At 45.3% G+C, this 142557-nt stretch overlaps 12 protein-coding genes and 1 pseudogene across 12 annotated transcripts; 8 read left to right on the top strand and 5 right to left on the bottom strand.

Moving 5' to 3' along the window:
• The first annotated feature begins 15021 nt into the window (after positions 1 to 15021).
• Positions 15022 to 15993, top strand: LOC128329686 (olfactory receptor 6J1-like). Its single transcript, XM_053261256.1, has one exon. The coding sequence runs from the start codon at positions 15022 to 15024 to the stop codon at positions 15991 to 15993; it is 972 nt and encodes a 323-aa protein (XP_053117231.1).
• Positions 15994 to 23483: 7490 nt separating this feature from the next.
• Positions 23484 to 24473, top strand: LOC128329685 (olfactory receptor 6J1-like). Its single transcript, XM_053261255.1, has one exon. It carries the CDS (start codon positions 23484 to 23486, stop codon positions 24471 to 24473), a length of 990 nt encoding a protein of 329 aa, XP_053117230.1.
• Positions 24474 to 29082: 4609 nt separating this feature from the next.
• LOC128329684 (olfactory receptor 6J1-like) lies at positions 29083 to 32015 on the top strand. The gene is made up of 2 exons (XM_053261254.1): positions 29083 to 29187; positions 31045 to 32015. The coding sequence occupies exon 2, from the start codon at positions 31047 to 31049 to the stop codon at positions 32013 to 32015; it is 969 nt and encodes a 322-aa protein (XP_053117229.1). The 5' UTR covers positions 29083 to 29187; positions 31045 to 31046.
• Positions 32016 to 42637: 10622 nt separating this feature from the next.
• On the bottom strand, positions 42638 to 46117 carry LOC128331463 (olfactory receptor 49-like). Its single transcript, XM_053264920.1, has 2 exons — positions 45199 to 46117; positions 42638 to 42657 (listed from the first exon to the last, which is right to left on the bottom strand). The coding sequence occupies exons 1-2, from the start codon at positions 46115 to 46117 to the stop codon at positions 42638 to 42640; spliced, it is 939 nt and encodes a 312-aa protein (XP_053120895.1).
• A 16665-nt stretch (positions 46118 to 62782) lies between these two features.
• On the top strand, positions 62783 to 63727 carry LOC128329683 (olfactory receptor 49-like). The gene has a single exon (XM_053261253.1). It carries the CDS (start codon positions 62783 to 62785, stop codon positions 63725 to 63727), a length of 945 nt encoding a protein of 314 aa, XP_053117228.1.
• Positions 63728 to 69362: 5635 nt separating this feature from the next.
• LOC128329682 (olfactory receptor 49-like) lies at positions 69363 to 70304 on the bottom strand. The gene has a single exon (XM_053261250.1). The coding sequence runs from the start codon at positions 70302 to 70304 to the stop codon at positions 69363 to 69365; it is 942 nt and encodes a 313-aa protein (XP_053117225.1).
• Positions 70305 to 83241: 12937 nt separating this feature from the next.
• Positions 83242 to 88325, bottom strand: LOC128329681 (olfactory receptor 49-like). Its single transcript, XM_053261249.1, has 2 exons — positions 88297 to 88325; positions 83242 to 84249 (listed from the first exon to the last, which is right to left on the bottom strand). Exon 2 carries the CDS (start codon positions 84223 to 84225, stop codon positions 83242 to 83244), a length of 984 nt encoding a protein of 327 aa, XP_053117224.1. The 5' UTR covers positions 84226 to 84249; positions 88297 to 88325.
• An 8024-nt stretch (positions 88326 to 96349) lies between these two features.
• LOC128329680 (olfactory receptor 49-like) lies at positions 96350 to 97363 on the bottom strand. Its single transcript, XM_053261248.1, has one exon. It carries the CDS (start codon positions 97331 to 97333, stop codon positions 96350 to 96352), a length of 984 nt encoding a protein of 327 aa, XP_053117223.1. The 5' UTR covers positions 97334 to 97363.
• Positions 97364 to 100548: 3185 nt separating this feature from the next.
• On the bottom strand, positions 100549 to 101454 carry LOC128329679 (olfactory receptor 6M1-like; annotated as a pseudogene).
• A 9717-nt stretch (positions 101455 to 111171) lies between these two features.
• LOC128329678 (olfactory receptor 6M1-like) lies at positions 111172 to 112116 on the top strand. The gene has a single exon (XM_053261247.1). It carries the CDS (start codon positions 111172 to 111174, stop codon positions 112114 to 112116), a length of 945 nt encoding a protein of 314 aa, XP_053117222.1.
• An 8346-nt stretch (positions 112117 to 120462) lies between these two features.
• LOC128330480 (olfactory receptor 49-like) lies at positions 120463 to 121526 on the top strand. Its single transcript, XM_053263457.1, has 2 exons — positions 120463 to 121355; positions 121490 to 121526. The coding sequence occupies exons 1-2, from the start codon at positions 120463 to 120465 to the stop codon at positions 121524 to 121526; spliced, it is 930 nt and encodes a 309-aa protein (XP_053119432.1).
• Positions 121527 to 127057: 5531 nt separating this feature from the next.
• On the top strand, positions 127058 to 131478 carry LOC128329677 (olfactory receptor 49-like). Its single transcript, XM_053261246.1, has 2 exons — positions 127058 to 127961; positions 131435 to 131478. The coding sequence occupies exons 1-2, from the start codon at positions 127058 to 127060 to the stop codon at positions 131476 to 131478; spliced, it is 948 nt and encodes a 315-aa protein (XP_053117221.1).
• An 8078-nt stretch (positions 131479 to 139556) lies between these two features.
• On the top strand, positions 139557 to 140561 carry LOC128329676 (olfactory receptor 49-like). The gene has a single exon (XM_053261245.1). It carries the CDS (start codon positions 139557 to 139559, stop codon positions 140559 to 140561), a length of 1005 nt encoding a protein of 334 aa, XP_053117220.1.
• Positions 140562 to 142557: the final 1996 nt, after the last annotated feature.

The raw sequence follows: 142557 nt of genomic DNA, 5'->3' as shown, positions 1-142557 counted from the left end.
AGCTCAGAATTGTCTTCACAAACTGGCAACGGCTTCTCCAAGATTGAAGGCAGGAATCTCTCTCAGCCTTATCTTGGAGATACCAGGGAAGGAACTTGGAACCTAGATGCTCTTCCCGGAGCATCTCCATCCCCTGAGAGGAATATCTTATAGTGCTCACACTTCTAGTCTCCCATTCAGATGCAACCAGGGTGGACCCTGCTTAGCTAAGGGGACAAGTCATGCTTGCCACCATAAGACCAGCTCTCCTCTCCTGGTCCAGCTCTTCTCTCCTAGATGGTTGAATGGGGATTTGAACCTGGGTCTTCCTGGACCTAGTCCAACACTCTAACCACTACTTTTCATGTTAAAGGGTTCACACCATCACATATTGAACACAACACACTATACTATCAGGCAGAACACATGATAGGCATCGACTTCTAGTTCTGCTGTGCAGAGCAAAGGTGTCCTAGAATGAGAGGCAATCTACCATTATCTGAAGCCCTATTCACAGATTATGTTCAACGCATGTACAAACTTTGTACAGTGTACACATGTACAGATCTGTGCACACATATCGTTATCCACACACTAGTAGACATGATGAGGAGAATTACTCAAAGTAGTCCCACTGAAATTAAAAGAACAGGTTAGGCAATGCCTCATTTGTCCTTTTAATTTCAATGGGACTTCTTTGAGTAATTTTCCTCCTCATGCCAGGTATAACCTTTGTTTAACCTGCTTTTAAGGGTGATGTCTTAAATTCAGAATCATCTTCTATTTGGGTAAATATGGGTGCAGTCATTTTTAAAAGAAATATATATGTACAGACATCTGTGTACACATATTGAGACTGTTCACACAACCGAAAAGTGGTTTGGGAGCTGTGCACGCTCTCCATTTTGGGTTGTGTGGGCACAAACAACTAGGGAGGAGGGAGGAAGAAGTGGTTGCATGGGAGACAGGAGTTGGGTAGGATAGGATCATCCTACCCCCAGCTTCCATACCCAGCATTTGACCAAGGCTGGAGGAAAAGCTGACCTACCCAGCTCCTGTCTCTTACACAATCACTTCTCTCTGCTCCTACCTCGTCGTTTGCTCCCACACAACAAAAATTGGGAGCACGCACAGCAACCAAACTTGGGTAGGACACTTGACCTACCCAGTTTTTGGATGTGTGAACACCCTCAGTGTTTCAATAGGGCTTATGTTCAACACACACACAAATCTGTAAATACTCATGAGTGGACTCATGTGTAGATAATTCACAGGATATGTACAGTAGAAGGCTTCTTATCTATAGCTTGCATTTGGTGGGGCGAGGTCCAGGGTCAGAGGGAGACCAGCAGCAGCCCGGGTTCAGCCCACCACCATGGCCCTACCCCGCCCCCTGCATCAGACACATATGACATCATTAAGCCACGCCCCCTGCATCTGATGTCAGGCTCAGTTAAGTGAACCTGGGACCTGCCCAGGGGCGGAGCCACCATTCCATGAATGGGTTCAAAGAACCCGGGCCACCGCCCATCAGGGGCCGCACACCATGCCTGAGCCATGACCCTGCATCTGACATCAGATGCAGGGGTGTTTTTTCACTGGCAAAGGGGGCTGCACTGCCCCATTTGTGAGCAAACTCTGGCCAGCGCCGCATTAGGCACAGGGAGTTGCTCCCGCCTACGCTGCGAATGCGGCACTGGTTTCGCTCGCAAAATCCGGCCAGCGCCACGTTGGCAGCGTGGCCAGGAGCGACTCTCCCTGCCTTTAAAAGGGCAGGGAGAACTACTCCGGCTGCGCTGCTAATGCATCAGATGCAGGGGCGTGGCTGAGGCACAGCGCGTGGCCCCTGAGGGGTGGCAGCCATTCGCGCAATTGTGGCTCCGCCCCCTGGCCAGGTCCCAAGTTCTTTTAAAACTTCAATTAGAGACCCCAAGAAATCCCTGGATAGCTGAATCCTCATCCCATGCCCTATGTTGCCTCTTATCCATTGTGTTCATTCAGAGTCTATGAAGATTTGTTCCCTAAGGGGTACTATTTTTTAAAAAAAAACCCAGATTGTTTCCCTGATTTCAGTCTCAGCCTGGGTGCTTTGGAACAAATGCTGTGCTGCTTGTTTCTTCTGGATTCACACACAGAGACAGACATATTGTTCTCTCTTCCCCATTTATCAGCTGCAGCTACTTTGTACTTTAGTTTGTCATTTGAAATGGAGACTATGACCACTGAGAGGCATCCACCTTGCAATTAGAGATAAGACTGGTAAGGTCTGGAGATGTTTTGGATAGACTGGCCCACACAGTGAGATAATCAGTCCTAGAATTTGTGGACAATCTCAGAACAACATCCAAATTTCTTTGGCAAGAAGATAGAAGAACTCCTTCATGAATGACCGATGCTGCAATATTCTGATGTTTGTAGGGTGAGACGGACTTCACAACTGCAGGTGTGTAATGCACAGAAACATACCAACAGGATGCCCATATACAAATGCATTCACTCTTGCAAAAAGCTGCCATCTAGAAACACCCTCAAGTGCCCACTACAGAACATACATACACACTCCTTTAACAATATAGTGCAAATACGAACATGCCAATATTTCTCTCACACACATTTACGCATACGTACTTCTCTAAAGTATACAAATTACAATCTGCTTGCCTTGAAATGCAAGCCTAGAAATAGCTGTTCTTCACTGTCTCCGCACAACATACTCTGATCCACGCAGGGAGAACACACCCGAACAAGTAACAGAAAACCCAAATATACATACACTAATAATAAGGTATTGTTTACTAATACTCACTAATCCACTTATTCTCACCCAGATGCAAAAGTCAAAAACACAAAAACTAATATAGAACCCCCCCTCTCTCTCTCACACACACACACACCACCACCACACACAACACACACAACACACAGAGTTTCTATCTGTCAGAGGTGAGTGACATTTTGGTTCCTGACCATGCAGGGAAAGATGAACAGGGTTGCATTTTAGTGTTGCAATGGTGCCCTCTAGTGCATATTTGCCACTTCACCTTTAAATTCATCAGTTGGAATTTGGAAGTTAGTTCTGAAGATTTCAGTGAAATTATACATCTGCAGAGGCATGCTTAGGATCAGGATGTCAGTGTGTTGTTTAGAAAAAGCGTGTGTGTGAGAAAGAGAGAGAGAGAATTAAGAGATTGTCTCTGTGTGTGATCTCGTCGATGTCTTCTTCTTTTATTAAATCAGATCCTTCTTGTGTAGGACTGCTTTACAATGTCTTCTTGAAAACAGAGTGAATCCACAAAAAATGCTACCCCAATAAGACATTGTTTCACATATTTAATTTTGATTGCAAGCTGCTTTGTGATTTTCTTCCATGGAGAAGCAGGGGAAGATAAATAACCAGGGGCAGATTAAGCTTTTTGCCACTCATAGGCAAAAAGGCTTTTGCCGCCTTTTTACCTAAAACAAAAAAGGTTTGCCTTTTTTATATAAGGTAAAAGAAACTCTGATTTTAACAAGGAGTGCATTCCAGAGCCCCGGGGCAGCCACAGAGAAGGCCCAGTCCTGAGTAGCCTCTAAAAGAGCTGGTGGTTGCCATAACCAGACCTCCCAAGATGATCTTAATAGGCAGGAGGGTTCATGACAAAGGAGGCCCTCTCTTAAATACCCCAGACCCAAGCCATTAAGAGTTTTATAGATAATGACCAACACTTTGTATTTTGCTTGGTATATTGAGAACAATAAGCAAAAAGTAAGGAAATATATCAGACAATCCATGCAAATTAATTTGATCTCGTTGGTGATATATGCTTTGCTTTCTTGATGCAGAAAAGATAGGACCCTGCCACCTATGTCTAACACCAGTTTATCGGTTCAGGAGTTCTTCCTGGTGGGCTTCTCCACTGAACCCTCCACCCAGCGGCTTCTCTTCTCCTGGTGCTGGCCAACTACCTCATCACTCTCTCTGGGAATGGAGTGATCATCTGCATCACCCTCCTGCAGAGCCCCATGTACTTCTTCCTCTGCAAATTCTCCTTTGTCGAAATTTGGTTCACCACCATGACAGTGCCCAAGCTTCTGGCTGGGTTCCTCATGGGCAGCCACACCATCAGCTTTGGAGGTTGCATGACTCAGTGTTATTTTTACTTTCTTCTTGGGGCCACCGAGTTCTTACTTTCGGGCATCAGGTCCTTCGACTGCTACCAAGCTGTGTGCAACCCACTGCTCTATCCGGCCCTGATGACTCGCTGTTCTGCCTTAAGCTGGTGTGTGGGACATGGGCGGCGGCCTTTTTCACCATCCTTGGACCACTCATCATGGTCACTGGGCTGCCTTACTATGGCTCCAGTGTCATCAACCATTTCTTCTGCGACTGCACGCCATTGGTCAACTTTGCTTGCACGAATACCGAATGGGTGGAGAACAGCACCTTGGTGCTGGCTGGGGGGCTCATCCTGGGATCCTTGGTGCTGACCGTCATCTCCTACTGCTTGATCACCATTGCTGTGCTGCGGATCCCCTCCAGGCAAAGTCGGCGCAAGGCCTTCTCCACCTGTGCCTCCCACATCATGGTGGTGACCATTGTCTATGGCAGTCACATCTTCATGCACGTTCGCACCACCCATACCTACACTGAGAGGGTGGACAAAGTGGTGGCTCTCATGACCTGTGTGGTGGCCCCATCACTCAACCCCTTCATCTACACCCTGCGCAATGAGAAGCTCAAGGAAGCCCTCCGAGATGCCGCACGGAGGAAAGGACTATTCTGCACTAAAGGAGAGAAGGCGAGCAGCAGGGAATTTCACAATATTATGGTGGGTGAGAAAAGGGGGCAGTGATGGACAAGGAGGATTTACAGATCGGGACATCTCTTTTGTCTCATGCTTGATCAGAGCCCATATCCAGCTGCTGCTGCAGTCCATCGTAACGATCAACCAACAAAAATTGCCCTCAGAATCTTTTCTTTATCTTCTTTTTAAAATTTGATGTTAACCATCCTGTGGGCCTTTGAGGTTGGCTGCAATGTAAAAATAAAAATAAATAAATAAACAAACAAACAAATAAATAATCAAACAATATGTTTGACGAGGGGCCGGGAGCACCTTCCTTATGAGGCACGGCTATAGCATCCTGGGGTGGGTTTTGTGGGGAGACATGGTAGAGGTTTCTAAAATCATGCATGGAGCAGAGAGTAGACAGAGAATTGTTTTTCTCCCTCTCTCTCACAACACTAGAACCAGGAGTCAGTCACCCTATGAAACTGATTGCCAGGAAATTTAGGACCAACAAAAGGAAGTACTTTTTCAAACTGGGCATAATTAATCTATGGCATTCTCTGCTGTGGAGTGTGGTGATGGCCACTAGCTTGGATGGCTTTAAAAAGCAGCTTAGACAAATTCATGATGGACAGGTCTACCACTGGCTACTAGCTGGTTGGCTAGAGGCCACTTCCAGGCTTAGAGGCAAGATACCAGGGGCAGGGGAGCAACAGCAGAAGCAACAACACACCTTCCCCTTTAGCCTGTTGGCATCTCAGAGGCATCTGGTGGGCCACTGTGGGAGAGAGGCACTCTTAACCCTGGACTTTGGGGCCAACGCCCAGGGCCTCCACATACCCTGGGGCCTCCCAAATCCTCTTTAGACTGTCCCAGGTGGTGTATTCACCTGTTAGAGCATGATGATGCTTAATTTGCAGGGGAGGGGGGCCTCCAGAGGCCTTTAGGTCCAGGCTCCAAAATTACCTAGGTGCACCTCTGCTGTGGGAAAAACGTTGCTGGACTAGATAGGCATTGAGCCTGAACCAGCAGGGCTGGCCTTATGTTTCTTATGAGAAACGTTGTTTATTCCTCAGCTTTTCAAAACCATTTTGCTATTTTTGTCCAAAATATATTATTAGGTGGTGGCTAACGCCCAGACTAAAGAAAGACTTGTGCAACAAAGTTGTGCATTTGCGAGAAAATCACATTGTTATGCAAAACTCCAAGACTGCGCTCTTGCATGAATTTTCTCTGCAGTCTAGAGAAGAGGTTTGTCAGCAGGAGTTATGCTCCATATTTTGTGCTCCCTAGGAATAAGCTACCTTCTGAGGAGTCAAACCTTTGGTCCATCTGGCTCAGCAATATTGTCTACTGTCTACTGCAGCGGAGTTCACAACCTCTTTAACCATGTGTAGCCCTTCTGTGGCAAACCTTCAGCTCAGGTACCCCATCAAGATTTTGAGTGTGTGCACACATGTACACACAGGCGCATGCACACACACACACTGCAATTATGAAGCAGGCTACTTCAGGCACTAGCTTACATCCAGAGGAAGTCACTCATGAATTCTCCCATTGAAATTACTGGGACAAGTTTAGTTGTCCTATTAATGTCAATGGGAGTGCTCACTCAGTGCTAATGTGCTGAAGCTTGTCAGGCAGGCTGAGGGGAGGGCTCTCATTTTTACCAGAGAATCTACTCTCAGAACACCTTAGACATTGAAAACAACAAAACTCAGTGCCCCATGGGCTTGTGGTTTTGGGGGTGTTTGGTACACTATGTGCACGACACCACAACCTGCTCTGGGACACTCTGGTGCCCCCCAAGTGGAGTTATGGGGCTGCTGAAATTCCCCATTATTCCCTATAGAGGAAAAGCTTAAAGATGCACAAACTTCAGGGGGGGGATATTAAAAATCACCCCTTTCACCAATTTATTTGAAATCTGGGTGGTAGCAGGCACCCATTAGGGCACTACCACCTGACCCACTCTTCTGCCCCCCAAACCCCTTTTCTGCCCTGAACCTGCCACAAAGAAATGCCAGCTTCAATTTTTTAAAAAACAAACACGACCCCTTTGCCCAATTTCTTTGAAATCTGGGTGGTAGCTTCCTTGCACCCATTGGGCACTGCCACCCACCACAACCCACTCTGGGCCACCCCCCAGGCCCCTACGTGGAGCTATAAGGCTGCTGAAATCCCTATTATTCCCTATGGGGGAAAGCTTAAAGACACACCAACTTCATTTAAAAAATAAATAAACATAAAAATCACCCCTTTGCCCAATTGCTTTGAAATTTGGGTGGTAGCTTCCACCCATTGGACATTATCACTCAGCCCAATTGGCTGTGGACTTCTCAGAGGCATCTGGTGGGCCACTGTGTGAAACAGGATGCTGGACTAGATGGTCCTTGGGCCTGATCCAGCAGGGCTGTTCTTATGTAATTATATAAGTACTGCCTGAGATCTAAAGTGATATGTTAGACATGCCCAGTGGATATTTTGAGATTTTTTTGGGGGGGGGGGTAATGCAAGATACGCATTGGAAGAGTTCTGCTGGGTGGTGGTGGGGTTGTGGTGGTGGTGTGGGTGGCAGCGGCTGAATCCTGCAGTTCGAAAGCCCAATTCTTCCTTGAATATGCCAAACTGTTTGCGTGGTTCTTTGGAGGGAGACCAGTGGCTGACATCCAGACCAATGCTGTGCTTGTGCAACCGTGTTGCGCTAGTGCAAGGATGTTGTGCTAGTCTGGTGTGCAAAGTTAGGAGCCTGCATTCCTGACTGCTATTGCCCTCCCAGGGCTGGCCACCTGTAAAGTGAACTAAGCACCCTCTTGAAGTGCAAATCTGGAATGGGCAGTGACAGCCTGGGTCATGTGGGCCCCAAGCTTAGTAACCTCTGACCCCTCTCTGTGCCAACCCTGCTGAAACTTTCGGAACACTGGCAGCGAGGAGGAGGGAGAGGAAGGGGATGAGAAGCAGGCAGGTGGGCAGGCAGGCAGGCAAGAGGGTGGTAGGGTGGACAGCAAGGTGGTGGATGCTGGGGAATACCAACCCGCTTGCACACTCTTATTCACTTCCTCCCTCCTCACTGCTGTCACCACTTTGGCAGCGAGTGGAGGCAATGGTGGCAAGGGGGGTAGGCATGTGGGCAAGCGAACAGGCAGGTGTTCCTCATCACCTGCCCACCACCTGCCCATCCTCACCGCTGCCTCTTGTGGCACGTAGAGGCTGCGGCAGGAGCGAGAAGGGGAGCTGCTCGCTCCCTGTCATCCACCCACCTTCCTGCCCATGGCCTCTGAGATGTTAATCATGGTGGAAGCTGTGGCCAGGAGGGCACCCAGGCAGGCACTGGGGGGCGGCACCTGGGCAACAATGGTGCCTCAGCAGGCTTTGTCTGGGGCGCTCTGAGCCTCGGGCCAACCCTGGGTCCTCCAGAGCTTGCTGAACTACAGCTTCCATCATCCCGATACATTTTGAGGTAGTGGTTCAGCAACATGTGGAGGACCAGAGGTTGGGACCCGCTGCCCCAAACAAGTTCTGTAGAAATGTCTTGCACTAGTGCAACCTTTTTTCATTGTAGAAGTGCAGCCTTGAATGTTGGATGGTGTGTTTAGGACAATTGATCAAAACAATCGGCGCAACCTCTGGCATTTGTTCCAAGAAAGGAGTTGTGGTGGTGCGGGTGCATAGATCACTGTTCTGCAAGATCACCAAACAATTGTTAAAAAAACTTTCTTTTTTAGAAAAGCGAATGAACCAAATGAAGCGAATGAACTAGGAGAGGAGAGCTGGTCTTGTGGCAGCAAGCATGACTTGTCCCCTCAGCTAAGCAGGGTCTGCCCTGGTTGCATCTGAAAGAGAGACTAGAAGTGTGAGCACTGTAAGGTATTCCCCTCAGGGGATAGAACTGCTCTGGGAAGAGCAGAAGGTTTCAGGTTCCCTCCCTGGCAGCATCTCCAAGATAGGGCTGAGAGAGATTCCTGCCTGCAACCTTGGAGAAGCCGCTGCCAGTCTGTGAAGACAATACTGAGCTAGATAGACCAATGGTCTGACTCAGTATATGGCAGCTTCCTATGTTCCTATGTAACCCTGCACGTACTTACTAGAAACATTTATTTATTTATTTATTTATTTATTTACTTACTTACTTACTTACTTACTAGAAACATTTAATATACTGCCCACTCCGCAGACTCTGGGCAGTGTACAAAAACATACAAAGCAAGACAGCATTAAAATTACATTCTAAATTAAAAACTAAAGTTTCTAACAAAAAGAAAAAACCAAATAGGTAAACTACAGGGTAAAAGCCTGGAGAAAAAGAAAAGTCTTCAACAGAGATTTAAAAATCAATATGGAAGGAGCTAAACGAATCTGAAGGAGAAGAGAATTCCAGAGAAGTGGGGCAGCAACCGAAAAGGCCCTTTCACGGGTCCTAGCGCCCCGTACTTGGCCAGTAAAAAAGCTGCTGATAGAGTGCCAGAGGCCATGCTGAAAGAGCACCTTTTCTTAAAGCTTCGCCTTTTCTAACCTACCTTACCCTGTGAGGTAGGTTAGGCTGGGACAGGAGTTCCCCCCTGTGTGGTACTCTTGATGTTGCTGAACTACACCTCCAATCATCCCCAGTGGGAGTACCACGGATTGGGAACCCCTGGGCTAGGAGATAGTCCATTCACACAACCATTGGGGGGTAGGTAGGGGCCCTGAGGAGATGTTACCCCGTATGCACCACACAGGGTCTGCAAACCCAGCAATCACACAAGCAGAGCTGTAGGTCTTCCCAGCATGCTTTGCACTGCCAGCAGACAGGACGAGCTTCAAGATATCAGCAGCTGCCCTCCTGTTGGCTATGAAGGAGCAGGAGGCCGCTGGAGCCTGCCAAAGCTCTTCCAGCCCTAGGATCACAAAGTGTGCTGTTCAGGATAGTGTGTCCACTGAGGGCAACCACTGCAGCCACAGTTTTCTATAGTTTCTGTGCAGGGGAGGGCATGCTGGTTGCTGGTGCTGGGTAGAAGGAACGTGAGGGTTAACACAACTGGAGAATCAAGGTAGGAGGACTTTCCTTGGTAAAAAGCTGGACACAAAAGCTGGGTTGCCTTGCCATGAGCAATCAGGGCTGGATGGAGTGTAAGTTCTGATGATCATGGAAATCTGGGTAGCCAGCCTCAGGCTGAGAACCAGCCTAGTGACTGAAGGCCGCTGAATGAGCTTCACAGGGGAATGTGAACTAGAGATGTGCACAGAACCAGTTTGGCTGGTTCGGTTCGAATTCTAACCAAATCCTAGCTGATGCTGCCCAGTCCAGTTCGACTGCTGAACCAGGCTGGACCAGTTCTCAGACCAGTTCAGATAAATGCCGGTAAAGGGGAATCTTTGAGGATTCCCTTTTAAACGCAAAGGGGGATTCCTTAAAGGTGGAGGAGAGATGACCATACTTAATCAGTGGTGGCGATTCAGCAGTGGCAGCAGGAATGGTGGCGGAGACAGTGGCAGTGGATCTTCTAGACCCCTGCCGGCTTCTCCCATAGCAGCATGGGCCGGTTGCTGCTGGGTCCCATAGCAGCACAGCCCATGCTGCAATGGGGGAAGTTGGCAGGGAGGGGGTCTAGAAGAGCTGCTGCCACCATCCCTGCCACCATCCCTGCTGCCACTGCTGTATTGCCACTGCTGCTTAGGTAAGGTCCCTTCTCCCCTCCTGCCCATTGGGAATCCCACTTTGCTTGTAAAGCATTTACTTGAACCAGTCTGTGAACTAGTTCTACTCAAACTAGGGCCAGTCTGGTTTGAACTCGGACCAGCACCCCCCTTTTGGGAGCCAGGCCGGTTCAAACCTGGGCCAGCTGAACTGGTTTGGACACCCCAATGTGAATTTGAACCCAGATCGCCACAGCTAAAGCTGAAAACTATGTCAATTTTTACTCTTTTATTTCTGCTTCTGGAAAAGTACTGAAAAGTGCCACAATCTCCTGCTTCTTCAAATATCTCACCGAAGTTTGCACTGGCTGGACTCATTATTCTTAACAACATCCCTGTTTATCTCTCTGGAGCCCAACTAGTGTTCTTAGACTAGCGATGCATTGCTAAATTGAATTCCTCAGGAGTGTCCTCACTCTATAAGAATAATTCAATTTAGATTACAAAGGGATGGGGAAAAAATATTGCTCATATTTGTCACAGAAGATGAGGAGAGGAGAATTTCCCCCAGAACTCCATTTTCATAAGTACCATCAAGATCAGGGTACAGATGGAGACACTAGACGTTATATAACGAAAATGAAGAATTACTTTAAAACAAGGTAGGTACATAAGGAGGCTATGGCTAGTCAAGGAGGCTATCATTAGATCATACTTGAAAAAACTTACATCGGACCCCTCAGAGTTGGCAAGTAGAGGCTCATCTCTATTCTCCCATGGCTGGGCAAGGTGACAAAGGATGGTGGCCTCCCATACTGTCATGGAGGAAACAAATTATCTAGACCCATTTCAAAATGGCTTTGAGCAGGCTATAGGGATGATACTGCCTTGATCAGCCTGATGGATGATAACAAATTAGATGTTGACAGAGGAAGTGTGACTCTGCTGATCCTTTTGGATCTCTTGGAGGCTTTCGAAACCATCGTCCATGGTATCCTTCTGGATCGCTTCAGGGAGGTGGGATTGGGTGGCACTGTTTTACAGTGATTCCATTTCTATGTCTCTGGTAGATTCCAGATGGTGTCACTTTGAGACTGTTGCTCTGCAAAGCACAAATTAATGTATGGAGTTCCACAAGGCTCCATACTACAACTACAACTACTATCCAATGCTCTTTAATATCTACATGAAGCTGCTGGGAGAGATCATCATGAGATTTGGTGAAGGGTGTTATCGATATGCTGATGACACCCAAATCTATTTCTCCCTATCAGCTTAATCAGGAAATGGCATAACTTCCCCAAATGCCTGCTTGGAGGCAGTAATGGACTGGATAAGAGATAACAAACTGAAGTTGAATCCAAATAAGATGAAGGTACTGATTGTATTGATCTGCCTGTTCTGGATGGGGTTTCATTCCCCCTGAAAGATCAGGTACGTAGCTTGGGAGTGCTCCTGGACGCAAAGCTCTCCATGATTTTTCACCTTGAAGCAGTGGCCAGGAGTGCTTTTTATCAGCTTCAGCTGATACTTCAGCTATGTCCATTTCTGGAGGTAAATGACCTTAAATCAGTAGTACATATGCTGGTAACCTCTAAGCTTGATTACTGCAATGCCCTCCATGTGCCTTTGTAAGTAGCCTGGAAACTACAGCTGGTACATAGTGAGGCAGCCAATTTGGTCTCTGGGACAACCCAAAGGGACCATATAACACCGATTTTTAAAGAATTGTACTTGGCTGCTGATACGTTTTTGAGAGAAAAACAAAGTTCTGGTCATTATCTATAAAGCCTCGAATCACTTAGGTCCAGGACCGGGCTCCCAAATGACCTGGGTGCACCACTGTCAAATATGCTTACGAGACACTAGTTTTCTCAGGCTTTTAATTAAAACTAATTTTAAGTTGTTCAATTGTTTTATTCTGTGAATTGTTTTAAATTGTTTTTATTCTGTGAAAGTATTTTAATTTTCTCTCTCCATATTTTAATTTGGATTATGTATGCCACTGTTCACCCATGAAACTTCAGCCATGAAACTCACTGGGAGACTCTGAGCCAGTCATGTATCTATCAGCCTAACCTATCTCACAGAGTTGTTCTGAGGGTAACTATAACCATGTACTGGGCTCTGGGCTCCCTAGAGGAAGAGCAGGATATAAATGTAATAAATAAATAATAAATAAATAAATATACTATATGTAACTGCAGCCTGCCGATAGTTATTTTAGGTCATTTTTAAATTGAATTAAGACATATTTTTATTTTTTCTGTTATGTTATCCTTATGCTATATTTTAGCATTTTTTAAATGTTGTGCTATGTTTTATATTATGTTATGTTATGACCAACAACAATAAATTTACTTGGTTGGTAGGTAGGTAGGTAGGTAGGTAGGTAGGTAGGTAGATAGCACAGATTCATGGAAGACCTAGTGACCATCTTTAGAAATGAAATGCTGAAAGATGTGTTCATTTAATGTAGTAAATCCGTGTGTTTGTGTGTGAGAGAGAGAGTGAGAGAGAGCAAGAGCGAGTGAGTGAGTGTTTTAGAACTTTTTTGAGCATGAAAAGAAGGGAAAAGAAGATCAGATAGGCAATGTAGGCATTTTCAGAAGAAAAATCGGAAATCTTGTGCGGATTATGTCAGTGTAGTCTGTTTTTGAAACTCTTGAAGGATAGGGTTGTTTTTAAAGAACACAGAAAAGAAAGAAAGAAAGAAAGAATGAAAGTATGTGATAGTTTTAAAATGAAGAGAGGCCACATATGCATGTAATGGAGAAATGGAGATGCAGGGGCCAGAGGTTTCACTACCATTACGTCCGAATGCATGCAACTCCGGTCCGACCCTTCTGCAACCTGAGGTTTTGCTCCAGAGATTCCAATTTTAACCCTTGGTTTGTAGTGAGTTTTGCTGCTCAAAACTGTTCCATAGAGCCGCTGGTACATCCGAATGCAGCATTGGAGGCTGCTTTTGGCTGGACTAGAGTTCGGCCGAACTCCTTCCCTCCATGATTGGCTGTGCTGGCTGCAAGAAGGAAGCCCACACAGCCAGTTCCCTCTCCTCTCTGCAGTCTCACTGACTGCAGAGAGGACACTCTCCATTTCGTCCAAATGAGGATAGGAGAGAGGGGAGCAGAGGCAGAACCACGGATCCATTGGACCCACAGTTCTGCATTATATACTAATGCAGCCAGGGTATTGCCTTCTTTGGAATTTGTTTGCAAAACCCTTTTAAAGTGCTAAAAAGAAACAGTGTGTGGTTGGGGGTGAGGGGGAGTGGTTCTGCATTACATATGAATGTGGACAGATATTTCACCATGCATTTTGACAAGTCTCAAGAAATGTTCCTTTTTCTTGAACTACTTGGAAAAGATCGGGCGAAAAGAAGAATGTATGCTTTGCAGTTGTGGGGGGCGGGAAATAACAAGAAATGTTGGTCATGCTCTTTAAAGAGCCCAGACAGTGATGGGTTGACTATTTATATTAGGGAGGAGTAGATAGGAGTATGGTGTGAAAATTTTAGACCACAGAATTAGGAATGAGAAATTGCATTGCTAAGGAATGGAAAAGGAAGAACCCTCCAAAAATTAAATGCTGGCTCAATAAAATTTGGGAATTACTAGTACAGGACAAGCTCTCTTCCCTGCTGAAAACCTCTGTTCAACCAAATTACAAGTGTCTATTTTTAGAATGTTGGATACCCTTAAAAAATTTAAAATCTTATTGATGCCAAAAGAACCCTGCATATATAAGACCTGAAAGGTTAAAAATGGCATTTTAAAAAATAATTTTAATATTAATATTAAGTTAATATTAAGTTTTAATAATTTTATTAAAAAATATTCTAAATGAATTGTGAACTAATGATCCTGAGGTATTATATTTATTTGTTCCTGAGCAAAGTTTTATCTTTTTTTTTGGTAATTTGTTTTCTTTTGTATATTTTTGCAAAAATAAAAAAAAAATTAAGAGTATATATTATTAAAAAGAAATTGAAATAGGATTTAAGTTGCACAACATAAACCTAGATGGTGATTCTGAACCAGTTATGGCAGTCTTTTGCTTCCTGTTTTGAACAGGGCCCTGGGAATGTCAAGATCCATAACAATCCTTTGTATAAAATTGAATATTCTTTCTTCCTGCTAACTTCTGTCCCAGAAAAGCTAGTGGCTCACATCCTGCACAAGGGTGCATATGCCCAGTAATGTTTCATTGGTGCAAAAACTGCACAAATTGCACAAATGCATGAATTGTTCAAATGATATTACACAAGAGTAAGGCCATTGGAAGTAATGGGCTTACATAAGATTAAGCCATTTATGTGTTTGCACAATTTGTGTTACTTGCAGCTTCCAGTCTAGGGCAAGCACAGGTGAAATAAATGAGACAAATTAGTCAGGACTAGTCTAATTTAAATGGAACTTAGTGATGGCTAACTACAGGATACTGTCCTATGTTTCCAATGGCCTCGGTTCTCTGTCAGTAAAACGGGAATAATAATTCAGTACAGGAAAGAAGACATTGCAAAGATAAATAGAATTAAGTGACAATTGTTGAACTAATTAAATTTAAATTCTTTATGTTCTCCATGCAAGGTGTCTTCATGTTATTGTTTTCATTGTTCCTTCAGGTGAAATTAAGATTAACAGGGGAAAGTGTGATGGAGAATCGGAGTGTGTCTGAATTCATCTTGGTGGGCTTTTCCATTAGTCGTCAAACCGAGATTGTTCTTGCTGTTGTCTTTCTGGCTATGTACATGACATCAGTTCTGGGTAACGTGGTCATTCTCTTTCTTGTGGTGGGCGACAGCCGGCTCCACACACCCATGTACTTCTTTCTCGGAAACTTCTCTGTGCTAGACATCCTCTTCACCTCAGCCATCAGCCCGCAGCTGCTATGGAACCTCTTTTCTAATGACAAGTCCATCTCTTTTGCTGGATGCATGACCCAGTCCTATTTTTACTTTTTCCTGGGCACGGTGGAATTACTTTTAATGACGTCTATGTCCTACGACCGCTATGCTGCCATATGCAAACCTCTGCAGTATCATGCCATTATGAATGGACAGGTGTGTGCCCAGATGGTGTTGGGGAGCTGGCTGGCTGGGTTCCTCTCAGTCCTCTTTCCCACCATCATGATTACCAAGTTGTCCTTCTGCAAGTCCAATGTCATCGACCACTTCTTTTGTGACAGTGGTCCCCTGTTGAGTCTGTCCTGCACTGATATCCGATTCATAGAGCTGATGGACTTTCTGTTGTCATCTCTCATCATTGTCTTCTCATTGATCTTGACGCTGGTTTCCTATATTTACATCATCTCAGCAATCACGCGCATCGCCACCACCACAGGTCGGGCAAAGGCCTTCAATATGTGTGCCACACATTTGACCATCGTCACTATTTCCTGCAGCATCAGCATCTTCCTCTATGTCACACCCTCCCAAAAAGAGACCTTAGAAGTCCACAAAGTGCCTGCTGTTCTCACCACAATAGTCTGTCCACTTCTGAACCCTTTCATCTTCACACTGAAAAATGACACCGTGAAGCAAGCCATGAAGGATGCAGTGAGACACAGCAGGGAGTTGATTGTCCACAAAGCTTTCAGTTTCTGGAGAAAGAAGAGCTCTTTTTAGTGAAATCGGCATTGTGGAGATGTAAGCATATAACTAAAAAAAAGGTTATATCCCATTGTTATACATGGACACAGGTCTGTGTGCCATTGCTAAGGATTCTGTAGCTCCTGTGATGATGGGAAGGCAAGGCACTGGGTTCTTAGCTGAGATCACAACATTGAAGATCATTTCATAGCATCAGTTCCCAACCTGTAGTACTGCAGATGTTGCTAAACTACAACTTCCATCACCCCCTGCTAGAATTTATTGTGACTGGGGATGATGGTAGATCTGCTCATGAAAATGACCTCCTGGAGTAGCACAGTGTTAAAGCCTTCTCTAAACTTAATGATGATATAATCAGTGGCTGAGCTAAGGTACAACAGTACATCTTTCTGTTAACACAGCATGCACACCAGTTATGTTGAGTAATATGCAAAATGTGTGCAAATGATGACACTGTACAAGAGTAAGCCTGCTGGAAGGAAGGGGCTTTTTGTGTAATGTCATTTTTCACAAATTTTGTATTTGTGCAACTTGCATAACTTGCATGCATGCAAGTTAGTAGGCTGATGCACCATGGCCTGATGTACAGTATAAACAGGGAGCTGTACAAAAACAGCAGAAATCTGTTACGGCGTTAGAAATTTTACACCCAAAGCCTGTCAAAAGACAAAGGTTTTCAAAGTGTTGAAAAGCTGAAGGATAGAAGGGACCTGGAGAATCTCTTGAGTGAGAGAAATCCATATCTGTATAAGAACTGTGGGGCCACCACTGAGAAGGCTTTCTTTCTTTCTTTCTCTATTCCTTCCAATAGAATGTCTGCTAAAGATGGAAAAGAAATCAGGTCCTGTGAAGCTGATTTGTGACCCAGGCAGGTTTGTATGTGGAAAAGCAGTCCTTGAAATAATCTGATCCCAAAGTGTTCTGAAGTTGTTCATGCATGTACATGTACTCACAGTCCCACCACATCATGGGTTTTATATTTTTAAGGCTGAGTAACAGTTATGTGTTTTTGCATGTGCATATTTTGTTGTAGCTTCCATCTGAAAATGTGGGATTTATTCAGCTCTTTAGGAAGGGTGCTGAGTTAGAACACAATAATATGCAGATATGAAAACATATAATATCCTTTTATATAAATGTGACAAAGGCATGAAGGAGGTTACTTCATAATGTTATGCTAGATATAATATGCCATGATATGTTTTCTGCCTTTTTATATGTGAATTTCCCAATAAATGCTTTAAAAAATGATCTTTAAAGAATTATGAAAGCTTCTTTGTCCCATAGGGCAGATTCATTGAAGTTTCAGCATAATTTTCAAAAGAGATTTCAAGGGCACCAACATTGTGGTATTGAATTTTGTTATCAAGCTAATTCTCCTCTCTCCTGGTGAATGCCAATTGGTCCTATTTCTAGCCTGCCTTTCACCAAAAGTCCTCAAGACAAGCCACAATTGCCTTGTACAGATGCACCTGGCAGAAATTCATCATAGGCACCTCTAGGAAGCTGAATTTTTGCCTAGGCACATATCTCACTGGAATGAAAAGACCAATCAAATATGGGGGCACTGAGCCTAATTTGTAAAGACAGCCTAATATATGAGACTGTATGAAGTGATAGAGTTGATGTCATAGTTTGCCTTCCTAGAGAGGTCACTGTGAAGTCTTGGTGCCACATCTGAAAAGGCCATGCTCCTTATGCCTCCCTGCTCAAATTCACTTGGTGGCCAGACTCAAGGGCAGAAAGAGACCTCTGAAGCTGAATAGGAGGGCACATATGGGAGAAAGTAGGGTTTAAAAAAAAAAACTTTTCCAGGTATTAGCATATTGCAACACATATGGTGTCTTCATCTTGCATATCCACATTTGATCCACCATATAACAGCTTAAAAAACAGTTCTCAAACATTATTTTTTTGATTGTACTCATCGTATAACAGTTTAAAATCAGTTCTCAAAATTATTTTTGGGTTTTAGGGGGAATTTGTTCTTTATTATATTTGTATCCTGCTCTTACTCCAAGCAGTTCAGTGCAACATAGGCACATAGGCACATAGGAAGCTGCCATATACTGAGTCAGACCATTGGTCCATCTAGCTCAGTATTGTCTTCACAGACTGGCAGCAGCTTCTCCAAGGTTGTGGGCAGGAGTCTCTCTCAGCCCTATCTTGGAGAAGCCAGGGAGGGAACTTGAAATTTTCTTTTCTTCCCAGAGTGGCTCCATCCCCTGAGGGGAACATCTTACAGAGCTCACACTTCTAGTCTCCCTTTCATATGCAACCAGGGCAGACCCTGCTTAGCTCAAGGGGACAAGTCATGCTTGCTACCACAAGACCAGCTCTCCTCTCCCTCAACAGCTCTCCTCCCCTCAGCAACAGAAGCTATTTCATTTTCCCAACAACCCTGTGAGGTTGGCTAGGCTAAGAGTCTCAAGGCCGCTGAATGAGCTTCACAGAAGAGTGTGGATTTGAATTCAGATCTTCTGAGCCAAAGATGAACACTGTAAGGCTATACTCACACTCATTCCCAGGTTGGGAAGGGTGGGCAGAGGGCAAGGCAGGTATGGACCTACCTTTTCCCCAGACGATTGTTGCTGTACCCTTTGGCACGCCACCGCGTGTCCACACAAACCATGCTGCACAGAGCAGCGCCGATCTCTGGGGACTAGGACTCATTTTCCTGGCCTCCAGGAATCCCACAATGCACCACGCTCTAGGCACCTGACTCTATGTATGTTCGAGCTAAGTGCAGCCCAAGCACACACACGACCTCATACCTGAGGTAAAGAGTGCACTACCATCCTTTAACTCATGTAAAAGTCCCGTTACAAAACCCGGGTTTGCAGGGCAGGCCATGCCAGGATTGGCCTCTATCCTGGCACTGTACATGAGCAGCCCTACCCAGCTTCCCTAACCCATAAGGTAGGGCTCCTCTGTGCCAGTTATATCAGAAATAAATACTTACTCTATTTCTGCCCCCCACACACACACTTCTGGAAAACACTGGATGAAAAGTGCCATAATTATTGGTTTCATCCAACATCTCACCAATGTGTGCATTAGCTAGAATCATTACTCTTACAATATCCCTGTTGTCTGTCTCTCTGGAGCCCAACTAGTAATCTCAGGCTAGCAATGCATTACGAAATTTGAATTCCTCAGGTGTGTCCTCACTCTTTGAGAACAATTTTCAAAGGAATTGAAGTAGGCATTGCTTTTATTTGCCACGGAGCATAAGGAGATGAGAGTTGGCCCTGGAATTAAATTTTCACATGATCAAGATGTAGATGGACACCTTAGGAATTGGTAAGATTTACATAAAAACAAGGTAAGCAGGTAAGCAGATAGATGGATAGATTGTAGATGGAAGAACTGGAAGCCATGTTTACAAGGAGATTACTAGAATAGATGGTAATCTGATGTAGGAAGTCCATTGTTGTGTGTGTGTGTGTGTGTGTGTGTGTGTGTGTGTGTGTGTGAGAGAGAGAGAGAGAGAGAGAGAGAGAGAGAGAGAGAGAGTGGGGGGGAGGAGGCAGTTGTAGAACTTTTTGAATGGACACTGACCAAAATATGTGATTAGGACAGGCTTGCACTGAGATCATGCCCTCCCTGATGTTACTGGAGGACATCCTCATGCACTGTTGGAAAGTCTCTTAACTGCATGAAAGAATTGTTCATCTGAATTGCCACTGCATGATCAAAGGTTTCCCTGACAGTGACCACATCCGCACATAACACAGAACAGGAGTTCAAGGGGCCAGAGGTAGCCTGCTCGTTACAGGTGAATGCATGCAACTCCTGTTCTATGCAGTGACCGATCCGAGGTTCTGTTTTTTAAACTCAAATCTGAACCCTCGGGTTGTACTGAGTTTCATCGCCGCAACCTGAGGCTGGATGCAGCCTGCGTTACGTCCAAATCCAGAACTGCAGGCTGTGTCCCCTTCAACCAGAGGGGGATTGCAGGCAGCTGGGATTATGCCCATGGTGGGGGAGGGGCAAAGTGGGGTGCCCACCCTTGCCACCCGAGGCCATTGCCTCCGTTTGCTTCATGATAGAAGCCTCCTTCACGCATTATTGAGCACAGCAGTAGGAACCATGAGGAACTCCCACCCTGAAGCTGACCCTCACCCCCTTCATGCTGCTGCTCATGGCTACAGCTCCGTTTATATGAAGTGGAGAGTGCCATTATCATGATGGCCAACCCTTCCGTGGGTGGCAACCTCAGGTGATCCAGGTTGCTGCTCATGGAACTGCCAGTCATCATGGCTATGGTGCTTCCTCCGAAGGACAAACAGAGCTGTAACTGTGAGCATTAGGCCGGATCCAGGGCGTAGCAGAAGCAGGGCAGGACTCCTCTCCTGCTTTTGGAGCTGTAAGCATGAGTGACACTTGCATCCATCATGTCTAAATAGGGCTAGAGAGACAGCTCTGTCACTGAGTGGTTGTTGCTACATCCTGTGCCAATCCCATCCATTAATTGTACTGTACAAAGAAGTCCTTCTTTTGATCTGCCCTGAATCTAAAGGTAAAGTGTGCTGTCAAGTCAATTTTGACTCTTGGCGCCCACAGAGCCCTGTGCTTTTCTTTCGGTAGAATACAGGAGAAGTTTTCCATTGCCTCCTCCCATGTAGTACACGATGATGCCTTTCAGCATCTTCCTGTGTCACTGCTGCTCGATATAGTGCCAGTGGGGATTCGAACTAGCAACCTTCTGCTTGATAGTCAAGTATTTCCCTGCTGCGCCATTATGTGGTGGGCCCTGAATCTACGAACCATCAAGTTCACAGGATGATCCAGTATTATGAGACAGAGAGGAAAAAAACCTCTCTCTCCCCACTTTCTCTGCACCGGGCATCATTCCCATACCTCTGTTCTTCTGCCTGTTGAACCTTGATTACTGCATTCAGGCTAGACACATGTGAGTGCTATTTCTTTGGTTGCATTAACAGGGTGCTTTGATGGAGCTCTTTCCTAGAACTCTTCATCTGAACACACAGATGCAACACTTCTCTTAGGCCAGGGGAAGTAGGCAGGGGGAGTCTGAAAGATGGGGTGTGCTTAGAAGGATAGTGAAAGTTAATTCACTGTTCCTGAGTACTGAACTAGGTGATGTGGAATAGCAACTCCATGAAGCTCCCTCCCATGAAAATTCTGAGTGCCATCAAACCAGATGTGCCTAGAAAGATCTGTGTGGTGGGAGCAGCTCCATCAAACTCCCTTCTGTAAACTATCCAGGTAGTCCTTATAGCAGGGCTTCACAACTTTGGTCCTTCTGCAGAGGTTGGCCCCCAACACCGTTGTCTCCAACTCCCACTCTCCCTGAATATTGGTTACTGTGGCTGGGGATGATGGGAGCTGTAGTCCAAAAACAGCTGGAGGGCCACAGTTGTGCTGCATCCTGTCGCTAACCTCAAGTGTGTGGACAGGGAATAGCTGCATATTCTTTCCCAGTTGACCCTTGCATCCATTTGTTTCCCTTTCCACTGGTGTTTATCTCTTGTGTTGACTTTAGATTGTGAGCTCACTGGGACAGAACCAACCTTCACATTACACGAACTGTGCTATTTTAACAACCACCACTACCACCATCACCACAACAATGCAGTGACTAAAACACTCTATTTTTCATGCCCAGGTCCAGCAAAGCTCAGTTAAGAAATTACTGCGACAGCAAAGAAAAGCTCCAAACGAAGGGGATACTGTGTTATAATGGCCAGGAAACAACACCTTCTTAGATTGCAGGCCAGCCTGATCCAAAGCTGGGGCCTGAGCTGGCCTCCCCCTCCTCCTGAGTAGACCTAAAGTCTACTCATTCTTAGTAGTACCTCGGCTAACTAAGCAAAGAGACCCCTTTTTGAGTGGCGATTATCTTATCTTGAGCAGGGGGAGAGCAACTGGCCCTCTCTAACCCCAGCACAGCATCCCTCCAGTGGCTGTTGCTGGTATTTGCCTCATTTTTCTTTTTAGATTGAGAGCCCTTTGAGGACAGGGGACCATCTTATTTATGTATTGTTTATTTCTCTATGTAAACCGCTGTGTGAACTTTAGTTGACGAGCAGTATATAAATATCCGCAGTAGTAGTAGTAGTAGGAGGAGGAGGAGGAGGAGAGAAGCCCTGAGCAACCAAGTGAGCACTATGCCTCCACAGGTGGGACTTGCTCCCAGCATGGCATCGTCTCTGCTTCTGAGGTCTGGGGTGAAGGAGGAAGTTCTGTGGTTAGGACAGGTGCCCCAATTGGAGGAGGAGTGTGGCACACACCCTGGGCTCCAGGACTCTTCCAAGAGGCTGACTGGAGGAGAGGCAATTGGCTTTGGTTGCTTAGATTCCGATGGATCTAGGGGGCTTTCATTGGGGATCAGTTGATTTATAATTCTCCTCTTTTGAGATGTATCCTCTGAGTGGGTTCTGATATCTCTCCAAAGAGCTGGAGCAGTGAAGAGTTGACAGATGGATATGGATTAAGAACATAAGAACAGCCCTGTTGGATAAGTTCCAAGGCCTATCTGGTCCAGCATCCTGTTTTCCACAGCGGCCCACCAGATGCCTCTGGGATGTGCCCAGGCAAAAGCTGAGTGGATGTCGTCTCCTGCTGTTGCTCGCCTGTAACTAGTAATTAGAGGCATCTTGCCTCTTAGACTGGAGGTGGCCTATAGCCCTCAGACTAGTAGCCACTGATGGACTTCTCCTCCATGAATTTATCTAAGTTCCTTTTAAAGCTATCCAAGCTGGTGGCTGTTACTACATCATGTGGTTCATTGTAATGTGATATTCTTGGTTCACTGAAATATGACTGATTAATTGGAATAAGAAAGAAGTTGGACAACATCAGGGTAGAAGGTGCTTATCAACCTGATACAGAAATCTTTTGGTTTCTCTGATGTTCACACAAGGATGAACTAACATTTGAGCATTAATCATCAGGGGAGGTCCTGTTATGATTGCCACCAGCTAGGCTGGTGGTGACTCAAAACTGGGCCTTTTCTAGGGTTGCCCTGGAACTTTGGAACATGCTCCCAAACAAAACAAGAGACTCCCCTTCTCTGTTTTAAATAAAAATCTGAAAACATACCTGTTTAATTGGGCTTTAATTTATAGTTTTCAAGTTTAAAGTTTTTCTCCATATTTTAAATTGTTTTAATTGTGCTAATGTTTTAATTATTATTGTATTTTAAATTGTAAACCATCCAGAGATTTGTATATAAAGTGGTAGAGAAATGTGCCCTCCCCAATAACTATTTATATATTTTATTTGTATGCAACAATTATTCCTTTCATACTGTTAGTTAATGCCCCATAACTGAGAATGTTTCCAAGAGCTTCAGTTCTCTATTAGTGAAATGGGAATAAAAATATTTCACTAACAGAAAGAGGAGGTTACAAAGATTAACATGTTGAATGAGAATTGCTAAACATATTGCATTCTTTATGTTCTCCATGCAAGGTGTCATCATGTTAATGTCCTCTTTGTTCCTTCAGGTGAAATTGAGATTAACAGGAAAAGGTGTGATGGAGAATCAGAGTGTGTCTGAATTCATCTTGGTGGGCTTTTCCATTGGTCGTCAAACTGAAATCCTTCTCGCCTTTGTCTTTTTGGCTTTGTACATGACATCACTTCTGGGTAACATGGTCATTCTCTTCCTTGTGGTGGGTGACAGCCGGCTCCACACACCCATGTACTTCTTTCTCGGAAACTACTCTGTGCTTGATATCCTCTTCACCTCAGTTATCAGCCCACAGCTGTTATGGAACCTCTTTTCCAATGACAAGTCCATCTCTTTTGTTGGCTGCATGACCCAGTCCTATTTTTACTTTTTCCTGGGCACGGTGGAGTTCCTTCTAATGACCTCCATGTCCTACGACCGCTATGCTGCCATATGCAAACCTCTGCAGTATCATGCCATTATGAATGGACAGGTGTGTGCCCAGATGGTGCTGGGGAGTTGGCTGGGTGGGTTCCTCTCAGTCCTCTTTCCGACCATCATGATTACTAGGTTGTCCTTCTGCAAGTCCAATGTCATCGACCACTTCTTTTGTGACAGTGGTCCCCTGTTGAGTCTGTCATGCACCGATACCCGATTCATAGAGCTGATGGACTTTCTGCTGTCGTCTTTCATCATCATTTGCTCCTTGATCCTGATATTTGTCTCCTACATGTACATCATCTCAGCAATCATGCGCATTGCCACCACCACCGGTCGGGCAAAAGCCTTCAACACTTGCACCGCGCATTTGACCATCATCTCCATCTCCTGCAGCATCAGCATCTTCATTTATGTCACGCCTTCTCAGAAAGAGACCTTAGAGATTCACAAAGTGCCTGCTATTCTCACCACAATAGTTTGCCCGCTTCTGAACCCTTTCATCTTCACGCTGAAAAATGACACCGTGAAGCAAGCCATGAAGGATGCAACGAGACGGTTCAGGGAATTGACTGCTCACAAAGTTTTGGGTTTTTGGAGAAAGAAGAGCTCTTTTTTTGTGAAACTGGCCTTGTGAAGATGTAAAGAACTTGAAAAACACATACATATCCCATGTTTGCACATGGAGGTAGCTTAGTGTCATTGTTCAGGATTCTGTAGCTCCTCTGATGATAGAAGCAAAGGACAATTACACATACGCTGCTGTGAGAACATCAAGGGTTTGTCTGTATAATAATCTGAATATAGTGGTAAAGCTTTCTCTAAACTTTATACCTGTTATGCAGCTGTTAAATATAGATGGAGATTTTTGTGAGAGATAAAAGTGGGAAGTAACCCACCCTGGGATTGCTTGTCACATCTTCAGTCTGCAGTTAATACTAGTGGCGAGGAGAGCTGGTCTTGTGGTGCAAGCATGACTTGTCCCCTTAGGTAAGCAGGGTCCACCCTGGTTTCATAGGAATGGGAGACTAGAAGTGTGAGCACTGTAAGAGATTCCCCTCAGAGGATGGAGCTGCTCTGGGAAGAGCAGAAGGTTCCACATTCCCTCCCTGGAAGCATCTCCAAAATAGGGCTGAGAGAGACTCCTGCCTGCAACCTTGGAAAAGCTGCTGCCAGTCTGTGAAGACAATACTAAGCTGGATGGACCAATGGTCTGACTAAGTATATGGCAGCTTCCTATGTTCCTAGCATGGGCTACCCACAACACTGAAGGATGAGAAGAAACAAATCTCATTATCTTCTTCCGAAGATGACCTCTCAGCAGGGCGCTTTACAAAGTTCCTTTTTGTTTATTGAAACAGAGAAGGTCCTCTGCATCATCTAATCTCCTTTCCTAACCTGTATAGTTTCCCCGCATCATTGCCAGAGCTGATGGACCCTCTAGGACAGGGAAAAGCAACCTTTGGCACTCCAGATGTTGCTGAATTACAGCTGCCATCATCCCCACCCACAATGATGGGAGTTGCAGTTTGAGAACAGCTGGAATGTCTGACATTGCCCACCTCTGCTCTAGGATATCAGTGCAGGCCATTTAGGGTCACCTTTGATGTGAATCATGGGCAGCAGAAACCCATTTCCAGTCCCATCCTTCGAATCTCAAGCTACACACCTGAATGTGTGACACATGTTGATCAGTTTCATGCCTTCAATATCTATATATATAATTCTCTAAGGCATACCTGTGGCTAATCCCGTGCATGGCAGCTCTCGCAAAAGTTTGCGAGCAGAAACTATGTGGTGATTGGGCAGTGGAGATTCCATATGCAGATAGGGAGGAGGAGCCTGGGAGAGCAGAAGCACCATGGTGATTGGACAGTGGGGATTCCATATGCAGATAGGGAGGAGGCGCCTGCGATGGTTACGGTCAGTTGGAATGCAACTGTTACATGTTGGAAGGTGTTCATTATTGTAGAGGAAAGGAATCTATACATATAAAAGGATAGTGGGCAGGGGTCTGCAAAGAGAGGGGTCTTGATGGAGGAAAGAGCCCCTTTAGGAGAAGGAGGCTGCCATTGTTTGAGTTAGATGAGGAAACAAGTTGAACAAGATCGGTTAACTTAGGAAGAGAGAGAGGGAGGGAGGGGAAGAAAGACAGGGGAAGAGTGAGTGGAGGAAAGAGAAAGAGAGAGGCAAGGGATGGGCCCAGAGCATCGAGGAAGGGCCCGGTCCACTGCTGCTGCTGCTCCTGTGGGGGAGGAGCAGGAGCAGGGCTCCCACGAAGGAGGTCTCTGGGGATAGGAGACTGCAGCTTGTCCAATAGGTGTCTGCAACACTGCAGCCGTGGCCAAGAAGGGTGAGGGGGATGGAGGAGTGACCAAGAGGGGTGAGGGAGATGGAAGCAACTGGATGGAGGAGGAGGAGCAGGAGTGTGGCTCAGGTGAGGGTGGAGAGAGCTTTGAAGTGAGGGGAGCTGTGGCAGGGGGTGAGGGGAGCAATCAAGTACTAGAGCGTAGATGCTCTGCGCGGGTTAAGCTAGTTATTTTTTAAATGTGAAGTTATTTTGCTCCCACTTTCTACATATCCAAAGTGGCATACACATATCTGGTGAGAAAATCAGTTAAGTTCAAACTTGTATTATTAATATGTGAAAAACACACAATAAAAATGATCAGCCACACAAAAACCAGCACAAAATAGTCAAAATACCAGAAATTGTATACACGATTCCTGTCAAAATAAATAGATTGCCACATACAGGTTACCAATAGGTCTGAAAATGAAAGGAGAAGGAAGCTTGTCAGATCTCACTAGGGAGTAAACTGAGTAGCTGTGGAATAACTGTGAGGCCAAAACTTTGGGGCCAAAACTGAGAAGAACATGAGCCCATTCACACATAACATGAAACCAGAGTTGAAGAGGCCTCACGTTGAAAATTTTGTCTGTCCAAATGAGTGCAACTGTGGTTCAGACCCAAAAGTGACCCAAGGTTTCCCTCCTGAGACTCCGATTTGAACCTTCAGTTTGTAGCGGGTTTCGCTGCTCCCACCTGAAGTTTGATGGTGCCAGCGTTACAGCTGAATGCTACATTGCACCCCTGCTGTGCTGCAACTGGAGTTGAGGGAGGAAGCTCCTCCCTTGCTCTGCTGTGATTAGCCGCCGGGGCTGTCCGTCAGTCCAGAAGGAAGCCCACGCAGCCAGTTCCCCCTCCTCTCTGCAGTCTCCCTGAGTGCAGAGAGCCTTCTGTCCGTCACGTCCAAATGCAGACAGGAGAGCGGGGGAGTGGGGGAGGAACTGCAGCTTCATTGAGCCCATGATTCTGCGTTATGTGTGAATGCAGCCCTTGTCTCTGGTACCCAGCAGCAGAACAAGGTTGTTAACATGACCTGTGAGAGGGGTGGGAGTGTCGGGGTGAGGCAGGATCACACCTACCTTCCACTCCGATAATCCACATTGTCTTCTTGGCAGCACCATTTGTGCACCCACATGATCAGCACTGCTGGGATATTATTATTATTATTATTATTATTATTATTATTATTATTATTATTATTATTATTTCGCTTTCTATACCGCCCTTCCAAAAATGGCTCAGGGCGGTTTACACAGAGAGATAATAAATAAATAAGATGGCTCCCTGTCCCTAAAGGGCTCACATTCTAAAAAAAAACAAACCACACAAGATAGACACCAGTTTTATGAGTTCCATCATCAAAGCAAGTTCCCTCTTCCTCTCTTTTGGTGAGTGCTAAGTTGGCATAGTCAAGATGGGATGGGGGGGGGGGCGTAGCTAAGTAGCAGAGCATATTCTTTGGATGCAAAAGTTCTCAGACTGGCGGGGGGCATTTCTGGGGTTTTCTTTAAAAAAAATATTTGTCTTAAATTAACTGCTTTTCTACCCAAAAGGTATACTTTTTCCAAAAATGTATGTCTGCATACCTAGGGAGCCCCAAGGGGGTATAGAAATCATTCCTTTATTTTTGGTTGATCCCATTTGGCTTCCAGTCTGATAGCCACTCAGCCACTTGAGTTTACTGTTAGAAGGAATGACAAATGTGCAAAAAGATCACAGTAAAAAACACACCGTAGAAACCAGCCTTAGCATTAGGCTGGGTCACAAGTACTTTTCCTTGTAAGCATAGGAACATAGGAAGCTGCCATATACTGAGTCAGACCATTGGTCTATCTAACTCAGTATTGTCTTCACAGACTGGCAGCAGCTTCTCCAAGGTTGCAGGCACAAATCTCTCTCAGCCCTATCTTGGATAAGCCAGGGAGGGAACTTGGAACCTTCTGCTCTTCCCAGAGCGGTTCCATCCCCTAAGGGGAATATCTGACAGTGCTCACACTTCTAGTCTCCCATTCCTATGTAACCAGGGTGGACCCTGCTTAGCTAAGGGGTCAAGTCATGCTTGCTACCACAAGATCAGCTCTCCTGAAGACCAGAATGTCCTCAAGGATTCGGTGGGACAAACTTCTAAGTAGCCAAATTTATGATCTGTTTATAAGCACAACAATCACTTTGCAGAATAATGTACAATGTGATTTTCTGGCTTCCAGTCTAATAATTAAGCCTCACCCTGGTGCATGATTCTAAATTGTATCCCTTGAGAAGAAAATGGATTCACTGAGTTACGCTGAGTTATATTCCTTTCATGGGAATAGAAAAATGAGGCATAATATTTATAGAAGAATGATAGAAGCTTGAATTTTGGTATTGGATATACAGTAGGTTGAACTTCAGCCTCTTCTACTATCATTCATTATCCACTCTCCAATTTCACCTTTATTTATTTTTTAAGAGGATACATATATTTTCATTCATCTTTCTTTTTTTCAGTCATGTGTACCCTCTTTTTTCTCTTTCTTTTTCAGCTCCACAGATGCTATCAGTCACTTCCACACAATTACCATTTGTCCAGAAGATGGAAAATGTAATGCACTTCTCTCACCGAAGATTCTTTGGCAATTAACTTTGGCAATCAAGAAGATCAAGAGTGATTCTTGTCACAGTCATTTTGCTAAGACACCTTTTCTCTGCTCAATGGATTCTTCCTTGACTGATAAGACTAGTACTATACTACATTGAAGGGTGGCCATGTTGTTTATCCAACTGTTGGACAATGCCCAGGATGTGTGTAGATACCCCTTGAATATCTTAGTATGAAGTGCGACATTATGACACTGAACACATTTTCTAGTGCTTCTGCCTCTCTGAGCTCTGTGGGGATAACTTCTGAGAAAACAATTTCAGGATAGCGGTATCAGAAAACAGAAAGGATGTGGATGTTCACTAACACCAAAACCCATTTGGAAACTCCACCAAAACAGCACCATATGTGATATCTGCAAAAGTGAGTATGATTTCACATCTGGATTTACTAATCTAGCTAATGGAAGATCCCCATTTTCCTATACAGACAGCTTTCTAGCAAATGGCTAGCCCTCCTTGAAACATTTGGATGGTTTTACTAAACCGCTTCTTGATTCATACAGGAGATCCCTTTCCTGCTTCTAATGAAGCAATATTTCAGAAGTGTTGGGCAATAAATTGGTCAGGTCTTTGTAGCTGACCCCAAGTTCAGAGATATCCTAGTCTAAGTTGATAATCAGCGCTAACTGGTCTGAAATGTGGGGAAATGTGTATCTCTTTGGGGAAATATACAAAACGCATTAAAGAATGTCAGCATTCATAAGCAATTGCCAATGTCTGCCATATTGCAGGCATTCATTGTTGCTCCCCATGTGGAGGAAACAATGTCTGGCATGTGGAGGAAACAATGTCTGACTTACCTTGTCCACAAAATATGGTCATCCTCACACCAACATAAAAGCCAATTATTCAGCTTCCTTATCCACACAAGTCACCCCTGGAGAGGGCACATGGGAATATTTAACATGTGAATATTAAGTGCATACCATATTTAACCAAATAGAAGAGAACCCTGAATTTAAGGTGACCCCTTTTAAAAATACAGGTGAAATACAAGTTATACCTCTGTTGAACCAAAAGGAAGAGCACTCTGAATTGAAGATGACCCTTACATTTTTTACATCGAAGAACTTGCTGGGGGAACTAGTCTTGGATAGGGGTATGCAGAACCGGTTTGAATCGGAATGGATTTGATGGCTTGGAACTCAAACTGAACCAGCCTCAAAACAAACAAAAGGCAGCTGGTCCAAGTTCAGACTGAACCGGGACAGATCCATTATGGACCAGTTTGACAGGCTATGCTGGTAAAGGTGAATCCAGAGAGAATTGCCCTTTATAAGCAAAGGAGAATCCTGCCTTTAAAAGGCTTCTAAGGGCAGTTGCGGGGGGGCTGACAAGAGGGCACCTTGCCAACGCCAATGGCCCCTCTAAACCCCAGCACTTCCCCCAGCAGTGTGGCCTGCATGGAAGTACATTCCAGCCTCCGTGCATACATGCAGGCTATTTGCTTGACCTCTGCACATGTGCAGAGGCTGGAACCATGCCACTGCCATGTGGGACACACTACTTGGGGGAACACCAGGATTTAGAGGAGCTGCTGTCGGTCCCATTGCTAATATAGGTGAAATAACATCTCAATTTTGTTTCAAGTTGCTATCCCTTAGCAGAGGTGTTCGTACCCCTGGACCTCTTGGCCGAAGTCCAGGGCCTCCACAGCCCCTGGGCCCCCCCAAATCCTCTTTAGACTGCCCTAGGTGGTGTGGTCACCTGGTCAAGCATGATTATGTTTAATTTACATGCAAAAGGGGGCCTCTAAAGGCCTTTAGGTCCAGGCTCCAAAATTACCTAGGTGTACTTCTGTCCCTTAGTTTTTCTGGGACACTTAAATTCTAATGCTACATTCTAATGCTACATTCTAGCATTGCAATCTGAAGACCAATTTAGTGTGCTGTATTGTATTATGTTCTGTTGTGTGTGCGTGTGTGTGAGAGCACGAGAGAGCGCGCTTTAGACTGATATTTATTGAAATCTAGACTGGGATGTGTCAATATGAATCTGAAATCCAATTACATTTACCTTAAATTTGGACAGTCCAGTACATTTCAGAACTATAGAATGATTGTTTGAATCTTTGTTTGAAAAGACACTAGTGAAATGGAATTATTAGAACATATAAATCCTACATATCAATGATGGGTTTACAAAACCATGGAAGGAAGGGAGTTTTGGAGCATGACAGTTTCTGGAAACCTCTTTTATTTGTCTTTGATGGTATTAGAGATGGAAAACCACACCAGATATGACGGCTTCATTCTCTTGGGCTTCCTGATTGGGCACGAAGCAAAGATTCTGCTGGCAACAGTCCTAATAGCTGTGTACCTATTGACCATATTTGGCAACACAATAATTCCAATCGTCATCATCACCCATAGTCGCCTCCACACACCCATGTACTTCTTCCTTGGCAACCTTTCTGTGTTGGATGTTGCTTTTTCAACAGTGACTGTTCCCAGTTTGCTAAGGACTCTTCTCTCTGGAGTCAAGACTATCTCCTTTGCTGGCTGCATGACCCAATCCTACTTCTATTTCTTCCTGGGCACATTGGAGTACTTCCTCTTGACTTCCATGTCTTACGACCGATATGTCGCCATATGCATTCCACTGCATTACTCCATCATCATGAACAGCCGTGTTTGTGTCCAAATGGTGTTGGTTTGCTGTTTGGGTGCATTTGTTTCTGTCCTCTACCCAACCATCATGATCACCAGGTTCTCCTTTTGCAAGTCCAATGTTATTGACCACTTTTTCTGTGACAGCGAGCCTCTGTTAAAGCTGTCCTGTACTGACACGCGTCTGCTACAGATAATCACCTTTATGTTATCATCCATCGTCATTCTCTGCTCTTTAGTCCTGACCATTATTTCCTATATTTACATTGTCTCTGCCATATTGCACATACCCAGAGACGCTGGTCGGATGAAGGCCTTCAACACCTGTGCATCACACCTCACCTTGTTCCTAATGGCCACAAGTGTCTCAGTTTTACTGTATGTGATTCCAGCTGAAAAATCTGCATTGGGGGCCCGCAAAATCCCAGCTTTGCTCAGCAGCATAGTCAACCCATTTCTGAGCCCTTTTGTTTATACCCTGAGGAACGACTTGGTCAAGGAAGTCCTTGGAGCAATGTTTGGCAGAGGCAAAACAATAGTGGTGCAAAAGATGGGAAAGTGGATTGTGAATCGTGCTTAACATATTTTGAAAGGGAGATTTGAATGTGTCAGTGCAACTCTCTCACATGTTTATTTTATTTTTTATTTTATTTTATTACATTTTATATCCCACTCTTCCTCTAAGGAGCCCAGAGTGGTGTACTACATACTTAGGTTTCTCCTCACAACAACCCTGTGAAGTAGGTTAGGCTGGGAAAGAAGTGACTGGCCCAGAGTCACCCAGCTAGTATCATGGCTGAATGGGAATTTCAACTCGGGTCTCCCCAGTCCTAGTCCAGCACTCTAACCACTACACCACGCTGGCTCAATGTTCAATTCTCAATGCACCCACCCACCCATCCATTTACTCACCCATCCCTTCCCCGCTCCCTCTCTCCATCTATCCATCCATCCATCATCCATCCATCCATCTGAATGACAATTACTCTCTTCTTTATAAGGACTTGCTTTCATTGCCTGTTTATTGAACTGGGTTCACACGGATTCTCTTTGCCTGTTTTTCATTTTCAAAGCTCGGATATTAGGGGTCAAGCTCAAAGCTACCAGATGTTGGGGCACTGTTGGAAGGTGTAGACCTGCTGCTCCATCTATATATTGGACATATGTATGGAAGAGGCTCTTGGGAATCACTGTATTATTTCGTTGGACATTGGCAGACTTAATTAATTAAAATTAATTCGGCCCATGTTCCTGCTCAATAACATTTCACATCCAATGTGATTTCCCTACATGTTGCATATTCCCTTTGGGTCCCCGGGACAAGGGGGAAGCAGCCATTTAATTAATAAAACCTGGTCATCCAGCAAATGCTGTCCTAGGAAAGTGAATGGAGGTGAAGGATATTCATGGATTCCAACATTCCCGAACAATAATATTAAAATTGAATTGTTTCTGTGTTTCTATGTGTGTGCATGTGTTTCAATTTCAGCATCAAATATAGAATCTGTGTCTGTGCATATTTAAAATGCTACTTTCTAATGGCTAGCATCCAGACTAACACTGCACTTCTGCACACAGTGCTAGTGCAAGGATGCTGCACTAGCCAGACACACTTAGTCACACTAAGACACACTAAGCTTGATTTCAGCCTAATGCTGCACTTGCACAAGATGTTTGCATTTGTGCAACAACCTGATGTGCCTCCTGCCTCTTCCTCATACATTTTGCAGGGAACTTTTCTGCAAGAGTGCAAGAAATATTTAAGCTACGTTTCCAGTCCGAAAAGACCTTGCTTGTTATAGTTAATATTGATTTGCACATTCCCTTATTTAATCAGTGATTGGAAGATAAAAAAAGACTCAGTCTTCTCTTAGTTCTGGCTTGGCTTGTGCCTTCTGGGGGAAGAGAAGATTGGGGGAGGATTGGGGGAGGATTCTGTATCCTCTTGGGGGAGGATACAGAAAACATCCAAGGGGATAGAAAATCTCAGGGGGAATCAAGCTCTACATAATTTTAAAGGTGAGCCTAGTCAGGAACTGTATGCACAACTTTCTCTTAAGCACAAAGCTCAAAGGAAACATGGTATTCCTAGTTGTATCCAATGATGTTATGCACAGTGCTGATTGGTCAGTTTTGGTGGCAATCATAAAACTACCACCTTTCCTCCCAAGTCTAATTTGACAAGGTTTTTTTTTTTAAAGAATAAATAATTGTGTTTTAAAGAATAAGCCACCGAGCAAACAGTTAATTTGAAACAGTTAATTTGAAATTGAAAGTGGTTGGAAACTTAGAACCTCAACCGTTTGATGGAATTCCAGCATTATTGCTGGGGCTGATGAAGATTCGAACTGCTCTTGCATTGGTGGCAGGGTGGGGGATAATGAAAGCTGTAGAAAAATTAAAGTGTGGGGAGAAGGTTACTGAGAGCATCAGCTGTCTTCTTGTTTTTAAAGTCTATAGTTCTTTGGCAGAAGTGGACAAAAATGACAGACAACTCCCTAACCCTAACTTCTTATACACTAACTTCTGGTTGTAGGTGTATCTGCATAGACCCTTCAGTTATATTTCAGAAGCAGAGTTTAATTCCCTTGCATGACATGAAGGTGATGGTCACTGACTTGTCTTGCAGACAAGAAAAAAAAAAAAAGACTTTGCTTCAGGATAGCCGTAAGGCTATCTCTTTATGAGGAACAACCAACACATCACAAAGCAGTGAGCAAGCTTTTGAGTTCTGGAGAACTCAATTTTGAGTTCTGGAGTTCTGAATTTTTCTTCAAATTTGCAATTATGAAAAATTGGTTGTAAAGTAGATGGAGAGAAAATACTCAAAACTGGTGGCAAAGTGGATGGGGGGTGGGGGAGGAAATGCTCAGCATGATGTTGAAATCCAATGTCTACAATATGCTAATTAAGGTGGGGGAACCAATGGTGTTAAGCAGATTTAATAAGATTAGTCTCTGCTAGGTGTGAAATAAAGTTTAGGTTGCAGCAAGGGCTCTCTGCTATAAGATATTCCTCTTAGGAGATGGGGCTGTAGCTCAGTGACAAAGTATCTGCTGTACATATAGAAGATCCCAGTTTCAGTCCCTGGCAGCATTTCCAGTACAGCTGGGAGAGACTCCTGTCTGCAATCACTGCCAGTCAATGTAGAAAATACTGATCTAGAAGGACCTTTGAGAAGTCCTGTGTGGGACAGTCTCCAGAAGCCCACACATTCTCTCATCAGCATGTGGGCTTCCCAGAGAGCAGTTCCATACATTTCCACACTCCCTGCCCACCCTGAACTCCTGATTATCTCTGCACTGCCCAGCCACCCCCATGCCCAATTTAAAGCCCTCCCCACAAGGACACTACTTGGGGTACTTACCCTGTGGTCTAATGCCTCCTGATGGCGGGGGTGGGGAATTCTGACATCAGAATTCCTGTTATTTTATTTATTTATTTATTTATTTTATTGTTGCATTTATATACCGCCTTTTGTTAAAAGACAACCCCAAGGTGGTTTACAAAAGTTAAAACATACAATAAAAAGACAATAAAAGTATTAAGGTAAAAATATAAAAACAAACCAAATTTAAAATCTATAAAATACAAGCATAAAAACGGTACAACAAGTAAATCATTCCAACGTGCACAGTCTACCTACTGATTGACTGATTGATCAAGTGCTGTCAAGTCGATGTCAACTCTTAGCAAACACATAGATAGATTCTCTCCAGGATGATCTGTCTTCAACTTGGCCTTTAAGGTCTCTCAGTGGTGCATTCATTGCTGTTGTGATCGAGTCCATCCACCTTGCTGCTGGTCGTCCTCTTCTTCTCTTTCCTTCAACTTCCCCCAGCATTATCGACTTCTCAAGGGAGCTGGGTCTTTGCATAATGTGTCCAAAGTATAATAGTTTGAGCCTAGTCATTTGTGCCTTGAGTGAAAATTCTGAATTGATTTGTTCTATGATCCATTTGTTTGTTTCCCTGGCTGTCCACAGAGGCGTAACTAGGGAAAACGGCGCCTGGGGCAAGCACTGAAATTGTGCCCCCCGCCGCCGCGCCTCCCCCACCACCGCCCCCCCGCATACATCTGACTGGAACACATGTGTTTTTTCCTCACAACAACCCTGTGAAGTTGGCTTGAATCTCAAACAACAGAATTATGATGCAATGATGATACACACTACATCAAGGTTGACTCAGCCTTCCATCCTTCCGAGGTCGGTAAAATGAGTACCCAGAATGTTGGGGGGCAATATGCTAATCATTGCAAACCGCTTAGAGAGCTTCGGCTATAGAGCGGTATATAAATGTAAGTGCTATTGCTATTGCTATTATACTTAGGTTTTTCCTCACAAGCAACAACCCTGTGGAGTTGGCTTGTATCTCAAACAACAGAATTATGATGCAATGATTGATGATACACACCACATTATACTTTGATTTTTCCTCACAAGCAAGAGAATATCTCCAAAGGTCCTGGCATATAACCCCCCTCCCCCATTTTTCTTGCCAAACTTTGTGTCTTTAGCAGGATACCGCAGGCACTTGTTAAAGCTAACACTGCAGGTTTTTCTGAGATGGAGCTGTTATAGGAGCACTTCAGCGTAAACTGAGATCACAAGGCAAGCTTTCACAGTGCAAAAACGAGCATGCCAGCAAGCAGAACTCATGGTAAAACTCTCTTGAAACACCTTGTAACAATGCACAGGCAGCTATGTTACACTGCTTGAGTCAATTCACACTGCTCTACTACCCAGGCTGTGGGAATTGACTCTCAGTTCCATATACATGCATGCATTTAAGATTGAGTGCCAAAGAATCTTTATGATTGTTTTTCTTTCTTTTGGGGAGGAGAGAGGAGCGTATAATGCAAACATTAATACCTGTTAGGCACCTGAGAACCATAGTTGGGCAGCTAAATAAAAGCCTGATTCTTTAATATGCCCCCCCCCCACATGTGGCTTCTGTAGTTTTTGCAACTCATTCAATTTCTCACCCTGACACTTGGTCTGCTGCTTCCACCCGCCCGCCACTGAATCCTTTCTTCTGTGCGGGTGTCCGTGTGTGTCCTTGTCGTCCTGCCTGCACCTGCTGCAGTGTAGCCCCAGCCCCAGCAACCAGCCCCAGCCCCAGCCCCAGCAACCTCAGCGACGGCGACCGCGCCACCACGTGCAGGCAAACAGAGGAGGATGGACGCACCGCACGCATGCGCAGCACGACTCGGCACGCCGGCCGAGTCGCGCATGCGTGCATCACTGACTAGAGACCCTCTGGCTGGCAAGCCACTAGAGGGCCTCTTTCTGGCTGTTCCAGACTAAGCGAGCGACACAGCAAGCGAGCCTCAACCAAGGGCAGGCGCAGTGAGCAGCATGAGTGGCGCCCGCCGCCAAGCTAGGCCACTGACTGGCCGCCAGCAAAGCAATGGGGGGGTGCGGGCGGCGTGGAAGGGACCGCTTGTGGGGGAGTGGGCACCAACGCGCTCCCTTGACTGCTGCAGCGCTGCCGCACTGAGCAGGAGAAATTTGTATTAAAAATTTTTAATAAAAAAATTTGGTCATGGCGGCGTCCCACATGTGACCTGAAAAGATGGCGCCCGGGGCACGTGCCCCCCCTGCCCCCCCATAGTTACGCCTCTGCTCTGAGGCCAGGTCTACAAGTGCTCCATCAGACTGAAAAAGAGGCTCACAGCCGGACACCCGCTTTATCCTCAATGCAAGTGGGTCTCTGTGTATAGATGGATAGTGTGAGCCTAGCAGCCACTGGGTTACCTTGCGCCATTGTGGAAATTCAAATGAATGGCACTGAGTAAAGGCACAAGAGATAACTTTTTATAAAAGTGGGGTGGTCACTCTTGGATTCCACATTTATGACAGCTATTATGACGAGTGGATGGCCTATTGTACCACTCTGGATCTGCTTTTCAAATCACATGAATTCATCCTCAACTATGAATGCAGCACCAAGAAAAACCTCATAGCCATTATTGGGGGACTTGGCTCTGATATCTCCTTCCACATAGCAGACATCCTAAATCTCTACAAGATACCCCAGGTAAGATTTGTCCATGGGGAGAGAGATATGATTCATTGAGCAACCGCCTTGTATGTGGCATCCTGAGATAATGGCTCTTGAGAGCCTAGGGGAAGAAGAACCAAAGAGTTAAGTCAGGGAAGTCTTGTGAATTCTTGTTGATATCTGTTTTGCCTAGAAATTGTAGCACCTTTCCATGTCTACCAGAAGAGTCCTTGACTAAAAGTCTACTAACATTAAGAAAATATTAACTCATATTTTCTTAATGTTATTTTCTTAATGTAACAATGACCTGATTGGCTAACTCCAGTTAAGAGTTTGCCTTGTCATTGTCATCCACTAGCGGTGTGTACAGCCCGAACGGTTCATCCCAAATTGATTTGCCTTGACCTGGGGCCAGTTTGGGAAAATTGGTTCTCTACACGGTAAGGGGTAGCCGTGCATGGGTGGAAAGATTCTGTCCCATAAGGGTTCACAAAATTTTTCCTTGTCATTCTCCACCTACCCTCAAGTGCCCCTTTTAACTTTACGCATCACAAATATATCTGTACATTTCTTTTTAGCTGACATATGGCTCATTCCCCTCCAAAGAAACAGATATAGTGAAGGTTCCTTCTTTTTTCCGCATGACTCCAAATGAAGCCCATCAGTATACAGGAATTGCCCAGTTACTTGATCATTTCAAGTGGACATGGATTGGTATCTTTGCTGTGGATGATGAGAGTGGAGACTATTTCTTGAGGGCCCTGGAGCCCTTGCTTTCACAGAGTGGAATCTGTGTTGCCTATACAGAACGAATTCCCAACCAATTCAATCACTATGAAAGGCCTATATGGATGGATGGGAATATTGTTCCACCTTTAATGGATAAGCGAGCCAGAACATTTGTCGTTTATGGTGATACACTGACCCTCATATGGTTGGTCACATTAATTGTATCAGCAGAGCAAGAATATAAAGAATTCGAACCAGTTGGGAAGGTTTGGATTACCACAGCTCAGATTGAATTTGCAGACACTGCTTTTTCACGGAGGCATCATTTTAAGGTACTTGATGGTGCAGTTTCCTTTGCGATTCACTCAAATGAACCTCAAGGATTCCAGTCATATCTTCAGAACATAAAGCTTTCCTGGAGCAAGAAAAATAGCTTCCTCCAAGAGTTCTGTGAGGAAGCTTTCGGCTGTTCATTTCCAAGTCATGGGGTGCCAGGATCTTATCCTGCCTGCACTGGGGAGGAGAGGCTGGAGAGCCTTCCTTGGGCTGTTTTTGAAATGGACATGACTGGACATAGCTACAGCCTCTATAATGCTGTCTATGCTGTAGCATATGCTCTGGAGGCTTTCTACTCATCAAGAACCAACCTCAGAGCAATGATGGAGAGGGACCAAGTTGAACGTCAAGATCTTCAAACTTGGCAGGTAATGTCTCCAGAGAAATAGTTTTCTTGCCATAAAATAAATTTCTATCACGTTAATAAGCATGCAGCTTTCCACTCCGGAAATAAATGGCCAAAAGGTGTTGTGTACAATATACATTCACAATGTTTGTGAGTTCTCATTTCACGTGTTTTTTATATTGAAAAAAGTTTCAGCTGTAGAACTGCAACAGTGCTGTATGTTCAGGCTGAGGATTTGTGAGCTTCAATGGTAACAGTAAAGAATCTTGTTTATAACTTAGCTTGGGAACATATGAACTGCTATTTGTTGGGCCAGTGCAAATGCAGCCAGGATAAACAATGGCTTCACACAACGTCCCTGAACCTCAAGAGTTGGGAGGATAGCGTTGGTGCTCTGAAGAAGGAAAAGTATCAGCAGAGGAAAAGTTTCCCAGAGCCTGTCCGGCAGCCAGGAGCGTAGCAAGGCTGGTTGCAGCCCATGTGAGGCCGCAACCCCCTGGCCCCACCCCTGCATCTGACGTCAGACATGGGGGGCGTGATCTCCATCCCAAATGGGGCCGCATGGCCCTGTTTGGAAGGGAGATGGGCCCTCGTTGAATTGGGCAGTGTGGACCGGAGCAACTCTCCCTGCCTTAAAGGCAGGGACAGCCGTTCTGGCTGTGCTGCCAATGCAGCACGAGCCAATCTCACTCCTAAGCAGGGCCACGGGGCCCCGTTTGGGAGGGAGATCGATTGGCCTTGCTGTATTGGCAGTGAGACCAGAAGCGGCTCTCTCTGCCTTTAAGGCAGGGAGAGTCACTCCTGCTGCGCTGCCAATGCAGTTCAGGCCGATTTCAGCTCCAAACGGGGCCTCGGCCCCCGTTTGGGACCAAAATAAGGCTCCCGCGTCTGATGTCAGACGCTAACGCGTCTGACGCTTGCAGCCCCTGATTGGTGGTGGCCCAGGTTCTTTGAACCCATTCGCCCAGTGGTGACTCTGCCCTTACCAGCAGCCCTTCCCTCTCTGCTTGAAAAAGTTGGGAGGATAGTGTTGGTGCTCTGAAAAATGGGGCACCACCATTCCTGAGCAATCTGGCCCCCTTACATCACTGGACTGCAGCTGGGGTGGAAAGAGAAACATTGGGGGGGGGCGGTTTAATGTCCCACCTTGGCCATCCCGTGGCTATGAGTGTGCTCTCAGGGGGAGCACTCCCACCAGAACGCCCTTTAGAACGCCCTTTAGTCATGGAGGAAGCAGGTTTGCAATGGTTGTATTTGCTCCTCTCGAAGGGGTTATCTGAAATGTTTTCCTATGTTCAGGTGAAACTTGGAAAATTAGAATATCGTGCAAAAGTCCATTAATTTCAGTAATGCAAATTAAAAGGTGAAACTGATATATGAGACAGACGCATTACATGCAAAGCGAGATAAGTCAAGCCTTAATTTGTTATAATTGTGATGATCATGGCGTACAGCTCATGAAAACCCCAAATCCACAATCCCAGAAAATTAGAATATTACATGGAACCAAGAAGACAAGGATTCAAGAATAGAACAATATCAGACCTCTGAAAAGTATAAGTATGCATATGTATTCAGTACTTGGTTTGGGCCCCTTTTGCAGCAATTACTGCCTCAATGCGGCGTGGCATGGATGCTATCAGCCTGTGGCACTGATGAGGTATTATGGAAGACCAGGATGCTTCATTAGCAGCCTTCAGCTCTTCTGCATTGTTTGGTCTCATGTCTCTCATCCTTCTCTTGGCAATGCCCCATAGATTCTCTATGGGGTCAGGTCAGGCGAGTTTGCTGGCCAGTCAAGCACAGTACACTGTATACTTTTCGGAGGTCCAATATTGTTCTTTTCTACAATCCTTGTCTTCTTGGTTCCATGTAATATTCTAATTTTCTGGGATTGTGGATTTGGGGTTTTCATGAGCTGTACGCCATGATCATCACAATTATAACCAATTAAGGCTTGACTTATCTCGCTTTACATGTAATGCGTCTGTCTCATATATCAGTTTCACCTTTTAATTTGCATTACTGAAATTAATGGACTTTTGCACGATATTCTAATTTTCCGAGTTTCACCTGTACATAGGAAAACATTTCAGTAGCTAATTTACTCCCTTTACAGCAGAAGCTAACAGGGTCTCACGAATCCCTGCTAACTGGGCAAAGAGGCACCTTTTAATGTGGTGATTCTCTTTATTGAGCAGGGGGAGAGTAACTGGCCCTCTCCACCCCCAGCACAGAACATCCAGTGACTGTTGCTGGTGTCTATCTTGTGTTTCTTTCTAGATTGTGAGCCCTTTGGGGACAGGGAGCCATCTTATTTGTTTGTTATTTCTTTGTGTAAATGGCTCTGAGCCATTTTTGGAAGGGCGGTATAGAAATCGAATGAATGAATGAATGAATGAACAGCTAGTACATGATAAGCATGGAGATTCATGTATGGTTAAACTAATCTACTTTATTCAGAAGTATATGATAATATGAAAGACCTATAACCTAGCAACTGGATACATGGTTGTCAGAGAGAGCTATAGAAGTATTCTGGGAAGGAGGAGGAGGAGGACATCACTCCCAGGCATTTCCTAAGTACACTCTATCAATTGAGGGGTCATAGATGCAGAGATGAACAGGAAAGAGTAGTAGACCCTAACTCTCTGTCTCTACTCAGAATGCCCCTAGTGGCCATTAGTGTCATTGGTGTAATAGGTCGATGCCATTTGGACCTGGATCTCCAACAAAAATTACTTCTGCAATGTGCCAAAATCTATTGGCAGATTGTATATGCCCTCCTATTGGTTTTATGGGAAGGGAGGGTTTGTCTGATGTCTGGCCGTACTTACATAGTTCATAGTTCCAAATGAAGATTGAAACTTTAATTGAAGTGAGGCATGAGGCTCAGCATCAATTGACACATGGACCAACACTGTGACAACACCTCTTTCTTTTTTCAGATATGGTTGATTGTAGCAAATGCTCAGAAGAGCAGTATCCAAGCAAGAACCGAGACAGATGTATTCCCAAACATATAACCTTTCTCTCTTATGAAGAACCTTTAGGGATCAGTTTAGCTTCAGTTGCAATTTCTTTTTCCCTCATCACTGCTTTTGTGCTAGGAATCTTTATTAAGCACAAAGATTCTCCCATTGTCAAAGCCAACATCCTGGAAATCACCTACGCTCTCCTCATCTCCCTCCTGCTCTGCTTCCTCTGCTCTTTGCTATTTCTTGGACGACCTGGAAAAGTGATCTGTTTCCTCCAGCAGCCGGCTTTTGGTGTCATCTTTTCAGTGGCCGTTTCTTGTGTGTTGGCCAAAACCATCACTGTGGTTGTCGCTTTCATGGCTACCAAACCAGGGTCCAGCATGAGACAGTGGGTGGGGAAAAGACTGGCCAACTCCATTGTCCTTTCCTGCTCCCTTATTCAATTTGGTATTTGTGGGCTGTGGCTGGGAACCTGTCCCCCATTCCCAGATTTGAACATGCACTCACTTGCAGGAGAGATTGTAGCAGAATGCAATGAAGGGAATGTCGTCATGTTTTATCTTGTCATTGCCTACATGGGACTTTTGTCCATCATGAGTTTCATAGTGGCTTTCTTAGCTAGGAAGTTGCCAGACACCTTTAATGACGCCAAATTCATCACCTTCAGTATGCTGGTGTTTTGCAGTGTTTGGTTGTCTTTTGTTCCCACCTACCTTAGCACCAAGGGGAAATCCATGGTAGCTGTGGAGATCTTCTCCATCTTAGCCTCCAGTGCTGGCTTACTGGGCTGCATCTTTTCCCCTAAATGCTACATCATTTTACTGAGGTCTGAGCTGAATAACAAGGAGCAGCTAATAAGGAGAAAAAATTAAAGAATATAAGAGTCCTGCTTGTAATTTTTATCCCTGTAGTGTCTTTGGCATGGTGACAGTGGGCTTGCCTCCATATTCCTATTTAGATATTAAGTTGTAGGGGTATACAGACATTCTGGCAAGGCATTTACCCAAGAACTGTTTCCAGGTTTGTTTGTGAAGAACTGCAGTAAGCCAGAGGAAATGCCCCTCTCTGAATGCATTAGAGCACAGGCAGGGAGAGATGCAGAACAGAGGGTATTAAAAGTGAAAAGAAACCTTTTCCCCCTCCCTCCATTTCTCAAAGTTAGGCAAGTATATGCAAGAATGCTTGATGGACCATTCTCAAAATTCCCATTCCCAATCAGCCAAGACACTTGCTGGGTGACTATGGGCCAGTCACTTCTCTCTCAACTTAAATTACTTCACAGGGTTGTTGTGAGGAGAAACCTAACTATGTACTCTGGACTCCTTGGAGGAAGAGCAGAATATAAATGTTAAAAAAAAAAAAATCTATTCCAGTGAATTGCAAGGACAATTACTCTTTTCAGGAAACTTCCTTTGTCTATAGAAGTATACAGGGAGCCACCTGACATAACCCACCAATAACCAATATTCACACCTAATCAGCAATGGGATCTCCTGAAGTCAGGAAAATTCCTGAAGGAGACCATCTACCAGTCTCCTCTAACCACTAGGCAATGGCTCCGGTTATTATTATTTTTTTCATTTAAAAAAATCCTCCTCAAACATAGATTCACGCTTTTGCCACCTAGCCATTTTGCCCAAGATCCCCCCGCCCCTGGCAACTGCCATCACATTTCTTGCCATCTAGCCCTCTTGCAAGCTTCCACTCTGCCCAGGATGCCCTTGCATTTGAAACAAGGTGTTTGCCTTCTTACTTTTGCTCTTTGCACCTGCCACCTGCAAATGCTTTTACCTTATTGGTTTTTGCCAGCCTGGCTTCTTACCCCGGCATCTACCACACCTGCCCTCAGATGCTGCCCTTCATCTGGTAGGGATGTGCAAACAGGTTCAACGTCAAACATGTGTGTGTCTGCGGAGGTTCCCCCTCCCCCTGCCAGCCTCTCTTATTTCAGAAATTTGATGTTCGGCTGCACTTCAGCCGGTTTTCGGCCTTTCCTCCTTGGCACGGTGGCCATTTTTGAGGCCGCCATGCCTGCACAATAGGCCTCTGTGAACCCTCCCCAGACCAATCCAAACTGGGGGGGGGAGGTTTCAAGGGGGTGCCGGAACGAACTGGCCCAGTCCAGTTCAATTCCTGTTTGGATTCGAACCGAAGCAGACCAGCTGGTTCCGTGCACACCCCACCACCTGGTTTGGCTGCACCCCAATTTCATTGATTTATTCTTGAGCTCCCCAGAAAGAAGGATTTCCCCCAACTAGCTCCAGCTAGCTATGAGAATAAGTCTGGAGCTTTCATCTTGGACGAGTGCTGTGGTAGTGCTATCGGAGTGCAACCTGTGGCAAGCCTCACATACTTTAAATGGAACCTTTTTTCCATAGAGCAGTTGTAACTTTCTGAAAATCCCAATAATTGTTTGCTGTTTTCATCCTGAAATATTTCTGCCTTTTTGGCCAAATATGTTTCTAAGAACATTTTCAGATCAGCTCAAAACCTCACAGCTACCGAAAAACAAGGGATGTCACACTTTGGCTGCATTCACACGTAATGTGGAACCAAGGGCCCAATGGACCCGTGGCTCTGCCCTCCCCCTCCCCCAAATGCTAACCTGTCCACATTTGGACATAACTGCCAGGACCCAAACTGCAGAGACTCCAGAGAGGAGGGGGAACTGGCTGTGCATGCTTCCTCCTTTGCATGAAGGACCACCACAACAGCCAATCAGAATGGAGAGAGGGAGGAGCTTCCTTCCCTCAACTTTGAAATCCAACCTCCGCCCCATTTAACTCTGGTTTACTATTATGTGTGAATGTGGCATCCCTTTGAATGAATATCTCATACGAACCGATGTTTTTTACCTTTGAAATTTTGCTTCATTTTTGGAGGATCAGCAACAATAAATATTTTTGATTCTGTTTTGATAAAAGTCAATCTTCCTCTCTTGCTCCATGTTTTATTATTTGTCAGCATTTCATATTAACTGTTTGGCACGAAAACGGATTTGAAACCCACATGGCTTTATGGTAGGCCTTTTCAACAAGCAATAAAATAATCGGTGTACAGTCTTTGGAGAAATTATTCGAAAGAAGACAGTTACTTGGTAAGGAGTCATAGGAATGGCTCTAAAGTTAATAAGCTGGTTCTCATGATAGAAAAAGCATCTGAGCCAGCTTTGGGAGCTGCGGGTGCTCTTGATGGTTGGTTTTTTGCCAGCAAAAGCCTAATTAGGAAGAGTGGGAAGTGATAATGTGGTTCCAGTGGTGCCATCCTGCCCAGGGTCCCTCCCCAGCATATTACTGAGAGTGAGAGAAACGCTGCTGGAGCCTGTGACCACCTGAGTTCTTAAACTGAGTTCTTAAAGAAAAAAAATACATTTTTTGAATAAAGCTTTCAAGGCATCCTGAACCTGCTTGTTCCTCAGGCAGAATATGAATGGGATCAGGAGAGGGGACACAATGGTGTTAAGAACAGCCACCATTTTGGAGAAGTCGAACTCCCTGGAGCCTTTTGGTTTCACGTACATGAAAATGCAACTACCATAAGTGATGGAGACTACAGTGAAGTGAGAAGCACAAGTGGAGAAGGCCTTCTGCCTCCCTGTGGCTGTTGGGATATGCATGATGGTAGAAATAATATTGGCATAGGACACAACATTTATGGCCAAGGTGCCAAAGAGAGAGAGAATAGCAATGAAGAAACTGATGAGTTTCAGAAGACTCGTGTCAACACACACAAGTTTGAACAATGGTCCACTGTCACAGAAAAAATGGTTGATGACATTTTTGCCACAGAAGGGCATCTGAAATAATGCAACCGCTGGACCCATAATCAGGAACAACCCTCCAACCCAAGAACAAAGCACCAACAAGGTGCACATTTGACTGTTCATGATGGTTGAGTACCGAAGTGGGTGGCAGATGGCTACATATCGGTCAATAGCCATCACTGCCAGCAGAAGGAACTCTGTGGTCCCCAAGAAAAAATATAGAAAGGTTTGGATGAAGCAACTAGGTAAAGATATAGTCTTATGGCCTGTGGCCATGTTGGCCAATGTTTTGGGAATTACGGCACTGGTATACCCAATCTCCACAACTGCAATGTGTTGTAGGAAGAAGTACATAGGGGTGCAGAATAGTTCATGAGTCACCAGTGTGACTGCAATAATCACAATATTACCTATCATGGTCAAAAAGTATGCAGTGAATAGCAGGAGGAAAAGAAAGATCTCAAGTTGATGGCTGGCAGTAAAGCCCAACAAGATGAATTCCTTCACCATGGTGTCATTCCACATATTTGACACAATCCTAAAAGTAAGCAAAGAGAAAGCAATTGTATGTTTGTTTGTTTAAAATATGTATACCCCACCCCTCCAGAACACTATTGCTCAGGGTGGCTAACATTAATAGTATAGATCCTATGTAAAATAAATGATTAATAAAGTTAAACAACTTAAAACCACATTTAAAATTACATTTTTAAAAAAGAGTTTCAAATTAAAAGTTTTTAATGAAAAGCTAAAAACTGAGAACTATAAAAACAAAAGAACCTACCAGATATAAGCAGCAGATAAAAGCCTCTTTAAAAATATGTATTTCTAATTGTTTTTTTAAAAAACACTGAGGGAGGGAGCATGGTCAAGCTTTACAGGGAGAGTGTTCCAAAGCCAATGGGCTACAACGTCCGACAAGGACTCTGGCCCCAAGCCATGTAGAGCACTAAAGTTCTAGCCCAGTGCCTTCAACCTAGCCCAGAAGAAGACTGGTAACCAATGAAGCTGCCGCAGGATGGGTGTGACACTCATGAAATGATTAGTGCCCATAAGCATCCTTGTAGAAGCATTCTGGACCAGCTGAAGCTTCTAAACCCCTGCTAACTTGGCAAAGAGGCACCTTTTTAATGCAGTGATTCTCTTTATTTAGCAGGGTGCTGTCTATCTCATGTTTGTTTTAGATTGTGAACCCTTTGGGGACAGGGATCTATTATTAATTTCTTATTTCTCTGTGTCAACCGCCCTGAGCCATTTATGGAAGGGCGGTACAGAAATCTAATAAATAAGTAATAATAAATAAATCTTCAAGAGCTGCCCCATGTGCAGTGCATTGCAGTACGCCAATCTAATATATTTTTATTATATAGTTGTCATGTTATTCCATTTTGGTTCTCTGTTGTTGAGTCCACATGATCATTGCTAACATTTTAAAGAAGTAATTAGTGAGTCAGACCACAGTTCATCTAATTCTGCTCTCTTTCTCCAACAACGGCCAGGTAGGTGCCAGCTGATAGCCGCCCTCAGTTGCTTATTTCCAGAACCTGGTAATACGATGTGCTGCCCCTAAACATGGAAATTCACCCATAGGGATTGGTGAAAGCACCTTCTTTCACTGAAGAGATTTAACTAGTCATATCCAGATCATGTTGGCTTCCCTTAGCACTCTTTAGATCTTCCACCAGAGGTGGAACCTCAACAGACAGTACTCTAGATTACAATACTCCATTTGCTAACAAGCAGAAGTGAGGAATCTTCCTGAGAAATGTCACTAGGCTGATCAAAATTCTTTTGACACCTCCCCAAATCCCTCAGATGTCTTGTTTGCCAAAGAGACTCCAAAGAGCTCTTCTCACAATCAGTGAGAAGAGTTCACGGCCCTGCGTGGAAGGAGGGTTCAACTTACCTTCTCCACAGACGATTGGTTGTCAGTTCCTGGGCGGGCGGATCACCCAGCCAGACGAACAGTGGCTCACTTGTGACTCAGCCAGCAGCTACCGGGATCAGGGTGCTGGGATGCGCTTCTGGAGTACCAATAATGCATTGCATGAGTGCATGATGCATTACTGGGTAGTGATGTGCGGTTCGGTCCAGATCCGGACCGGTTCGTCCCGAACCGGTCCGGATCCGGCGGTTCGATCCCGGACCGAATCGGGCCCTTCTGGGACCGATCCGGACCGAATCCGAGTCGGTTCGGCTCCGAACCGGCTCGGGTTTCCCGAACCGGTTCGGGAGTTCAATTGAGTCTCTGGAGTCAGTGGAGTGTCCCTTTAAAGTTTGAAGTGTGTCCTCCATTTTGTGGCTCATTCCTGAAACTTTTGCTCCTAGCATCCATTTTGTGATGCTATTTTCAGGCATTGTATTGGCTGCACTATTGATCCTTTGATTGGCCAGAATGAGTCCTTTGGTCTGGTAGGCTGCTTGGCTGTTGCACTGTTGAGAGCTGGCACCCTGTTGGCCGTGGGGGGAGTGCAAAGGTGGGGGCTCCCAAAGGAGGGAATTTCAAACCTATATAAACCCAAGCCTCTTCTCTGGAAACTTCTCTTGGCTGCAGTTGTGGGATCATCTCTGAGACCTTGCTTGCTCTTTTGCTGCTGGTGTCTGCTGTGAGTCCCTGCTGACTGTGTGTCACATTAGTGTGTGTCTGTCTCTCTGCTCTCTCTGTGTGTTGTTGTGTGCCACCTTGTCCATCTGCCCTCTGTCTGTCTCTGTCCAAACCTCTTTAATACTTTCCCCTCAACTTTTTCCAACTTTTCCTGTTGTGTTTTCTGTTCTCTTCACCCTTTCTCTCTCAACCCTTCTCCCAAAGTTTTGGCTTTCCCTCCTCCCCCCCCACCCCCATCTTCTGCATTGCTTTCCTGTTTTTGTGCCTTGCCTGACTTTTGTTCCACTTTTTGAGTTTCATTCAATTATTGCTTCTGTGTAAATTTATATATTTGCTGATTTTGGTTTTTAATTAATAACTTCTGCTATTGTTATTGCTGGCTGCCTGTCTGAGTTGTGTTTCTGAGGATTTAGTTTATATTATTGCTGCAATTTGATTCCTTGTGTTCTGATTTTGATTGTTAATTTGTTCCCCTCTGGCCCTGCTCCTAGCTTCCCCCCCTTCCTCCCTCCCACCCAGATAAGATTGTTTCCCTCCTGTGCTGCTGCCTGTTGAGCCTTGCATTCTTTGGATTTCTTTGTGGAATTAGGTTCTGGTTTTGGTTTTGCTCCCTGTGTGTGTCCCACCCACTCCCCCAGTCCCTCCCCCTGGTAGTTGTTACCCCCCCCCCCCGCCCTGAGACTTTCTGGCTGCCCTTTGGTTTCCTTTTTTTTACTTTGTGTATAGATTGTTTTGATTCAAATTTGATTGTTCCCCTGTGTGGTCCTGCTCCTAGCTTCCCCCCTCCCTCGCCTCCAGAAACCCACTCCCCCCACTGCCACCTCCTCCTCCTCCACTCCTGCCCTGCCTGCCCCCTCCCACCCAGACTGAGTGTTGTTCCCCATCCTCCCTGGTGCTGCTGCTGCTGCCTGTTGAGTCCTGTCTTAGTTACTTTGGTTTTTTGTGTGAAATCAATTAGCTTCTTTTGGTTCTGGTTTTGCTGTGTGTGTGTCCCATTCCTCCCTGCTGGTTGTTGTTGGTTCCTCTCCCCCCCCCCCCAGACTTTCTGCCCATTGTTCCCAGGTGTTTTTTGTGGTTTTTTTTGGACTTTTTTTCATATTGTTTGGTTTGCTTTGATTGATTCATTGATTGTTCCCCTCTCTGTGTGGCCCTCTGCTCCCAGCTTCCCCCCTCCCTCCCCTCCAGAAACCCACTCCCCCCACTGCCACCTCCTCCTCCTCCACTCCTGCCCTGCCTGCCCCCTCCCACCCAGATTCATCCCCCTTGACGCATACTAATCCCCCAAAAACACACCCTGCCCTCTGGTCTCTCCCCCTCTTGCCCCCCGACTCCCTGCTACATACCCCAGACCCCCTGAAACACACTCCACCCCCCAAACACCCTCTGTTGGTCTCTCCCCCTCTTGCCCCCCTGACTCCCCGCTACATACCCCAGACCCCCTGAAACACACTCCACCTCCCAAACACCCTCTGGTCTCTCCCCCTCTTGCCCCCTGACTCCCCGCTACATACCCCAGACCCCCTGAAACACACTCCACCCCCCAAACACCCTCTGTTGGTCTCTCCCCCTCTTGCCCCCCGACTCCCCGCTACATACCCCAGACCCCCTGAAACACACTCCACCTCCCAAACACCTTCTGTTGGTCTCTCCCCCTCTTGCCCCCCGACTCCCCGCTACATACCCCAGACCCCCTGAAACACACTCCACCCCCCAAACACCCTCTGTTGGTCTCTCCCCCTCTTGGGACCGTCACCGCTGCTGCTGCTGTCCTCCTCCCACACCCGAATCCCCCTCCCTGCTGCTACATTACAGCTCCTCCTCTCTTCTTCCTCTCTCTCTCTCTTTCTCTCTCCTCATCCCTTCACTTCTTCTTCCTCCCACAGCTGCAGCCACACAGTATCCTACCTCCGACCTCACCTGGAGGTCCCCGCCATCGGTTATTTTTCTTTTGAAAGTTGTTTTATTTCATTTGTCTCTGCTTGGGGGTGAGTTGAGCAACAACACATAAATAGTGTGGTCTCCTCACTTCTGCCCCTCCATCGTTGAACTACCCCGGTTGCCTGTGCCTCGTGCGGCCGCCCTGTTGTGTCCCAGCCCAGGGGGTTGGCTGTTGGCGGCGCATCCGTGACCAGCAGTGAGCGGCAGGAGAAGGACCGGAAGAAGAGGGGTTAGTGCGTGTGCAATTGTGCACCTTTTGTTGCCCCCTTTCTCTCCCTAGCTGGCGGTTTTAAATAGGGACACCCCTATCTTGAAATGCATTTGGGTGTGGGGAGGAGGGAGAGGAGATGTACCGTTGTAACTTGTGTCTTCATGCCCAATAAAGAAATTGCTGCTGCTGTGTGTTGCGTTGCATTGCATGCGTCTTGCAGGTGGTTTTTGAACAGGTGCCTTCTTCCAGAGTGTTTCCTTGCCTCTGGGGCAGTCTGAGTGGGGTCAGGGGATCGGATGCTGCCACTACATGCTGGGCCAATGCCATGCCAGAGTGCTTCCTTGCCTCTGGGGCAGTCTGAGTGGGGTCCTGGGTTCTGATGCTGCCACTACATGCTGGGCCAATACACACATATGATGATGATGTTCAATCCATGATGCTGCCATCAAGTGTTTGCTGCTGCTTGCTTGCCATGGCATTGGGCGGGCAGAGTCACAGAGTGGGTGGGTTCAACCTCTGTTTAGGTGTGACTGGGTTCTGGTTTTGGTTGTGTGCAATTTAGAGTCACTAAATAGGCTGCATTGAGTTTGATGCTCCCCCCACAGGAGCATTACTTGAGAACCACCCCCCAGAACCCACACTTTGTGTTCCAGTTCACTAAATAAGGGTTTCCTCCTTTGATCTGCAGGTTCCCAAGTGTTGACTGCGTCCCTCCCCCACCCCCGGTAGGTGCTGTGCCCTCCCCCCATCCACTCTCCCCCCCAAAAAAGTTAAAAACTTGCCACCCACACCACAACTACTCCACCCAACTGCCCGTGCCACCCACACCAGGGGTCCACCCTTTAACCCCCTATTTTTTAAAAAAACCCTCCCAGACCCATCTCCCCAATTGGCTTGGTTGACTCCCGAGTCCCAAATTCTAAAAGGACACCCTCCCCCTCACTTCAATTGGCTTCCCCCCCATATAAAAAAGTCTTCCTTTCCCCCCAATTGGCTTCCTTTTTTAAAAACAAACTCCCCCCCCCCGCCGTCTCCAAATCAGCTGCCTTTTTTTTGGCCCCTAAGCCCCTCCAAATTATTTTTTTGACCCTGTCTCTGGCCTTCCTCCTAAAGTCTCCCTCCTTCTGACCTAGCAGCATGTCTGAGCGCCGTGTGGCGGGCAGGGCTCGCTCAAGGCTGGCAGGCAGAGGTGGGAGAGGCCAGGTGCGGGGTGCGCCTGCGGCACGGGGAGGGAGAGGACGCGGGGAGCCTGAGGACACCCCAGTTCTCCCCATTGGAGAATTCTTTGCTCCGGCCCCATCTTTGGTGCGCAGGATTCAGTTCCCCACGCCTGCTGCCGCCAATCGCGGCAGAGGCAGAGGCACCGTTAGGGCTGTGGCGGGTCCCTCCTCGCCGGCGGCACCAGGTGCTGCTGAGCTACCGCCAGTTGTTGAGGTGGAGGAGACTGTGGAGTTGGAAGAGCAGGTAGAGGGCGGTGAGGACCGTGCGGCTGGCAGCGATGCAGCCAGGTTCTCCCTCCCTCTGGGGCCCCTTCCCCCTATCCTTTCGCCGCTCAGTGGGGCCCCCCCTCGTGAAGCCCGACACTCTGGTGGGGAGCGGTCTGGCGAGGTGGTGGAGGAGAGGCCTGCCTCTCCGATGCCAGTTGAGCCGGGCCCTTCCTCCGCTGTGGAGGGCGGAAGGGGCGGGTTGGGTGGCAGCAGTGGGCAGGCAGCGGCGGCCGCCCCCCCCTAGGACTGCAGCCACCCTGCGAGAAACGGCCTAGGACGGCGCCCAGGGCGCAGGAGGCCAAGAGCAGTGGTGCATGGGTGCATTTTGAGGTCCCTCAAGATGACCCATTCCACGCCCGCTGTGTCCACTGCAGGATGCTTGTCAGCCGTGGAAGGGACCCTGCGCACCTGGGTACGACGCCTATGTGGAGACACATAGAGCGTCACCACCCAGGTCTCAGGGGACAGGCTGGCAGCGCTAGTGCGCCTTGTGCATCTGCCACTAGGGCAGGCAGCGGCAGTGTGCCAGCCAGCAGGCAGGCTACACTGCCCGTCCAGCGGTGGACACAGTCCTCGGGCAGCCAGCGTATTGTTCGCGTGGACCATCATCACCTCACCCGCCTCATAGGGGAGATGATTTCCACCGATGACCAGCCGTTTCAGGTGGTCGAGAACAACGGCTTCCGCCGTATTCTCCAATACCTGGCTCCCGAATATGTCATCCCCTCAAGGACCACGTTCAGCCGGAACGTGGTCCCCTCCCTGTACCGCCGGTGCAGGGAACTCGTGTCGGCCGAGCTGCGTGCAGCTCCGGCCGGGACAAGCGTGCATTTCACGACTGACCTTTGGACCAGTGTCAGTGGGATGCACGCTTCTTTCCTGGCCCTCACTGCCCACTGGTGGGGCCCGGAGAGTGAGGGGACCTCCGCGGGCGATGCTTCCGGGTCCGGCGCGGCTCCCGCTGCACTACGGCACAGGTGGGCCGTCCTGCACGTGGAGACGATGGACACGAGGCACACCGCGGAGGAGGTGGCGGCCGTACTCGACCGCCAGATAGAGGAGTGGATTGGCGGGTGTCCACACCTCTCCCACGGCTTCATTGTCACCGACAATGGAGCCAACGTTACCGCCGCTGTCGAGACAGTCATGGACTGTGTGAACATACGGTGTATGGCACACACGCTCCATCTGACCGTCAGGGACGCCCTTGGCCTTAAGGAGCTGAAGGCGTCCCAGGAGAAGGGGGCCCGCCCCATCCCAGTTGCTGTTGCTGCCACGGCCACGCTTGTGGATAAGTCTCGCAAGCTGGCCGCCCACTTCCACCGCAGCGAGAAGTCCAGGAGACTGCTTCGCCAGAAGCAGGATGACCTTGGCCTTCCTCGCCATCTCATCCCTACGGATGTGGAGACGCGGTGGAACTCCACCTTCCTCCTGTTCCAGCGCCTGTTGGAGCAGGAGAGAGCCCTTGTCGCCCTGGCGAGGGACGAGTCCTTGGATGTCTGCGACTTCTCGAACGCAGAGTGGAAGCAGATGTCCGAGGCGGTGTCGGCACTCGAGCCCTTCCAGCTTGCCACGAAGGGCTTGTGTGGCGACACCACTCCCTTGAGCCAGGCGCTGCCCACAGCTGTTGGTCTCGAGAAGCTGATGGGTGGACTCCATATCTCTCTGACCACGCCAGAGGGTCGTGCTCTGGCTGGGAGGCTGAGGTCTGGGGTTGACAAGCGGCTCGTTGATGTGCTGGGAGACAGGGAGGAGTATGTCCTCGCTTGTCTCTGTCACCCAGCCCTCAAGGGCAATGCCGTGAGTGCCGACGACTTGCCCAGGTGGAAGGGCATCCTGGTCGAGAAGGTTAGGGAGGAGGAGGCCGCTAGGGCCCACAGAGACCAGGGTGTTGGTAGTGGTGCGGGGGCAGCCCTCGCGGCCCAACCCGCACCCAGCAGCAGCATGGGCGGCCAGCCGGCGTCAGCTTCCCCTTCCCCTCCCTCTTCCCAGTCCAGCAGCGCGGCATCCCAGGCGGCGCCATCGCAGCAGCCATTTGCTACCGACTCGAGATCCGCCCAGTGGTTTCAGCGGTTCTGCTATGGCGCCATGCCTGGTATGCGGGAGGCTCGACCTGCCAGGCCCCCCTCCAGTGCTGAGCAATGCGTTGCGCAGTACTTGGAGGAGCCTGTGGAGGGAGACGGCGTGGACTGCGCACAGTTCTGGGCGAGCCGCCGCCAAGTCTGGCCGGACCTGGCGGTGGTGGCTGTGCGCCTCCTCTCCTGCCCCCCAACCAGTGTCCAGAGCGAGCGGGTGTTTTCACGTGCCGGGGACGTGGTGACACCCTCTCGCTCCCGCTTGGACCCTGGTCTGGTGGAGCAGCTGGTCTTCCTTAAGGTGAACCTCCCCCTGTTGGGCTACCCCAAGCTGGAGTTTGAGCCGGGCGAGTGATTACCGTGGGTTGCCCCATGGTTGGTCACCTGCCTGGCTCGACCTCTGTGCTTATCCCTCCCCTCCCCCCTTCCACCTCTAGCTGAGCTGACGTGACAGATGCTGAGCCGTGCCAGCCAGTCGCAGCGTGTAGTGTGCCCACACAGAGATGCAGTTGTAGTAGTAGTTGTAGTGCTGCGACTGGCCAGATGTTTACAATGCCCACGCCCACCTAAAAAGAAACCCAATGCTGACCAGCACAGGCCCTTTATCTATCCACCTGTCAGCATTTGGGGACCTGGCGTGGGCACGGCACACCCCCCCCCCAAAGTAGCACAGCCCACAGAGTACTAGACTTAGCGGCAGCGGCGGGTATACGTTCTAAAATGCAGTGTAGATATGTAAATACTGTATGTAAATAAACATGTAAATAAATTTTTCTTTTAAAACCCCATGTTAAAATCAAGCCTCAAAATTATGCAAAAGAAAGAAAAAAAGGTGACAAAGGGAGAACAAAATGATGAATGCCAAATGAATTGATTTTATTGAAAATGTTACCAGAAATCATGTGTGGGGTTTACATGGAGAAAATGATTGGGTGATTTTTTCAAATGAAACGAATGAATTATTATCATCTTATGTTCATCTTGATTGTGGTCACTCTTGATGTTGGCTGATGGCAAAAAACCCCAAACCATCAGAATAGCAATGAACTGGCTGCCAACACAACATATTGATTGATAACTGTGCAGAGGGGGAATTGGGTCTGTGTGTGTGTGTGTGGTGCAGGCTCAGTCTGTCTCTTCCTGTTGTGTGTCCGTCTGTCTGTCTGTCTGTGTGTGTGAATGGATGCCTAGCACTGTCTCTGTGTGTGGATGCTTTCTGTGTGTAGTGTGGTGTGTGTCTGTCTACATGTTTTTTTTCCTCCCCCCAACTCCCTCCCCCCCATGCCTCCTTCCATCCTTCCCCTCTCATCCTCTCCCCTTCCTCTTCACCACCTTCCATCCTCCCTCCCTTCCAGCCCACCACCACCTCACCTGCCCCTAACCCCGGTCTGGCAGATGATGAGAGTCTGGTCTCTCCCACCGAAGCACACACGTGAGCATGTGTGTGCACAAATATGTGGCTGACCAACTCTGAGCTGGACCCTCCCCCCTTCAATCCCCTCTACATCCCTCTCCCCCTCCCCTTTCCTCCCCCCTGCCTCCCTGCCTCCCTCCCTCCCCCCTCCTAGCTAGCAGCGCACACATACACACACAAAACACCTGTGGTGGCAAACACCACCAGCACACATGCACTCACACTGGTGCCACCACCTCTGCCTTGGGCCTCTGTGTCCTTGAGCAGATATGTGGTGGTGGACCAGAGAAGCATTTCTTTCCAGCAAGGCAAAAGGCATGCACTCACTGCACGCACACACATACACACACACACACACACACACACACACACACACACACACACACACGAAGAGGTGAAAAGACGAGAAGAGGCAACTTCTAGAACCAGCAGCAGCAGCAGGTGAGTGTCGTGTAATTGTGTTGCTTCCCAAGGCCACTGCCCATGCTCAATGCTCAGTCTGCTGAAACTAAAGAACTAGCTACAATCATCCTTCCTCACACGCAGCTCAGCTGCACAGCACACTGACTAACTAGACACTACAGCTGGTGGTAGAAAAAACAGAAGTCTAGATTCTAGAAGATGTCCTGGTGGATTTTAAACTTTCAAATCTGTGCTAGGATTGCCTTGCCTCCTCCTCCTCCTGCTGCCTGTAATTGTGCCCTCTCCCCTTGCAGTTGCGCCGTCGTGATGGGTTGGTGATGTGCGTGCGCCGTCTACTTAGCTCTCTCCTCCTCATGTTGGCTGGGCTTGCCAGGCACTGGCTGGCAGCAGCTGTTGGCTGTGTGCTAGGCTCAGGCTGTGGCGCGCGTGACTGGACTGGGAATGTTATTGTAGCGGCAACACTGGTTGTGGTGGTAGCAGTAGTAGCTGTTGTTGTTGCTGGGCTGGTGGCTGCTGGCCTGTGCTGACTCTGCGCACTTGGTCTGGTCTGGTCTGGTCATTTGGATGCAGATGTAGGGTGTGTGTGCATCATCCATGCGGGACATCAGAGCAGAGCAGAGCAGGTTGGCTGGCTTCTGTCTGTCGGGTCTAGTCAGTGGCAGGCACTGAGTGAGGCGGTGGTTTCTTTGGGCATCACGTCACCCATCATGCAGAGCGGCAGGTCTGCTGCTCTGCTGCTCCGCCTCCTGCTTCTTCTCTGTGTGTGCTGCTCTTGTGCTTAGTGTGCTGCTCCGCTGCTGCTGCTGTGCTGGCAGGCAGCACAGCAGTGGCCTTTTTGTTAGATCAGAGAGTGGGTGTTGTCTCTCTGAGTGTCCTCCTCTTACTTGCTTGGATAGGAGTGGTGGTAGTAGGTAGGCATTAAGATGGACTGACTAGGTGTTACGTGTTAGGGCGCCCAGAGAGAGGGGCCAAAAAGATGGGGTGGCAATTGTTGGGTTGCTCCTAGTATTATTGGTGAATTTCTGAAGAAAAAATTTTTTTCCATTGGCTAGAATGGGGGTTCGGGGCTGCCCCAGACCCACCTCTGTGGGGTGGCAGCACCGCCAAAGTGGGTCCGGGGCCATGGCAAAAATGCCCTCAGTCCCTCCCAGCAATCCCCGTAGAGATAGGAGTTATGGTTCTGTTGTTTTTCTGAGGTGTTCTGAGTGAGTGTGGATTCTGTGATAGCAAATGAGAGTGGATTCATGGTGTCTCATTGGAAATCTCATAAGCTATCATAGAATCTACACTCAGAATACCTCAGAAAAACAACAGAACCATCACTCCTATCTCTACGGGGATTGCTGGGAGGGACTGAGGGCATTTTTGCCATGGCCCCGGACCCACTTTGGGGGTGCTGCCACCCCACAGAGGTGGGTCTGGGGCAGCCCCAAACCCCCATTCTAGCCAATGGAAAAAAAATTTTCTTCAGAAATTCACCAATAATACTAGGAGCCACCAATTGCCTTGGGATTTTTGGGGTGGAGGACACCCATGGGTGGCTACCACCCACCCCAGCTTTTTTGCCCCTAAGGGCTCCACATTGTGAGTTATGGGCAAAAATTTATTTTTTGAAAAAAAATTGTAAAAAATCAGAGGAAGGTCCAATCGACTTGAAATTTGGGTGGCAGGTAGAACACAATGTCCCCTTCAAAACCAGCCACTTTTTGTGATCCAAACCGGTTCGGTTCGGATCCGAACCGGTTCGAAACCGAACCGGATCGGGGGGTGGTCTGGCAAAACCAAAACCGAACCACCCCGGTCCGGTCCCGACCCAGTTCGGACCCGAACCGAACTGGGAGAACCGGTTTTATGCACATCCCTATTACTGGGATCCAGCACCACCCTCACGTGTGCCAGCCACATTAGTCAGGATGCTGCCACCTCATTTTCCATGCAATTGCGAGTGGTTTGGGAAATACTCTTATCACATGTTCCGGTCTTCTTGTTTCTTATTCCTGATGAAAAGCAAATTCCTGGAGCCTCTGTGCCAGAGACAAAAATAATCTTCAAACTAAAGGATTAGCCATGATGAAGCTGATCCTCTTCAGTGGCCCAGTGGAAGGAAAGACTAAAATTTTCTATTTCAGATTCTCCATCCTTAATGCATCCTCAAAGGTTATTTACTGTCTTGTTTGCCTCCCAGACCAGCAGTCTTCATTGCATAAAGTTCTCCATCCCTTTGCATGTGAGTGAACATAGAAGCAACCTTTGATGGTGTTTTTCATGTTCCTGAGCATATACCGTAGCACAAGGGATATTAGCTCTTTGCTGATTAGAGTACACAAGGGACATTCCATCTGATTCCCTAAGGACTTTTTGTGCATCTAATGACATATTCTCCCATTAAAAGAAATTAGCCAGGTAAATTTTGTAGCTCTCTTTATGGCTACTGTGCTGCAATCCCAAGAGTCAACACCATTCTGATCCCCACAATTCTACTCTGATTTTGTGCTGCATCTCAGCTGGGATAGTCTCCAAATATTTGAAAATATTCTGGGTATTCACTGACTTGGACTGAATATTTCCTATCTCTCAGTCACTGACCTTGAAGATTTTTTTAAAAAGCCTTCTTGCAGGAATGCAATTCTGAACCAGCAGAAAAAACCAAACCAAACCAGCCAACAGGACTCTCTGGAAAAGGTGACTGATTGAACCATGCCATTCTTCAGAGATCCTTTCATGCTCCTCCTCCTTTTAAAAAATATTCACTTCCAGACATTCACATCCAGCCCCTTACACTAGACATACCCCCAATGCAGATGGCAGGATCAAGGGGCTGGACCAGTCAAGCCAGATCCACCCCGCTGCTTCCTCCTCCGAGCATGCAGGGATGGCGTTTTAAATTCCATGGGTTCCTCACCATGAGGGTGGGGAAAGGGAAATATTATCCCCACGTGGATTGAGAATACGGGTGTCCAACCCATCTTTGGAGGCTCCACCCCACTGGAGTTGTGGCATGGAGGGGGCCCCAGGGGGGAGGCAGTGAAAGGGGTGCCTCCATGCAGCAAGTGCTCCAGCCAGTCAGGAAGCCAAGCAGGAGAGCTGGCCTGGCTTGACCCATGAGGAAAGCTGGTCTTGTGGTAGCAAGCATGACTTGTCCCCTTGGCTGAGCAGGGTCTGCCCTGGTTGCATACAAGAGGGAGACTAGAATTGTGAGCACTGTAAGATATTCCCCTCAGGGGATGGAGCCGCTCTGGGAAGAGCAGAAGGTTTCAAGTTCCCTCCCTGGCTTCTCCAAGATAGGGCTAAGGGAGATTCCTGCCTGCAACGTTGGAGAAGCTGCTGTCAGTCTGCGAAGACAATACCGAGCTAGATGGACCAATGGTCTGACTCAGTATATGGCAGCTTCCTATGTTCCTATGTCCCTATGTTCCAGGCAGGCAGGAAGTGGGGCTCACTCTGCCTGCAGGAGTCTGGCCTTGCATGCCTACCTGATTTCCTGCATGAAGACTGAAAGGGAAGAGTGAAGGTTGGTGGATGCTGTGCTCACCTTATCTCAGAAGCTCCAGAGCAGTTAGTGAGTTTATGATGAACATTTGTATATCGCTTTCCAACAAAAGTTCCCAAAGCGTTTTACATAGATATGAATGAATGAATGAATGAATGAATGAATGAATGAATGAATAAATAAATAAATAAATAAATGGCTCCATGTCCCCATAGGGCTCACAGTCTAAAAAAGGAAGACAAGATAGACACCAGCAACAGTCACCGGAGGTATCCTGTGCTGGGGTTGGATAGGGCCAGTTGCTCTCCCCCGCTCAATGAAGAGAATCACCACCCTATGGAGTGCTATGTACCTGTAGAACAGTTGATTTTAATAAAACCCATTCCTAGATTCATTCCTGGGAGGTTGACACTTCCAAGTCTGTGAGCACAGAGGGAGAAACCAGTTGTCAGCAAGTGGGAGGAATACTGCCCTGGTGGTGGGGGTGTCAGGGTTAGAAATGGGTGGTGGTAGCAGCAATGAGGGAGAGAAACAGGGAGGGTGGGGCAGTGGGACCTGTCTTTGGGCCACCTGTCCCTGGGCCACTGCCCAGTTTGCTATTCCCCTGCAGTTGATTGATGATGAAATGGGGCAGGAGGCCACAGAGGGCTAATAAGCTGAAGGAAAGACTGGACAAAGTCCAGAGAGAGAGAGAGACAGTAACATTGGGGACTGTAAACTCCCCACGCCCGATACCTCCTTGCCCCCAACTGAGGCTGTGTGTAGAGAAGATAAAAGACCCTTCTTAGCCCTGAAACTCACAATGGCCGCCTTTAGATGTAACGCGGAACCATGGGTCCAATCCGTGGTTCTGCACCCCTCTCCCCACTCTCCCATCCAAATTCAGATGTTCAGGGGAGCTCCCTTTCTGCAGTCGCAGTGACTGCAGATAGGAGGGGGAACTGGCTGCCTGGGCTTCCTTCTTTACTGAAGGACAGCCCCAGCAGCCAATAGTAGTTGGGGCAAAGGAGGAGCTTCCTCCCTCAACTCCGGTTGCAAAGCAACAATACTGCAGTGCCAGTGTTCAGACATAATGGTAGCACCATGGAACCGGAGGTCCAGGCACAGCACACCAACTTAAGGTACAAATCTCTGCCAGGGAGGGAAAATGCAGATCCATTTTCCCGTGAAATTGTGGTTGCCAGCATTCGGACATATTTAAAATGAAACCGGAGGTCCCTTCAATTCTGGTTTCATGTTGTGTGTGAATGCTGCCCATGTCGTTGGGTTTTTTTTAAAAAATAAATCTGCAGTTGTCCTACTGTTACACGTGTCATGCTGGAAAAAGCATTTCCTACATATTGTGGAGGACAAGTATCACTGCAGCACAACAGTGCCCCACCAGTAGCGCCACCCAAACCATCACATCATATACACATTGCAGTATATGCCTAACCACAGCTAACGTCCAGATGATGGAAGCCTTTGCAGTGGGGAAAACATCTGAACGCATGACTAACTGGTATATCACAGAGAATATGATAAATACTGGCAAACCTCAACTGGTATATATCAGTAATTGAGACTGCATACTTGCATATCAAGTACAGATGTTACTGTACAGACATAAGCCAGGCTGATGTAGTTATTAGAGTGTGGCACTAGAGCTGGGGAGACCCGAGTTCAAATCCCCATTCACCCATGAAACCACTGGGTGACTCTGGGCAGTCAAATCTCTCTCTCTCTGCCTAACCTACCTCACAGGGTTGTTGTGATGATAACTGTATGTAAATAAATCCATGCTGGGCTCCTTGGAAGAAGTGCAGGATATACATGCATAAATAAATAGCCAGAGCTTCAAATATTTTGTATTCGGAACAGTAGACATGTAAAAAAATAAACTCTGGCACTTAAAGAGTAATTGGTTCTAGCAGGAATCTGCTTCATCAGATGTACAGTTAGTTTTCTGCTCCTTGGGGAGGCAAAGATAGTCCCTGGTGTACTCTAATGAGCAAAGATCAAATGTAGTCTGTGTTACATATCTGCCATGACTATCATCAAAGGCCATAAAATGTTATCGTTGTATGGGACCTTGGAGGTCTTCAAGTCCAACCTTCTGCTTAGTGGAGGACATTTCCATTTTGCCTCCTGGTGCAAAGCGGTGGAGTTTGATGCAGGTTTTGTTAGCTGGTGAGGTAAGAAAGTGAAGAATCTGTTGGAAGGCACTAAGGGTGGAGAATGTTACAGGCTCTGAACATCAAGAATCTAGCTCCATATTTCAGGTTGTTTGGACAAATGAGGGGCACCTTAATTATTTAGTCTTATGGATTATTGGTTCTTTGGCTCTGGCCTGAAGGTAGACCGGTTTTTCCCCATCCACAGATATAAGAGCACAGAAACAATACTTCCAGGAACCACAAATACATTGGGAAAATCCTTCTCTTATTGTGAAGTATAGAAGGTGAGTATTTTGCTAATAGTTCTTTTTGGGATAGGCTTGGAACAGAAATTTCTCTCAAGTGCAAGTCAAAAAAGCATTTTCTGGCTATTCCAAGGAGAAAGTGAAATACAGACAGATATAAGAACATGGGAACATAAGAAACTGCCTTATACTGAGTCAGACTATTCATCCATCTAGCTCAATATTGTCTGCACAGACTGACAGCGGCATCTCCAAGGTTGCAGGCAGGAGTCTTTCTCAGCCCTACCTGGAAATGTCAAGGATTGAACCCAGGACCTTCTGCATGAAAAGCAGGTGCTCTGTCACTTAACTATGGCCCCCATAAGAGTTCTACCCAATGAGAAAATGAAATCTGAAGAGGAATTTCAAGGTTCCTCCGACAAAAAAAAACCATAAAATATTCTCAGAAGGTTTATCCTTAACCCAGCTCTGGGGGAGTGGAGAAAGGTGACATAGGGACAACTTTAAACATAGTGAGGTCATTCACACAGTCAAAAACGGTGTTCTACCTGGGTTTGGGAACTATGTGTGTGCCCAATTTTGGTTGTGTGGAAGCAAGGTAAGAGTTAAACCTGGGTATTTTTTCCTCTTACCCTGCTTCCGCACAATCACCTGTACCCAGGTTTTCCTCTTAGCTTGCTTACACACAGTCAAAAATTGGGAGCACACACAGCTCCCAAACCTGGGTAGAACACAGTTTCTGACTGTGTGAATGACCTCAGTGTTTAGTCCTGTGTGTTTTCAACAATAACAGAAACAGTAAATAGTCACTGCAGGGTCTCTGATCCAAACTGGGACCATAGTGTGGGAAGAAGTAGTTATGCCCCCAACATGGTCATGATGATCAAGATCACGTCCATGGCTATTTGCCCAGGAAGGAATTTGCTTTTGGTACCAATGGGAGTTCAGGAGGGATTTTTGGCAAGACTGTGTCACAGGAAGTATCCGTATCTGTATCTGTATCTGTATCCGTATCCATATCATTTTAGATAATTACCATCTTCAAATTCATACACTTTACCATGTAGATTTAACTGCAGATAATCAATGCTGGAAAACTGCTCAGTAATTGATTTTTCTCCACTTATTTTTAGGAATGTGCCAAACATGAGGAACAGTACTATGGTGTGGGAATTCATACTACTGGGCTTTACCAATCACCGGGGGCCTGAAATCATGCTATGTCTGCTACTCTTTTGCACATATCTTTTGACTATAATGGGAAACCTGTTAATTATTGTGATCACACTTCTGAATCACCATCTTCATACTCCTATGTATTTCTTCCTACGCCATTTTGCAATCCTCGAGATTGGGTTCACCACTGCTGTTATTCCCAAAGCTTTGGTCAACATGGCTATGGGTCGTAAGACAATTTCTTTACCTGGTTGCTTTACCCAGTCTTTTCTATATTTTGTCCTGGGAACCACTGAATTCCTTCTGCTGGCAGTAATGTCCATCGACCGATACGTGGCCGTCTGTAACCCCCTTCGGTACTCAACCATCATGAGCAGCCAAATCTGTGCCTTGCTGGTGCTTTGTTGTTGGGTTGGAGGGTTGTTGCTGATTATGGGTCCAGCAGTTGCATTATTTCAGATGCCCTTTTGTGGCACAAACATCATCAATCATTTTTTCTGTGACAATGGACCACTGAACAAACTCGTGTGTGTTGACACAAGTCTTCTGGAACTTGTCAATTTCCTCATTGCTACTCTCTCTCTGCTTGGCACCTTGGCCGTAAATATTGTGTCCTATGTCAATATTATTTCTACCATCATGCACATCCCATCAGCCACAGGGAGGCAGAAGGCCTTCTCCACTTGTGCTTCTCACATCACCGTGGTCTCGATCACTTATGGTAGTTGCATTTTCATGTACATAAAACCAAAAGGCACCAGTGAGATAGACTTCAGTAAGGTGGTGGCTGTTCTTAACACCATTGTGTCCCCTCTTCTCAATCCATCCATATACTGCCTGAGGAACAAACAGGTTCAGGATGCCCTGAAAACTGTATTTGGACAATGTATTGGGTTTCATAAGAACTCAAGATGATTGCGGATCGCACTGATGATTTAGCACCAAAATGAAAATCAAACACTAATGTGGAATCATTTGTATGACCAACTGTAGTGGTACTTTTTGAAAGGTTAAGGTCTGTTGCTTGCCATTAATACTCTGTTTCCCCCTGCAGATGAATTGTCATCTAAAAAATGATACTGCAACCTGATTCAGATATCATGTAGTATGTGTACAGATGTCTATACAGATGTGTTTGTGTGAATGACTGTACCTGGGTTCATTTTCAAAGTGACTCTGGATACAGGCCATTCAAATGCATACTACAGATAGGAAGTGTACTGCTGTACCTGCATTCAGCATAATTTGTCAATGATTATACCTGTGCACAGATCTCTATCTGTGTACACTCTACACTCATTGCATGAATATTGAACATAATGTATGAATGGGCCTTGTGTGTTTGAAAATTTAATGTAAAATAAAATCTAAGTCAGTTTGGATGACACTCTATGAGGCGAGTCTCAAGATCAGTGAGACTCAACTCTAGGGGGTTTGCGGGGAGAGCGGGCTTAGCCCGCTTTTCCCGCAGGTGAGCTGGAAAGCACCAAAAGATGGGGTTAGCGGAGCACTCTCTCAGCTAACCTCGGCTAAGGGGAGGGGGAATTTGGAGGGTTTGCTGCTGGGAGCTGCGTGGCTCCAGTGACAGCACACGATCCACCAAAAGTGGGCTAGGCTCCCTTAGCTCGCTTTCGGTGGATCGTGAAAACCTCCTCTGTGACTTGTATATATTATATACTTCTCTCTTAGAGGGAACTCAGAGGGTTGAGTTCCAATCAGTCTGAAAGCAAATTAGGGCCTCCCCAAAATAAGTTAGTGGTTTCTTCATACTTGGGAACTGTGGAGAAACAAATATTTTTTACATTGGTTGAGGGTTGTATTAGTTGTATTTATGCCAAGTTCTGGTTTGTTTATATAGTGTGTTAAGTATAGTATAGTGTGGTCACTAAAGAGGCACCCAGGCCAGGGGAGAGCATAACGTCAGCTCCCACAGAGACCAGCCCTGGTCTGTGAGGGGTGTTGGGTGTTCTTGCAGTTGCTCCCTACAACTGGGATTTAGAGGCATCTTGCCTCTGGGGCTGGACGTGACCTGTAGTCACCAGACTAGTAGTTATTGATAGACGTGTCCATGAATTTGTCTACACACTTTTAAAGCCATCCAAACTGGTGGCCATCACCACATCGCATGGCAGAAAATTCCATAGATTGATTGTGCACTGTGTGAAAAACTACTTCCCAGGAGTAATGAAAGACCTGTGTGGCTTGAGAGGAAGAGAAGAAAGGAGGTGTCCAGGCCAGGAAGCGTTTGTCCTCAGCTCTTAAAAAGACAATCAATGGCCTGAGATAACACTACTTTTTAAATCTTATGCAAATTGTTGGCTCGTTTTTTAGTATTGATAAGTGCTCCGGGTGCCTTTGTCAAGGCAGAAAAGCAGTATTACGATGCAATAAATAGACAAACAAACAATATAAAGAGTTAACAGAATATAAGGTGTGCAGCCAGGACTTCTTAGGAGAGCAACCCCTGCTTTGTCCAGGAAACCTTTGCCACATTCACACATAATTTGAAACCAGAGGTTGCCGGACCCACGGTTAATTTTTCGAACCATTGCAGATGTTTGTCCAACTGCAGCCCAGCCCCCTCCATATTTATTTATTTATTTGATTTGATTTGATTTGATTCATATACCGCCTAGTAAAAAAATCTCTAGGCAGTGTACAGAATTAAAACATAAAATATAACACAATTAAAATTCATAAAAAGATAAAAATCAGAAAAAAACACATTAAAATTTAGAAAGGGCAGGGAATCCCTTTCATCTTCCTGATCCACCAAGGCCGCATCCCAACAAGCTCCGTAGCGCTTGCATTGCCAGACTGCGGGCAAAGCGTGAGGACTTATCCAGGATGGCAGCCATTGGCCATGATCTTCAAACGGGCATGCTGAGCGCGATGGTGCCTTTTTGGAATGGTCTGCCCACCCTCAGCAAGGAAAGGGCATTTTGGTCCTTTTAAATGACATGCCATGAAAGCCCTTCTTCTGACAACAGTTGTGCTGCCACCCTTGTAAGAATGCCGCAACAAAAGAGGCTTGCACAAGTTACTCAGGAAAGGGAAGGGAACATGATGACTTCCTAGGAGGGGATATGGATACATGAGAATAGGAAAAGAGCATGCAAGAGGGCAAGAGTGATATTCCCATTTGACAAGCTTTGAAGTTTGGGATAGGACATGGCAGTGTCCCTGTTGCCAGGTAACTGCTTTATTGGATCAGAGAAAGGGGGCGTGGCCAAGTCCTCGGAGAGGTGGCCAGTGAGAATCACCTCAGACATGGAATGGGACTCCAGTGCATGCTCTGATATGCGGCCACTCCATTGTTTTCTTGGCCTACAAAGGAGCCAACACCTCCCAGATTGGTGCCCAGCTTGGTTTGGGGAAGAAAGCATGTGTTTGGCATGTAGGGTATTGTTGTGAATCTGTCAGCATGGCTGCCCCGACAGGATTTACGATCCCTTCAGCTCTATTTGTGTGAGTCAAATAAAGTTCTGTAGATACGCGAAGCAGCTTAGCTGCATGAACAAAATGAAGAATGACTCTCAAAATAAAGTATTATAAACAAAATAAAGTCCCTTGAAACTAAGCTAATTACGCCCCCCCTTACAATAACTGAGAATTAACTGAAATAACGGAGCAAGGAAGAAAAGAACAAGGACAGGCTGGAACAGGGAAGATTGAGAAAATACAAGGACACTGTCTGCGAGAAAAAAGGCAAAGTTGCTGACAGTAATTGGTGCCAAGAACAGTCTGCTTAATATCGGGCTCAAGATAACCAGCTGCCAATCAGGCTTTCCTTACTCAGCACTTCTGTTTCCTCTCCTGTGAGATCTTGCACCTGCGTGTCTCCCACTGAGCCTTTCTCTTGAGACACCTTCTTAACACAGGTGAAATCCCAGCTTCCTCCTGATCAGCCTCCTCAGCCCTCATCTCTGCCACCTGTTCCAATTCCTCAGCTCCAGAGTCTGTTCTCCTAGCCAAATTCTGCTGCTGTGCCTCTGATCCTTCACTCCCAACCGAGTCCTCCCGTTCCTCCTCTGATGCTTCTGAGTCAGAGGTCTGAGCCATGACAGGTTGATATGCTGTGTAGCAAACTGTTTGAAGCACTGTGGGAATTTTGTCAGTTAGTGTCCCACCCAGGGTTTTGGTTATTCATTTTGGGGGGAATGACCTAGCTAAGCAAACTGGCCTTTCACGTATTCAGCAAACCGGGGTGGATTTTGCCACCATCTGTGCTTGGCTCCCAAGGATTGTGATATTGTGGGCCTATCTGCTTCCGCACAGGGTATGGCTGGGAGCACAGAGTCTGAAAGGGGTGGAAAGGGCTAGGAGAAAGATTAACGTTGACTTTGGTAAACACATGGCTGTGACCAGGAACAGCTGCATTTTGCAGCCGGATATAGTGCACTCTTCACCTTTTCCGGCTGGCCGGGGTGCATTTGTCCATGTAGGGTGGTGACCTGTATTTGGCAGACCTGCAACAGGCGCTTGATGACTTTTTGGAGAGGTGGGGTGGGGGTGATGCCAAGCTGGACTGACCTCCCACTGTGGCAGGTGCAGTGTGGGTTGGGTGGATGATTAGATTAGGGTGGGTGATAAGATGGGTTGGTACTGTTGAACACCCTTGGGTTTTTGAAAGGGTGAATAGCCCCAAAGCCTTAAAGGCTTTGCAGCTCACGGGCTACAATTGACCATCACAGAACAACAACAACAAATATTTTATATACCGCCTTTTAACAAAACTTTCCAAAGCAAATTACATAGAGAAATCAATCAATCAATACATGAATAAATAAATAAGAAATGGATCACATCATACCTACTTCAGGGCTTCACAAACTCAAAGGCAGTGCGGTTTGGTATGTGTGTGTGTGGGGGGGTGAAGCCCTAGATGCTGACCTGACCTTCTGGGTTAGAAAGGATGATGAGAAAGCAGACTTGAATTGCTTCCACCTTTGAGCCAAGGTGTGTCGCCCATAGGAGGCTGCTGGAAGGACAAAAAGTCTGACCTCCAGCTTTGGTTAGGCCCACACTTTAAGGGGTGGAGTTCAATATCTAGTTTGCTAAATTTATATTTAATAAAGTTATGGCCCTTTTCATCCAATAATTGATGTATTTATCTTCCTTGTGGCTTGGGGTGTAGGGACAAGAGTCGAAGTGACATATACAAGCCACAGCTCACTTGAAGATTAATCTAGGAGAAGAGAGAGAACACAGAACAAACTTTGGCTTTGAACAACCTTTATAGAAACAAACAAACAAATAAACAAAGGAATAACCATTAACATAAACAAACATCTAAAATTCCCCTATACAATAGTTTTCTCCCTTCTTTCCAGTACTCCACAAAAGGAGTCTCTGTAGTTGCTGCAGTGTTGCCTGGGTGGCTAAAAAACTTGACGATTACACAATGTACATTAGGTCCACATTACAGGGTGCCGGTTTCCCTGCTCATTCTGTCCTGAAAAGTCAAAGTCGTCTCATCTTTTGTCTCCAGCCTTCCTGGTCCTTTCCTCTACTGTCAATACACAGCTGCCTCCACTTGCCAAAGTCTCAACCCCACTATTTATTTTTCTTCACTCTTTTTTTCACCCCCTTTCTCCCTCTCCCTCTTACATTTTCCTCCCCTCCTTAACTGTGCAACTGTCCCCGGTCCCCTACTTTCTCCTACCCTATTGAGAATTGTGAGAATGATCCTAAAGGCTGATATGCAGACTAACACTGTGCTAGTGCAACAAACCACAATGCTCAATCATGATGCACCTAGAGAAGAAGGCCACACAGTTGGGGGGGATGCTCAGAGTTGCTCATTCTCCAGCACGCTTGGTCCATTTGCACAAGCACTGGACTTGCACAAGGATAGTGGATAGCTTTACATCATCCCATGTAACATATATGGGCTGAGAAAGAGGATTCACAGCAGAAAGGGGACATGTTTGTGCAAGCACACCATGAGCAGGGTCTCACGATCAGTGAGACCCGGTTCGTAAGAGTGAGCGGGGGAGAGTGATCTAAGCCCGCTCTCTCCGCTCATGATCAGAGCTGGAGCCCTGTGTAGCCGGATTGGCCGCCCACATGATTACCAGTGGGGGCTGGGGAGCTTGGGGGCCGCACGCCCCCCAGAAGCTCCAGTATGCCCTGTGTGAGCACGCAGGGCATACTGGGGAGATCCCTGGAGCTGGGAGGCGGGTTTTTGCTTCCCCTCCGGGGCTCTACTCATGAGTAACCATGGTGCAGAGCCATGCCATCGCTACTCATGATCTTTAAAACCAGATTTGCAGAGCGTTCGCTTCGCAAACCTGGTTTTAGGGCAGGGTAGTTCGGCGGGTTACCCGCCTAGGAACCACCGGGCCTCCACTAGCCCGATTTCACTCCATTGTGTGAATAGCCTTCATGTTTCACTTGTGCAACACAGGTCTGGAATGCATGCTTCCAGTTTTGTGGAACTAGCTAGCACAGCATCTTTGCACTAGTGGAACATGTTTTCACTAGTGCAGAGTTAGTCTGTATGTCAACCACTGTGTCTGTCTCCCCCCCCCCACTTTTCTTTCCTAGATCAGATTCTCAGTTTCTTAGAAAATACCTTCTTCCTAGCATCACATAGCACTTCCTGCACTTGCTTGTTTCTGAGGCTGTATATGAAGGGGTTCAACAATGGGGTGACCACAGTGTTGAGAACAGCTACCCCTTTGTTGAGGTTAATCCCTTTGCTTTGCGAAGGCCTCACGTACATGAAGATGCAGCTGCCATAGAACATAGTGACAACGATAATATGGGAGGAACAGGTGGAGAAGGCTCTCTGCCGCTCCTTAGCAGATGGGAGGTGAAGCACAGTGAAGATAATCTTGATGTATGAGGTGGTGGTAATGGCCAAAGTACCTAGTAAGATGATGACTGCAAGAATGAAATAGATCAATTCGATGACCAGGGTATCAGCACAGGCCAGCTTGAGAAGTGGTGAGTTGTCACAGAAGAAATGGTCAATGACATTGGGACCACAGAATGGCAGGCGTGTGATGAAGACAGTGGTTAGGAAGACAAAGACAAAGCTGCCCAGCCAACAGCTCACCACTAGCTGAATGCAAAGTTTGTTATTCATAATGATAGTGTAGCGGAGTGGGTTACAGATGGCCACATACCGATCGAAAGACATGGTGGCCAGGAGAAAGAATTCTGCAATGCCCAGGAAGAAATAAAAGAATAACTGGATGAAACAAGCATTCATTGTAATGGTCTTCTTTGTGGTAAGGAGATCGTTGAGCATCTTGGGAATAATGACGGTGGTAAAACTGATTTCCAAGAGGGAAAAATTCCGGAGGAAGAAATACATGGGGCTGTGGAGACGGTGATCCAGCAAAGTGATGGAGATGATGAGAAGGTTCCCTGCTAGGGTCAAGAGGTAGGTGACAAGGAGAACAGCAAAGAGGGTGATCTGGAGCTCCAAAATGTCAGTGAAGCCCAGAAGGATGAATTCAGTCACCCTACTTTGGTTCTGCATGGCAGCTGCTGAGGAAGACCATAGCTGTGCAAGAGATATAGGGACAGAGCACATTAAAAGTGATACAAAATAGTCCACATTTGGAAAGGATCTGGTTATTCATATTATTAGTTTTCTTATATGCATCCTACTGATCTTTGCAAACCACACATCCCCCCCACTTTCCAATCATGCATGAGCAAAGAACTAGGTTGGAGACAGGGGAGTGATTGTGTTTGAGAGGGGAGCTGGTTAGGATGGCTTCTGCTCCTACATTGTAATAATCCCATCCTACCAGTGTAAGGGGCACAGCAGGAACATGCTTGACTAACAAGCATAAGGTTGCCAGTTCAAATCCCCGCTGGTACTATATTGGGCAGCAGTGATACAGGAAGATGCTGAAAGGCATCACCTCATACTGTGCGGGAGGAGGCAATGGTAAACCGCTCCTGTATTCTACCAAAGACAACCACAGGACTCTGTGGGCGCCAGGAGTTGACATCAACTTGATGGCACACTTTACCTTTACTAGTGTTCCCTATAACATTGGTTCCCAGAAGTTGTTGGCTAGAATTCCCATTATTCCCAGACAATGGCCATTGAAGCTGGGGATGCTGGGAGTTGTAGCCCACTACATCTGGGAATCCCTTTTACAGGTAACACTGTGTGCTACCACGCTCCTCTCTCACTCAAATCACCCCCCTTCTTCCTGCCTAGTTGTTAGTTAACTCACAACTGAAAATCAGGAACGCACACAGCTCTTCAAGCTGGGCATGACACTTGTCCTTCCAAGTTTTCAGTAACTTGTCTACAGTCACACAGGGGCTTTGGAGCTTCCCCAATCTTGGATCAGGCATAGAACAAATCTACAAATGTTCCTCACATTCCCATAAATTCATGCAAACTATTTATGGGTAGATAGCTTAACATCGAATCATAATAAGACAGGAAAATCATAATTAATGACAGAAGGTGGCCTGAACCCAAAGAGGTAGACCTATCTCCAATGTGCTGGGTCTCCATAGTCAAAATGGGTTGAAGATTAATATTGGGGTTGAATGAGCATAGCATTCTCCCTAGCAGTAGAAAAAAATCACAAGTACTTGGACATCTGTGTTAATCCAACTTTCCTCACTCTTCTATTCTCAAGGAGATATAGGAAAATCTTAGCAGTGTTGTTTATGGAGTATAAAATGGAGAAATTATTTCAGGTGGTTCTCTCTACTCCTGAATAGAGAATTTCTTAGAAAATCCCAGGATCTTGGATTCAGGCTAGACATTTGTTGGGGAACACCCTTCTTTGCTTGGATCCAGTGGCTGTCACCTAGACTAAGTTATTAGTACTATTCTGGAATTATGACTTTATTTCCATAGGGTGTCCCTTAAGTAATTTAGTCAGGATGCCAACCAATATAGAAACAATATAGTCAAGATGCCAACCAATATAGTCCAGAGAACCTGTGTTTTGGGCGATATAATAATGTGGTCAATCAATCAATCAATCAGAAATTGCATACCTGGGGGAAATGGCTTTTCCTTCCTAGCCCCTGAAAGATAGTGCATCTTTGGAATCATGCTTACTGGATCTGCTGGACATTTTATTTTACATGAAAAACTGGAAACTCAACCACTTTATTCAAGATGTGGAGAAAGAAACTGCCCTGCCCTGCATCCTGTCACTCAAGGATGTTGTTCCTGTTTTTAGCTGCCCCTAACTTGGGCTTTTAGATGAATGATGGTGAGAGACAGCATAGCATAGTGGTTAGAATGTTGGACTAGGACCGGGAAGACCGGAGTTCAAATCCCCATTCAACCATGAAACTCACTTAGTGACTCTTGGCCAGTCATGCATCTCTCAGCCTAACCTACCTCACAGGGTTGTTGTGAGGATAAAAATAACCATGTACACTGCTCTGAGCTCCTCAGAGGAAGAGCGGTATATATATGTAAATAAGTAAGTAAGTAAATAAATAAATAAATAATAAAATAGGTTGGAGCATCCTTAATGCTATTGTTCCATTCAGATATTATGGTATATGGGTGTATTTATACATGTAAAAGTGAACCTGAGAACAGACAACTTCTTTCACATGGAGCATACAGGTAGGAAGTGTACTAATGTTCATGTGTTGAACATAATTTGTAAATCACTGCATGTATATATAGATAGATAGGTTCATATGCAGACTATACAACCACCCTGAGCCATATTTTGAAGGGCAGTATATAAATCAAATATAAATAAATAAATAAATACATGTACGTTGTGGGTGAACTGATTAATACTAATAGTAACAAACTTTATTTGTTATCTGCCCCATATCAAACTATTCTCAGGGCAGCTCACAACAAAGCAGTAAAACATGAAATAAAAGCACATACATTACACATACAGCGTGGGCCCTGGGTATTTAAGAGAATGTCATCTTTGCTATGTATGGACCACACCGCCCATTGAGATCATCTGGAGAGGTTCGTCTGCAGTTGCCACCGGCTCGTCTGGTGGCTACTCGGGGATGGGCCTTCTCCATTGCTGCCCCGAGGCTTTGGAACACACTTGCTGCTGAAATAAGAGCCTCCCCATCTCTTACAACTTTCAAAAGGGCAGTCAAGACGCGTTTGTTCATCCAGGCTTTTAATTAGATACTGTTTTAATTGTGCTTTAATCATTTTAACTTTTTAATTTTAATTGTTGAAATGTTTTAATCTTTTATTGTTCTGTAAACCGCCCAGAGAACTTACATTTTGGACGGTATATAAAGGTATTAAATAAATAGATAGATAGATAGATAAATTAAATCATAACAGACCAAAAGGGGAAGGAAAACAAAAACAAAATACAATATGAACCAATTTGAAAACTCTTTTAAAATCAGTTAATGAACATCATGTATAAATAAAGATTATTCTTCCTTATTATCTGAACAGTATGTAGCCCAAGACAGCAGCAGCTGAGAACATAAGAAGAGCCTTGCTGGATCAGGCCCAAGGCATATCTAGTCCAGCATTCTGTTTCCCATAGTGGCCCACTAGAAGCCTACAGGAAGCACACAAGTAGGAGATGAAGGAATGCCCCCCTGTACTTCTCATGCTCCCTGGCATGAAGTGGGATTCAGAGGCATCAAGCCTTTGAACCTGGAGGTAGCCTTAGTCATCAAGAATAGACACTGCTGATACACCTGTTCTCCATGAATTTTTATGGCCCCTCATCAAATGTTCACCACTTTAGAAGGTGCTTTAGAAAGTGCTTGTTTTGTGACTCATTACAATCTGGATTCTGTGAGTTCTGCTGATATCTGAACAACAGAGAATCCCAGAGATAAATAATGTGCTGAGTGAAGAAGTACTATTTCTGTTCTGAATTTTCTGGCAATTAGCTTCATGGCATTTATTTATTTAATCAAATCTTTACACCACCCCAAACTTTCATCTCTAGGTGGTTAACAATAGCATAAAAACAGTTAGAACATATAAAAAAAACTTAAAAACAATTTAAAAATTTAAAAATAAACCAGAGATTAAAACCCAATTTTTTTTAGGGAGCTGAGAAAGCTTGGGCGAAAAGATGGGTTTTCTGGTCTTTTAAAAAAATTGCCAGAGATGGGGAGGATCGTATCTCAGCAGGGAGCACATTCCACAATCTTGGGGCAGCGACCGAGAAGGCCCGTCTCTGTGTAGCCACCAAACGAGTCGGCAGTAACTGGAGACGGACCTCCTCAGATGACCTCAGTGGGCGGTGGGGCTCGTAGTAGGGATGGCCCCTGGGTTTATGATTATGACATTTATTTATATACCACTTTTCAGCAAACGTTCTTAAAGTAGTTTACCTAAAAAAAAATAAAGAAATATGAAGAAGATTGCCTGTCTCCAAAGGGTTCACCATCCAAAAAGAAAGATTACCACAGCAACAACCATTTAAGGGATAGGGACACTTACTCTCCCCTTGCTAAATAAAAGAGAATAATCTACTCTTGCCACTCCATGCATGTTATAAAACACTTCAATGTCTCCCCTTAGTTGCCTTTTTTCTGAATTAAAAAGCCCCAACATCTATAGCCTTACCTTGAAAGGAAGGTGCTTTAGAAGGTACTCATGATGGTCTGGATTCTGAGAGAGCTGCTAATGTGTGAACAGCCCTACCATCTGGTAGGCTGTTACATTTGATTTCATTTAGTTTCCTGATTCAATTGCCTATCCAGCTGTTGGAATTTATTTGCAACTTGCTCTCAAGCAGCCAGAAAGCAGGGCTGGTTTTGACAGCACAGGCTATACTTGCCTTATCAACAGTGCTTGCGGTGGCTGATAAAATCCCCCGCCACACACACTTTGAGAATATCTCACACTGTTTGAAAGAATGTTCCTGTGAGGAGGGAGAGCCAGGTCCAGGGCACAGGCCAAATCTCATGGGATGCTGCAGTGAGAAATATCACACATGGGTGCAAGATCAGAACCTTTAGAGTTGAAAAGGAATGCTTTGGCTTGTATGCAATGTGGAGGTGTGGAATGTATTTGTGATTCTGTAATAAGACAATGAATAGACGTATGAGGGGGAGGCCAAACAAAGAAGAAGAAACTGTTTGCTAGCCAGAGGTGTATCTATAGTGGGGCAGCCAGGGCACATGCCCTGGGTGCCACTTGAAGGGGGGCGACAGTGCCATGCTGCCTCCCACCCCTTCCCCAGTTCACAATTTTTTTTTTTAAAAAAAATAAATTGATTTTTTTAACGTGTAGCCCCTTCAGGGGGCTTTCTAAAGTCCAGGGTGGGGGGGGTATCTGCAAAGTTCCCCCTCCCCTGCTGGACACTTAATTTAACACTGCATCCCATCCCAGTCCGATTTTCAGGCCGCTTTGGGCCTGCAAACATCGGCACGGTGGCCATTTTGGAGGCTGCCGTGCATGCTCAAATGGCTTCTGTGAGGCCTGGCAAGTCCTAGGGCCTCACAGGGGCCATTTGAGCATGTGCGGTGGCCACTTTGTTTACGGCAGCCATTGATCAGCAATAACAACATACCTGACATGTAGTCCTGTAATACATCACCATATTAGTCTTTAAAGATTAAAAACCTGCCTTTGTTAGTACCATAAATTCTTTGGACTGGGTCTCATGATCCGTGAGACCCAGTTTGGGGCGCTGAGCAGGAAGAGCTCATGAGTGGGGAGGGAGCCCTGGGCAGCCGGATTGGCCGCCCACACGATTGCCGGCTCCGAGATGGAGCTGGTGGGGGCTGGGGAGCTCAGGGGCCGTGCAGACCCGGGAAGCCCCAGTATGCCCTGTGTGAGGGGGTCTACTCGTGAGTAGCCACAGCGCAGAGCCACGCCGCAGCTATTCACAATCAGGGAGCTTGGTTTTGCGGAGCACTCACTCCACAACCCTGGGCTAAGGGCAGGGGCACTTAGGCGGGTTACCCGCCTAGGATCCACTGGGCTCGCAGCCGAGCCTGGTGGTTCCCACAATTGGGAAAAATCGGGCTAGGCTCGGGCCATTTTCCAGATCCAAAAGTTTTTTTATACAAAACAAAACGTCCCTGTTTTGGCTACAAAACGTTCTGTTGTTTTGGACCTCCATTTTGTGGCTATCTCTGAGTCAGTCTCCATTTTGTGTTTGACATCTCTTTGAATTTCCCACCCTTCCAGCCTTCCGATCAGTGAGCTAAAGCATGGGTTGACCTACTGATGATTCCTTCCTTGTTCCCCATTGGCTCTTTTCTCTCTTTCCACTCTATACTGACCCCACATTGACCAGGGGAAGGGTCAAAGAATGGGCATGGGGGGGGGTTCAAGGAGGGGTTTTCAATTCATTCAGCAAGTTAGTAGTCACCATTCTGCCTTTCTGCCTCATTGAAGAGAGAGAGAAAGAAAGAGAACTAGTTTGCAGCATCGCTTGCCTCAAGTTGCCATGATGCCATGTCATTGCCTATGCCTGCCTTTTTGCCAGCCTGAGCCCAGCTTGCCAGCCTGCTATGGCTACTGCATGCCAGACTGGGAATGGATTCAGGGGCAGAAGAGTGGGTTTGGTGGTAGTACCCCAATGGGTGCCTGCAAGGCTGCCACAACCCAGATTCAAAAGGAATTGGGTAAAGGGCTGATTATTTGTGATTTGTTGAAGTTTATGCATCTTTAAGATTTTTTCCCATAGGGAATAATGGAGGTTTCAGCAGCCCCATAACTCCACTGGGGGGGACACCAGAGTGGCCCATGGTGAGTGGTGGTGTAGTGCACATAGGATACCAACCACCCCATGGGTTGCTAACCCATGAGGTGCTGGGTTCTGTTGTTTCTGAGGTGTTCTGAGTGTAGATTCTTTGGTAGCAGATGAGATTTTCAACAAGTCATTAATCCACTCTCATGCTACCAGGGAATCTACACTCAAAAAATCTCAGAAACAACAGAACCCAGTACCCCATGGCTTAGCAACCCATGGGGGTGGTTGGCACCCTATGTGCTCTAGACCACCACTCACTTTGGGCCACCCCAGTGCCCCCAAAGTACAGTTATGGGGCTGCTGAAACCTCCATCATTCCCTATGGGGAAGAACCTTAAAGACACGTAAACTCCATTAAATCTTTAAAAATCAGCCCTCTGCCCAATTCCTTTGAACTAATTCTGGCAGCTTTGTGCTGAAACCTCTACTACTTTTGCTGAAACCTCTATTATTCCCTATGGGAAAAATCTTAGACTTCAAAAAGTTTCCAAAAATCAGTCCTATGCCCAATTCCTCTGAAATTTGGGTGGTTGCTTCCACCGATTTGGCACTACCACCTCCACCCACTAGTTTTGCCCTGGGGCTGTTTTTTGAAATCCCAAACATTTTGGATTCAGATTTTGCAATTTTCAACAAAGAACAAAATTGGGGTGTTTTGAATTGGCTGGTTTTGAACAAAAAGCAAAATGGGGGTGTTTCAGATTCAGGCCGAAAACAAAACAGAAAAAACACAAAACACACAATGCTAATATTTGGTTCCAAAGTGTGAGGAAAGGGGAAGCTTCTTGAATTTAAAGTCACCAAATATAAACCCAACTTCTTGTTCCATCCAAGCATTTGTCTGGTCTCTCCAAGCCCATCCCAGATTCCCTTAAAAGAACCCATTGGCTTCCAACTGCCACACATCATACATCATATTTTTCTAATCTTCTTTGGTGGGTCTCTTTTTTTATTCCCTAATGTTTGGTATATGTGATCCTAATTACTGTAAGCATTTGTGAGAACTGCTTTGTGATGTCACTAAATCTTCAGATGTCTCCAGGAGGGAGAGGTTGCAAAGGAAGAAGTACATGGGGGTTTGGAGGCGCTGGTCAAGGCAAACCAGTGCAATGATGGTGACATTCCCAGCTAGTGTTAATAGCAAAACAAGAAGAAGCACTGAGAAGATGAAGACTTCTATGGGCCTAGGAAGTTGGAAGCCAGTTAAGATGAACTCTGTCACCTGCTCTGTGCTGTTCTGACTCCTTGGGCCCATGTCTGAGGAACGATCAAGCTGACACTAAATGAGTCTTCAGAGTTCATTCAAATTAGTGCAAGCCATCTTCACCTCCTCCAAGGTTTCAAACAGAAAGATGAACCCTTTCTTACACAAGAAAGCACAAGCAGTCACCTCTTGAAATCCAAACAGTTCTTATTTCTTTATTATGCCCTCTCTTAGAAAATCTTAATCACAGTTTGGTCCACTTCTCTGATCCAGTGGAAAGTTCACAATAAATGATTCAAAATCATAGTATGATTGTTATTTTTAAGGCATGTATTGGGGTGCTATACCACAGGATGATGAAGAGTGTCCAACATTCAACAGAACATTTTTAAAAAGAAAAGGGGTGTTTCTATTTCTCATTTCAAGCTTTTGTTTTTAACCATTTGACTAAAATAAAAGGAATATTCAGCATATTTATATATAACATTAAATCCAATTATAGAGAAGTTCACCCAGCCCCAATTCGGACACCGGGTCAAGATGTTATTATTTTCTTTTTAATTTCAAATGTTTTCCCAACAAGTCAGCAGGTTTTGGGTTGTTGGATTTTCTCTTGTACTGTACTGCTTGTTACTGTGAATATTTTTCAGAATGATCCTATATACAAATCGATATAAAATGCTTAGCCCACCTGTAGTTGACTTCCATCCTAAGAGGCAAATAATTTAGTCCAAGAAATAATGGGTGAACCAAGAAAACGGCTTAGTGCTGTTCCTTCAAATCCTGGGCAGTCGTAAGTGGAGGATGTCCACATCCCGTGTTGTTTTGCTTCCTGTGAATTGGGAGGTTGCATTCCAATAAAAGAAACATTGCCAGCAAGGAAGATGCACGCTGCCACAAAGAAACTCCAGTAGGCTTCCAAAAGGATGTGAAAGGAGCTTGGGACAACAAAGGAACTACTCTAGATTTGGAGCTCACTTTCTCAAGCAATGTTCTTCTGCAAAGTCAGAAGTAGGAATTCCACAGTGAAATGTAACAGTTCCATGAGCCAAAGAGGTCTTCCACTAGTGCAACAGCATCCAGGCCACTATCAAGATACTGGCCAAAAAAGAAGCTGGTTTACTGAGTCCTTTGGTCTTACCACCTATTAGTATCCTGTTTTTGTTATCTGTATGAAGCACAATTTTTATAAAAGCAGCTGATGAACGTTATCTTTATGTGAGACAGACTTTAATTGGTGTAGATAGTGATCTGAGATATCAGCCGTGGCATGGCTACACGAGATTTTTAAAACTGGGTTTGGGGAGTACTTGCTCCACAAACCCGGTTTAAGGGGCGGGCTAACTAAGCGGGCTAGCCGCTTGTAAGCCACTGGGTTCACCTGTGAGCCCGGTGATTTACATGAGCAGCAAAAATCAGGCTAGGTTCTCCTAGCCCGATTTTGGCTACTTGTAGGAATAGCCCCAATGTCAAGGAGGAAAGAGGCCACCTCTCAGTGGCAGTCTACATGCTTTGATAGGCTGGTTCAAGATTTCAGGGGGTCCTTAGGAGCATAGGAACATACAAAGCTGCCTTATACTGAGTCAGATCATTTGTCCATCTAGCTCAGTATTGTCTACACAATAGAGGGGTTTGGATAACTTCATGGAGGTCTAGCACTGGTTACGAGTCGGAGGGAAATAGGCCACCTCCATCCTCAAAGGCAGGATGCCTCTGAGTACCAGTTGCAGGGGAGTAAAAGCAAGAGAGAGGGCAAGCTCTCAACTCCTGCCTCTGGCTTCCAGTGACATTTGGTGGGCCACTGTGCAAAATAGGATGCTGGACTAGATGGGCCTTCTTGGGCCTGATCCAGCAGGGCTGTTCTTATGTTCTTACAGGTGAAACTCGGAAAATTAGAATATCGTGCAAAAGTCCATTAATTCCAGTAATGCAAATTAAAAGGTGAAACTGATATATGAGACAGACGCATTACATGCAAAGCGAGATAAGTCAAGCCTTAATTTGTTATAATTGTGATGATCATGGCGTACAGCTCATGAAAACTCCAAATCCACCATCCCAGAAAATTAGAATATTACACGGAACCAAGAAGACAAGGATTGTAGAAAAGAACAATATCGGACCTCTGAAAAGTATACAGTGTACTGTGCTTGATTGGCCAGCAAACTCGCCTGGCCTGACCCCATAGAGAATCTATGGGGCACTGCCAAGAGAAGGATGAGAGACATGAGACCAAACAATGCAGAAGAGCTGAAGGCCGCTAATGAAGCATCCTGGTCTTCCATAACACCTCATCAGTGCCAGAGGCTGATAGCATCCATGCCATGCCGCATTGAGGCAGTAATTGCTGCAAAAGGGGCCCAAACCAAGTACTGAATACATATGCATGCTTATACTTTTCAGAGGTCCGATATTGTTCTATTCTTAAATCCTTGTCTTCTTGGTTCCATGTAATATTCTAATTTTCTGGGATTGTGGAAGCAAGGATGATCTACCCAGGTTTGGGAGCTATGTACGCCATGATCTACCCAGGTTTGGGAGCTATGTGTTAGGGGTGTGCATGTTCCGGAGCCCCCCCGGACCGGCACGGGGGGGGCTGTAACTTTAAGCGGGGGGGGGTTGTACTTACCCCCCCGCGCCGCTCTTCCCCCTCCTGCGCTGGTCCGTTCAAATGTCTTCTGGGGGCGGCAGGGTTCCTCCCTGCCGTCCCTGCCCCCGTCGTTGTTAGTTTAGGAGCCAGAGTCTTGGACTGAGCAGAAAACTGGAAGAGAGACGAGCGCTGCAAAGCCTTTTAAAAAGAGACTTGAGGAGGTTAAACGTTTGTAAAAGAGACGAGCGGCTTGCCGAGCGCTAGCGGCGCGCATGCGCCCTGCACGGCGTGCGCGCTCGTCTCTGACGCTGACGCGCGCGCTACACATACATATGCGGTGCGGCAGCGTCAGAGACGAGCGCGCGCGCCGCGCAGGGCACATGCGCGCCGCTAGCGCTCGGCAAGCCGCTCGTCTCTTTTACAAACATTTAACCTCCTCAAGTCTCTTTTTAAAAGGCTTTGCAGCGCTCGTCTCTCTTCCAGTTTTCTGCTCAGTCCAAGACTCTGGCTCCTAAACTAACAACGACGGGGGCAGGGACGGCAGGGAGGAACCCTGCCGCCCCCAGAAGACATTTGAACGGACCAGCGCCGGAGGGGGAAGAGCGGCGCGGGGGTGTAAGTACAACCCCCCCCGCTTAAAGTTACAGCCCCCCGAACCTCCGGACTTCTGAACCGGTCCGGCGGTCATACCAATGGCCCCGAACCAAAACCATGCACACTACTACTATGTGTGAACCCAATTTTCAGTCATGTGGAAGCAAGGTATGAAGAAAACCTGGACAGAAGGAGGCAAACCTCAGTAGCCTTTCCTCCTACCTTGCTTCCACACAATCACTTCTTCCCAGGTTTTCCTCTTACCTTGTTTCCAGACAACTGAGATTTGGGAGCACACACAGTTCCCAAACCTGGGTAGAACACAGTTTTTGAGGTGATTCTCATGATCATCAAAAAGCAGGCTAAGGGCTAAGCCTGCTCTCCCCACAAACCCCTTCCCAACTAGTCTCACTGATTGTGAGACTCGCCTTTTTGATTGTGTAAATGACCTCTACATGTGGGACTGCATCAAACTTATGGGGTATGCTCTCAACTCAATTTAATGGAATTGTACTAAATATGATCAAAATTGGTCCTGACATGGTAAAGTTGTTAGGGGGGAACACACACACCGTTACCATCTTGGAATGGGCTCTGGAATGCATGTATGCAATATCAAGGTTTAATGTATAGAGGACATTAAACCTTGATATTACATAAATGCATGTATCTTATATCTTAGCACGTATATCAAGATTGGTGCACATCAGTTGGGTGGTCCCCAAGTCCGGTCATTTCCACTTCAAGAATTAATGTGTCCACGATCTTGAATTGGGGTTGGATGATGCCATCACAAAATATACAATTGACGTGTGCATATGTGGCACTAGAAGTGTAACACATAGGGGCGATTCACACGATCGCCCTGGGCAAGTGGGGAGGGTGCAGGGGGGAGCCTGTTTTTCACTTTCCTTCCTCCCAGCAGACCAAGCAGGTCAGCTTCAGCACCTCCCACATGCCCACACAGACAGCCCTGCTCCGTACAGCTCTGTGAAGCACGGAAGTGGGTGGAGGGATCTGGGGCTGAACCTTGTTCACCCCTCCAACAGGCGCTCTATGCACCTGTTTCTGTGATTCCCAGTAGCCAGGTTAAGTTTGCAATTACTTCCTGTTTGTTGGCCCCTAGGTCAGCATCTGTTGCCATTGGTTCCCACATTCTCTCAGTTGGAATTGTGGGGGGTCTCTCTAGCCAAGGGGAAGACTGAAGGTTTCTCCACTCACCCTACATCTTTGGGCATCAAGCTAGACACAATTGCAGTGTTTAGTCACCTCCCGGGGAGAAGTTGTGATCCTACAGGACATGATTGGTATTCTGGTGTTGGCTAGAAAGACCACCCTTAGGGAGCTGCTGGTAGTCTTTGGCACCTTAATATCACCTGCCATGTGGTAACTCCCGGATGTGTCTTCTTGAGGCCACTCGAGGCCTCCGTGAGCTGTATCATCGGCTGTGGGTCACTGAGGGTATGTGGGCCGACCTATCTGTTTTGGCAGTCAAATCTACTTCTGGAAGCCAATCTCCAGGTACATTCCTAACCAGATGGGGGTGGGTGGGTTTTGGAGTGTATTCCAGGGGTCACTATTGCTCCCCATCCTGCTCCCCCCCCAGTGGGCCACCATGGGGGTTATGAGGGATCTTATATCCCTGGAGCTGTTTCTGATAGTGGTGGCCACACACTTTTGGACAGAGGAGTTTTGCAACTCCACCGCTTTTGGTGTGACAACAATTTGCTTTGTGTGTGACAGGGAGTGTGTTCAGATAGTGTTCAGATTGTGTGTTTGTGTGTTCAGATAGTGAATTTTAAGACATCCCATTCTGCTTGGGTATCTATCTATCTATCTATCTATCTATCTATCGATCTATCTATCTATCTATCTATCTATCTATCTATCTATCTATTCAATCTGTTGAAAAGCTTTATATAAATATTCCTCGTATTCGTAAAACTTGCCATTTACCTTCTGGGTTGGCAAGGATGATGAGGAATCAGACTTGAACTGCTTCCACCTTTGAGCCAGGGCGCGACTCCGATTGGAGGCTCAGGAAAGGACAGAAAGTCTGACTTCTAGCCTTGGTTAGGCCCACACTGCAGGGGGTGGACCTTCAATATCCAGTTTGCTAATTTTATATTTAATACATTTGTGGTCCTTTTCATCCAATAATTTATGTGTTTGGCTTCCTTGTGGTTTTGGGTATGGGGGCAGGAGGACATGTAACAAATACAAGCTACAGCTCACTTGAAGATTAATCTAGGAGAAGAGAGAGAACACAGAACAAACGTTGCCTCAAAACAACTTTTATAAAAATAAACAAAGGAATAACCAGGCTAGTTCCCAATTTGGTGGAACTAGCTAGTGCAACATCTGGGTGTCAGCCACTGTGTTGGTCTACACCTCCCCTTTCTTTCCTCCACCAGATTCCCAGTTTCTTAGGAAAGACCTTCTTCCTAGCATCACTTACCACTTGCTGTACTTGCTTGTTCCTGAGGCTGTATATGAAGGGGTTCAACAATGGGGTGACCACAGTGTTGAGAATGGATACCCCCTTGTTGAGGTTAATCCCTTTGCTTTGCGAAGGCCTCACATACATGAAGATGCAGCTGCCATAGAACATAGTGACAACAATAATATGGGAGGAACAGGTGGAGAAGGCTCTCTGCCGCTCCTTAGCAGATGGGAGGCGAAGCACAGTGAAGATAATCTTGATGTATGAGGTGGTGGTAATGGCCAAAGTACCTAGTAAGATAATGACTGCCAAAATGAAGTCGATTAGCTCAATGAGCAGGGTGTCAGCACAGGCCAACTTGAGAAGTGGTGAGTTGTCACAGAAGAAATGGTCAATGACATTGGGACCACAGAATGGCAGGCGTGTGATGAAGACAGTGGTTAGGAAGACAAAGACAAAGCTGCCCAGCCAACAGCTCACCACTAGCTGAATGCAAAGTCTGTTGTTCATAATGATAGTGTAGCGGAGTGGGCTACAGATGGCCACATACCGATCAAACGACATTGCAGCCAGGAGAAAGAATTCTGCAATTCCCAGGAAGAAATAAAAGAATAACTGGATGAAACAAGCATTCATTGTGATGGTCTTCTTTGTAGCAAGGAGATCGTTGAGCATCTTGGGAATAATGACGGTGGTAAAACTGATTTCCAAGAGGGAAAAATTCCGGAGGAAGAAATACATGGGGCTGTGGAGACGGTGATCCAGCAAAGTGATGGAGATGATGAGAAGGTTCCCTGCTAGGGTCAAGAGGTAGGTGACAAGGAGAACAGCAAAGAGGGTGATCTGGAGCTCCAAAATGTCAGTGAAGCCCAGAAGGATGAATTCAGTCACCCTAGTTTGGTTCTGCATGGCAGCTGCTGAGGAAGACCATAGCTGTGCAAGAGATATGGGGACAGAGCACATTAAAAGTGATACAAAATAGTCCACATTTGGAAAGGATCTGGTTATTCATATTATTAGTTTTCTTATATGCATCCTACTGATCTTTGCAAACCACACATCCTCCCCCACTTTCCAATCATGCATGAGCAAAGAACTAGGTTGGAGACAGGGTAGTGATTGTGTTTGAGAGGGGAGCTGGTTAGGATGGCTTCTGCTCCTACATTGTAATAATCCCATCCTACCAGTGTAAGGGGCACAGCAGGAACATGCTTGACTAACAAGCATAAGGTTGCCAGTTCAAATCCCCGCTGGTACTATATTGGGCAGCAGTGATACAGGAAGATGCTTAAAGGCATCACCTCATACTGTGCGGGAGGAGGCAATGGTAAACCGCTCCTGTATTCTACCAAAGACAACCACAGGACTCTGTGGGCGCCAGGAGTTGACATCAACTTGATGGCACACTTTACCTTTACTAGTGTTCCCTATAACATTGGTTCCCAGAAGTTGTTGGCTAGAATTCCCATTATTCCCAGACAATGGCCATTGAAGCTGGGGATGCTGGGAGTTGTAGCCCACTACATCTGGGAATCCCTTTTACAGGTAACACAGTGTGCTACCACGCTCCTCTCTCACTCAAATCACTCCCCTTCTTCCTGCCTAGTTGTTAGTTAACTCACAACTGAAAATCAGGAACGCACACAGCTCTTCAAGCTGGGCATGACACTTGTCCTTCCAAGTTTTCAGTAACTTGTCTACAGTCACACAGGGGCTTTGGAGCTTCCCCAATCTTGGATCAGGCATAGAACAAATCTACAAATGTTCCTCACATTCCCATAAATTCATGCAAACTATTTATGGGTAGATAGCTTAACATCGAATCATAATAAGACAGGAAAATCATAATTAATGACAGAAGGTGGCCTGAACCCAAAGAGGTAGACCTATCTCCAATGTGCTGGGTCTCCATAGTCAAAATGGGTTGAAGATTAATATTGGGGTTGAATGAGCATAGCATTCTCCCTAGCAGTAGAAAAAAATCACAAGTACTTGGACATCTGTGTTAATCCAACTTTCCTCACTCTTCTATTCTCAAGGAGATATAGGAAAATCTTAGCAGTGTTGTTTATGGAGTATAAAATGGAGAAATTATTTCAGGTGGCTCTCTCTACTCCTGAATAGAGAATTTCTTAGAAAATCCCAGGATCTTGGATTCAGGCTAGACATTTGTTGGGGAACACCCTTCTTTGCTTGGATCCAGTGGCTGTCACCTAGACTAAGTTATTAGTACTATTCTGGAATTATGACTTTATTTCCATAGGGTGTCCCTTAAGTAATTTAGTCAGGATGCCAACCAATATAGAAACAATATAGTCAAGATGCCAACCAATATAGTCCAGAGAACCTGTGTTTTGGGCGATATAATAATGTGATCAATTAATCAATCAATCAATCAGAAATTGCATACCTGGGGGAAATGGCTTTTCCTTCCTAGCCCCTGAAAGATAGTGCATCTTTGGAATCATGCTTACTGGATCTGCTGGACATTTTATTTTACATGAAAAACTGGAAACTCAACCACTTTATTCAAGATGTGGAGAAAGAAACTGCCCTGACCTGCATCCTGTCACTCAAGGATGTTGTTCCTGTTTTTAGCTGCCCCTAACTTGGGCTTTTAGATGAATGATGGTGAGAGACAGCATAGCATAGTGGTTAGAATGTTGGACTAGGACCGGGAAGACCGGAGTTCAAATCCCCATTCAACCATGAAACTCACTTAGTGACTCTTGGCCAGTCATGCATCTCTCAGCCTAACCTACCTCACAGGGTTGTTGTGAGGATAAAAATAACCATGTACACTGCTCTGAGCTCCTCAGAGGAAGAGCGGTATATATATGTAAATAAGTAAGTAAGTAAGTAAATAAATAAATAATAAAATAGGTTGGAGCATCCTTAATGCCATTGTTCCATTCAGATTATGGTATATGGGTGTATTTATACATGTAAAAGTGAACCTGAGAACAGACAACTTCTTTCACATGGAGCATACAGGTAGGAAGTGTACTAATGTTCATGTGTTGAACATAATTTGTAAATCACTGTATGTATATATAGATAGATAGGTTCATATGCAGACTATACAACCACCCTGAGCCATATTTTGAAGGGCAGTATATAAATCAAATATAAATAAATAAATAAATACATGTACGTTGTGGGTGAACTGATTAATACTAATAGTAACAAACTTTATTTGTTATCTGCCCCATATCAAACTATTCTCAGGGCAGCTCACAACAAAGCAGTAAAACATGAAATAAAAGCACATACATTACACATACAGCGTGGGCCCTGGGTATTTAAGAGAATGTCATCTTTGCTATGTATGGACCACACCGCCCATTGAGATCATCTGGAGAGGTTCGTCTGCAGTTGCCACCGGCTCGTCTGGTGGCTACTCGGGGATGGGCCTTCTCCATTGCTGCCCCGAGGCTTTGGAACACACTTCCTGCTGAAATAAGAGCCTCCCCATCTCTTACAACTTTCAAAAGGGCAGTCAAGACGCGTTTGTTCATCCAGGCTTTTAATTAGATACTGTTTTAATTGTGCTTTAATCATTTTAACTTTTTAATTTTAATTGTTGAAATGTTTTAATCTTTTATTGTTCTGTAAACCGCCCAGAGAACTTACATTTTGGATGGTATATAAAGGTATTAAATAAATAGATAGATAGATAGATAGATAGATAGATAAATTAAATCATAACAGACCAAAAGGGGAAGGAAAACAAAAACAAAATACAATATGAACCAATTTGAAAACTCTTTTAAAATCAGTTAATGAACATCATGTATAAATAAAGATTATTCTTCCTTATTATCTGAACAGTATGTAGCCCAAGACAGCCGCACCTTGTTACATGAGAACATAAGAAGAGCCTTGCTGGATCAGGCCCAAGGCATATCTAGTCCAGCATTCTGTTTCCCATAGTGGCCCACTAGAAGCCTACAGGAAGCACACAAGTAGGAGATGAAGGAATGCCCCCCTGTACTTCTCATGCTCCCTGGCATGAAGTGGGATTCAGAGGCATCAAGCCTTTGAACCTGGAGGTAGCCTTAGTCATCAAGAATAGACACGGCTGATACACCTGTTCTCCATGAATTTTTATGGCCCCTCATCAAATGTTCACCACTTTAGAAGGTGCTTTAGAAAGTGCTTGTTTTGTGACTCATTACAATCTGGATTCTGTGAGTGCTGCTGATATCTGAACAACAGAGAATCCCAGAGATAAATAATGTGCTGAGTGAAGAAGTACTATTTCTGTTCTGAATTTTCTGGCAATTAGCTTCATGGCATTTATTTATTTATTTAATCAAATCTTTACACCACCCCAAACTTTCATCTCTGGGTGGTTAACAATAGCATAAAAACATTTAGAACATATAAAAAAAACTTAAAAACAATTTAAAAATTTAAAAATAAACCAGAGATTAAAACCCAATTTTTTTTAGGGAGCTGAGAAAGCTTGGGCGAAAAGATGGGTTTTCTGGTCTTTTTTTAAAATTGCCAGAGATGGGGAGGATCGTATCTCAGTGGGGAGCACATTCCACAATCTCGGGGCAGCGACCGAGAAGGCCCGTCTCTGTGTAGCCACCAAACGAGTCGGCAGTAACTGGAGACGGACCTCCTCAGATGACCTCAATGGGTGGTGGGGCTCGTAGTAGGGATGGCCCCTGGGTTTATGATTATGACATTTATTTATATACCACTTTTCAGCAAACGTTCTTAAAGTAGTTTACCTAAAAAAAATTAAAGAAATATGAAGAAGATTGCCTGTCTCCAAAGGGTTCACCATCCAAAAAGAAAGATTACCACAGCAACAACCATTGAAGGGATAGGGACAGTTACTCTCCCCTTGCTAAATAAAAGAGAATAATCTACTCTTACCACTCCATGCATAACGTTATAAAACACTTCAATGTCTCCCCTTAGTTGCCTTTTTTCTGAATTAAAAAGCCCCAACATCTATAGCCTTACCTTGAAAGGAAGGTGCTTTAGAAGGTGCTCATGATGGTCTGGATTCTGAGAGAGCTGCTAATGTGTGAACAGCCCTACCATCTGGTAGGCTGTTACATTTGATTTCATTTAGTTTCCTGATTCAATTGCCTATCCAGCTGTTGGAATTTATTTGCAACTTGCTCTCAAGCAGCCAGAAAGCAGGGCTGGTTTTGACAGCACAGGCTATACTTGCCTTATCAACAGTGCTTGCGGTGGCTGGTAAAATCCCCCGCCACACACACTTTGAGAATATCTCACACTGTTTGAAAGAATGTTCCTGTGAGGAGGGAGAGCCAGGTCCAGGGCACAGGCCAAATCTCATGGGATGCTGCAGTGAGAAATATCACACATGGGTGCAAGATCAGAACCTTTAGAGTCGAAAAGGAATGCTTTGGCTTGTATGCAATGTGGAGGTGTGGAATGTATTTGTGATTCTGTAATAAGACAATGAATAGACGTATGAGGGGAGGCCAAACAAAGAAGAAGAAACTGTTTGCTAGCCAGAGGTGTATCTATAGTGGGGCAGCCAGGGCACATGCCCTGGGTGCCACTTGAAGGGGGGTGACAGTGCCATGCTGCCTCCCACCCCTTCCCCAGTTCACAATTTTAAAAATAAATAAATAAATTGATTTTTTTAACGTGTAGCCCCTTCAGGGGGCTTTCTAAAGTCCGGGGGGGTATCTGCAAAGTTCCCCCTCCCCTGCTGGACACTTAATTTAACACTGCATCCCATCCCAGTCTGATTTTCAGGCCGCTTTGCGCCTGCAAACATCGGCACGGTGGCCATTTTGGAGGCTGCCGCGCATGCTCAAATGGCTTCTGTGAGGCCTGGCAAGTCCTAGGGCCTCACAGGGGCCATTTGAGCATGTGCAGTGGCCACTTTGTTTACGGCAGCCATTGATCAGCAATAACAACATGCCTGACATGTAGTCCTGTAATACATCACCATATTAGTCTTTAAAGATTAAAAACCTGCCTTTGTTAGTACCATAAATTCTTTGGACTGGGTCTCATGATCCGTGAGACCCAGTTTGGGGCGCTGAGCAGGAAGAGCTCATGAGTGGGGAGGGAGCCCTGGGCAGCCGGATTGGCCGCCCACACGATTGCCGGCTCCGAGATGGAGCTGGTGGGGGCTGGGGAGCTCGGGGGCCGTGCAGACCCGGGAAGCCCCAGTATGCCCTGTGTGAGGGGGTCTACTCGTGAGTAGCCACAGCGCAGAGCCACGCCGCAGCTATTCACAATCAGGGAGCTTGGTTTTGCGGAGCACTCGCTCCACAACCCCGGGCTAAGGGCAGGGGCACTTAGGCGGGTTACCCGCCTAGGATCCACTGGGCTCACAGCCGATCCTGGTGGTTCCCACAATTGGGAAAAATCGGGCTAGGCTCGGGCCATTTTCCAGATCCAAAAGTTTTTTTATACAAAACAAAACGTCCCTGTTTTGGCTACAAAACGTTCTGTTGTTTTGGACCTCCATTTTGTGGCTATCTCTGAGTCAGTCTCCATTTTGTGTTTGACATCTCTTTGAATTTCCCGCCCTTCCAGCCTTCCGATCAGTGAGCTAAAGCATGGGTTGACCTACTGATGATTCCCTCCTTGTTTCCCATTGGCTCTTTTCTCTCTTTCCACTCTATACTGACCCCACATTGACCAGGGGAAGGGTCAAAGAATGGGCATGGGGGGGAGTTCAAGGAGGGGTTTTCAATTCATTCAGCAAGTTAGTAGTCACCATTCTGCCTTTCTGCCTCATTGAAGAGAGAGAGAAAGAAAGAGAACTAGTTTGCAGCATCGCTTGCCTCAAGTTGCCATGATGCCATGTCATTGCCTATGCCTGCCTTTTTGCCAGCCTGCTATGGCTACTGCATGCCAGACTGGGAATGGATTCAGGGGCAGAAGAGTGGGTTTGGTGGTAGTGCCCCAATGGGTGCCTGCCAGGCTGCCACAACCCAGATTCAAAAGGAATTGGGTAAAGGGCTGATTATTTGTGATTTGTTGAAGTTTATGCATCTTTAAGATTTTTTCCCATAGGGAATAATGGAGGTTTCAGCAGCCCCATAACTCCACTGGGGGGGACACCAGAGTGGCCCATGGTGAGTGGTGGTGTAGTGCACATAGGATACCAACCACCCCATGGGTTGCTAACCCATGAGGTGCTGGGTTCTGTTGTTTCTGATGTGTTCTGAGTGTAGATTCTCTGGTAGCAGATGAGATTTTCAACAAGTCATTAATCCACTCTCATGCTACCAGAGAATCTACACTCAAAAAATCTCAGAAACAACAGAACCCAGTACCCCATGGGTTAGCAACCCATGGGGGTGTTTGGCACCCTATGTGCTCTAGACCACCACTCACTTTGGGCCACCCCAGTGCCCCCCAAGTACAGTTATGGGGCTGCTGAAACCTCCATCATTCCCTATGGGGAAGAACCTTAAAGACACGTAAACTCCATTAAATCTTTAAAAATCAGCCCTCTGCCCAATTCCTTTGAACTAATTCTGGCAGCTTTGTGCTGAAACCTCTACTACTTTTGCTGAAACCTCTATTATTCCCTATGGGAAAAATCTTAAACTTCAAAAAGTTTCCAAAAATCAGCCCTATGCCCAATTCCTCTGAAATTTGGGTGGTTGCTTCCACCGATTTGGCACTACCACCTCCACCCACTAGTTTTGCCCTGGGGCTGTTTTTTGAAATCCAGAACATTTTGGATTCAGATTTTGCAATTTTCAACAAAGAACAAAATTGGGGTGTTTTGAATTGGCTGGTTTTGAACAAAAAGCAAAATGGGGGTGTTTCAGATTCAGGCCGAAAACAAAACAGAAAAAACACAAAACACACAATGCTAATATTTGGTTCCAAAGTGTGAGGAAAGGGGAAGCTTCTTGAATTTAAAGTCACCAAATATAAACCCAACTTCTTGTTCCATCCAAGCATTTGTCTGGTCTCTCCAAGCCCATCCCAGATTCCCTTAAAAGAACCCGTTGGCTTCCAACTGCCACACATCATACATCATATTTTTCTAATCTTCTTTGGTGGGTCTCTTTTTTTATTCCCTAATGTTTGGTATATGTGATCCTAATTACTGTAAGCATTTGTGAGAACTGCTTTGTGATGTCACTAAATCTTCAGATGTCTCCAGGAGGGAGAGGTTGCAAAGGAAGAAGTACATGGGGGTTTGGAGGCGCTGGTCAAGGCAAACCAATGCAATGATGGTGACATTCCCAGCTAGTGTTAATAGCAAAACAAGAAGAAGCACTGAGAAGATGAAGACTTCTATGGGCCTAGGAAGTTGGAAGCCAGTTAAGATGAACTCTGTCACCTGCTCTGTGCTGTTCTGACTCCTTGGGCCCATGTCTGAGGAATGATCAAGCTGACACTAAATGAGTCTTCAGAGTTCATTCAAATTAGTGCAAGCCATCTTCACCTCCTCCAAGGTTTCAAACAGAAAGATGAACCCTTTCTTACACAAGAAAGCACAAGCAGTCACCTCTTGAAATCCAAACAGTTCTTATTTCTTTATTATGCCCTCTCTTAGAAAATCTTAATCACAGTTTGGTCCACTTCTCTGATCCAGTGGAAAGTTCACAATAAATGATTCAAAATCATAGTATGATTGTTATTTTTAAGGCATGTATTGGGGTGCTATACCACAGGATGATGAAGAGTGTCCAACATTCAACAGAACATTTTTAAAAAGAAAAGGGGTGTTTCTATTTCTCATTTCAAGCTTTTGTTTTTAACCATTTGACTAAAATAAAAGGAATATTCAGCATATTTTTATATAACATTAAATCCAATTATAGAGAAGTTCACCCAGCCCCAATTCGGACACCGGGTCAAGATGTTATTATTTTCTTTTTAATTTCAAATGTTTTCCCAACAAGTCAGCAGGTTTTGGGTTGTTGGATTTTCTCTTGTACTGTACTGCTTGTTACTGTGAATATTTTTCAGAATGATCCTATATACAAATCGATATAAAATGCTTAGCCCACCTGTAGTTGACTTCCATCCTAAGAGGCAAATAATTTAGTCCAAGAAATAATGGGTGAACCAAGAAAACGGCTTAGTGCTGTTCCTTCAAATCCTGGGCAGGCATAAGTGGAGGATGTCCACATCCCGTGTTGTTTTGCTTCCTGTGAATTGGGAGGTTGCATTCCAATAAAAGAAACATTGCCAGCAAGGAAGATGCACGCTGCCACAAAGAAACTCCAGTAGGCTTCCAAAAGGATGTGAAAGGAGCTTGGGACAACAAAGGAACTACTCTAGATTTGGAGCTCACTTTCTCAAGCAATGTTCTTCTGCAAAGTCAGAAGTAGGAATTCCACAGTGAAATGTAACAGTTCCATGAGCCAAAGAGGTCTTCCACTAGTGCAACAGCATCCAGGCCACTATCAAGATACTGGCCAAAAAAGAAGCTGGTTTACTGAGTCCTTTGGTCTTACCACCTATTAGTATCCTGTTTTTGTTATCTGTATGAAGCACAATTTTTATAAAAGCAGCTGATGAACGTTATCCTTATGTGAGACAGACTTTAATTGGTGTAGATAGTGATCTGAGATATCAGCCGTGGCATGGCTACACGAGATTTTTAAAACTGGGTTTGCGGAGTACTTGCTCCACAAACCCGGTTTAAGGGGCAGGCTAACTAAGCGGGCTAGCCGCTTGTAAGCCACTGGGTTCACCTGTGAGCCCGGTGATTTACATGAGCAGCAAAAATCAGGCTAGGTTCTCCTAGCCTGATTTTGGCTACTTGTAGGAATAGCCCCAATGTCAAGGAGGAAAGAGGCCACCTCTCAGTGGCAGTCTACATGCTTTGATAGGCTGGTTCAAGATTTCAGGGGGTCCTTAGGAGCATAGGAACATACAAAGCTGCCTTATACTGAGTCAGATCATTTGTCCATCTAGCTCAGTATTGTCTACACAATAGAGGGGTTTGGATAACTTCATGGAGGTCTATCACTGGTTACGAGTCGGAGGGCTATAGGCCACCTCCATCCTCAAAGGCAGGATGCCTCTGAGTACCAGTTGCAGGGGAGTAAAAGCAAGAGAGAGGGCAAGCTCTCAACTCCTGCCTCTGGCTTCCAGTGACATTTGGTGGGCCACTGTGCAAAATAGGATGCTGGACTAGATGGGCCTTCTTGGGCCTGATCCAGCAGGGCTGTTCTTATGTTCTTACAGGTGAAACTCGGAAAATTAGAATATCGTGCAAAAGTCCATTAATTTCAGTAATGCAAATTAAAAGGTGAAACTGATATATGAGACACATTACATGCAAAGCGAGAGAAGTCAAGCCTTAATTTGTTATAATTGTGATGATCATGGCGTACAGCTCATGAAAACCCCAAATCCACAATCCCAGAAAATTAGAATATTACATGGAACCAAGAAGACAAGGATTGTAGAATAGAACAATATCGGACCTCCGAAAAGTATACAGTGTACTGTGCTTGATTGGCCAGCAAACTCGCCTGACCTGACCCCATAGAGAATCTATGGGGCATTGCCAAGAGAAGGATGAGAGACATGAGACCAAACAATGCAGAAGAGCTGAAGGCCGCTAATGAAGCATCCTGGTCTTCCATAACACCTCATCAGTGCCAGAGGCTGATAGCATCCATGCCATGCCGCATTGAGGCAGTAATTGCTGCAAAAGGTGCCCAAACCAAGTACTGAATACATATGCATGCTTATACTTTTCAGAGGTCCGATATTGTTCTATTCTTAAATCCTTGTCTTCTTGGTTCCATGTAATATTCTAATTTTCTGGGATTGTGGAAGCAAGGATGATCTACCCAGGTTTGGGAGCTATGTACGCCATGATCTACCCAGGTTTGGGAGCTATGTGTGAACCCAATTTTCAGTCATGTGGAAGCAAGGTATGAAGAAAACCTGGACAGAAGGAGGCAAACCTCAGTAGCCTTTCCTCCTACCTTGCTTCCACACAATCACTTCTTCCCAGGTTTTCCTCTTACCTTGTTTCCAGACAACTGAGATTTGGGAGCACACACAGTTCCCAAACCTGGGTAGAACACAGTTTTTGAGGTGATTCTCATGATCATCAAAAAGCAGGCGAAGGGCTAAGCCTGCTGCCCCCACAAACCCCTTCCCAACTAGTCTCACTGATTGTGAGACTCGCCTTTTTGATTGTGTAAATGACCTCTACATGTGGGACTGCATCAAACTTATGGGGTATGCTCTCAACTCAATTTAATGGAATTGTACTAAATATGATCAAAATTGGTCCTGACATGGTAAAGTTGTTAGGGGGGAACACACACACCGTTACCATCTTGGAATGGACTCTGGAATGCATGTATGCAATATCAAGGTTTAATGTATAGAGGACATTAAACCTTGATATTACATAAATGCATGTATCTTATATCTTAGCACGTATATCAAGATTGGTGCACATCAGTTGGGTGGTCCCCAAGTCCGGTCATTTCCACTTCAAGAATTAATGTGTCCACGATCTTGAATTGGGGTTGGATGATGCCATCACAAAATATACAGTTGACGTGTGCATATGTGGCACTAGAAGTGTAACACATAGGGGCGATTCACACGATCGCCCTGGGCAAGTGGGGAGGGTGCAGGGGGGAGCCTGTTTTTCACTTTCCTTCCTTCCAGCAGACCAAGCAGGTCAGCTTCAGCACCTCCCACATGCCCACACAGACAGCCCTGCTCCGTACAGCTCTGTGAAGCACGGAAGTGGGTGGAGGGATCTGGGGCTGAACCTTGTTCACCCCGCCAACAGGCGCTCTATGCACCTGTTTCTGTGATTCCCAGTAGCCAGGTTAAGTTTGCAATTACTTCCTGTTTGTTGGCCCCTAGGTCAGCATCTGTTGCCATTGGTTCCCACATTCTCTCAGTTGGAATTGTGGGGGGTCTCTCTAGCCAAGGGGAAGACTGAAGGTTTCTCCACTCACCCTACATCTTTGGGCATCAAGCTAGACACAATTGCAGTGTTTAGTCACCTCCCGGGGAGAAGTTGTGATCCTACAGGACATGATTGGTATTCTGGTGTTGGCTAGAAAGACCACCCTTAGGGAGCTGCTGGTAGTCTTTGGCACCTTAATATCACCTGCCATGTGGTAGCTCCCGGATGTGTCTTCTTGAGGCCACTCGAGGCCTCCGTGAGCTGTATCATCGGCTGTGGGTCACTGAGGGTATGTGGGCCGACCTATCTGTTTTGGCAGTCAAATCTACTTCTGGAAGCCAATCTCCAGGTACATTCCTAACCAGATGGGGGTGGGTGGGTTTTGTATTCCAGGGGTCACTATTGCTCCCCATCCTGCTCCCCCCCAGTGGGCCACCATGGGGGTTATTAGGGATCTTATATCCCTGGAGCTGTTTCTGACAGTGGTGGCCACACACTTGTGGACAGAGGAGTTTTGCAACTCCACCGCTTTGGGTGTGACAACAATTTGCTTTGTGTGTGACAGGGAGTGTGTTCAGATAGTGTTCAGATTGTGTGTTTGTGTGTTCAGATAGTGAATTTTAAGACATCCCATTCTGCTTGGGTATCTATCTATCTATCTATCTATCTATCTATCTATCTATCTATTCAATCTGTTGAAAAGCTTTATATAAATATTCCTCGTATTCGTAAAACTTGCCATTTACCTTCTGGGTTGGCAAGGATGATGAGGAATCAGACTTGAACTGCTTCCACCTTTGAGCCAGGGCGCGACTCCGATTGGAGGCTCAGGAAAGGACAGAAAGTCTGACTTCTAGCCTTGGTTAGGCCCACACTGCAGGGGGTGGACCTTCAATATCCAGTTTGCTAATTTTATATTTAATACATTTGTGGTCCTTTTCATCCAATAATTTATGTGTTTGGCTTCCTTGTGGTTTTGGGTATGGGGGCAGGAGGACATGTAACAAATACAAGCTACAGCTCACTTGAAGATAAATCTAGGAGAAGAGAGAGAACACAGAACAAACGTTGCCTCAAAACAACTTTTATAAAAATAAACAAAGGAAAAACCAGGCTAGTTCCCAATTTGGTGGAACTAGCTAGTGCAACATCTGGGTGTCAGCCACTGTGTTGGTCTACACCTCCCCTTTCTTTCCTCCACCAGATTCCCAGTTTCTTAGGAAAGACCTTCTTCCTAGCATCACTTACCACTTGCTGTACTTGCTTGTTCCTGAGGCTGTATATGAAGGGGTTCAACAATGGGGTGACCACAGTGTTGAGAATGGATACCCCCTTGTTGAGGTTAATCCCTTTGCTTTGCGAAGGCCTCACATACATGAAGATGCAGCTGCCATAGAACATAGTGACAACAATAATATGGGAGGAACAGGTGGAGAAGGCTCTCTGCCGCTCCTTAGCAGATGGGAGGCGAAGCACAGTGAAGATAATCTTGATGTATGAGGTGGTGGTAATGGCCAAAGTACCTAGTAAGATAATGACTGCCAAAATGAAGTCGATTAGCTCAATGAGCAGGGTGTCAGCACAGGCCAACTTGAGAAGTGGTGAGTTGTCACAGAAGAAATGGTCAATGACATTGGGACCACAGAATGGCAGGCGTGTGATGAAGACAGTGGTTAGGAAGACAAAGACAAAGCTGCCCAGCCAACAGCTCACCACTAGCTGAATGCAAAGTCTGTTGTTCATAATGATGGTGTAGCGGAGTGGGCTACAGATGGCCACATACCGATCAAACGACATTGCAGCCAGGAGAAAGAATTCTGCAATTCCCAGGAAGAAATAAAAGAAGGACTGGATGAAACAAGCATTCATTGTGATGGTCTTCTTTGTAGCAAGGAGATCGTTGAGCATCTTGGGAATAATGACGGTGGTAAAACTGATTTCCAAGAGGGAAAAATTCCGGAGGAAGAAATACATGGGGCTGTGGAGACGGTGATCCAGCAAAGTGATGGAGATGATGAGAAGGTTCCCTGCTAGGGTCAAGAGGTAGGTGACAAGGAGAACAGCAAAGAGGGTGATCTGGAGCTCCAAAATGTCAGTGAAGCCCAGAAGGATGAATTCAGTCACCCTAGTTTGGTTCTGCATGGCAGCTGCTGAGGAAGACCATAGCTGTGCAAGAAATATGGTGACAGAAAACATAAAAACTGATATGAAATCATCCAAAATAATGAAGTTGGTAAAACCGATTTCCAAAAGTTTATTTGTTTGTTTGTTTATTTAACATATTTTGATACCACCCAAAACATACATCTCAAAAGATGAAAGTTGTGGAGGTAGAAATACATGGGGCTGTGGAGACGGTGATCCAGCAAAGTGATGGAGATGATGAGAAGGTTCCCTGCTAGGGTCAAGAGGTAGATGACAAGGAGAACAGCAAAGAGGGTGATCTGCAGCTCCAAAATGTCAGTGAAGCCCAGAAGGATGAATCCAGTCACCCTAGTTTGGTTCTGCAAGGCAGCTGCTGAGGGAGACCATAGCTGTGCAACAGATATGCGGACAGAGGACATAAACAGTGATACAAAATTGTCTACAAAAAGCCAGAAAAGTTACTGGTTAATCATACAATTAGTTGGCTCATATGTGAACAAGTAGAACAAATCAAACACTAGGCAGGTTCATATGATTGAAAACAGGATAGGACAAGCATCTTACTGAACTTTGGGGAGTGTGCATCCTCCTGATTTCTAGTCGTGCATGAGCAAACAACTAGGTAGGAGGAGGGGGTAGTGATTGTGTGTGAGAGGGGAGCTTGGTAGGGCGGCTTCCTCTCCAACCTTGTTAAAGTGCTGTCCTACTAGTCCTACTGTCCTACTAGTGTTCCCTGTAACAATGATTCCCAGAAGTTGTTGACTAGAATTCCCATAATTCCCAAACGCCATTGAAGCTGGGGATGCTGGGAGTGGTAGTCAGCAACGTCTGGGAATCTCTTTTACAGGAAACACTGTGTGCTACCAAGCTCCTCTTTCACACAAATCACTCCCCTTCCTCCTGCCTTGTTCACCCACAGTTGAAAAATTGGGAATGCACGCAGCTTCCCACTCTGGGCAGGACACTTTTCCTTCTGAGTTTTCAATTGTGTCAACTTGTCTTCAGTCACACACACACACTTTGTGAATTGCAGAATCTAACTGACAGTAAGAAAGAGGCTTTGGAGCTTCCCCAGTCTTAGATTAGGCACAGAATACAAATACAAATATTCTTCCACTTACACACAAATTCATACAAAAGGCTGTGGGGAGATAGCTTAACAGGGAGGAAAATTTAACGACAGAAGGTGTCTTGAACCCAAAGAGGTAGACCTATCTTAAATGTGTTGTGTCTCCATAGTCAAAATGGGTTGAAGATTAATATTGGGGTTGAGTGAGCACAGCATTCTCCCTTGCAGGAGAGAAAATCACAATGATTGGCTGACCACATGATTACGGGCTCAATCATGGAACCAGTTGGGGTGTCAGGGATCAGGGACCTCCTGGGCACCGGAACACCCCATGCGAGTGCGCAGGGCATTCTTGGGAGGCCCCTTATGCCAGGAGGTTTGTTGTAGCCTCCCTGTCAGGGGTGTCCTTGTGAGTCTCCGTGGCATGGAGGCATTCCACAGCATCACACGATCGGAAAAATGGGGTTCACAGAGCGCTCACTCCGCAAACCTCGTTTAAGGGGGGAGGGGGCATTTAGGAGGGCTGGCTGCCAGGAGCCACACGTCTCCCAGTGCAGCACACGAGCAACAGAAAGCAGGCTGGACTCCCTTAGCCTGGTTTCTGCTACTTGTGAGAATTTCCTGAGAGAGAGAGAGAGAGAGAGAGAGAGAGAGAGAGAGAGAGAGAGAGAGAGAGAGAGAGTTAGTTTAATCCACTCTTGCCACATCACACATAATGTTATAAAGCTCTTTCATGACTCCCCTTAGTCACCTCTTTTTCTGAACTCAAATGCCCAACTGCTGTAGCCTTACCTCAAAAGGAAGTTGCTTTAGAAAGTGCTTGTTTTGTGACTCATGATGGTCTGGATTCTGCGATAGCTGCTGATATGTGAACAGTCCTACCTTTAGCAGGCTGTTACACTTGACTGCATTTAGTTTCCTGATTCAATGGCCTATCCAACAACCCCTCCCCCAACATATCAATATAGTAATTCATACACCATCCTCTGACTGCCTGTATCACCAATATTAGAATAGCAATCTTCAAATTTAAGAGATTCACCAAAAGTTCACCATGCAGCAGGACATGCTAGCAGCACTACCAGCAAAGAGCTCTTTTGTTAATTGGGTAGAATATATTACAGAGGAATCTTTTGAAGTGTTGCAAGAGAAGTGTTCACCCTGGGGAGAAAAGTTGCAAACCCCCAGAGCTCGTCAGTAGAACGTACACAGTTATTAAATTATTCAGTGTTCTTTAGCAGTACTTTTCATTTTAGCATTGCCATTTGTCAATTCAGTTATTACAGTGGCTGCATTCGCACATAACATGGAACCGCTGGCCCAATGCACCCACAGTTCTGCTCCCCACCCCACCCCACCCCGCTGTCCTGTCCAGTTCAGAAGTAACAAAGAGAGCTCTCTGTGCTCCCAGAGAGACTGTAGAAAGGTGGGGGAACTGGCTGTGTGGGCTTCCTTCTGGCATGGCTTCCTACCAGCCCACACAGCCTATCACAGCCAGAAAGAGGGAGGAGCTTCCTGTCTCAGCTCTGTGTTTCAGACAGCCCAGCCTGTAGTTCTGCATTCAGACATACTGCAGGCAGCTGTTAACCTCACTACAACCTGAGGGTTCAAACTGGAGTTTACAAAGCAGAATCTTGGGTTGGTCGCCATGTAGAACTATTGTTGCATGTATTCACCTGTAATGGTAAGAAAACCTCTGCCCCACCCCAACAAAACTAAAGTTCTGTGTCACATGTGAATGCAACCAATAAACTCCTCAAATCATGTGAGATATTTTCCTGTTCCATCTGACTGCAGAGGAAAGTGTAAAAACATGTTGCAGACTCAAAAACAAAGGGCAGGTTTGTACAAACATCTAACAGTAAGGAACTTGGGAAAATGTCTGGTGAAAGTAGGGAACTGGCAGCACATGTGCCTGGTAAGCATGACACCTCAAACTGTCCAAGTCTGGTTCCCATGCTGGTTCCCAATAGTCTCTTCAAGTCTGGTTCCCAATAGTCTCTTCAGATTCTACTCCCACTTGTTACCAACATTTGAAATGGAATGGAGAATCTGGGGATAATCTCAGGAATCCAGTACAGGATCAGACTTCTTGTTGTTAATGATTGTCATGGTTATGATTTTCCTTCCATGCCATACTTAATTAACCACCATCTTTTCTCAGGTTCTTCTTGGTGCATGGAAGTCGGGACACAGTACCCTTCAGTACCTCCTTGACCTGCTGATTACTCAGGGTGTAGATGAATGGGTTGAACAAGTGGGTGACAATGCAGGTCTGAAGGGTCACTGCTTTTTTGAGGCCAAATGAAAAGCCCTTGTTGGGCACTATGTACATGAAAATGGCACTTCCATAGAAGACTGAGGCCAGTGTGATGTGGAAGGCACACGTGGAGAAGGTGGCCTGTGATGGATGGGATGCAGAGGATGGTGGTGATGATATATAGATAGGAGATGATTGTCAGCATCAGGGAGCTCAAGAGCACAATGGTAGAAAGAAAGAACTCAGATTATCAGCATCAGGGAGCTCAAGAGCACAATGGTAGAAAGAAAGAACTCGATCATTTCCTGGAGGGCCATGTCAGTACAGGAAAGCCTGATCAGGGGCTCAGTTGTCACAGAAGAAATGGCCAATGATATTAGGACCACAGAAAGGCAGCTTTGAGATTATGATGATGGGAGACAGGACAGAAAAGAAGCCCCCCAGCCAAGACAAAAGCATGAGTTGGATCGTCAAGCGCACATTCATGATGGTGGAGTAGCAAAGTGGGTTGCAGATGGCTACATATCGGTGCAATGACATGACAGCCAAGAGGATGAATTTGGAGGTGCCAAGGAAGAAGTAGAAGTAACACTGAGAGATGCAGCCAGACACTGAGATGGTCTTCTTCTTGGAAAAACAACAACCCTTCATCATTTGGGGGGCAATGGCAGTTGCCACTATGGCATCCAGGAAGGAGAGGTTGCTGAAGAAGAAGTACATGGGGCTGTGGAGTCGATGGTCGACCCATATTGCAGTAAGATTGACCACATTCCTAGTGACAGTCAGCATGTAGACTACAAGCAGCACAGCAAAGAAAAAGATCTCCAGCTGCCAGACCACAAATCCAGCAAGATAAATTCATTGACTTTGCCAGTGGTTTGGTTGTTGTCAGACATTTGCCCAGTTCTGGAAAAAGGGGGAAAATGAAATGTGTATGCATTGAAGCAAAACAAACTAAAATTATTATATTGATTTTAGAGAAAGGTCCAGAACTACAAGATGAGATAGAGTAATGGTGGTTGGTAGGAATGAACATAAAGTGGAAAGACAGTGATCAGTACATAGGTATACTTAACATACAATTTTAACACACTTGACACACAGGGAGGCTATTCACATGATGGGGCGAAATCGGGCTAGCGGAGGCTAGACTGATTTCGCCCCATCGTGTGAACAACCGGGCTAGGCTGCAAACCTGGTGGTTCCTAGGCGGGCAACCCACCTAAGTACCCCTGCCCTAAAACCAGATTTGCAGAGCAAGTGCTCCACAAACCTGGTTTTAATAATTGTGAGTAGCCACGGTGCAGCTCCATGCTGCGGCTACTCATGAGTAGACCCCCAGAGGGGAGGTGAAAAGCTGCCTCCAGTCTCCGGGGGTCTTGCAAGTGCGCAGGGCATGCTGGAGCTCCCAGGGGCCAATTGGCCCCTGTTCCCCCCAGCCCCCTGCCAGCTCCGTCATGGAGCCGGCAATCATGTGGGCGGCCAATCCAGCCACCCAGGGCTCCTGCCCGAATCGTCTGCGGGGAGAGTGGGCTTAGCCCGCTCCTCTGCTCAGCTCACCAAACCAGGTCTCACCGATCGTGAGACCCAGCTCAAGGTATTTAACACACAAGGAACTACTCCCAAAGCTGTGTGTGTTCCTGACTTCATCATGTGAATTGGCTTGATATCTACAGTGTCCTCTCTCAGGCAAGTAGCAACCTTATCTTTCATGTCTAAAATACCATACCAGAAAGGATGCATGGATGGATGGGTAAGTAGTGAGCCTATAGATTAGTTGCATGCACACAGAGAGAGCTTGAGACAGAAAACATTAGGGGTGTGCAATTCGGATTTTTGGGTGATTCGGCTCGGACCCGAGCCGAATCACCCCTGTTCTGTTTTGTGCCCGAATCTGGGTCACCCGAATCACCCTTGATTCGGTTCGGATTTGGATTTAACCTGAATCCGAATCCGAATCGATTAGGGGGGGTAAAAAGGGGCCCAGGGGAAAAATTTTGGGGTGGGGTGGTAGTGCCCAATGGGTAGAGTCTACCACCCCAATTTCAGGGGGATTGGGCAAAGTCCTGATTTTTTGTGAATTTTTAAAGTTTTAGTGACTTTGGGGCAGTTCGGGGGCATAGCATGGGATTTGGGCAAAAGGAGTGGGGTGGGGTGGTAGTGCCTAGTGGGTGCAGGCTACCTCCCCAATTTCAGGGGGATTGGGCAAAGGGCTGATTTTTGGTAAATTTCTGAAAATTTCATGTCTTTGGGGCAGATTGGGGCATATTGGGGCAGAAAGTGGGGGCTGGGGCAGAATAGTGGGGTGTGGTGGTAGTGCCTCATGGGTGCAGGCTACCACCCCAATTTCAGGGGGTTTGGACAAAGGGGTGATTTTTTGAGAATTTTTGAAGTTTTGGTGACTTTGGGGCAGTTTGGGGGCAGAAAGTGGATCTGCCCCAAAAGAGTGGGGTGGGGTGGTAGTGCCTCATGGGTGGAGGCTACCACACCAATTTCAGGGGGATTGGGCAGAGGGCTGATTTTTTGAGAATTTTTGAAGTTTGGGTGTCTTTGGGGCAGATTGGGGGCAGAAAGTGGATCTGCCCCAAAGGAGTGGGGTGGGCTGGTAGATAGTGCCTGATGGCTGGAGGCTACCACCCATCCCCAATTTAAGAGTGATTGGGCAGAGGGGTGAATTATGGTGAATTTATTTTTATGAGGTTTGTCTTCATAAGGTGAAGTGTGCTAAATTGATTACTTCCTCATATTCATAGTAAGTGTGAAAAAGTGAAAGTGGGGTCATGAGAGTTGTTTAATTGAAAAAAATCTCATTTGCTATGATAGAATGAGAATTCACACCTCAGAAGTTTTTTCTGAGGTGTGAATTCTCATTCTATCATAGCAAATGAGATTTTTTTCAATTAAACAACTCTCATGACCCCACGTTCACTTTTTCACACTTTCCTTTACTATGAATAATATGAGGAAGTAATCAATTTAGCACACTTCACCTTATGAAGACAAACCTCATACAAATAAATTCACCATAATTCACCCCTCTGCCCAATCACTCTTAAATTGGGGATGGGTGGTAGCCTCCAGCCATCAGGCACTATCTACCAGCCCACCCCACTCCTTTGGGGCAGATCCACTTTCTGCCTGTCTATTGTAGACATTACAAGCCACTGCCTGTCTATGTAGACATTACTGAGCTAGATGGACCAATGATCTGACTCATTATAAGGGAGCTTCCTATGTTCCTAAACCATATCTGTGGTATTCTCACTCTTATGCCTGTAATGAAATGAAGAAGCCATTTTAAAATACATAATTTTAAGAGTAACATTCCAACACCTGGTTCCAAGTAAAGTACATCAGATGCTCCTTATGACTGTACCGCATATATATTGCATGCCCTTTTAAAACTAAAACCAGAAGTTACGCTGCATCTTATCCAAGAAAGAAGAGAAGTTAGTATAGATTGACAATGCCGTATTCAGAGTTTATTTTGCACAGATAAGTGATGCCTGGGCATAAGTTTACATGGAATAAAAAAAAGGGGGGGGGACTATATCAGAGAGGACAAAGGAAGAGCTGGCGCATCGTCTTACCTTGCGTTCTTACTAGATATTTACTCAATACTAGATATTTACTAGCTCTTCAGAACTTGCTGCTTCCAGTTCCCAGAAGTCCCAATTTTGTGTGTGTTTCAAAGAGACCTTCCTAGGAAAAGCTGGCTTTTCCTGCTGCAAATCAAGGGGTTGGCTTCTCTGACTCCTGAATTGAATCAAGAGGCAGAGGAAACTGTGAATGTTGTGCTCCTTGGCCATAATCTTCGGCCTGTAGTTTTCCTTCTCCTGATTCAGTTCAGGAGGAAGAGAAAACGACAAGCTCCATGATCTCCAGCAGGAAAGACAGGGGCGGCTCCACTATGAGGCAAGGTGAGGTGATGAACTCAGATGGCAAATGTGCTGTGAGATGGCAAGTGCAGGCGCACCACCCCCTGCCCAGGGCATTACCCTATCTTCCTGCTGCCCCCATCCTCCCCGTGTGATTCCCCCTTCACTAGCCCTGGACACCTGTGTGCCAGCTCTGTTCCACACCTCACTGGCCTTGATGCCACCTTTCTTCCCCTGTGCCAGCCTCACCGTCTGGACACATCTGTACTGCTGTTTGGAGATCCAGCTGGCCTTGTCTATTGTCACTCCTGCTCCAGCACCTAAATGCACTCAGCATGGCCAGGATACAGATTGCACCATAAGGACAAGACTGATTCGTCCTAAAGGAATAAATCTCCCATTTCATTCTGGCCTGCTTTCATTGTAAAAACCAATCCAAACAAACAAATAAAAAACCCCACTGAGAAAGCTGATGGCTAAGTGAAGGTGAGAATCATACACCCGATGCTCTAAAAGCCCAGAAAGTCTGTTATGGGCATTAGATTTAGAAACTCAGTGGATATGGACTCCTGTACCAAAATCCTCTTATTTTTTTGGAAAGAGGCGATACATGAGACTCTAGGCCAGTCACTTCTCTCTCAGCCTAACCTACTTCATAGGGTTGTTGTGAGGAGGAACTTTGTAGTATTCTGGGTTCCTTGGAGGAAGAGCGGGATATAAAATGTAAATAAAATAAATAAACAAATAAACAAATAAATAAATTAGCATGTAGAAATGCCCAGATTTATTTCCAAGCACCTCCAATTGTTGAGTTAGTATGTCAGGGAAAGATCTCTTTGCCTCAAGGAGTTGCTGGCAGTCAGAGTAGTCAATACTGGAACAGAAGAGGCTAAAGGTCTGGCAGAAGGGACAGGGTTCCCAATTCTGGATCTCCAGATGTCGTTGGACTACAATTCCTGTCTCTTTTTCTGACCACTAGAGGCATGAGGAGGTATGTTAAGAGGTCTCCCTTGGTCAGTTAAGAGTCAGTTAGAACTGCTCAGTTGTTGAAGACTAGTGCTTGTTTAGGTATGTTGGTCAATGGTTCTCTCTCAGTAAGTGATGTTTAATTTCTTAATAATCTCTTAAAAATAAAACTCTACCTAACGTCTCCAGATAATCTCTTGGGCTAAATTTCTTTACCACCAGAGAACACTCTGCTGTGTGAGGGTTTTAATGTTTCTTCTCATACCCCTCAACTGGTGCAGGAATTAGTGGAGGTTGTCCACTTCCCGTGTTGAGCCGCAATGGATCAGGGGGGCGGTGGGCTTTCCAATACAAGAAACATTACCAGCAAGGAATTCGCATGCTGCCACAAAGGAACTTCAGTGGGCCTCCAAAAGGATTTGAAAGCCATCTGTGAGGCCCTTAGATGGGCAAACATCCTGTATAGGGAAGTTATTTTTGACATTATTAAAAATGTTTAAGAAAACTGTGTGTAGTTTCATCTCAGTCCTCTTTTTTTTTTTTTTTTTTTTTTTAAAAACCAACTAAATGCAAAGTACATCATTAAAAAACCCCCAAAACCTCCTCAATTGACACTTAAGGCAAGGCACGTACCTGCCTTAAAGGAGCATTGCAATTTGGATTCCTGCCAGTTTTTGCAGAAAGAAGATTGCATAGAAGAAACCTTGCCAGATCATTAACTTCAAACTTTTTAGCAAGTGATACATTCCAAAGCTCCCAATCCACTCATTAACTTTTTTTTTTTTTAAATACCCAACTAAAATCAAATGTCTCCAAGGACTAGGCCTTGCCACTGGCTCATTATAAACCTGCCAATTCATTTTCCAGGGAATAAAATTGAGTAACAAACTTATTTCATTTTTCTACTATTTCTCCTCTACAAATAACCTCTAGTAACCTTATTTGGCAGTAGGAGATCAGAAATGCACTGAGATAATTTTAGTTCTAATTGTGAGGGACCAAGGTTCATCCTGGCAAATTCCAATGCCTAGGTTTGTCTTCCTGTGGGATGCTAACATGAAACAGCCCTGCCCCAAATCATTCTTTTAATGCATGCTGGTTGATTAATTAATACATCACATCAAGTACAGTCCAGACACTAACTTTAAATATAGACAGAGGCAGCCTTTCCATGAGTTAGGGCAGAGATTCTCAATGTTGGGTCCCCAGATGTTATTGGACTTCAACTCCCATAATCCCTAGCGCCAGTGACCTTTGGTTGGGGATTATGGGAGTTGAAGTCCAATAACATCTGGGGACCCAACTTTGAGAATCCTTGAGTTAGGGTGAGGTGGTCACCTCAGAGGCAGGTACAAGGAGGGATGCAGTGGCCACTGAACTTCCTCACCCTTCCCATGTGTGTGAAGACAACATCCACCACAAAGCCATGTGATATTGTGTGCCATCATTTAAACATGGTGGGTGATTCCACCCAGGCTCACATTGGATTGGATTGACTGGGAAAATAAGTTGAGGTATTTCCCCCTAATCAGGAAATAGCTCTGCTTATTTCTATACCAATCCAATTTTGATGTAACTCTGTCTCCATCATGTATACCAAAAATCATTTCCTTGTACCAATGAACAAACCCACACTCTGCCCTGCTCCCCTTTCTCTTTGGATCCCACATGTTGGCTGACATGGCTACTGGTGGCAAACAGCTGTAGGGAGAAGGAAATGAAGGAGTTCTCTCCCTCACATCCCACTCTGGTTCCTGGTATGTAGTTGAACTGCCCATCAGAATGCATGTTCTGATAAATGTAGTTTTCCCAATGACTTTTTCAATGTCCTACCCAGTTTTGGGTCCTGTGAATGACCTCTGGGAATCAGCTAATGTCAATTAGTATAGTAGATAAGGCAGAGAAAGATCTGGAGAGAGATGCTACTGAAGAACATAAGAAACACAAAGCATTCTGTTTACATTGTCATTTAATTCAGACTTTTACAACTTAAGAAAAGATCGTTGCAATTTGGTTTCCTGCCAACTTTTGCAGAGAGAAGTCTACATAGAAGAAACGTTACTAGATCATTAATTTCAAGATTGTTTTTTTTAGTAAGAGACACATTTCAAAGGTACCAATCCACTCATTAACTTAAAAAAAAAAATCTAAGATCAAATGTCTCCATTGCCCAGAACTTTCATTATCAATTTAGTAATTCATTTTCCAGGGAACATAACAGAGGAACCCGCTTATTCAAGTTCTCTACTAGTTTTGCTCTGCAATATGACCTCTAGTAATCTTACTTGATAGTAGGGATGCAACTAGGTAATTTCAGACTCTGGACCTAATAGCCTAATGGGGTCCCCTCCCTTGTTATGGGGCCCCTCCCTTGTTACAGGGACCCCCTTATCAATAAAAGCTCTCAAAACAGTTTACATAGTAAATAAATAATAGATAAATAAGAAATTAATAGATACTGTCCACATTCACACCTAACACGAAACCGTAGGTCCCTTCACCTCCAGTTTTGTAAACTGCACATCCAAATGTGAGCAACCACAGTTCTGTCAGAAATGTGGTTTCCTTTCCTGAGCTGTAATGTGTACCTTCAGTTTTGTACTGAGTTTTGCCATGTTTAACTCTGCATGCCAGCACCACAGTTTCCAAATGCTGACACCAAAAGCTGGAACCGCAGCTCCTCACTTGCTCTGGCTGCTATTGGCTGTCTGAATCACCCCTAAAATAATGATACCTGTCAGGATATATCTCTGTTAGGTGTTGTGGTAATATGCCTTCAGGTGAAAACTGCAAGTCACTGTATTTACTGTGATTAGTGACTAGCAACATGTGAGGCCAATTACAAGCTGCTGAGTAATGATCTGCAGTGATTGGCCAAGGCCAGTATAAGAAGGAGGCTCAGAGAAGAGCTAAGTGTCCACAGTGGCAGATGTTGCTACACTGTGGTCCACCTGGCTGAACTATGTGATTGCTGTATCCATGTGCCTGGTGTATATACATATTTACGTGTAATGGACTTACTGAGTTGCAATATCATGTGAGTGCCTTTTCTATAATATATTCTTCAGTTTAAACCCTTGCCTGTGTGTTGGGGTCTTCTTACTTTTCCACTGGGGTACTGGAACGTGACTCTGCGAGTAGGGAGCAACACCAACAATACCACAGTGCAATGGAGCCTCAATAGCCTTCTTCATGAAATAAGGAAACCCATATATCCTGTTCTCCCTCCTCTCTGCAGTCAGTGAGACTGCAGCAAGGGAGCTCTTTGTTTCCTCCAAATGCAGACAGGAGAGCGAAAGGAGGGGGTGTAGAACCGCAGGTCCATTGGACCCGTGGTTCTGTGTTATGTCCAAAGGCAGCCACATAGATAGGATGAGAGTGAAGAGGGGTTTGTCTGGACAGCTAAACTCAAGTTTGTGGCTTATCATGAACCTCATTCATTCATTCATTCATTCATTCATTATATTTGTTCTCCAGCAGCTCTCATGAGATCTCATTCCAGAATGAGATCTTGCCGCAAGATCTCGTAAGACATTGACCCCATTTGGGAAATTGGCTGTTGTTTCTTGTCTGGGCCACCCTTGGCCTGGACCAGCTGTGGCAGCACTGTTGCCATTCTCAGATTGGGATGGCAGACAGGGCATGCGAACAAAGGTGCACCTAGGTAATTTTGGAGCCTGGATCTAAAGACCTTTGGAGCCCCCACCCACCCTCCCTGCAAATTAAGCATCATCACACTCGGCTAGGTGACCAAACCACCCTGGACAGACTAAAGAGGATTTGGGGTCTCCCAGGGGCTGGGGAAGCCCTGTACTTTGGCCTGGAAGTCCAAGGCTAAGAGCGCCTCTGCACGCAACATGATGGTCAGGCTCTCCCCAATATCGGACTAGGCTCCTCTGTTTTCTCCCACCCTGAGCCTGCCCTATTTATCTATCTATCTATACACAGGGGGAGACCAGAAATCCTGGTCTGACACCTGTGCTCCCCTGAGAGTATGTATGAAGATGAAAGTTTGTTCGGCTTCACAATAACTCTCTCCAGATACCATATATAAACCTCCTTTTGACAAGCTCTCCTTCTAAAAATGAATGAAGTCACGCTACCCCACTGAGGTAAGACTGAGGAAGCCCAATAAACCTTTTCCCCATGATCGTGATTTTGTCTTGTATCCTAACATTGCACTGTAGGTGGATTTGGCATATGATAATGTACATGCAAGTTCATGATTACATTAATTTAGATTAATGTAAATTAATGTAATGTAAATTAATTACATTAATTTTAGATGCAAATAGACATTTGGTATTAAGAATGAGGCTGGGTTTTGTTTTTGTTTTTTTTAAAAACATTTTTGATTTAGAGGTAAGTTTGATTTAGAGGTAAGGGATGTGAATTTTAGGACCTTTTGTTCTAAGACCACCCCACAGAGTTGCCTTTTAAATTAATATGTAGTTCTTTCCCAACACCTGAGACTGTGTTATTGAGGTGGCTTAAGATATTGAGGGACCTGAGGTGAGGCACAAAAGACTGCCTTGCCCCACATACCTGGTGGAGGCAGCCCCCTTTCAATACAGACCTTTGCAAGATTTGTGTCAGAGAAGGTGGGGTGGAGGGAAGGTTGCCAGCAGCCTCCTCTTCTTGGCTTCTGCTTCTTACAAGTTTCAAAGGAGTGTGAGAAGAGGCACTGCTGACAAAGCTGGCTATGGTCAAATCAGTGACCATAGGGGTGGAGACTATGGAGTGGAGAAAGTGGATAGAGAGAAATTCTTCTCCCTCTCCCATAACACTAGAACCAGGGGTCATCCCATGAAACTGATTGCCAGGAAATCTAGGACCGACAAACGGAAGTACTTTTTCACACAACGCATAATCAACTTGTGGAATTCTCTGCCACGAGATGTGGTGACAGCCAACAACCTGGATGTCTTTAAGAGGGGGTTGGATAATTTCATTGAGGAGAGGTCTATTGATGGCTACTAGTTGGAGGGCTGTAGGCCACCTCCAGCCTTGGGGGCGGGGTGCCTCTGGGTACCAGTTGCAGGGGAGTAACAGCAGGAGAGAGGGCACACCCTCAACTCCTGCCTGTGCCTTCCAGAGGCATCTGGTGGGCCACTGTGCAAAACGGGATGCTGGACTAGATGGGCTTCCTTGGGCCTGATCCAGCAGGGCTGTGCTTATGTTCAGTCCCAAAGAGCTGCTCCAATGGCAGCTGTGGAGCCCATCTTGCCCTCCTATTGCTGACCCAATGACGCCTGAGACAACTACCACACTTTGACTCCTAAAAGGACGGCCTCTATTAATATATTTACATACAATGCTTTAAAATAAAACTTCCCTGTGATGTACAGTATGGCTAATCAAATTCTCCACATCCACTCTCTTCCAGCCACCCAGTCGTGTCTTGAAGAAACTCATGGATGATTAGCCCAGATTTTCCAGTGCTTGATAGAGGTGGATTGAAATGCTAATCTGCTTTTATGAGAAAGAGGGAGTTTGAAGGTCAGAAGTAGTCACTGGACATAAAAAAGGGCTTATTGTGCATTCTAAAGGTCAAGGGAAGTCTTAATTGTGCTTGTGGATTTGGAAGAGAAGTGATGTCCCCTGCACTGGATTGCATAAATGCTAAAGATGTATTTTGTGTTTGCTTGAACATTCCTCAATCATGGGATCAAGGAATCATAACAGCACGGAGCAAGTGATGGAGTTCATCTTACTTGGCTTCCAGCTCCCTAGGCCCATAGAGATCTTCCTTTTTTCAGTGCTTCTTCTTGTTTTCCTTTTAACACTAGCTGGGAACATCACCATCATTGTATTGGTGTGCCTTAACCAACGCCTCCAAACCCCCATGTACTTCTTCCTTTGCAACCTCTCCCTCCTGGAGATCCTTTTCATCTTAACGATCACCCCTAAAATGCTGGTGAACCTACTTTCTACGGACAAAACCATCTCCTTCTCTGGCTGCATCATCCAGTGTTATTTGTACTTCTTTCTTGGCACCACTGAGTTCATCCTTATTGCTGTGATGTCCTTCGACAGGTATGTTGCCATCTGCCACCCACTTCGCTACACGATCATCATGAATGGTCATGTCTGCATTTCCCTGATCCTGGGCTGCTGGGTGGGTGCCTTCTTCTCTACCATTGGCCCTATCTTTCTGTTCTTCCGTCTCTCTTTCTGTGGCTCTAATATCATTGACCATTTTTTCTGTGACTATGCCCCAATAATAAAGCTTTCCTGCAATGATGTACAGCTGCTTCTTACCCTAGAGTCCATCCTGTCCTCTGTGATGCTCATCATCTCACTGTCAGTCACTGCTGACTCTTACCTCTACATTATTGCCACCATCCTGAGGATGCACTCCACCAGTGGCCAGCAAAAGACCTTCTCCACCTGTGCTTCCCATATCATGGTTGCCTCCATCTTTTATGGTAGTACCATTTTCATGTACTCTTTGCCTAGCCACGGACGCTCCCAGGATGTCCAGAAGGCAGTAGCGGTACTGACAGCAGTGGTCATCCCATTACTGAACCCTTTTATTTATACTCTCAGGAATGAGAAGGTCCAGGAGGCCTTCAGAGACTCTCTGAAGAGGCGGACATTTTCATAGTGAGAGCCATCTGCAGAAGCCAGCTCTCCCCTGCCCCCCATGGTACCTTCATGATCATATTGCACATGTTGATTGGGGAGAGGGAAATGCTAGGGGCTTGTAGTTGCTATGAAAAGGATAATTATTTTGTCTATCAGTAGCAGTGCGTTTATTATTTGTGTGTGTGAGAGAGCATGTGCTTGAGAGAAACAGTATCCATACGAAGTTAGTTTCTCATATTTTTTGTTACCTATGTAGGCCATTGATGTAAGAGCAAATGTAGAAATGGAGCAAAAAATGCACACTCCGTCTATTACTCATCTTTCATTCATGTTGGAAGCTGTTTCCAAACCAAGGTGGCTGAACGTAAGCCTCACTTGTGACAGTGAATACATTGTGACTATGCAAAATTTTGTTGGGTCTCGGAAATAGTATGTTGATTCACAAAGATCCCCCTACACACACACACACACACACACACACACACACACACACACACACACTAGACTGGGTCTCATGATTAGTCAGACCTGGTTTGTGGCGGTGAGCGGGAAGAGCGCGCTAAGCCCGCTCTCCCCACTCACAAGCGGGGAGGGAGCCCTGGGCGGCTGGATTGGCCACCCACACAATTGCTGGCTCCATGATGCAGCCGGCGGGGGCTGGGAGGAGCAGGGGCCAATTGGCGTGGTCCAGCGTGGTCTGAGCGAACACACAGGGCATGCTGGCGAGACCCTCGGAGCCGGGAGGCGGCTTTTCACCTCCCCTCCAGGGGTCCTCATGAGTAGCTGTGGTGCGGAGCCACGCCGCAGCTACTCACGATCCAATAGCCCAGGTTTGCGGAGTGCTCGCTCCGCAAACCTGGGCTAAGGGGTGGGCTATTTGAGCAGGTTAGCCGCTCAAGAACCACTGGGTTCGCAGCTGAGCCCGGTGGTTCTTACAATTAGCAAAAATCGGGCTAGGCTCTCCTAGCCTAAGTTTTGCTAATCGCGAGAATAGCCCCACAGTCTTTAATCTATATTTGTTAATATGTGTGTATTTTGGCTTAAAACTGCCTGGAATCACAAGTCTTTTTTCTTCTTCTTCTTAAAAGGTAAATAACATATGATCTAAAAGTGATCTGAATTAGAGCTGTACAAGTCCAGATAAAATGTATACCAAGACAATAAATATACTTTGCAAGGTGAAAAAAATATATAAAGAAATCTATAAACATATAAGATATATATATAGAAATTCCAAGAAGGATACTCTAATGGGAGTCCAAAATTGCATGGGAGTTAACAAGCATTTGTATCCATTATGTTCTGTATATTGCTTGTCTTCTCGTGACAAGTGACAATGATCCGTGAGAAGATCCTGGGGAGGGTTTGTTGGACTAAGCCTGCTGTCCCGGCAGACGAGCAGCGGCCGCCCACACGACTGCCGGCTCCATCACGGAGCTGGCGAGGGCTGGGGAATTCGGGGGCCATGCGGCCACCGGAAGCTCCAGCATGCCCTGTGAGAGTGCCTCCCAGTTGAGGGTCTCCTCATGAATAGCCGTGGCATGGAGCCACGCCGTGGCAACTCATGATTAGGTTAGCGGAGCACTCGCTCCGCTTACCCGGGCTTAGGCGAGGGCTACTTAAGCGGGTGACCTGCTTTGACTGAACCGTTCCTGGCTGAGAGCCTGGTGAGTCTCACTATCAGTGGGAAGCGGGCTAAGCACCCTTAGCCCGCTTTCCACTGATCGTCAGAATAGCTTCAATATACTTCTGATAACAGAAATTGGGGATACACTGGAGATGACCCTCTGTTTTCTCAGACAAATAGGAATTGTCATGAGCAATTAGCACTTTTGAGAGTCAGGACAGATGTTAGCTTCAATCAAAAGGAAGCTTCAATCAAAGGAAGAACCCAGCTCCCTGGGCATAGCTTCAGTAGTATTTGCCCTGGCAATAAATTGTCACAGAGCTTGCTGCCTAGGTCTACAGGTGAAACTCGGAAAATTAGAATATCGTGCAAAAGTCCATTAATTTCAGTAATGCAAATTAAAAGGTGAAACTGATATATGAGACAGACGCATTACATGCAAAGCGAGAGAAGTCAAGCCTTAATTTGTTATCATTGTGATGATCATGGCGTACAGCTCATGAAAACCCCAAATCCACAATCCCAGAAAACTAGAATATTACATGGAACCAAGAAGACAAGGATTGTAGAATAGAACAATATTGGACCTCTGAAAAGTATACAGTGTACTGTGCTTGATTGGCCAGCAAACTCGCCTGACCTGACCCTATAGAGAATCTATGGGGCATTGCCAAGAGACGGATGAGAGACATGAGACCAAACAATGCAGAAGAGCTGAAGGCCGCTAATGAAGCATCCTGGTCTTCCATAATACCTCATCAGTGCCACAGGCTGATAGCATCCATGCCATGCCGCATTGAGGCAGTAATTGCTGCAAAAGGGGCCCAAACCAAGTACTGAATACATATGCATGCTTATACTTTTCAGAGGTCCGATATTGTTCTATTCTACAATCCTTGTCTTCTTGGTTCCATGTAATATTCTAATTTTCTGAGATTGTGGATTTGGGGTTTTCATGAGCTGTACGCCATGATCATCACAATTATAACAAATTAAGGCTTGACTTATCTCGCTTTGCATGTAATGCGTCTGTCTCATACATCAGTTTCACCTTTTAATTTGCATTACTGAAATTAATGGACTTTTGCATGATATTCTAATTTTCCGAGTTTCACCTGTATAGCAACACAGAAGCTCTCCCCTGACAGACAAGAGACTGTCAGCTATATCTGCCACAGGATGAGGAATTGAGACTTTCTCTCTATGCTCTTCTGGACTCCGGTCCAAGAACTCAGCATGCCTGCTTGAATCCTGTCTGCAACACTCTCCAGCAACCAATTCTAGCATCACTCACATCAATTGGGCCATGACTAGATCCAGTAAAAATGCTTTCCTGAGACAACCAGTCTTTGACTCCTCACCCCTCCTCCCAACTAAACCCTGGAACTCCCAAGCAAGCCCGCCCTCCTCTCCTTTCAATTTTCTCTGTCTCTGGTTAGGATTTGTTAGCTAGCTTAACGCTGAGACCACACGCAACTGACATGTTTGTTAGCTAGGAATACTGCACTGCACTACACTACGCTTAGAACATAATTGACCTGATTGATTTTCTTGATTGGCACTATTGCCTTGAAAACCAATTTGCCTTAATAAAACCCACTGGACTTTATGAGAGTGTCTGTCTTTCTTTCTACCTGCGTGCCCAGATCATACATGGCTACCATATCAAGAACTTGTGCCACTAGGTGGTGAGCATGAACAAGCCTCATTCCCACTGACCTTGCTAGCCCCAGAACATATACAAGGTGTGAATCAGGCTTGACCTGATTTACCAACAACTGTGGCAAGAGGTGCTAAGGCACTCCATTCAGGAACCCATGCTGCCTTGTGTGATCACAATGCTGCATTCTAGGTTACCTTTACAAATAGAGAGTAGGATAGCACCAAAAGGGTGAGAAGCCTAAGGAAAGAATACTCAGTTCTCCAACTGATGTGTCTGTGGAGAGATAAACATTAGGGCCGACAACCCACATTAACGCAGCACTAGTGCAATGCACAATGATGTGCCCATGCAAGAAGGTTACACATCTGTGCTGATGCTTAACATTGCTCATTCTCTTGTAGTCTTGGCCTGCTTGCATATGCATTGCCCCTGGGCAGCAAACATAACAGCTTTTAGGGGTGTGTACAAACCAATACATGTGGTATGGTTCGAATTTGAACCAATTCAAACCGAACAGCTTTGCTCTGAACCGGTTTGGTCGAACCGAAAGGCCAGGCCAGTCCATTCGGTTGAACCGGTTCAAGAAGTTCATGCAGCCAATATATTTATTAAGGGGAATCTGGTGAGGCTTCTTCTTTACAAGCGTAGGGGTGGGTGACTTTGCTAATGGTAAGGGATGGCTGGGTGGGGGCAGCGAGAGAGGTTAAAAGCTGCTTACTCCGCTGGCATGGTTGCCCACACTGCTGCTCACCACCACTCACTCTCCCAGCACAGCCCCAAGTGCAGTCCCCCCTCCTTTACCATGCCACTGTCTCAGTGTGACTCAATTCTGGCCTTTGCCAAGCCGTTGGCTTTGTAAAAGGGAAGGATGGTGAGGGAGGGTGATGGGTAGCACTGGCAGCTGTGCTGGCTGAGGAAACAGGTTATAACTCTCTTGCCGCCCTCACCTGCCACCATGCTGAACTGGTTCACCCAAACCAGACCTGGTTTGGTTTGATCATGGACCGAACTGCCCCCAGGTTTGGTCTGCGACTGAACCTCTGAACCGGTCCTGGTCTGGGGTAAACTGGTTCGGCACAAATGCATGCACACCCCTAACAGCTTTCCTGTTAACTGACGAATAAGTTTGCATCAGCCCCTGCAACGTATATAAGCCAGGGATTCAGTTTCATAGGAACATAGGAACATAGGAAACTGCCATATACTGAGTCAGACCACTGGTCTATCTAGCTCAGTATTTTAAAAAAACCCTGTGTTGTACTCTAACCCTTGCTAACTGAGCAACGAGGCACCTTAAAAGTGGTGACTCTCTTGATTTTGAAGGGGGAGAGCAACTGGCCCTATCCATTCCCAGCACAGCATCCCTCCAGTGGCTGTTGCTGGTGTCTGTCTTACATTTCCTTTTTAGATTGTGAGCCGTTTGGGCACAGGGAGCCACTTAATTTAATTTAATTTTTAATTTAATTTAATTTATCAATTTATATCTATGTATACTGCTTGGGAAACTTTTGCTCAAAAGCAGTGTATAAATATTCATCATATTCATTTTTGTATTCCTGGCTCTCACAACTGGAGTAATAAACAAAGCAGGACAGGGTTAAATGAGTAGCTACCAATTCACAATACACAGTTCTCCTGGGAACACACAGTGAAGAACAATTACCAGCAAACCTGTTTGCTATATATACATTCCAGTTCAGTGATGTTTCACAAAAGGAACCCTGGAAGGAGAAGGGATATTGAGGAGAAATTATTCATAATTTTTGCCTAAAATGTTTTACACTGGACACAGACAAAATTTTGAAGGCACTGAGTAATTTGCAAGGTAAGCAGCCTAGATAGACTGGGTGACCTTGAGGTCATTATCTAGATAGTGAAAGGTCAAATCAACCACATCCATCATGTTGCCATGGAAAGGCTTCTGAGCTGTAAGAAGACAGAAATGATCAATGGGTTGGATCCAGAGTAACCTCCTTCATCCCATAAAGGCTCCCTTCACTGGAGGATGTGTCTTTGAATCCAACATGCTGTATACAGTTGTGCACTTGAACCAATCCATTTTCACTAACTATATTACTTTGGGTTGTATCAAAAACTTTCCTTCCTCCAGATGAGGAATCTTTTATAGTTGTTATTTTCCCCTATATTTAAGTGTATATCTTTATTGTATCTCCCCCCCCCTTAACTATTACCTTTAATTAGGGATGCGCACAAAACCGGTTTGCCCGGTTCGGTTTGAATTTGAACTGGGTTCGAACCAGGAGGGGGAGGTTCGTTTTTGGTTTTGCTTGAACTCCCCCCCGGTTTGGTTTGAATTCAAACCGTTTTGAACTGTTTTGAACTGGTTTGAACCTCCAAAAGTGGGTGGGGTGGTAGCTGGCACCCATGGGTACCTACCACCCAAACCCCAAAGCAATTGGACACTCGTACTATTTTTTAAAATGAATTTTAGAATTTTTTCCCCTCATAGGGTATAATGGGACTCGAACCAGCCCATTATTCCCTTTTGTGGAGCACCCATGGCTATCAACAACCACCCAAACCCCAAAGCAATCGGACACTCCTATGGTTTTTGATGAATATTTGAAATATTTTTAATTATTTTTCTCATAGGGTATAATGGGACCCGAACCAACCCATTATCACCTATTGTGGAGCACCTAGGGGCACAAAATTGGGGTGGGTGGTAGGCACCCAGGGGCACCCAACAAACCTAAGGCAATCAGACACTCCTCCGATTATTGGTGAATTTTAAAAGTATTTTTGAATTCCTCATAGGGAATAATGAGGATTGCAGCAAATGTATAGCTTCATGGTGGGGGGGGGGGGAGGGGTGGCCTAGAGCAGAGTGTGGTGGGTTCTAGTTCCCAAGGGGAGCAAGGAAGCTTTCAGAATTATTTGAAAGGAATTGGGCAAAAGGCTGATTTTTAAGTGATTTTTGAAATTTACGCATCTTTAAGGGTTTTTCTCTATAGAGAAGAATGAAGGTTTCAGCAGCCCCATAACTGCACCTGGGGGGTTCTGGGGTGGCTCAAAGCAAGTGGTGGTGTAGTGCACAGAGGGTGCCAACCACCCCCATGGGTTGCTAACCCATGGGGTACTGGGTTTTGTTGTTTCTGAGATGTTCTGAGTGTAGATTCTCTGGTAGCATATGAGATTTTCAATGACAAACCATGAAGCCACTCTCATTTGCTACCAAAGAGTCTACACTCAGAGCACCTCAGAAACAACAAAACCCAGCACCCCATGGGTTAGCAACCCATGGGGATGGTTGGCTCCCTCTGTGCACTACACCACCACTCGTTCTGGGCCACCCCAGCACCCCACAAGTGCAGTTATGGGGCTGCTGACACCTCCATGCTTCCCTGATGGCTGGTTTGGTTCGAATTCGAACCATTGAACCAAACCAGTTTGAATTCGAACTGGTTTGCACATCCCTACCTTTAATTGTATTTGAATACTTTTTTTAAATGGCTTAATAAAGTGTATTTCTTGATCATGTCCTGTCATGATTCATGATTTCTGATTGAAACATGATAGATTTCACACACAGAAAATTGCCAGTTGGCTCCCCAGGCTGTTATAGTATGACCCACTCCTTAACCTGCTTCTAAATTCCCACTGAATGGCAGCAATGCCATTATGGATTTTTATTTGTTTGTTTTTTATTGTTTACTCCTCAAATCAGAGTGAACTTGCAGTCATATCATTTGTTTATTTATTTATCTGACATATTTTATTCTACCCAAAACTCTGGGCGGTTTACAACAAAATTAGTAATTCATTGTGAAATGATGAGGCTGTTTCTTTCTAAAAAGCTTACACTTCAATCAAACGAAATAATAAATTGCTGCCATTCTCTGGCTAGCTATAAAGAATCGGGAACTTAACCTTCTTTTTGACGATCTCAAAACCATTTGCATGATTTTGAGAAGTGTCCTCTAGTTTTGCAGCTTGGTCAGCTGTTTAAAACACCAATCTTACCATAGGTCTTGATAATTTTTCTTTGGTTTCTAGGAACCAGTCCCCCAATTTTTGTTGTAAACCGCCCAGAGACGTAGGTTTTGGGCGGTATAAAAATATGTTAAATAAATAAATAAATAAATAAATAAATAAATAAATAAATATAGGAGCCAGACCATGGACACTTCACAAAATTATCAGACTTAGTGATGGACATTGTGGAGGGAGAGAGCAAACAGACTTCTCTTGACTCCCTTCATAAATAACAGTATATACCCTAACTCTGTAGAAGAGCATCTGCTGTGTATGCAGAAAATCCCAAGTTCACTCACTGCCTTCTCCAGGTAGGGCTGAGAAAGAGACCTGTCTGAAACCTTTGAGAGCCACTGCCAGTCAATACAGACAGTACTGAGCTGGATAGGCCAATGGTCTGACTCGGTATAAGGCAGTTTCCTCCTACATACCTAACAGAAACAGGCATGTCTGGGGAAAATAAAGATTATATTAAATAACTCCCTCTGAATATCTGAGTGTAGGCACCACATTTAAAATTCCAGGCACCAGGATTTGTCACACCATGTATCATTCTCACTTCAACATGCTGAGAATTTAAGGACATACCTCTTTCCAGTAGGGAACTGGGTAGCTTAGAGTAGTTTACTCTAAAAGAGAAAAAGGCATCATTCTTTGGGGAAGAATTCCTCTTCCTTCCAGGGCTGGCTATTTCTACTTTACTGGGAAGAAGATTTTTCCTCAGAAACATGGCAGAGGTTGATTTGTTACCTAGTTGATAAACGTTCTGCCTGGTGCCTTGAGTGTAGAAATTATTAGCATGATTAGAGCATCAAAAGTATTGTAAATGTCATTCTGATATCAGAAAAACATCTTTGTGCACTGGGGATTCCAGCTGATTTTGGACAGTAGATTTGCTTCAGGATATCTTGACCTGAGGCCTAGCTAATAAACCTTTAATGTATTGGTTAAGGAGGAGTTGAGAAACCAACCATCAGAAGAACAGGCATTTATTGATTAGGTTGACTGCAAATAACCTTATCAATTAGGTTGATTTATATCAATAATTATATTCTCCCCACCCCCAAGGTAGAGCAGACATGAAACTCAACCAAACCACATTCAATGAGTTCATACTTCTCGGCTTCACTGATATTCGGAAACTACAGCTGTTGCTATTCAGCATCCTCCTCTTTTCCTACCTTCTGACGATCACTGGGAATGCTGCAATTATCATCATTACTCATCTAGATCTCCGGCTACAAACCCCAATGTATTTCTTCCTTCGGAATTTCTCTTTCTTGGAAATTGGATTCACCACCGCTGTCATCCCCCAAGCCTTGGTCCACCTGGCAACGGGCAGTAAAAAGATGTCCTATCTTGGTTGCATGATACAGTCCTTCTTGTACTTCCAGTTGGGCACCACAGAGTTCTTCCTCTTAGCTGTCATGTCATTTGATCGCTACGTAGCCATATGCAACCCCTTGCGCTATCCAGCCATCATGAACAATCATGTCTGCATCTCCCTGGTTCTGTGTTCTTGGCTTGGTAGTTTTCTTCTGATCATTGGTCCAGTAGCACTTTTCCTACAGTTTCCAATGTGTGACTCAAATGTTCTCGACCATTTCTTCTGTGACAATACACCACTGAACAGACTTCTTTGTGGTGACACACGACTGCTGAGATTTCTTGGATTTATTACTGCTGTGCTTTCACTCTTGGGCAGCTTGACCATTAATGTGGTGTCCTATGTCAATATCATCAAAACCATTGTACGAATCCCTTCTGCTACAGGGAGGCAGAAGGCCTTCTCCACTTGTGCCTCTCACTTCATTGTGGTGTCCATCACCTATGGGAGCTGCATCTTCTTATACATCAAGCCAGCTCAGGACAGCAAACTGGACCCTGGCAAAGTGGTGGCCATCCTCAACACGGTTGTGTCTCCTTTGCTCAACCCCTTCATATACAGCCTGAGAAACCAGCAGGTTCAGGAGGCCTTGAGGGATGCATTGGGACAACGGAGCCATCAGAAGGAAGCAGGAAATACCAGACATTAAAATCATTCAGTAATGGGGGGGGGGGACCAATTTGGACAATGGGTATTGCACTCTTCTGCAGAGGAATGTTTATATTTGCAGAAACTCTGGAAAAAATAGATATTTGAGTCTTGGATTACCCAGTCATTATCTGGTGTTTTCTTGTTGCCATAGCACAGTGGTTTTCAAACTTCATATGTTCAGGAAACATTTTAGAGGGGCCAGTTAGGATGATATAGTCCCTGATGATGCAGTTAGGACCAAGCGTTCCAAAAGTAGGGGTTTGCAAGCCAGCTCAGTCCAAGCCGGGTTCAACACCGAGACACTTGGCTTACTATAATGGCTTACTATAATAGTGCCATTGATTCAGGCAGAGGAATTTGTGAATGATGTCCAAAAAAGCTCAGTGTCCTCAACATCTTTTGGAGTGGACCAATGTAGTTTGACATAGGACATAGGTCTTAGGTGACACAGATTTTGCTGTTATACACAGTGGATATATAACCCAAATGTCCCATGGATTTTAGAGATGTTTAGTAAGTTAGATTTAAGCCACCTAATTGCACAGCGGGGAAATGACTTGCCTAGTGAGCAAGAGGTTGCTGGTTTGAATCCCTGCTGGTACATTTCCCAGAATATGTTTCCCCAAAATATGTTTCTCATGTTCTGGAAAACACCTACTGTATATTGGGCAGGAGCAATATAGGAAGGTGCTGAAATGCATCATTTCACACTGTGTGGGAGGAGGCAATGGTAAACCCCTCCTGTATTCTACCAAATGAAACCACATGGCTCTATAGTTGCTAGGAGTCGACACCGACTCGAGGGCACAGCTTTATCTTTTTACTTTGTAAGTTACAACCAGTAAACACAAACATTGTCTTTGTTGCTAGCGATGTTTTAAATACTATGAGTCCTGCTCTGGTGCATTGGCAGAAATGGCATTGTATCAGCGTCAAAGTCTACTGGTTGGCATTTTTTAATTATTTCATTTGTATCCTATCCTTCTCCTAAGAACCCATGTTGGGAAGCATGTCTGCTTTGTTCTTATAACAGCCCTCTGAGGTAGGTTAGACTGAGAGATATTAACACAAAATACCACACAGTAAAGTGCTGGGACTTGTTGGAGCCCCTCCAGAACCAAAGTCACTAACTTACCGCTCTCCAGGGAAGATGCGGGGGGGGGGCTCTATTCACGGGCCCGCCAGAAGGGACGCAATTGACATCAGTGGTATCCGACAGGCACGTAGAAGAGGGCAGGGCTGGTCCCAGCAGTTAAGTACAGGTGGATGTGCTTCAGACTAATGGTGAGGGGCTGAGCACCACCATGATGAGTCCAGGACCCACAGAGCTGGGTGGAGTGGTGGAGCTCCCAGTCCTAGAAGGGAAAGACTCAGAAGTACCAGCAGGGATGGGACTTCTGAGGGCAGGGCTAACATGCCAGGATTGTTCAGGGATATTTAGGGGAGGCCAGGACTATCATGAAGGTCCTCCGGCAAGAGAATCAACAGAAGAGGACGCCTAGCTGGAGGAAGAAGGAGCAGAGGCGTATCTAGGGGAAATAGCGCCTAGGGCAAGCACTGAAATTGCACCCTTGTCCAAACATCTGACACCCATCTTTCAGATAACTTTACCATAATATCAGCTGGAAAATACAAGTCAAGCTCGTTAATCTTTTAATATTTCAAAAACTATTTAGCAGTGGATGTAGCCAGACCAAAAAATGCTGGAAAACTACAAATTTCAGTATGCTGGGGCTCATGAAATACCCAAATACTATGTGGAGGTATTCATCTTTGCAGCCTCATAAAGGACATAAGAGACCACCTTAAGTGTCGCAGCCAGGAAATGCTTGACTAACAAGCAGAAGGTTGCTGGTTCGAATCCCTGCTGGTATGTTTCCCAGACTAAACAGAAAACTAAACAGAGGTGCCTGTCTAATTCCCTACTATGCATTGTACATCACTATTACATAAGTTTAAAAAATAAATGGAGAATTTGACTTTTCTCAGATACTCTGAAAATAATTAAAGAATATGCAGAGTAAACTGTATCACTGCTTGGAATATATTCTAGTATGTCAGAAAGACAGTTGAAATGAGAGAAAGAGAGCAAGAAACTCCTAGTGGGTCTTAATACTAAGGATTTCACACTGATTCAAAGACAAACTCATCATTAATAGCCATATTATTAAGGCATCACATTTAACTCACTTATCACAAGAAGCAAAGTAAGAGCAAATTAATGCAATCCTAGCTCGTAAGCTTCAGCTCAGTATTCACAAGCCCTGATTCTCTGTACATAGTGCCAAACTGAATATGTGTACAGTGAGATATCGATATAGATAGATAGATAGATAGATAGATAGATAGATAGATAGATAGACACACCTGTAGCGCCTTCGGGGGGCTTCCAAAAGGCCAAGGGGGGGGGTCTGCAAAGGTTCCCCTCCCCCCGCTGGCCTCTTAATTCACCGCTGCAGCCTGTCCCGGGCTGAGGGCCTCGCAGGGACCATTTGAGCATGTGCGGTGGCCATTATTTAAAATAATTTTTTTAATAAATGGCCACAGAAAACAAAATGGCCACCGCTCGGGCTTAATTGGCCTCTGTGAGGCCTGGCATAGCCTAGGGCCTCACAGAGGCCTTTTGAGCATACACAGTGGCCATTTTGTTTTTGGCAGCCATTTTAAAAACAATTTCATTTTAAAAATGGCACCCCCCCTTCAAGTGGCACCCAAGGCAGGTGGCCTGCCTGCCATACCCTAGATACATACCTGGGAAGGAGGGTGACCGAACCCCTACTCCAGTGGACTCTGAGGCCATAGGGGACCAACCACAACACTCCTCAACAGAGCATGTGGGTGGAGGGACCCTACAGTCACTGACAGGGCTTCAAAGGGATTTGAATCTAGGTGTCCTTGGCCTCTGTTATCTACCAACTCTCAAGTATGGAGTAATTTTTTAAAAAACAAAGGATTAAATTAGGAGCTATTTATTCAGAGTACACAGTTCTCCTGGGAGCATATAATGAACAACAGAATCAGCATCATCCACTGTGACCTTAAGCCTGAAAACATCCTGCTCTGCAACCCCAAGCACAGGGCCATCAAGATTGTGGATTTTGGCAGCTCCTGCCAGTTGGGCCAGCGGATCTACAAGTACATCCAGAGCCGATTCTACCGCTCACCTGAAGTGCTACTGGGCATGCCTTACGACCTTGCCATTGATATGTGGCAGATTCCAGCTCAGAGATGTTCAGAAAAGAGAAACGGTGGTGTGTATGTGGATTTTTCACAAACGTTTGCCCAAAATCTTTTACAGTAGGTCGCTTTGGGATCATCTGGATGGTAGAAGCACATCTGCCACGTAGCAGGGAAGGACTGATAAGATGTGAATTAGAATAAGCAGAGGGAAGAAATGTTCAATGGGTTGGATCTGAGTAGCTTCCTCTACCAGAGACCTCCTCTACCAAAGGCTTCCTCCTTTTCTTTTTAAAAGAAAAGGGGTTAGATGTGTGGTCTGTTACAGAAAGAGGCCTCACAAAGATCATCAAAGTAAAATTTTAACAGAATGTGTGGTCACTGAATAATGCTGATACTCTACACCATTTTAAAAGAGAAGGAAGCTGGATAGTGCTTCATCACTGAGTTGGACATGGAGAGGAAACCATTACCATTCACAGGCAAGACCGCTCTTTTCTCACTGGTAAAGAGTAAACATCTGTTATTTTACATGGCAACTGAACATCCAATAGATGATCAGAGGCGTAACTATAGGGGGGGCAGGGGGGCACGTGCCCCGGGCGCCATCTTTTCTGGTCACGTGGGGGGCGCTGCCATGACCAATTTTTTTTTTAATTTTTTGTTAATACAAGTGTTTCCTGCTCAGTGCAGCAGTGCTGCAGCAGTCAAGGGAGCGCGTCGGTGCCCCCTTCCCCACGAGCGGTCCCTTCCGTGCCACCTGCGCCCCCCCCCCATTGCTTTGCTGGCGCCTGGCGGCCAGTCAGTGGCCTGGCTTGGCGGCGGCGGCGGGCGCTTGTGAGAAAAAACCTAAGTATAATGTAGTATGTTGGGGGGGACCGGGGGAGCGGTGGGGGGGCGCCATATCAGTGCTTGCCCCGGGCGTCGTTTTCCCTAGTTACACCTCTTTAGATGATTGATGACCCTGTGATCAAAACCACAAAGCAAATAGGACAAATGCCTTTTTCTTTTCAGTTTCTGTAAAAAAAATTACTTCAAAAAATAATCAAACATCTCATTAGAATGTAGTTTTCCACATTTTTTTTTAAGCCAAAATCACACTGACAACTCTGAACAAATTGCTGGCTTGAGAGTTACAGCAGCACTGAACAGCTACCTTAAGGAAAGCCACCAGTAACTCATATGGATAGGAAACTTGGTTTATATGAGGTCACAGTGGCTTTCTCCCCTAGGGACTTTGAGGTTTGCTGTAAAGAGCTGGTTGCTTCTATAGAAGGTTAGTTCTAAGAGAAGACTTCCTTTTGCCTTGACTGACAGTATCTTTAATTTTGGACCCAACACTCTGCATACGATTGTGCTCTTGGACAGATCAATTTTTACAAACCATCCTATTTCAGATTGTATCCATGATTTCCTTTCTTCCAGATGAGGAATCTGTTATTTTTCTGTATTGGAGTGTATATTTTTATTGTATGTTTTCTCTGCTGTAGCTTTCAGATTATTTTTGAGGGGGGGGTTAAAAAAAAGTATGATAATGTGTATGTCTTGATCATGACCTCTCATGATGTGTCTATTTCTAATTGAAGTGTGACAAATTTCATACACAGAAAAAGTTTCAGTTGGCCCAGCAGGCTGGTATAATGTGACCAGCTCCTTATCCTGCCTGTGAATTTCAAGTGAGTACAAATAGTGTCATTATAGATTTTTTAAAAAATTATTTTATTCAAAAGGGCTCAGAATGGTGCTATCTTTCAATTTAACCAATTACTCTATCATCCTTATGTGATGGGACTTCTCATTTTGGAGGGGGGGACGGACAAAGAAACCTTACATTGCAATCATGTGAAAGAATAAATTGCTGCCATAGAGAGCTGTGAACAGGACCCTCTGTTCAGAACCCAATGACAGGAGATGGCATTGTTCGATTCCCAAGATTGTACATTTATTCTCTAGTTTTACAGGGCAACACATTTGGTCATTTATTTAACATCCTGAAGCATTTTACTGAACTTCAACATGCTAAAACATTAAGGACATTACTCTTTCTGATAGGGAACTGGGTAACTCATAGTGGTTCACCTAATACTAATTCTTCTTCTTCTTCTTCTTCTTCTTCTTCTTCTTCTTCTTCTTCTTCTTCTTCTTCTTCTTCTTCTTCTTCTTCTTCTTGTATGAATAACTGTACCTGTACACAGATTTTTACCTGTGTATATTTGTTGTACAAATGCTGAAATAACATGTGAATATTCACTCTTGTAAATGTAGGGAAGTCACAAAATGGGATCATGCGGTAAACCCAAGACTGAAACAAAACTCCCCACTTCAGGTTATTGGGGTGTGCTCCTGGTTAATGAATTTTAAGACTGGTGTTCCACATACATTGAAGAACAGGAATGTATCAATTAGATTGATTAATATCAATAATTATCTTCTTCCCACCATGCCAGTGTAAAGCAGACATGAAACTCAACCAAACCACATTCAGTGAGTTCATACTTCTTGGCTTCACTGATATTCGGAAAATAGAGCTCTTGTTATTCAGCATCCTCCTCTTTTCCTACCTTCTGACGATCACTGGGAATGCTGCGATTATCATCATTACTCTTCTAGATCTCCGGCTACAAACCCCAATGTATTTCTTCCTTCGGAATTTCTCTTTCTTGGAAATCGGTTTCACCACCACTGTCATCCCCCAAGCCTTGGTCCACCTGGCAACAGGCAGTAAAAAGATTTCCTATCTTGGGTGCATAATACAGTTCTTCTTGTACTTCCAACTTGGCACCACAGAGTTCTTCCTCTTAGCTGTCATGTCATTTGATCGCTACGTAGCCATCTGCAACCCCTTGCGCTATCCAGCCATCATGAATAATCACGTCTGCATCTCCCTGGTTCTATGTTCTTGGCTTGGTGGTTTTCTCATCATTATTGTTCCAGTAGCACTTTTCCTACAGTTTCCAATGTGTGACTCAAATATTCTCGACCATTTCTTCTGTGACAATACACCACTGAACAAACTTATCTGTGGTGACACAAGGCTGCTAGGATTTATAGAATTTATTACCGCTGTGCTTTCACTCTTGGGCAGCTTGACCATTAATGTGGTATCCTATATCTATATCATCAAAACCATTGTACGAATCCCTTCTGCTACAGGGAGGCAGAAGGCCTTCTCCACTTGTGCCTCTCACTTCATTGTGGTGTCCATCACCTATGGGAGCTGCATCTTCTTATACATCAAGCCAGCTCAGGACAGCAAACTGGACCCTGGCAAAGTGGTGGCCATCCTCAACACGGTTGTGTCTCCTTTGCTCAACCCCTTCATATACAGCCTGAGAAACCAGCAGGTTCAGGAGGCCTTGAGGGATGCATTGGGACAATGGAGCCATCGCAAGGAAGCAGGAAACATTTGACATGAAAAACATTCAATAGAATGGGAAAACTGACATTGAGTGTGGACACTGTATGGTATTTTTTTAGCTCTGCAGAAGCTCTGTTTGGGAAATACATAATTACTTATTTGAGTCTTGCATTACCTAGTCATTAATTGGTATACCTGTTCACACAACGATCAAAAATAGGGTAGAAGGTCTTGTGCCCTTGTTTGCATGGGTATGTGAACTCATGAAAATCCCTCAACCCAAGCCCAATTCAGACATGTTGCTGTATGAGTGTAAAGTTGTCTGTACAGTCGTACATTAAGTCGTGTGAATGACAGCACCTGTGTTCATTTTAAAAACGAACCTGGATCCAGGCCTTTCAAATGCAATGTACGGATAGCAAGTGTACTCCTGTACCTCCACTCAACATGTGAATGACTTTACCTGTGTACAGATCTGAACCTATGTACAATACATACACTTTCTTTGTTTAAATATTTATACCCTTCCCCCCAGTACACTACTGCTCAGGGCAGCTCACAACATTTATAAAATAGTTAGAATATAAAATCAGCCTAATAAAATTAACCAAATTAAACAAGTTAGAAATGCAAGCTAAAACCAGAATCCGAATCAGCTTTTAAAACTTCAAATTAAATTCTTAAAAAAACTAATAACTAAGAATTTTAAAATCTAAATAACCAACAGAACCCACTGCTTATACAACAGATGAGACATTTAAAAGCCTCTTTAAAAATGTTTTAAGTTGTTGTTTTTTTTAATTTCAAATTTTTATTAACTTTTAACAATAACAGTCATAATAAACACAATTACAAATTGACTTCCCGCACACTTCTTTTCGTGATAACAACTATAAAATTTACCCGTATTATAATATTAATAAAAAACACAAATTTAAACCTTCCACCACCATTAATCTACCCAACCTGCATTTCAGATTTCAAATCCGCTGTAAGATCCATAGTAGGAATTCTTTAAGTACAACAAAAATAATTTCCAGTCTTCTTTAAAACGTTCTAAGTTTTAGTCTCTTATCAGTGTTGTAAATTTTGCCATCTCCACATATTCCAAAATTTTTATCAACCAATCTTCTTTTAAAGGCAGTTCACTACTTTTCCATTTCTATACATATATACATCAATGCCATTTTTTTGTTATCAAATATCATCTATACATTATTTTATAATAATTTCCTTTTAGAGCATAAGATACAGTGAATTTTAAATCAGTTTTCCATAATTTTTCCCAGGTTGCCGTTTCTATATTGCACCCCACATCTTGAGCCCACTTTTTCATAAACATTTTAACCACTTCCTCTCTTGTCTCCTCCAAAAGTAAAACTTTTTACATTTAGAAACTAATTGTCAGAACTTAAAATCTAATCATCAAATCCAACTTAAAAATCTAAACAGTTATATAATTCAGCTTTCTTTTCATTAGGGGCATAAGTTCCCATTATCACCATTTTAATTCCAAATATTTGAATTTCCAGTACTAATAACCTATCTTCCTCATCTTTGAAAATCCATTTAGATTCAAATTATTTGACATAAAATACTACCCCCCCTTTTTTTCTTGTCTAGGTAAACAAATCCTTGTCCAAAAGCCTTATTAACTAAAAAATTTTTCTCTTGCTTTCTAATATATGTCTTCTACAAACACACAATGTCAAAATTTTGTTTCTCAAAAGAATGAAAGAGTCTGTTTTGTTTTGTTTTTTGTATTTAACCCATTAATGTTCCAAGAGAGAGTCCTCTAATCTCTATTAGCCATTTGGTCTAATTTGAATTATCTGTTGAAGGAGCTGGATGCTCAAAAGATAAGGTTTTTTTAAAAATATATTTCCACCATAATTCTTGCACTTTAAGGAGCTCAGTAAATCTGTTCTTCTTACCCTTATAAAAAAAAGAAACTCCCTCCAATAATTCCCCCCTGAAGTATATTCCATTGGAATTCAAAACATCTGTCAGAAATTTGTAATCCTTCATTTTTCTTGGAATTCTGGCTGGTATTTCTTTCATTAAGCAAAGAACTGCCTCAGTCTGTGACTTCACCTCTTCAGAGGAGATTCCCAAAAGTAATACAAGCTCCTCCACCAGCAATTTTTTGATGTTTTGGCCAACTCTTTCTGAAATACCTCTGAACCTTGAAGATCTTTCTTTTTGTCTAAATTCCAACAATACCATTTGATCCAATAACTTTTCCTTGTCATCCTTCAGTGACCCCACTTCATTCTCCAAGGTGTCCTCCCTTGTTTTAAATTCTTTATTATCTTGTGTTGATATCTTAACTGTTTCTTCAATACTTGATGTTTTATCATATAATGTCTGTGTGTCTTGTTTAATTTGTTGCAAATTTTGTTTCACTTGAAGCATATCAGAAGTAACTTGTTGGAGAGCATTAGCGTTTGACTGAAGTATCTGTTTCATCTCCGTCAGTATTTGATTCAAATATGCAGACATTATGGCTTCCCCCACACCTAGACTTAGAAGGGAAGATTTCCTGGACTATAAGTATATCTAGCTTTAGTGTTGGGTTTTTTCCATTATGTTCCTTTCTTTCTTGTTCTCCCCCCCCCCCCCCGCTCCCCTTTCTTAGAGGAGAGAGAAAGGAGTAGAGCACTTTCACTGCAGGGTTTACTGTCCTTGATCTCCAAAGAGAAAGTAGAAGCCTGTAGTTATTTTCCAAATATAAACAGTTCTGCACCACAACTCACGTATCTTATCACTGGCAGTTCAATTTTCTCACGGTAGTGTGAAACGCCTTTTTGCCGTAATTAGTTGTTATTGGCTGGATTAATGATAGACAGCTTCAGTGGCAAACAGCAAATCTCCTCTTCCATAAACTCTTCAAACAACAATAAAATAAAATAAAAAGAAAAATAATTTCCACTAATAAGATCTTTTTCCAAATACTAAAAGTTTTTAAGCATCAGTTAAACTCTTAAACAGAAGAAGCAGGAAAAGAAAAGATCCTTTCTTTAATTGTAATCCAAAAAAGAACTTACAGGCTTATCTGTGGCAACTTTCCCAGAAACGCAGGAGGATTTTCAACCTTTTGTCATCATCATTCATCATTCACTGAAGAGGTGAGCTTCTTTAAACTTTGCACATTAATTATATCCAAGCCAAAGAGATTGTCTGCTCAGCAGCTTTGAGATTCCTGAGCAGGAGTTCAGCGAAGATGGAGCCCCTTTCCCTGCTGATCAACTTGAGACAGCAAACCGAGCTCTTCAGCCTGGTCCCTGTATCAAATGACCAGCATATGAGAAGACGTGGGTTATCTTGAGTCGAATCCTTTAATCTAGGATGATGTATGGAGGATTTTGAAGCCTCAAAATCCTCTTTTTCCCTCCTGCTCAGTCCCCCCTTAACAGGGAGGCAGCCACTGTGTTGGCAGTCCAACCGGAAGTCCAACCGGAGACAGGGAGCATGACAAATCTCTTTAGGAAGGGCGTTGCAAAACTGAGGGGTCACAACTGAAAAGGCCCTGTCTCTAGACCCCGCCAAATGGATCTCTGTTAGTGGCAGGGCCTTGAGCAGGACCCGAGATGCTGAGTGGAGAGCCCTGGCAGGTTCATATGGGCAAATGTGTTCCAACAGATACCTTGGCCCCAAGCCGTGTAGAGCTTTAAAGGTCAAGACCAGCACTTTGAATGTAGCCCAGAAGTGGACTGTTAACCAATGAAGCCGGCGCAGAATGGGTGTGATACTTGTGAAGTCACTTGCACCCATGAACATCCTTGTGGCAGCATTCTGAATTAGCTGGAACTTCCAAACAGTCTTTAAGGGCAGCCCCACATAGAGCACATTGCAGAAGTCCAATCTGGATGTTATCAGAGCATGAGTGACTGAGGTCAGGTCCGACTTCTCCAAGTAGGGTTGCAGCTGACACACCAGCCGGAGCTGGTAAAAGTTGTTTCTGTACACCTCCACCAACTGTGCCTCCAAGGACAGCGTTGGGTCCAGAAGCATCCCCAAGCTGCAGACTTTGTCTTTCAGAGGGAGTGTGACCCTGTCCAAGACCAGATTTACCTCACTACTCAGATAATCAGTTTTACCAACCCAGAGCACTTCCATCTTATCTAGATTAAGTTTCAGTTTGTCCTCATCTAGTCCAGAGCAGCCTCCAAGTCATGGTTTAGAGCATCCACTGCCGCTCTGGTGTCTGCTGACTTAAAAGATAGGTAGAACTGGGTGCCATCTGCATACTGATGGCACCGCAGCCCACACCTATGGATGACATCTCCCAGATGTTTCATGTAGGTGTTAAACAGCATGGGGGACAGAATAGATCCCTGTGACACCCCATAGGCCAAAGGCCAAGGGATGGAGCAGGCATCCCCCAGAACCACCTTCTGAATATGACCCCCGAGGTAGGAATTGAGCCACCGTAAAACAGTGCCCCCAAGTCCCATCCCAGAGAGACATCCCAGGATACCATGCTCGATGGTATTGAAAGCAGCTGAGAGGTCCAGGAAGATCAACAGAGTCACACTCCCTCTGTCTATCTGCTGGCATAGGTCATCCACCGGGCAATCAGGGCAGTTTCCATCCCATATCCAGGTTGGAAGCCAGACTGGAAAGGATCTAAGTAATCAGATTCATCCAATGCAGCCTGGAGCTAAGACACCTTGCCCAAGAAGGGGAGGTTAGAAACTGGTCAAATGTTATTCAGGTCATCTGGGTCCAATGAGGGGGTTTTAAGGAGGGGCCACATGACTGCCTTCTTCAGCTGAGGGGCCACCACTCCCTGCCTTAGAGAGGAATTCACCACCCCCACCACCCATGGACCCAGTGCCTCCCTAGAAGCTTTCACCAACCATGAAGGGCAAGGGTCAAGCATGCACATGGTAGGCCTCAGCCTTCCAAGCAGTCTGTCTACTTCCTCAGGCAACACAGTCTGAAAACCATCCAATATAACAAGACCAGACAATGCATTGACAACATCCAGTTCTGGCACGGCAAAAATCTTAGCATCCAAGTCAGAACAGATGTGAGCAATTTTATCTGCAAAACATAACACGAATTGATCACAGCAGGCTGCTGAGGGTTCTATTTGATGGTTTTTGGTGTCCTTAGCTAGAAGGCCCTGAACCACCCAAAAAAGCTCAGCTGGACAACACTGAGCAGATGTGATGGTGGAGGAAAAGTAGGATTTCTTTGTTGCCATACAGCCATAGGTGATGGCCATATTAGGTCCTAATATGGGCTCTAGCCTGTGTTTGGTCACATGCATTCTGAGTTTTCTGCCAACTATGCTCAAGCCATCTACCAGCTTGCTTCATTGTCCACAACTCACCTGTATACCAGGCAGTCACTTGAGCTCAGCGGGTCGCGAGAGGACACCTGGGTGCAACCGTATCAATCACCAGACCCATCTCCTCATACCAGAGGGAGACCAGGCCATCAGCAGGATCGTCCACTCTCTCAGCAGGAAACACCCCCGGAGCCATCACAAATCCATTAGGATCCATAAGCCTCTGAGGGAGAGCAGAGGCGTATCTAGGGAAAATAGCGCCTAGGGCAAACACTGAAATTGCGCCCCCTGTCCAAATATCTGACACCCATCTTTCAGATAACTTTACCATACTATCAGCTGAAAAATACAAGTCAAGCTCATCAATCTATTAATATTTCAAAAACTATTTAGCAGTGGACGTAGCCAGAACAAAAAATGCTGGAAAACTACAAATTTCAGGATGCTGGGGCTCATGAAATAGCCAAATACTATGTGGAGGTGTACTTGGAAAAGTAAACAGAAGTGCCTGTCTAATTCTCTGCTATGCATTGTAGCATCACTATTACATAAATTTTAAAAATAAATGGAGAATTTGACTTTTCCCAGATACTCTGAAAATAATTAAAGGATATACAGAATAAACTGTGTCACTGCTTAGATTATAATCTAGTCTTTCAGAAAGACAGTTAAAATGAGAGAAAGAGGGCAAGAAACTCCCAGTGGGCCTCAATACTAAGGATTTCACACTGATTCAAAGCCAAACTCACCATTAATAGCCATATTATTAAGACATCACATTTAACTCACTTATCACAAGAAGCAAAGTAAGAGCAAATGAATACAATCCTAGCTCATAAGCTTCCGCTCAGTATTCACAAGCCCTGATTCTCTGTACATAGTGGCAATCTGAATATATATACAGTGACATATATTAAATTTTTTAAAAAAATCTTTTTACCTGTAGACCTTTTGGGGGGGCTTCCTAAAGGCCATGGGGGGTCTGCAAAGGTTTCCCCTCCCCCTGCTGGCCTCTAGGGCCTCACAGGGACCATTTGAGCATGTGCAGTGGCCATTTTTTAAACTTATTTTTTTAAATCGCTGCTGAAAACAAAATGGCCACCGTGCATGCTCAAATGGCCTCTGCAAGGCCTGGCATGGCCTAGGGTCTCACAGAGGCCATTTGAGCATGCACAGTGGCCATTTTGTTTTCGGTGGACATTTTTTTAAAAATTAATTTTAAAAACTTGCGCCCCCTACAAGTGGTGCCCAGGGCACGTGCCCTGCCTGCCCCACTCTAGATACGCCCCTGAGGGTGAGTTAGGGATGTGGAAATCAATTTGAATTTGAATTGAATCAACCCAAATCTGGGTGATTTGAGTGATTCAATTTCAAATAGACTACCCCTTAAAAGGGCAAACTGATTCAAATTCAAATCAAATTTTCAAAATTCAATTCATATAAAATGTGATAGCCATTTGGCACCTTTTAAAACATGCAGCCTCCCTGATTGGCTTTAAAAGGTGCCAAAACAGGGTAGAATCAATTCCAATTCAGTTCAATTTAAATTCAGTTTGAATTTGAATCAAATTTTCAGGCCAGATTCAAATTTGATTCTAAATCAGGCCTAAATCAGGCACATAATTTAGGGAACAGTGGGCTCGTGCTCACCCCTCTTCCTGGCGGCCCCTTGCATATGCCAGCCACAGCCCCTGCATATGACATCACATGCAACGGGCATGGCCAGCACCCAGAAGCCATGTGCAGCCCTCCTGAGCACATTTCCCAGCCAGCTTTGTTGCTGTCTGGGTGTTGTTTTCCCCCCTCCATTTTCTCCAGCATCTTAGGAGAGAGCAAAGAAAACACCCAGCTGACCATGTGGCTGGCTGTCGCTCAGGAGACGGGCCTGCCAGGTAGTTCCCAGGAGCTTGATGGAGCTTTGAACCTGTCTGCCTAATTATATGTCCACCGTGGCTAAAATCTATCACTACACCCAGACTAACTCAACACTTGTGCCAACATATTGCGCTAGCGCAAGGAAGTTGTACACGTTGGTCTTGCTAAGTCAGTAATTTGCACTCCAGTTGCTGGTGCAACCAGATGTACAACTGTGGTAGAAGCAGATGCCTACATTCTGACTAGCACTGCACATGTGCAAGCAAGTTGTGCTAGCACAAGGATTTTGCACTAGCTCGTTCTTCTAAGCTGAAAGTATGCTTTCCAGAGTGATGTCACACTTCTTCCACAGGGTGCACCACATGTGGGAGAAGTAGAGCACCACATGCCATTCCACTATCCTTCATGTGCAAGGGCAAAGAGAATAAAAGAGATTGCGCTAATCTGAGCTTCTGCATAGCTGCACAGTCTTGGTGCGTGTATGCAACGTTATTCATTGTTCCAGCAAAGTGTTAGTCTTGATGACATGCACAAGTGCACTGTGAGTATTGGAAGAGAGCTGGTCTTTTGGTAGCAAGCATGAATTGTCCTCTTTGCTAAAGAGGGTCTACCCTGGTTTGTATTTGAATGGGAGAAGCTGCTGCCAATCTGTGTAGAAAATACTGAGCTAGACGGACTAATGGCCTGACTTTGTTTATGGTCATATACTGAGTCATATATAGAACATAGGACAGGCAGCTTCCTATGTTCCTATGATACACGAGTTGGCTTGACACAGAACAGCTGGTCAGCTACAAAACCATCTTGTGTGGACACCTTTGTTCATTGCAGTAGCACGGGGTTAGATTGGATGTTAGCCACTGTCCATACCAGGTAGAAAATTATCTATCATCTTCTCTCTCTCTCTCTCTCTCTCTCTCTCTCTCTCTCTCTCTCTCTGATGAAAGTTTGGGGCGGTATACAAATTTGATAGATAGATAGATAGATAGATAGATAGATAGATAGATAGATAGATAGATAGATAGATATTTCTATACCACCTGACATATGCAGCCCTAGGCGGTATATAAGCAGGATAGGGGTAAATTAGTAGCTGCCTATTCTTAGCACACAGATGTCCTGGGAGACCATAGTGAAGATCTTTCGGGAACCTGTAATGAGCAACAGACCAGGATAGTAGACATGTTCCAGTTCAGTAATATTTCAGAGAAGAAATGCTGAGGGAAACATATTCACAGATTTGCCTGAGATCCTTTACATAGGACAAAGCTGTGATATCGGAGGCACAAACCATTTGCAAGGTATGCTTTAAGAAGGATTTGGGATCACACAAATAGGGAAATCCAAAAAACCAGAGGTGAACCTCAAAAGGGGTGAAGAAATTGGGTCAATAAAATTATGCCCAGTGCAGAGAATATTATTAGAGAGAAGCTTTTATCCCTTTGTAGCTCAATGGTAGAGTATCTCCTTTGCATGAAGAAGGTCCCAGGTTCAATCCTGATAGCATCTCCAGGTAGGTCTGGGAAAGACTCCTGTCTGAAACGAACCTGTTTGCACATCTCTAGCCCAAGGTCCATCTAGTCCAGCATCCTGCTTCCCACAGTGACCCACCAGTTGCATCTGAGAAGCCCACAGGCAAGAGCTGAGGGCATGCCCTCTCTCTTGCTGTTGCTCCCCTGCAACTGGTATTTAGAGGCATTCTAAGGAAGCATTCCCCTCTTCTTCAGACTGATGTCCTCCTTCCCTGAGACCTTCATTCTCCATGAAAGCAGAGGAGTTGTCAGCCGGGGAGTGTGATGCCTCTATCTGAGGTTCTCATCCACATACCTCTCTGCCTCTCTGAACTTCCCCAGGTCAGCCAACTTGGCTTTGAGAGAACGAACTTGTTCTCCAAGAGCCAGGCCTGTCAGAGTAGACAGTACTGAGCTAGATGGACTGGTGGTCTGACAGAAGGTGAGGCTATTCTCACAACCACTCGAAATGGACTAAGGGAGCCCAGCCCACTTTCGAGCAGTCATGAGAACCACCGGGCTCGTGGGCGAGCCTGGTGGTTCAGCTGTGGCTAGCCTGCCTAAGTATCCCTCCCCTAAAACTAGGGGTGTGACTGGCTAGGCCAGTTTGGTCTGGCATCTTTCAACCCCCCCACCCCCAGTCTTTTTTTAAAAAAAATTTTTAATGGCCACCGGGGAAAAATGCCCGCCGTGCCGATTTATGGAGGCCTGAATGGACCAAAAAATAATACTCCGGTGGGCTGTGGCAGTGATTTTAGAGGCCAGAGAGGGGCTGGGGAGCATTCTCAGACACACACACCCAGTGGCCTATAGGAAGCCCCCTGAAGGGGCAGAAGGTATTTAAATTATTTTGATTTTTTTTTAAAAAAAATCACGAGCCGGCTTGGGGGAGGGATTCGGTACTGGTCCGGATGGAACAGGGCGGGGGAGATTTGGTTCGACTCCAAACCCCCAAACCCAACCCCAAACCCCTGAACCCCCAAACCCCAACCCCCCAATCCTCCAAACCCACAGACCGATTTGCACATCCCTACCTAAAACGAGGTTAGCGAGCACTCCACGAACCCCATTTCCATGACCACGGTGACTCATGAGGAGACCCCCGACCAGGAGGCTAAAACAAGCCCCCTGGCGTTGGAGGTCTCAGCAGAATGCCCCACATTTGCACAGAGCATCCTGGGACTTTTGGGGGGCTGGGCGGCCCCCAGTCCCCACTGCCTCTACTGACTCCATGACTAAAGCCCCTACCAGCTCCCTGTGATGGAGCTGGTAATCGTATGAGCAGCTGATCCGCCCGCCCAGGGCCCGACTGCTCGTGTGTGGGGAAAGAGGGGCTGACCTGCTCTCCTGGCCAAACCCCTCCCAGCTCTACACACCAATTGTGTGTAGAGCCTCGGCATCTTCCTCTGTATGCGAACTGAGGGTCGTGTAGTAAAATTGACTGGTTGTAGACTCAGGGCAGGCAAAAGAAAGGAGTCCTCACACAATGCATCAATTTATGAAATTCACTGCCACAAGCTGTGATGACACAGCTATAAATGAACATTATAGTACATGGAGGATGGTAGGTCTGTAGATAGTAATGAGTGCAGATGGAACCTCCAGATTCAAAGGCAGTATACCATTCAACAGTGGTTGCTGGGGAACAAGAGCAAGAGTGGTCTTTGACACCAGCTTCTGCTGGACACTGTGGAAAGCTTTGATGCTAACAAAGCATCCATTAAGCATTGATCTGGCAATTAAACCATGGCATAGGCATAATCAACTGAAGGTAATAATAGAGATGACCCATTACAACCTCATAATACTTAATGATGAGGTTGCAAATTTTACCTCCCAGTACACATTTTGAAAGCCACCTACTGGCACAGCGGGGAAGTAACTTGCCTAGGGAGCAAGAGGTTGTTGTTTCGAATCCCCGCTGGTATGTTTCCCAGATTATGGGAAAACACCTATATCTGGCAGCAGCAATATAGGAAGGTGCTGAAAGGCAACATCTCATACTGTGCAAGAGATGGCAATGGGAAAGGAAACCCCTCCTGTATTCTACCAAAGACAACTACAGAGCTCTGTGGTCGCCAGGAGTCAACACCGACTCGACAGCACAAATTCACTTTATACATTTTGAAAGAGGTTTTCACCGCATATTGATTTTCAGAATCACCAAATCTGAAGGTGTGAGGATTACAATTTTGGAGGGAGCATATCCTCTCAAATGCATTGTGTGAATCTTTAGTAAAAGGATTCGAACCAGCATCCTCCTGCTCCCTAGGCAAGTTACTTCCCTGGTGCGCCATTTATCCATAGTTAGGGAATAAAAAAGAGACCCAACAAAGAAGAATAAGAAAATATGATATATGATGAGTGGCAGTTGGAGGCCATGGGTTCTTTTAAAGGGATCTGAGAAGGGCTTGGATGGAGCGAGAAGTTGGGTTTATATTTGGTAACTTTAAATTCAACAAGCTTCCCCTTTCCCCACACTTTGGAACCAAATATACAAACCACCCCTTTGTTCACAGTGCTCCATGCACAGCATGCACACGCTCCCTACCCTTCCTTTATCACTGCTGCCTGATATAGGATTTTCTCCTATTCAGGGAAACACACCACCGGGGATTCGAACCAACAGCCTCCTGCTCTCTAGTCAGGTTCCTTCCCCACTACACCATTAGGTGGCTTCTGTGGTTGGTAGCAGCACACACACAACTCACATCTATTTGCTGAGCAGAGGATTGTTGCCATTGTACTGTACTTGTGGGCTCTCAGAAGCATCTGGCTGGTTAATTTTGGAAAGAACATATCAAATTAGATGGACCCTTGGTTGAAAGCAGCCGTGCTCCTCTTATCTTCTTAAACTATTAATGCTCTTATTTCCCAAAATATTTTGCCAGCTGATGACCCATGAACATAGAGATATGGAGAACCGAACCAGGATCAGAGAGTTCTTACTCCTAGGATTCACTGAGAATCACAAACTAGAGATTTTCCTCTTTTGCCTGATTCTAATCATGTACTTGATGACAGTGACAGGAAACATTCTCATTATTGTCCTCACTCTCATGGATTTCCGCCTCAGAACCCCCATGTATTTCTTCCTCCGGAATTATGCGGTTTTGGAAATTGGCTACACCACAGCTGCCATTCCAGCCGCTTTGATCAACCTGGCATCAGGAAGGAAAACCATCTCTTACATCGGGTGCTTAAGCCAGTCTTTTCTCTACTTCTCTCTTGGCACCACAGATTTCTTCCTGCTGACAGTGATGTCCTTTGATAGGTATGTGGCCATCTGCAACCCTCTTCGGTATACCGCCATCATGAATGAACGTTTCTGCACTCTGTTGGTGCTGATCTCTTGGCTTGGGGGGTTCGCCGTGATTTTTGGTCAAACCATGCTTTTCATCCAGTTTCCCTTTTGTGGCTCAAACATCATTGACCATTTCTTCTGTGACAACAGGCCCTTGCTCAACCTTCTTTGTGGAGATACCCGCCTCTTAGAGCTCTTGGGCTTTATCCTTGCTGTGTTTTCTCTACTGGGGACTTTAGCTATCACCATTGTGTCCTACCTTAAAATTATCTCCACAGTTCTTCGCATCCCAACTGCAGCAGGGAGACAAAAGGCCTTTTCCACCTGTGCTGCCCACATCACGGTGGTCTCTGTCACCTACGGGAGCTGCATTTCGATGTACATAATCCCGGGACAAGGTGATGAGCAAAACTTCAACAAGGTGGTGGCTGTCCTCAACAACGTGGTGTGTCCTTTGATGACCCCATTTGTTTACAGTCTGAGGAACAAGCAGGTCCAAGATGCTCTGAAGGATGCTTTTGATTGCCAAGTGCCATTGTATAAAATGCAGAAAATGCCATGGAGGCTGAAAGCAGAAGCAAAGAAAGAAGAGGGCGATGTAGAGAGCCGAACATAGACCCATGCTTCTGCTTGAATTTGCCGTTGATCTGAAACAGCAATACTTAAAAAAAAAAAAATCCCTGCATTTTCCATCCTGAAGTAATGGTTGAAAGTCTCCTTTATTGGTCCAGGGTTCATCTGAACATTGATGTGTGTGTCTGTGTGTGTGTGGGGGGGGAGGGAGAGTGCTCACTTCTCTACATCTCTGAAACATTTTCAGTAATTCTACACACACTTTGCCAAGAGTTAGAAGTTTTTAAAATATATTTTTAAAACTGACTTTTAAAAAGTTTTAAAATTGTTTTGTATTGCATTTTGTATTTGTGTGTGTGTGTGTGTGTGTGCATTGTGATTTCATGATTTCATGTGTTATGTGTTTTTACTTGATGTTTTAATGCTGTGTTGTGAGCCTCTCAGAGAACAATTTGTTATGGGGCGGCTAATAAATAAAGTTGTTGTTGTTGTTGTTATTATTATATTAGCATAGCATGTCCTCATTTTTACCACCCATTAACTGTAGCAGTGTAAGGCCGTCCAAATACATGTCAGGTTCACTCTACAAGGGCTCACAATTTAAAAATAAACATTAGAAACCAACAACAGTCACTGGAGGTACTGTGCTGGGGGTGGATAGGGCCAGTTACTCTCCCCCTGCTAAATAAAGAGAGTCACCACTTTTTTTTCCAGGCAGAGAGCATACAGCTTTTGCCATCACAAGGAAATCATGGCTCATTCATTCCGTTTCCCCCCACAGCAATCAAGTGTAGAGTACACTAATAGAAGTGCCCACCTTTTTCTCAGGCCAGCCAAAGATGTGTCATCCACCTGTATGTCCCCCCACCCCAACCAGGGGTCTTCCCTCAAAATACCACAGATGTTTCACCTGAGGAAGAACCTCCAACTCCACTTCATGTGAAATCTGGCAAATACTAGCTAGGCATGTCTGAAACCTTTCAATAACTCTTATTGAAACTCTTCTGGCTTCCTACACAACTCTATGAAAGTTTCATATTAGGTGAAACTTGCTTTGAAACGTTTTACTTTATGCAAAACGTTAGTTGCCGCTGTTCCTTCTGAAAAAAAAAAAAAAAACACCAGAAAATTATCATGTGTTCTTCTGAGCACTGTAAAATGCAGCCGACTTTCCTGGAAAACAACTCCAGGAAACTTGGCTTTTATGTGGACCTTTCTGTATTTGGTAAGTGTTAAATTATGGAATTAAGTGGTCTTGTGGTAGCAAGCATGCATTGTCCCCTTTGCTAAGCAGGGCTTGCCTTGGTTTTCATTTGTATGGTTGACTATATGTCGGCACTCTCTGCTGTAAGATATTCCCCTCAGGGGTTGGGGCCGTAGCTCAGTGATAGAGCCACTGCTTTGTATGAGGGAAGTCCCAGGTTCAATCCCTGGCAGCATCTCCAGGTAGGGCTGGGAAAGACTCCTTCCTGAAACCATGGAGAGCTGCTGCCAGTCTGTGTAGACAATACTGAGCTAGATGGAACAAGGGTCTGACTTGGTAGAAGGCAGCTTCCTATATTACTAAGTAGCTCCTTTCACAGTCGAGATGAACGCATGGAGGACAAAGCAGGATCATCCATAGTTCTGAAAAGAGTTCCCACACATAAGTATTCATGATATTTGTATAGGTCTGTGTCCTCACGTGGGTACTCTGAAAAAAACTGGGATTCTTGGTCCTACAGAGAGAACATGGGGGCTATTTTCAGACCTTGAGGTTGGTCATGGGTGAACATGACCCCCTTATTTTGTGTGTTCCTTTGAATACATAGAAGGGCCTTGGAGACAAACTACACATGATGTGCAGGGATAGAATGCACACTATTCTGATCTGGATTGGGCCCTCCTGGAAGGACAAAAAAGAAGTCATGAGGGGGATCCAGATTGGGAGCAGGGTGCAGAGAAGGCATTCATACATTTCCACACAATTTAAATCTGATTCAGACATTATCATCTATGAGTTTATGTGAATGACTATACCTGCATTCATGTTAAATGTG

The sequence above is a fragment of the Hemicordylus capensis genome, chromosome 6 (genome assembly GCF_027244095.1).
Source record: "Hemicordylus capensis ecotype Gifberg chromosome 6, rHemCap1.1.pri, whole genome shotgun sequence".
Classification (NCBI taxonomy): domain Eukaryota; kingdom Metazoa; phylum Chordata; class Lepidosauria; order Squamata; family Cordylidae; genus Hemicordylus; species Hemicordylus capensis.
Note: the sequence above shows the minus strand (reverse complement) of the source record. Positions and strands in the feature narration are given on the sequence as shown.

Excerpts from the sequence above, each read along its gene's own strand:
- LOC128329682 (XM_053261250.1), bottom strand. The coding sequence starts at position 70,304 with ATGCAGAACCAAAGTAGGGTGACTGAATTCATCCTTCTGGGCTTCACT.
- LOC128329683 (XM_053261253.1), top strand. The coding sequence starts at position 62,783 with ATGAGGAACAGTACTATGGTGTGGGAATTCATACTACTGGGCTTTACC.
- LOC128329677 (XM_053261246.1), top strand. The coding sequence starts at position 127,058 with ATGAAACTCAACCAAACCACATTCAGTGAGTTCATACTTCTTGGCTTC. Across the intron at positions 127,962-131,434 it reads GGTTCAGGAGGCCTTGAGGG|ATCTCTTTAGGAAGGGCGTT; the intron begins ATGCATTGGGAC and ends GGAGCATGACAA.
- LOC128329676 (XM_053261245.1), top strand. The coding sequence starts at position 139,557 with ATGGAGAACCGAACCAGGATCAGAGAGTTCTTACTCCTAGGATTCACT.
- LOC128329686 (XM_053261256.1), top strand. The coding sequence starts at position 15,022 with ATGGAGAATCGGAGTGTGTCTGAATTCATCTTGGTGGGCTTTTCCATT.
- LOC128331463 (XM_053264920.1), bottom strand. The coding sequence starts at position 46,117 with ATGTGGAATGACACCATGGTGAAGGAATTCATCTTGTTGGGCTTTACT. Across the intron at positions 42,658-45,198 it reads GAAAGCTTTATTCAAAAAAT|ACCTCAGTAAAATGATGTAG; the intron begins GTATTTTTTTTC and ends TATTCAGCTCAG.
- LOC128330480 (XM_053263457.1), top strand. The coding sequence starts at position 120,463 with ATGAAACTCAACCAAACCACATTCAATGAGTTCATACTTCTCGGCTTC. Across the intron at positions 121,356-121,489 it reads AGAAACCAGCAGGTTCAGGA|TATATTTGCAGAAACTCTGG; the intron begins GGCCTTGAGGGA and ends CAGAGGAATGTT.
- LOC128329681 (XM_053261249.1), bottom strand. The coding sequence starts at position 84,225 with ATGCAGAACCAAACTAGGGTGACTGAATTCATCCTTCTGGGCTTCACT.
- LOC128329684 (XM_053261254.1), top strand. The coding sequence starts at position 31,047 with ATGGAAAACCACACCAGATATGACGGCTTCATTCTCTTGGGCTTCCTG.
- LOC128329680 (XM_053261248.1), bottom strand. The coding sequence starts at position 97,333 with ATGCAGAACCAAACTAGGGTGACTGAATTCATCCTTCTGGGCTTCACT.
- LOC128329678 (XM_053261247.1), top strand. The coding sequence starts at position 111,172 with ATGGGATCAAGGAATCATAACAGCACGGAGCAAGTGATGGAGTTCATC.
- LOC128329685 (XM_053261255.1), top strand. The coding sequence starts at position 23,484 with ATGGAGAATCAGAGTGTGTCTGAATTCATCTTGGTGGGCTTTTCCATT.